Source organism: Loxodonta africana, chromosome 2 (assembly GCF_030014295.1).
Source record: "Loxodonta africana isolate mLoxAfr1 chromosome 2, mLoxAfr1.hap2, whole genome shotgun sequence".
In the NCBI taxonomy this organism is placed as follows: domain Eukaryota; kingdom Metazoa; phylum Chordata; class Mammalia; order Proboscidea; family Elephantidae; genus Loxodonta; species Loxodonta africana.
In genome coordinates this window covers 1,331,147-1,450,843 of record NC_087343.1, presented here as the reverse complement: position 1 = coordinate 1,450,843, position 119,697 = coordinate 1,331,147, and the positions used below count along the sequence as shown (strand labels likewise).

General features: G+C 50.2%; 1 protein-coding gene across 2 annotated transcripts; it reads left to right on the top strand.

Moving 5' to 3' along the window:
- Nucleotides 1–28,652: 28,652 nt before the first annotated feature.
- On the top strand, nucleotides 28,653–114,957 carry MARCHF6 (membrane associated ring-CH-type finger 6). 2 transcript variants are annotated; one of them, XM_064270381.1, is made up of 26 exons: nucleotides 28,654–28,864; nucleotides 52,386–52,482; nucleotides 53,271–53,344; nucleotides 59,465–59,608; nucleotides 62,392–62,464; nucleotides 65,280–65,448; nucleotides 66,434–66,623; nucleotides 68,857–68,918; nucleotides 69,494–69,526; nucleotides 71,858–71,909; nucleotides 74,273–74,331; nucleotides 75,532–75,612; nucleotides 75,846–75,914; nucleotides 75,998–76,072; nucleotides 77,178–77,312; nucleotides 79,231–79,350; nucleotides 80,660–80,760; nucleotides 80,910–81,047; nucleotides 82,583–82,769; nucleotides 84,977–85,046; nucleotides 87,836–88,017; nucleotides 94,412–94,546; nucleotides 107,310–107,399; nucleotides 107,792–107,924; nucleotides 109,954–110,089; nucleotides 111,672–114,957. In XM_064270381.1, exons 1-26 carry the CDS (start codon nucleotides 28,846–28,848, stop codon nucleotides 111,760–111,762), a joined length of 2,715 nt encoding a protein of 904 aa, XP_064126451.1. In that variant the 5' UTR covers nucleotides 28,654–28,845; the 3' UTR covers nucleotides 111,763–114,957. The 2 variants fall into 2 exon arrangements, with proteins under 2 accessions (XP_064126452.1, XP_064126451.1); XM_064270382.1 differs by lacking the exon at nucleotides 94,412–94,546 and having other exon boundaries at nucleotides 28,653–28,864.
- Nucleotides 114,958–119,697: the final 4,740 nt, after the last annotated feature.

Below are 119,697 nucleotides of genomic sequence, written 5' to 3'. Positions count from 1 at the left end.
GGGAATCCACATGTTTGATGAGACTCCAGGTGACCCAAGGACCACTTTTTAAGAACCAGGGACTAGAACCACAGTGCCTTGTAAACCCACCTAGCTCATCATAAGAACCACCTAGGCAACTTTGAAAATTCAGATGTTCTGGACCAGACCTACTGAACCCAAACCTTGTGGGTGGCCTGGAATCTGCATATCTAAAAAGCTTCCAGTTGACTCCCAGGATGGACCAAGTTTGGGACCCACAGAACTAACTTCCACTGGCCTTTTCATACTTGATATCATAGGCTCACAAGAAAGGCTCAGCTGCGTAACTTACAAGAGCCAAAAGGTGGAACAACACGAGTGTCTACCAACAGGTGATGGTTAAACAAATGTGCTTGGCAACATGACGCTGAGTGAAAAGTAAGCAGACATCAAGAGACAAACCTTGTATGATCTCTTTTACGTGAAATATCCAGAATAGGCAAGTACATTGAGGTAGAAAGAAGATTAGAGGTCACCAGGGGCTGGGGGTAGTGGGGAGTTACTCTAAAGGAGTACAGAATATCTGTTTGGGGTGACAGGAAACATTTGGAAATGGATAGCATTGGTGCTGAACAACATGGTGAATGTAATTCATGACACTGTACTGTACACTTAAAAATGGTTAAAGTGGCAGATTGGTACAAATATTTTACCACAACAAAAGAGGAAAAAGGCTCAGCTGGAGGAGAGGCATATATTAGTGAGGGCCCCACCTTCTCCCAGGAAACATGGAAACGTGGGGGCTGCGTGACCCCTCAGTGGCAGTTACCAGTGTGTCAGTAGGGGTTGGGCAGGGAAGCAGGGCAGGAGCAGGTAGACACACACACACACCCCATTACTACAGGGACCACCTCACACGGTGAGGGCCAGCTGAGCGTCTTCCCCAAGGCCAAAGCTGAGAGCCCATGTCCACACGGAGGCAGGCAGGAGGGAAAGATGAGAAGCTGAAACCCCACCAGCGAAAGCTGGAGCCCCCAAAATCAGACTGGAACCCGTGTCCGTTCTGGTGCCTCGGACCTCGGTGACCAGGGACACAGAGAGCTGAAGGGCGATGGGGGGAGCGAGCAGTGCCCGCTGCTGCTCTGTGCCAAAGGATTGAGTCGGCCGTCCATCTGGTCCATCCGAGAAAGGCTGGCTGTCCCTCATGGTGTCACTAGGGTTGATGTCCCCCCTCACGGACCTCCTCCCGTACCAGGTTCACAAATACTAATTACCACAATATTGTAGCTGAAGCACCAGAAAACTTGACAACACTGGGGGCTGTAAAACACCAGAAAACTTGACAAAACCAGAGACTATAAAACACCAGCAGCAATGAAAACAACACCAGGTGCTTGTCTCCGGAGCAGACGAAACCACGTGATCTGAATCACCGTCATTGGGTAATTACGACAGCTCTGACCAGAGCACGTTAAAACCAAAAAACCAAACCTGTTGCTGTCCAGCCAATCCTAAGTCATAGCGACCCTATAGGACAGGCTAGAACTGCCCCATAGACTTTCCAAGGAGTGGCTGGTGGATTCGAACTGCTGACCTTCTGGTTAACAGCCATAGCACTTAACCACTATGCCACCAGGGTTTCCAAAGTGCATCAGAAGGTTCGAAAATGAAAGTAGCTTAGAGTTTTAGCCTTGTGGGTATATTGATACACGTCAGCTGGGCTACAGGGATATTTTTAGTAAAAATAAATAAATTTCTGTTGAAACACTGCACAAAAACTTTATAGACAGTCATTTTGGTGTCACCCCCTCTGACAGAGTCACCTCCCCATATCCCACTAGTGACACCACTGCCCTCCGACAGCTCTCAGGGGAGCGTCTCCGTCACCACCCTAAGCAGAAACTCAGAAGACGGAATCCTGGGAAGCTCAGTTCGGCCTAGCCAGGGGGTGCATCACAGAGCCATCACATGCTGCCCTCTGTAAGGGGGGCCTCTGCCACCAAGGCACCAGCTACGGTCAGACAGAGCCCTTCACACCTCGTCTGAGTGTCTGCAACTGAGTGGCTTTACCGCCTTGGTGTCTGCGTTTTCTGGGGTGACCAAAAGAAAATACCACAAAGCGTGTGGCTTTGGGGACCAGAACGGAGGCTGAACTCAGAGCTTTGGCAGGGCTGTGCTCTCTCTGTCGCCTGAGGGGAGGATCTTTCCTCTTCTCTTCCAGCTTTTGGCAGCCCTCGCGTTTCTTGGTGTGTAGACGGATCCTCAGTGCTGTCTACCTTTGTGTCTCCCTTTTTATAAAACAGCACTCAGAAGGAATTAGACCTAGGGCCCACCCTACTCTGCTGTGACCTCGTTTGATCCACGGGGTAACAAAAGAAAACCCTCTTCCCCAACCAAGCTCATGTTCACAGGCACAGCACTTAGGACGTCGGCAGATCTTTGGGGGGACACAATTTAGTCCATAACACTTGGGGATTCTCCAAAGTAATAGGTAGATTTTTATTTTTAGAAATGTTTTGAATGATTGTAAGGAGTCGCCAAAGTGTCATCACCAAGAAGAAACTGAGGGCCAGCCCTAAACATGAATTCTCGTCTCCACCCTAAAATACAGAAACTGTGTGCAACACCCTAAATGGCAGTTTTTCAGTTCCACGCCACTGGAGCTTTCATCGCACTAGTGAATGCTTAACCCCAGGCTCTTCTTTAATTTATTAAAAAAACAAAAAAGTTGCCTTCTTACAGAAACTCAGTATGAGAGCACTAGGGCTTGGTGGAGTCCCCTGATAAAGTACATGACTCAGCAGGGGCTGCTGGTCGCCCTCCCACCTGCTTTAGTTTTCGTTATGAAATAAGGAACTCCGTGTGCACAAGTTGAACTAACAAACGGGCTGGGGACAAAGTGGGCCAGAGCTGCTGACTGCACTGGAGCCTGCAATGAACACTAGCCTCAAAGGCAAGGTCAGTGTCTTGCAGGATTTTATCTTAAAAAATTAATAGAGGTACTTGGAGTTGTCATGCATAAACTCGTCTAGTTTATTGCAAAGTAGCCAGGGCAAGGTACACAAGCAAGACCTCACAACATTCATTCAGAACCAGAGAGTCAGAATTAGCACTTACAATGCTAGTTCAATGGTTAGAGTTCAAATCTTTAGACTTCAGGCATTTACTTTTAACTAGAGGTCTCCAGAGGAAAGCTTGACCATGGCTCAAACTTGGCAAGGTCCTTCACAGCTAGGGTCCAAGGTCAGTGGGGGCAGTGGACAGAATCTCAGTTCCATCTCTGCCTTCTCTCAGTGAGTGAGCAGAAATTCAGGGTTTATATGTGAATTTGTCACCTTGGCTCCACCCGACAAGGGCCCTGTGACACCAAAGACCACTATGTTATATCTTTTCTCCAGGGTTGGAGGGTAGCTGAAAGACCCATCTTCTCTTCAAGGTTAGAGATTAGGGAGGTTGTTTAGATTTATGTTTTCTTGTGTCATAGCGTGCTGGGTCAAAGTGAACTTAAAGGTTGTTTATGTTCCTTACGTATTTCACAAGCTTCTACGATTCTATGTCTGAGTTCGGAATTTTCCTAAATAACTTTCTTATGACTTACAGGCTTCTTAATGACTTTAGATCATGACGGAGAGTCTCACAGAGGTAACATAGTTCTGTCTCTGAGTTCATATTATGAGTACGTATACATGTGTATTTTGAAAGCGACTTGCGCCCTGTGGGATTTGAGATCATTACAGAGACACGCTGCACAGTCAGGAGAAGAGCCTCAGGAACAGCTCCTCTGAGGAAACCTTGGCTCACGATGGAATGGAGTGTTCCCAACGTCCCAGAACCTCGCCCCACGGGCGCCCGTTCCAGCCCTCTGCACTGAGCAGGGAGGGTGCTGACTTCACAGCTGCGCAGGCCCTGCTGGCGGGGAGGTCAGGAGGCTGGGGAGACAAGAAAGAAGCTGGCTTCTAGGAGATTCTCAGGCCGGTAGGCCACGTTGTCATCCTATGCAGAAAACCTAACAGCTTATTTTTTCACTCTTTATTATCAAAATTTACAAATGCATAGAAAAGTGGGAAAAGGAGCACGACAACCTCCCAGGTACCCGGGACCGCCATATAATTATTGCTACTGTTTTGCCAAATTTGTGTCATCATTCATTTATTTTTTGCTGAAATATGTAGAGTATATTACAGACATCATGATATTTCGCCCCTAAATAATTTCATGGTGGTCAGAACCCGTGACACTCTCTGCCTCTGGGAATTCACACCTTTCTGTGGCCTTCCCCCTGCACACGTTCTACCAGAGTCCATTGGTCTGAAAACGGCAGCTGAAAGACAGTGGTGTGTCACTGCTGCTATTATTAGGTTATGAGCGACATCACGGCTTCCATCTCTGGCTCTCTCTGTGTCTCTGTCTCTTTGTCTCTGTCTCTCTGTCTCTCTCTGTGTCTCTGTCTGTATCTGTCTATTCTCTCTGTCCCTCTCACTCTCTGTCTCCCTTTTTGTCTCTGTCTTACTCTCTCTCTCCACCTCTCTCACTCTGTCTCTGTCTCTCTGTGTGTCTATCTCTCTTGGTGTCTCTCTCTCTCTCCACTTCTCTTGCTGTCTGTCTCTCTCTCCCTCTCAGGTCGCTTGCTTTGGGAAAAGCCAACTGTCATGTCTGGAGCAGCCCTGTGGAGAGGCCCAGGCAGCCTCTGACTTACAACAGCAGTGAGCTGAGGCCTCTCCTATAGCCGTGGGCCTGGTATCCACACAGATCCTCCATTCCAGGCAAGATTTAGTGACACAGTCCTAGCCAACATCCTGATGTGACCTCCTGAGAGACCCCCACACCAGAACCACCAGCTAAGCCGTTCCCAGACTCCTGACCCTCAGACACTGTGAAATACGAAATGTTTTTGTTGTAAGTCACTGTTCTGGGTAATTTGTTACATAGCAACAGAAAGCCAATACACTTAAATATGCAGTATACTTTTCTTCAAAACCACAATGCCATTATCACACTGTCATGGACTGAATCGTGTCCCCAAAAACGTGTCCACTTGGTTAGGCCATGATTCCCAGTATTGTGTGGTTGTCCTCCATTCTGTGATTGTAATTTTATGTTAAAGAGGATTAGGGTGGGATTGTAACACCCTTACCCAGGCCACATCCCTGATCCAACATAAAGGGAGTTTCCCTGGGGTGTGGCCTGCACCACCTTTTATCTTACAAGAGATGAAAAGAAAGGGAAGCAAGTGGAGAGTGCGGAGGTGGAGCAGGGGGACCTCATACCACCAAGAAAGCAATGCTAGGAGCAGAGCGCGCCCTTTGGACCCAAAGTTCCTGCACAGAGAAGCTCCTAGTCCAGGGGAAGATTGACGACAAGAACCTTCCTCCAAAGCTGACAGAGAGAGAGAAACAGCCTTCCGCTGAAGCCTACACCCTGAATTTGGACTTCAAGCCTACTAGACTGTGAGAGAATAAATTTGTTAAAACCATCTACTTGTGGTATTTCTCTTATAGCAGCACTAGATAATTAAGATAAATACCTAACAAAATTAACAATAATTTCTCAATATCACCTAACCCCTAGATCATCTTACAGATATCCTCAGTCTCCCCCAAAATGTCCTTATAACTGGTTTTTTGGAAAGCAGGATCCAAATAAGGTCCACATATTGCTTTTTATGTCATACATTTCAAGTCTCTTTTCCAAGCAGAATTTTCAAAAACGTAAAAATCTCTGGGCACTTCATGGTGGTTTTCTTTGAAATAATGGGCTGCAGGTTCGAAGGGCTCTATTCCCACCCCGTACCTCTTCTCTCCCTTCCTGAACTTCACTAATGGTGCTGGAACCTCTGCTTTCCCAAGGCATTTGCCCTACTCTTGAGGCCTGGCCTCAGAAGTTGAATGATGTCATTTCTGCCACATCCTATTGGTCATAATAAATCACATGGCCAGCCCAGAGTGGATAGAAGTAGGCCCCACCTCCTGATGAAGGGAGGGTCAGGAAAGCCACATCGCAAAGAAGTGTGGACATTGCAAAGGAAAAAGGAAAGGGAGGCTACTCTTGGTGGCCTTACTGTAACAATCCACCCTACTACTATAAATAACACTTACGGACTATACAAATGTTGACTAAATTAGCTCAAGACTCTGAACCTGTAAACTAGATGGAATTAGGTTCTGTCTCTACCTGTATTTTGGATCAGAAGCTCACATTTACTCCAGCTTTTATGTAGTTTATTGTTTAAAGTGTTAAAAAGCAAAGATGTCACCTTGAGGACTAAGGTGCTCCTGACCCAAGCCATGGTATTTTCAATCACCTCATAGGCATGTGAAAGCCGGACAATGAATAAGGAAGACTGAAGAAGAATTGATGCACTTGAATTATGGTGTTGGCAAAGAACATTCAACATGGACTGCCAGAAGAACGAACAGGTCTGTCCTGGAAGAAGTACAACCAGAATGCTCCTTAGAAGCAAGGCTGTCAAGACTTCATTTCACATACTTTGGACATGTTATCAGGGGACCAGTCCCTGAAAAAGGACATTATGCTTGGTAAAGTAGTTGTTGTTGGGTACCATCAAGCCGATTCCAACTTAAAGCAACCCTATGCAAAACAGAATGAAACACTGCCTGGTCCTGCACCATCCTCACAATTGTTATGTTTGAGCCCCTTGTTGCAGTCACTGTGTCAATCATCTCACCGAGGGTCTTCTTCTTTTTCGATGACCCACTACCTTATCAAGCATGCAGAGATTTTAAAACTCCCTGTCACTACCACGTGTCTGTCAGTTTGTCATACTGTGTGGCTTGTGTGTTCCTGTGACCCTGGAAGCTGTTGTTGTCATTAGGTGCCGAGTCAGTTCCGACTCATAGTGGCCTTATGTACAACAGAAGGGAACACTGCCCAGTCCTGTGCCATCCTCACAATCATTGTTATGCTCGAGCCCATTGTTGCAGCCACTGTGTCAATCCATCTTGTTGAGGGTCTTCCACTTTTTCAGTGACTCTCTACTTTGCAATTTTCCTAGATTCATACTTCGTACATTCTATGTTCCTATCATTGATGGATGTTTGCAGCTGTTTCTTCTCATTTTGAGTCGTGCCACATCAGCAAATGAAGGTCCCGAAAGCGTGACACCATCCACATCGCTAAGGTCAACTCTGCTTTGAGAGGCAGTTCTTCCCCAGTCTATTTTAAGCGCCTTCCAACGTGAAGGGCTCATCTTCCTGCACTATATCAGACAATGTTCCGGGGCTATTCATAAGGTTTTCACTGGCTAATTCCTTTCAGATGTAGACTTCCGGACCCTTCTTCCTAGTGTGTCTTAGTCTGGAAGCTCAGCTGAAACCTGTCCACCATGGGTGACGCTGCTGGTATTTGAATACCGGCGGGGGGCATAGCTTCCAGCATCACAGCAACACGCAAGCCCCCACAGTACAACAAACTGACAGACGTGTGGGGGACTGGAAGACTCAATGGCACCTAACAACAACATCTTTACTTCAACGCCATTAGCAATCACTTGCAGACGAGTCAGAGAGCTCTAGCCCCTGGTCTGTGGGAGATTTTAAACATCCCTGTAACAAGGGTGACATGAAACCCATTTGCTACTGTGAAATGCCCACTCTTCTCTGATGGCACCTCAACTCCCTTGGGCTTGCTGTTGTCTAAACATCTCACGATGCCGTAGAATTGGGAAACGACCCAGTTCCTGAGGACGTGTGCAAATGTGGACACAAACAGGGGCGCGAGCTGGGGCTCTGCGAGGTCCCAAGTGAGGAGAGAGAGGACAAAGCTGTCCTGGCGCACCTGCCCACACTCAGCAGTCAGCAACCGCGCGCACACAGGGTGGCCTGGGGCAGTCAGCAACCACGCACCCACGGGGGAGCCTGGGCCAAGCCGATGTCTCCGAAGCCCCTGGGAATTAGCATGACGGCCCACACCTGCCCTGGGAACTAGCATGACGGCCCACACCTGCCCTGGGAACTAGCGTGACAGCCCACACCTGCCCTGGGAACTAGCGTGACGGCCCACACCTGCCCTGGCTTTTCTCTCCCGCCAGCCCCTCCGGCCTTCCCCCTTTGAAGCCTCGCACCGGCAGCTGGCCCTGACTGTGGAGCCTCGCACCGGCAGCTGGCCCTGACTGACTGTGGGCCTCGCACCGGCAGCTGGCCCTGACTGACTGTGGGCCTCGCACCGGCAGCTGGCCCTGACTGACTGTGGAGCCTCGCACCGGCAGCTGGCCCTGACTGTGGAGCGTCGCACCGGCAGCTGGCCCTGACTGTGGGCCTCGCACCGGCAGCTGGCCCTGACTGTGGGCCTCACACCGGCAGCTGGCCCTGCGGCCCTGACTGTGGGCCTCACACCGGCAGCCCTGACTGTGGACCTGGCTCGACAGTATATTTGCGTAGGTCATGAGGCTTTTGCTGGTGTTGCTGTTGGTTTCCATTGAGTCAGCTCCAACTCACGGTGACCCACGTGTGTCAGAGTACAGCTGCGCTCCACAGGGTTTTTAATGGCTGGTTTTTCAGAAGCAGGTCGCCAGGCCTTCCTTCTGAGGTGCCTCTGGGTGTACTCGAAACTCCAACCTAACCATTTGCACCACTCAGGGCTCCCCCCTTCTACAGAGTCCTGGGGGAGTTTCCCATCTGTCCCCCCACTCCCAGACCCTCCTTGTCTCTCTCCTGCCAGCAGCCTCCCTCCTTCTCTCCCTCCCACCTCCTTCCTCTCTTTGCCTCCGGGACTGAGCTGACCTTCCAGCCAGCCCCAAGGCCTCGGACGGCCCCCAGGGCTCTAGGCTCAAGTCCAAACCCCCTAGTGTGGCTGTGAAGTCGGGCCTCAGCTTACTCTCCCCGCTTGTCTCCTACCACTCTTATCCCCCTCCCTTCCCCACAGCCAAACACAATGAGCCTCTCACTGCGAGGGGCCCTAACCCTTGCCGTCCCCTCCTCCCACAGGCTCTTCCCTCCCGGCGTTACAGGCAAATATTATTTCAGCTGGGAAGCCTAGTCGTCCAGCTCCCCAGCAGGGTCCCTCCCACCAGCCCCTCGAGATTCCTGTGGCAGCTCTGCAGCTGTGTACCGCACCTGCAACGGGTGACGGCCAGTCTGTCCCCTTCTCCAGGAACGAGGAAGCCTCCCTGGACAGACTCCCCAGGCTTGTTCCTCTCGGCAGACTGTGCTTACCTCTCCTAGGCCTTTGAGGCAGCCCACAGTGTACAAACCAAAAACACCAAACCCGTTGCTACTGAGTCGATTTTGACTCACAGCGACCCGATAGGACAGAGCAGAACTGCCTCATAGGGTCTGCAAGGCTGTAATCTTTACAGGCAGAAACCTGATGGCCCAGTGGATAAGAGCATGGCTGCTAACAAAAAGGTCCGCAGTTCAAATCCATCAGCCACTCCCTCGGAAACCCTGTGAGGCAGTTTTACTCTGTCCTACAGGGTCACTATGAATTGGAATCAACATGGTGGGAAAGAGTTTGGTTTAGTCTTTACAGAAGCCGACTGCCACATCTTTCTCCTGCGGAGCAGCTGGTGGGTTAGAACCACCGACCTTTCAGTTAACAGCTGAGTGCTTAACTGCACCACCAGGGCTCCTTAACACATGCGTTTTAGGATTTAAAACATGTGTTTCGGGGGACACAAGTCAAACGATAACACCTATCTAGCCGCTCTTCAGGAGAAAGACCTGGCAATCTGCTTCCATAAAGATCACAGTTAAGAAAACCCTATAGGGCAGTTCTGTCCTATAGGGCCACTGTGAATAGAAATTAACTTGAGGGCAACGGATTTGGTTTAATCTTTAGGGAAGCAGACTGCCACGTCTTTCTCCGTCAGAGCAGCTGGTGGGTTAGAACCACCGACTTTTCATTTAACAGCTGAGTGCTTAACCACTGCACCACCAGGGCTCCTTAACCACAGGTATAGGTGTTATGACTTAAAACACATATTTTGGGGGGACACAATTCAATCCGTAACACCCATCCATCTTCTCTCCAGGAGAAAGACCTGGCAATCTGCTTCTATAAAGATCACAGTTAAGAAAACCCTATGGACTCCACGGCACCCAACAAAAACAGCAAATGGTTACTCAGTACCCCTTAAGCAGTAACTCCCCATCCTCTCCCCCTCAGCCCCAGGTCACCACTAATAAACTTCGGTTTCTATGCATTTGGCTATTGTAGATATTTCATATAAGTTGTTGTTCTTAGGTGCCTTTGAGTTGGTTCTGACTCATAGTTACCCTGTGTACAAAAGGACAAAACACTGCCCGGTCTTGCACCATCCTTACAATCGTTGCTATCTTTGAGCCCATTCTTGCAGCCACTGTGTCAATTCATCTCACTGAGGGTCTTCCTCTTTTTCACTGACCCTCTACCAAGCATGATGTCCTTCTCCAGGGACTGATCCCTCCTGACAACACGTCCAAGTAAGTGAGGCAAAGTGTCACCATACTTGCTTCTAAGGAACATTCTGGCTGTACCTCTTTCAAGACAAATTTGTTCATTCTTTATAAAAAATAAAAAAAGGAAACCCATTGCCATTGAGTCAATTCTGGCTCACAGCGACCCTGTAGGACAGAGTAGAACTGCCCCATAGGGTTTCCAAGGAGTGCCTGGAGGATTTGAGCTGCCAACCTTTTAGTTAGCAGCTGTAACCCTTAACCACTGTGCCACCAGGGTGCCGTTCTTCAAATGAGTAGCATCATACAATCTTTGCCCTTCTGTGCCTGACTTACTTCGCTCAGCAGAATGCTTTCTGGGTTCATCCATGTTGTAGCATCCATCAGAGCTTCATTTCTCTTTCTGGCTGAGTAATAGTCCACTGTCTGCAGGTGAGAAAGATGTGGCAGCCGGCTTCCATAGAGATTTACAGCCTTGGAAACCCTTCGGGGTTGCTATGAGTCGGAATCCACTCCACAACACTGGTTTCTTTTCTTTCTCTTTCTTTTTTTATATAGCATACCACACTATGTTTATCTGCTGTCTGTTGATGGACACTTGGGTTGTTTCCATGTGTTAGCTGCTGTGAGTGATGCTGCAGTGAACACAGTGTACAAGTTCTTTGTGTGGACCTATGTTTTCAATTCTCTCGGGTATGTCCTAAGAAGTGGAATTGCTGGGTCATATGGTAACCCTATATTTAACATTTTGAGGAACCATCAAAGGCAGTTCAGATATTTTGGGAAGAGGGAGGTGGGGCCAGTTCAAAAGACAATTGACACCCAAAGTCATCTGTAGATTCATGCACTCCACATCAAAATTCCACCCCTGTCCCATCCCAGAGGCTGCAGTGAACCCAAAGGGGCTCTATTCTGCTTCCTCCAAGCTCTGCCACCTGGGGCACCCGCAGCTGCCCGCGGAAGCCCCAAAACCCACCACAAATGGCCCCCAGCCCAGCCAGGGCAGCACCTGCGTTCGGCTCCCTGGGTTCGGTTCACTGCAGACCTCAGGCTGCAGGAGCAAGGAGAACCGCAGGCGCCACTAGGGCCGAGGGATGTCCCAGGCAGGCCACCTGGGCACACTAACCTGGGCTGTCACTATGCAATCCCCCCTGACTCCCACGATGAGGACCCAGCTTGGAACCCACAGGGCACCCGGGCAGGAGATATGAAAATGAGAAGGTTCCATCAGGGAGAAAAGGACACAGGAGGTTGTCTTAGTTGTCTAGTGCCGCTATAACAGAAATGCCACAAGTGGTTGCTTTAACGACAAGAAGTTTATTCTCTCACAGTCTAGGAGGCTAGAAGTCTGAGTTCAGGGTGCCAGCTCCAGGGGAAGGCTTTCTGTCTCTGTCTGTTGGCTCTGGAGGAAGGTCCTTGTCATCAGTCTTCCCTGGTTGAGGAGCTTCTCAGCACAGGGACCCCAGGTCCAAAGGATGTGCTATTCTCTTGGCTCTTGTTTCTTGGTGGTATGAGGTCCTCATGTCTCTGCTCACGTCTCTCTTTTATATCTTGAAAGAGACTGACGTAAGACACAACCTAATCTTGTAGATTGAGTTCTGTCTCATTAACATAAGTGCCTTTAATCCTGCCTCATTAACATCATAAAAACCCGCTGCTGTTTAGTCGATCGCACTCATAGCAACCCTATAGGACAGATTAGTACAGAGCGAGGATTTACAGCACACAGGAAAATCACATCAGATGGTAAAATGGTGGACAATACTGGGAATCATGGCCTAGTCAAATTGATACATATTTTGGGGGGATACGATTCAATCCATAACAAAGGGTTGGAGAATTAGGGAGATGGGAGGGTGTTGCGGGGGTGGAAGTATGGGGGGGCAGGATCCTGGGACCCTGGCCCTGGGGGAGGGCCTGGTACAGACATCAGGCCATCAGTGGACTAGCAGCAACCTGGGTGCTTGCAATTCATCGCCCTCCCTCCCACAATGGAAACGGTGCCCCAGGATGCTCAGGGGTCCTGCGTTTGGAGCCACCTGGGAAGCCAGCCCAGGAGGAACAGCAGGGAGGGAAAGGGGTGCACCCTGTCCTGGAAGCTGGAGCTGGAGGCACAGCCCTGCCCAGTTGGCCAGTGACGCAGGGTGTCCCCTGTCACAGGCCGCCCCTCTGCTGCCCACCTGCTAGAGGGTCACCACTGTGAGCTGGGGTGAGAGGAGGGAGTGGGCCTGATAACAGTTTTATTCTGATTGCCAAGATACTCGGTCACTCTCTATACATACATGTATGTATATACGTATATACATGTATGTATGTGTATATATAGAGAGAGATAAAGCCTGGGTAATGCGAACAGTTAAGTGCATGCCACCAACAGAAAGGTTGTCAGTTTGAGTCTACCCCATGTGCCTTGAAAGAAAGGCCTGGTGATTGGTGGTCTACTTTGGAAAAAATCAGCCATTGAAAACCCTATGGAGCACAGCTCTGCTCTGACACACAGGGGGCGCCATGCCTCGGAAACTGGTTTCTGCATATACATTGTGGTAGATGTATCCTAAACCCAGAGCCTGGGAATATGCTACCTGACACAGCAAATGAGACTTCTGAGGTGATTAAACCGAAGACCTTGAGTGGGAAGGGAGGTTATCATGGATTACCTTGGATTATTCGGGTGGGCCCAGTGTAATTACAAGGGTCCTTAAAAAGGACAGAGAAGGCTGGAGAATCAATGAAAGGAGGTGTGAGGATGGAAGCCAAGGCTGGAGTGATGTGCCTGAAGACGGAGGAAGGGAGCCACAAGCCAAAGAATGAGGTAGCCTCTAAACCTGGAACAGGCCAGGAGCCTCCAGAAGGAACACAGCCCTGCTGACCCCTCAGTTTTCACCCCTGGGACCCATGTTGGGCTCCTGACCTCCAGAACTGTAAGACAATAAACATGTGCCATTTTAAGCCACTAAATCTGTGGTAATTTGTTCTAGCAGCAAGAGGAAACTTATACAAACATAAAAAATAAACACATAAAGAGGTTAAGTGATAACCTGTAATCCACCTCCCGGAACGAACGAACTCGGGATTCTTAGCACATGTAACCTGGCACTTGGCTTGGAAGCCCTGGTGGTGTGGTGATTAAGAGCTATGGCTGCTAACCAAAAGTTCAGCAGTTCGAATCTACCAGGCGCTCCTTGGAAACCCAATGGGGCAGTTCTGCTCCCAGTTGGAATCGACTCAGTGGGTTTGGTTTGGTTTTTGGCAGTTGGCTGATAACTGGAACTTGTAAAGGGTGTGGTGCCTTGTAACTAGTACTAGGTGTTCAGATAAAGACATGCTGGTTGCTCTGCTGCTTCGCCAGCACCCAGATCTGGGCTTCTGAATACCGTTCTCCACTGCAAGGAAGCAGGGCTGTGGGGAGAAATGGCTAATTCCAGGACAGGGCAGATACAGGAGAAGCCCAACACATGCCTCTGCCAGACAACAAGGAAGGGCTCAAGGAAGGAGGCAGCGTGTCAAAGGGACGAACGAAGGGGTTTGAGGGGGCTCCCACTGGCAAAGTCTAGGATAATTTGAGCAACAAGGTTAATAACGATAGTACTGAATTATAACTGTGCTTACTTTATTCTATTGCAATCACAGACTGAAATAAGAATCCATGAGTACATACCGGGGAGAAGGGAAAGCTCTTCCCCCTGGCAGGATACCGAGTAATAAATACAAGAGGGAAACAGAATTAGACCACAGCATTCCAGCCACCTGAGGGAGAAGCATCAATGGATGCTAAAATGGTGGGTGAAAGTCTGGTGAGAAACAAGCTTTTTACATGGTGTCAAACTCTCTCTCCACAGGACACTCATGAACTACAGAGGGTTGTGATTTCACATGAGAGAAACCTGGCAGCCACCACAACCAGCAGTGAGTGCTGGCATCACCAGTAACAGGACAAAGCCACAAAGCACGTCTCGGATGTGAAGCACTGGAGGCACAGCTTCCCGTCCCTGCTGTCCTTGCCAAGATGCATAACCAGCACTTCGTCTTGAGGAAATACCAAATAAATCCAAGCTGAGGGATTTTACAAAATTACCGGCCTGTACCTACAAGCTGTACCTGAGGGAGCCGTGGTGGTGCAGTGGTTAAGTGCTTGGCTGCTAACTGAAAGGTCAGTGGTTTGAACCCACCCAGTCGCTCCACAGAAGACCTGTCGAACTGCTCCCATAAAGATTACAGCCTAGGAAACCTACCGGGCAATTGTACTCTGTCCTATAGGGTTGCCATGAGTCGGAATCAACTCAACGACACACAACAACAACAACAACGACAAAGGGACCTGACAACTAAATTCAATATGGTGACAAGGTTGGGTTTTACCTGAGCCCTGTGCGTCCGGAAAACAGAGAAGGTTAACACCCTCTGTGTTCCAGAAAAAGGCTTCCTGCACGTAAGCCCCCTTCCCATATGACCCAACAAGACTCATGGCGCCCCTTGTGTACCTAGGGCAAGGCCATGTGCAGGCCTCTGAGCTCCCCCCTGTGCCTCGTGAATGATTAACTGAGCTGCCTGGCCCCACTGGTCAAACTGGAACAAAGTGCTTGTTGGCCAAACTTGGGTTAAGTTTCTCTCCCTCCCCAGGTCCCTGAACCTTGACCCCTCAGCCTGGGCCAGCACCCAGACCCTCCTAAAGGGCCTGTCCCTTCCAGACATCAGGTCTCATGTAAAACCTTCTCTGATCCACTAACCAGTGACACTCCATCTCACCCAACTCCCCACACCTGGTTCTTTCTAGCCATGTTTACTTTTAGACCCTTTTTGCCTACCTCTTGAGACACTTGCTGCCTTAGTCATCTATGCTGGTAGAACAGAAATACCACAAGTGGATGGCTTTAACAAAGAGAAGTTTATTCTCTCACAGTCTAGTAGGCTAGAAGTCTGAAGTCAGTGCGCTGGCTCCAGGGGAAGGCTTTCTCTTTCTGTCACCTCTGGAGGAGGGTCCTCATCATCAATCTTCCCCGGCCTGGGAGCTTCTCCTCAAAGGAACCTCAGGTCCAAAGGACACAGTCTGCTCCTGGCACTGCTTTTGTGGTGGTATAAGGTCCCCATGTCTCTCTGCTCAGTTCTCTCTTCTTTATCTTAAAAGAGATTTGCTTAAGACACTACCTAATCTGTAGATCTCATCAATATAACTGCCGCTAATCCATCTCATTACATCATAGTGACAGGATTTACAACAGAGGGAAATCACACCAGGTGACAGAATGGAAGATAATCACACAATACTGGGAACCATGACTAGCCAAGGTGACAGATATTTTGGGGGACACAATTCAATCTGTGACACTCACTGAGCTCATGGTAGGGTGTTCTTCCTATTCCAGATCCCCGCCCCACCCCCCCTGCAGTAACCCCTTCCTCTGTACTGTCATCTCTCTAGTTCAGGATGCTAACCAAAAGGTCAGCAGTTCGAATCCACTAGGTGCTCCCTGGAAACTCTATGGGGGTAGTTCTACTCTGTCCGATAGAGTCCCTATGAGTCAGAACCAATTGGACCACAACGGTTTTTTTTTAACGGGTTCAGTCTAAGTTCAGATCTGGTTATCGACCATGATTCTGGATTGGACCCTGGATGAGGATATTTGTCACCAAGGACATCAGTGCACAAGGGGCAATTTCCATAGGATCTGCAGATCAGACAGCAGTTGTGTGCTGATGGGACTTTCCTGACCTGGGTGAATGGTCTGTGCTCAGGAACAGAATATCCTTGTTTGTAGGAAACACACACTGAAGTATGTCCAGAAAACAAACACAGAAAACTGGTTGCCTTGATTCCAACTCAGAGCAACCCTCTAAAACCCAGACAGAGTAAAACTGCCCAGTAGAGTTTCCAAGGAGCGCCTGGTGGATGTGAACTGCTCACCTTGTGGTTAGCAGCGGTAGCTCTTAACCACAATGCCAGCAGGGTTTCCTCAGAAAAACCAAAAACCCGAACCCACTGCGATGGAGTCGATTCCAACTCATATCTAGAAAAGGTGGCACCATTATGTAACCAGTCTCAAACGGTTTAGAAACATGAATATATGCAAACGATGCATGGATGGTTAGAAAGAGAATGAAAAAGCAAATCTGGTAACATAGTAACACTTGGGGAATTTGGAAATTTGCACTATTTTTGCAACTTTTCTCTAAGTCCGAAATTATGTTAAAATAAACATTGTAAAAGAAATGCAAGGATAAGAAGCTTGAGCTGTAAGCTTTCACCTAAAGCACACACACACACACAAAAAAAAGAACAGAAATGGAAGGGAATTAGACCCTCTGGAGGAAACGAGCTTCTAACGAGTCACCAGGGCGCTCCTAACCCACGCAGGCCCCGAACAAGGGGGCAGGGTGGGCTGCATTGGCTGGTGGGAGAGGAGGAGGCTGGGGCGGGAAAGGAAGCTAGGGCAGCCCGGTGCCGGTGCGGAGGTGGGCCGGTACCGACAGGCACCGACCCTGGGTTCGGTTCACCGCTTGAGAATCCAAGGGGGTTGATGCGCGTGGGGGCGGAGGAAGCGGGAGGCTGAGTCACCGCTCGCCCGTCTGGCTGTCGGGTCGCAGCCAGCTGCAGTGGGCCGAGGCAACTGTGCTCAGCGACACCCCCCCCCCCCGCTTACACACGGGAATGATGGGGACATGCGTCCGCAGGAGAATCTCTGGGGCGCAGACACGAGGGGAAAGGCCCACGCAATGTGACCCCGGTCATGTGGAGTTCAAAGCCAGCGGAGGACTTGAGCGAGATGGAGCGTCCTGGCTGGGAAGGCGGGAGGCAGTTCCCAGGGGTCCAGGAAACGTGCAGTACCCCGATCTCAGCGTCGGGTACGAGGTACCCACGTGCGCACTTGAGATCTGCCCGCATTTTACTGTTAGCGTTAATCCTCGCTGTAAAATGGTTAGATCGCCCCACCCCTCCTCGGGTCTTGCGCACCGACATCGGGCCCCCGTAAACTAGGCTTTCACACCGATTGAATGGAGATGCGATTTACGTGGTTTGCTATTTCGTTGCTAAGCAGCGCAGTCCCAGCCGCCCGTCCCCGAGACGCCTGCCAGCGTGGGGGATGGTCGCAGGGATCGATAGGAACACCCCCTCCCCCAGCCCCCTTTGGCGCTCAGGCTCTGAGCTGCTCAGTCCAGGCAGGAGGCCTGGCCCCTTCCTGCCGGGGGCTGGCTGCAGTCCTGCCTGCTGCCTCGGTTGTCATGACAACTGCCTCCCCAGTCCCAGGGGCGAGCACGCGGCGGTGCAGGTGTCCGGCGACGATTGGCTGGCTCGCCTGCCGGGGAGTGATGTGGCCTGATGAGAAGCTGACGAGTCGCTGCAGGGTGCTCGGTGGGCAGGCGCCTGCGTGCAGACGGGGTGGGGGTGGGCGACAGGAGGCTGAGGACGGGCCTCGGAGAGTGGGCACCTGCAGAAAGACCGAAGGACCCGTTAAAACAAAAACGCACACCCACAAGTCAGATGGGTCAGGAGAGCGGTCCCCACGATCTTATACAAACAAGAAGGGGGGCACTTTTCACCAAGCCCCAGGAGCTTACCGAAGTCTCCCCACCCTTTTGTTCCAGGGAGCCGGCTTACTGCAAACACTGCCCAAGATGCACTTAATGTTCTCCTTTGTTTAATTAACTTTAGAATTAGATTAATTAATTCACTTTAGAATGGTCTTTTCTTTTCTTATTCCCTAACCACCTCTTTCTCTCAGCCTAACCCTTCTCTGGAGCCTGGTGGTGCAGTGGTTAAGCGTTTGGCTGCTATCCAAAAGGTTGGCAGTTCCAATCCAACAGCCACTCCTTGGAAACCCTATGGGGCAGTTCTACTCTCTCCCTTCCCCTGGGAAAAGAAAACATTCCAAACTAAATGGCCCTAAGTGCACCCTTAGTGAATCACCCACCCTGCCCTGTGATTGGCTCCAGTAACTTTCTTTTAAAAACCTCAGGTCCTCTGTCCCAGGAGAGTAGGAGCTGGTCTCTCCCGCTGCCATACCAATGCCCTTCTTTCCCTTCCTGCAGCCCTTCCCCTCCCCTACAATAAACCTTTCCAATGAAGTTGTCCTTGCTTGTTTTAGCATTGTCTGGTGCATTTTTTCTCTGACAGGGGACAAAGGTTTGAGGGCCACCCCAGGAGACATGGGGCACAGAGCTGGAAGGGGGAAAGTCATGAGAGGGCTCCCTGGGATCAGGCTCTCCTGGAGGAAAGCAAGGGTAGTGGTCAAGGTGGAGGAGGTGGGCACTTCTGGACAATGGGTCCTAGCGTGGGCCCCAGAGCCGCACACTGCATGAGCCACTTAGGAAGTGTGGGGTGGGGGTGACCCACTTAACCAGAGCTTTCTCCTCCGTAGAGTCCCCTCATGGGACTGTCATGAAAGCAGAATGAGCTGATATGACAGAATCATTGGACAGAGCCTGGAACTCAGCAAACGTAGATGTTAGTACTTCAGACAGTCTGTGTAACTGTTCAAAGAATTCAATGAAAATATTGTTAGGATTGATATCAAACTGAAAGGTTGGAGGTTTGAGTCCACTCAGGGCTGCCTCAGAAGACAGGCTTGGTGATCAGTGATCACCAATTAGCCCTGAAAACCCTATGGACTATGAAAAATTATACTCTAACAAATTTGAAAACCTAGAGGAAATGGACACACTTCTAGAACACATTGCCCACCTAAACTAACACAAACTGAGGTAGATATTCTGAAGAGATCCATAACACAAACTGAGGTAGAAAATCTGAACAGACCCATAACAAAAGAAGAAACTGCAGATGTCATAAAAAACCACTAACAACAACAAAAACAACAAAAAAGCCCTTGTTCGGACATTTTCACTGGAGAATTCTACCAAACATTAAGAGAAGAGTTTATACCAATACTACTCAAACTATTCCAGAACACAGAAAAGGAAGGAATACTCCCAGATTCATTATATGAAGCCAGTATAACCCTGATAACAAAAGCAGGCAAAGAGACAACAAAAAAAGAAAATTATAGACCAATATCCCTCAAGAACATTGACGCAAAAATTCTCAACAAAATTCTAGCCAATAGAATCTAATAGCATATCAAAAAAATAATACATCATGACCAAGTGGAATTCATACCAGGTTTTTTATGCAAGGATGCCTCAACACTAGACAATCAATCAACAAAATCCACCACATAAATAAAACAAAGGAAAAGAATCAAATGATTATCTCAATCAATGCAGAAAAGGCATTTGATAAAGTCCAACACCCATTCCTGATTTAAAAAAAAAAAAAAACTCCCACCGAAATAAGGATAGAAGGGAAATTCCTCAATACAATAAAGGGCATATACAGAAAACCAACAGCCAACATCAGCCAACATTATTCTCAAAGGAGAGAGACTGAAAGCATTCACCCTGAAAATGGGAACCAGATAAGGATGCCCTTTGTCACCACTCTTATTCAACATTGTAGTGGAAGTCCTAGCTAGAACAATAAGACAAGAAAAGGAAATAAAGGACATCCAAACCGGTAAAGAAGAAGTAAAACTATTCCTATTCACAGACTATATGACCCTATACATATAAAATCCCAGAGAATCCACAAGAAAGCTACTGGAACTAATAGGACCAAGCAAAGTGGTAGGGTACAAGATCAACATCCAAAAATCATTCAGATTCCTAACAAAGGGAACTCTGAAAAGGAAATCAGGAAAACAATACAACTTATAATAGCTCCCCCAAAATAAAATTACAAAACATTACTGCAAGAAACCAAAAGAGACCTTTCATAAATGAAAACATACCATGCTCACGGATAGGAAGACCTAATATGGTGAAAAGGTCAATACTACCCATAGCATTCCATAGATACAATGCAATTCTGATCCAAATTCCAACAACATTCTTTAACCAGATGGAAAAACTAATCATCAACTTTATATGGAAAAGAAAGAGCTCCTAGGTAAGTAAAACATTACCGAAAAAGAAGAACAAAGTAGGAGTACTCACATTGCCTGAGGTCAGAACGTACTATACAACTACATTAGTCAAAACAGGCTGGTACTGGTACAATGACAGACACATAGACCAATGGAACAGAATTGAGAACACAGAAATGAAACCATCCACATATGGACACCTGATCTTCGACAAAGAGTCAAGTCCATTAAATGGGGGAAGAGATAATTTCTTCAACAAATGGCTCTGGCAAAACTGGATATCCACCTACAGAAAAATGAAACAGGACCCATACGTCACCCCATATACAAAAACTAACTCAAAATGGGTCAAAGACCTGAATGTGAAACCTAAAGTTATAAAGCTCATGAAAGAAAACAGGGACAGAGCTAGGGGCCTAATTTATGGCATAAATAGAATATCAAGCATAACTAAAAATGCACAAACTTCAGAAGACAAATTACCTAACTGGGGCCTTCTAAAAGTTAAATACTTATGCACATCAAAAGACTTTTCCAAGAAAGTAAAAAGAAAACCTACGGACTGGGAAAAAATCTGTGGCAATGACATATCTGATAACGGTTTAATCTCTGAAGTATACAGATAATTTCAACAACTCATCAATAAGAAGACAAGCAACCCAATCATAAAATGGGCAAAGGACATGAACAGATGCTTCATCAAAGACGACGTTAGGCAGCCAACAAATACATGAAAAAATGCTCATGATCATTAGGCCTTGTTGTTAGGTGCCGTCCTGGTGGTTCCAACTTACAGTGACCCTATATACAACAGATATATACGACTCGATGGCAGTGGGTTTTTGTATATACAATAGAACCAAACATTGCCCAGTCCTGCACCATCCTCACAATCATTGTCATGCTTGAGCCCACTTTTGCAGCCACTGTGCCAACCCATTTCCTTGAGGGTTTTCCTCTTTTTCGTTGACCTTCTATTTTTTTTTTTTTTTTTTTCCTATTTTACCAAGCATAATGTCCTTCTCCTGGGACTGATTCCTCCTGGTAACATGTCCAAATTATGTGAGGCACAGTCTCACCATCCTTGTTTCTAAGGAGCATTTTGGCTGCATTTCTTCCAAAAGAGATTTGTTGGTTCCTTTGGCAGTCAATGGTATATTCAATATTCCTCGCCAACACCACAATTCAAAGGTGTCAGTTCTTCTTCGGTCTTCCTTTTTCATTGTCCAGCTTTCACATGCATATGAGGCAATCGAAAACACCATGGCTTGGGTCAGGCACACCTTTGTCTTCAAGGTGACATCTTTGCCTGTCAACACTTTAAAGAGGTTTTTTGCAGCAGATTTGCACAATGCAATGCGTCTTTTGATTTCTTGACTGCTGCTTCCATAGGCGTTGATCGTGGATCCAAGTTAAATGAAATCCTTGACAACTTTAGTCTCTTCTCCATTTATCATGATGTGGCTTATTGGTCCAGTTGTGGGGAATTTTGTTTTCTTTATGTTGAAGTGTAATCCATAATGAAAGCTGTGCTCTTTGATCTTCAGTAAGTGCTTCAAGTCCTCTTTGCTTTCAGCAACGAAGGTTGTGTCATCTGCATATTGCCAGTTGTTAATGAGTCTTGCCCCAATCCTGATGCCCCTTTGTTCTTCCTATAGTCCAGCTTCTCAGATTATTTGCTCTGCATACAGATCGAATAAGTATGGTAAAAGGACACAACCCTGACTCATCTTTCCTGATTTAAAATACGATGTATCCCCTTGTTCTGTTCAAACAACTGCCTCTTAGTCTAAGTACAGGTTCCTCATGAACACAATGAAGTGTTCTGGAATTCCCATTTTTGGCTATGTTACTCTTAATTAGTTATGATCCACACAGTTGAATGTCTTTGCATAGTCAATAAAAGACAGGTAAACGTCTTTCTGGTGTTCTCTGCTTTCAGCCAGGACCCGTCTGACATGGGCAATGATATCCCTAGTTCGATGCCCTCTTCTGAATCTGGCTTGAATTTCTGGCAGTTCCTGGAAGGCACTTTTGAATGATCTTCAACAAAACTTTACTTGTGTGTGATAGTAATGACATTGTTCAACAATTTCAACATCCAGTTGGTTCACCTTTCTTGGGAATAGGCATAAATATGGATCTCTTCCAGTAATTCGGCCAGGTAGCTGTTTTCCAAATTCCTTGGCGTAGACAAGTGACCACTTCCAGCACTGCATCTATTTGTCGAAACATCTCAATTGGTATTCTGTCAGTTCCTGGAGACTTGTTTTTCGCCAATGCCTTCAGGGCAGCTTGGACCTCTTCCTTCAGTATCATTGGTTCTTGATCATATGCTACCTCCTGAAATGGTTGAACGTCAACCAGTTCTTTTGGGTGTAGTGACTCTGTGTGTTGCTCCCATCTTCTTTTGATGCTTCCTGCTCTGTTTAATATTTTCCCCATAGAATCCCTCACTATCGCAAGCTGAGGCTTGAATTTTTTCTTCAGTTCTTTCAGCTTGAGAAATGCCGAGCATGTTCTTCCCTTTTGGTTTTCTATCTCCAGGTCTTTGCACATTTCATTCTAATACTTTGTCTTCTAGAGCTGCCCTTTGAGATCTTCTGTTCAGCTCTTTGACTTCATTATTTCTTCCTTTTGCTTTAGCTACTCTATGTTCAAGAGGAAGTTCCACAGTCTCTTCTGACATCCATCTTTGTCTTTTCTTTCTCTTGACTTTTTAATGATCTCTTGGTTTCTTCACGTATGATGTCCTTGATGTCATTCTACAACTCATCTGGTCGTTGGTCATTAGTGTTCAATGCTTCAAATCTTTTCTTGAGATTGTCTCTAAATTCAGGTAGGATATACTCATGGTTATACTTCGGCTCTCATGGTATTGTTCTAATTTTTTTCACTTTCAATTTGAACTTGCATATGAGCAATTGTCTGTTCCACAGTTGGGCCCTAGCCTTGTTCTGACTGATGATATTGAGGTTTTTCATCGTCTCTTTCCACAGACGTAGTCGACTTGATCATGTGTATTCCATCCAGAGAGGTCCATGTGTATAGTCACCATTTATGCTGTTGAAAAAAGGTATTTGCAGTGAAGAAGTCATTGGTCTTGCAAATTCAATCATTTGATCTCTGACATCATTTCTATCACCAAGGCTGTATTTTCCAACTACCAATCCTTCTTGTTTCCAACTTTTGCATTCCAAGTGCCAGTAATTATCAATGCACCTTGATTACATGTTTGGTCAATTTCAGACGGCTAAAGTTAGGAAAAATCTTCAATTTCTCCATCTCTGGCCTTAGTGGTTGCTGTGTAAATGTGAATAATAGTCATATTAACTGGTCTTCCTTATGGGTGTATGGATATTATCCCATCACTGACAGGATAGATCTTGAAATGTTCTTTTTTGACAATGAATTCGATGCAATTCCTCTTCAATTTGTCATTCCTGGCATAGTTCATTTTCTTTATGAACTATTTTATGCCAGTTGACCTAGATGTCCCCTGAGACCATGGTTCCCAATCCTCATCCCCAGCAACTCGGTCCCTCAAGGTGTTTGAATGTGTCTAGGAAGCTTCTGACTGTGTCTCCTTTGTGTTCTATACGTATATAGCTAAAGCAAAAGGAAAAAATGATGAAGTAAAAGAGCTGAACAGATTTTAAAAGGGCAGCTCCAGAAGACAAAGTATTAGAAAGACACGTGCAAAGCACCTGGAGATAGAAAACCAAAAGGGAAGAATATGCTTTGCATTTCTAAAGCTGAAAGAACTGAAGAAAAAACTCAAGCCTCAGCTTGCAATACTGAAGGATTCTATGGAGAAAATATTAAACAGAGCAGGAAGCATCAAAAGAAGATGGGAGCAACACACAGAGTCACTACACCCAAAAGAACTGGTTGACGTTCAACCATTTCAGGAGGTAGCATATGATCAAGAACCAATGATACTGAAGGAAGAGGTCCAAGCTGCCCTGAAGGCATTGGCGAAAAACAAGTCTCCAGGAACTGACAGAATACCAATTGAGATGTTTCAACAAATAGATGCAGTGCTGGAAGTGGTCACTTGTCTACGCCAAGGAATTTGGAAAACAGCTACCTGGCCGAATTACTGGAAGAGATCCATATTTATGCCTATTCCCAAGAAAGGTGAACCAACTGGATGTTGAAATTGTTGAACAATGTCATTACTATCACACACAAGTAAAGTTTTGTTGAAGATCATTCAAAAGTGCCTTCCAGGAACTGCCAGAAATTCAAGCCAGATTCAGAAGAGGGCATCGAACTAGGGATATCATTGCCCATGTCAGACGGGTCCTGGCTGAAAGCAGAGAACACCAGAAAGACGTTTACCTGTCTTTTATTGACTATGCAAAGACATTCAACTGTGTGGATCATAACTAATTAAGAGTAACATAGCCAAAAATGGGAATTCCAGAACACTTCATTGTGTTCATGAGGAACCTGTACTTAGACTAAGAGGCAGTTGTTTGAACAGAACAAGGGGATACATCGTATTTTAAATCAGGAAAGATGAGTCAGGGTTGTGTCCTTTCACCATACTTATTCGATCTGTATGCAGAGCAAATAATCTGAGAAGCTGGACTATATGAAGAAGAATGGGGCATCAGGATTGGAGGAAGACTCATTAACAACCTGCATTATGCAGATGACACAACCTTCGTTGCTGACTTGAAGCATTTACTGATGAAGATCAAAGAGCACAGCTTTCATTATGGATTACACTTCAACATAAAGAAAACAAAATTCCCCACAACTGGACCAATAAGCCACATCATGATAAATGGAGAAGAGACTAAAGTTGTCAAGGATTTCATTTAACTTGGATCCACGATCAACGCCTATGGAAGCAGCAGTCAAGAAATCAAAAGACGCATTGCATTGTGCAAATCTGCTGCAAAAAACCTCTTTAAAGTGTTGACAGGCAAAGATGTCACCTTGAAGACAAAGGTGTGCCTGACCCAAGCCATGGTGTTTTCGATTGCCTCATATGCATGTGAAAGCTGGACAATGGATAAGGAAGATAGAGGAAGAACTGACGCCTTTGAATTGTGATGTTGGCAAAGGATATTGAATATACCACGGACTGCCAAAAGAACGAACAAATCTGTCTTGGAAGAAGTACAACCAGAATGCTCCTTAGAAGCAAGGATGGCGAGACTGCATCTTGCATACCTTGGACAAGTTGTCAGGAGGGATCAGTCCCTGGGGAAGGACATCATGCTTGGTAGAGGGTTAGCGAAAAAGAGGAAGATTCTCAAGGAGATGGACTGACACAGTGTCTGCAACAATGGGCTCAAGCATAACGGTTGTGAGGATGGCGCAGGACCTGGCAGTGTTTTGTTCTGTGGCACAGAGCTTGGTGGTACCTAACGGCAACAAAAAATAGGTACTGTATTTACTTCCCAGAATTGCTGCTCATGTTCATTGGACCGAACACAGAGTTCGAGTTATTGTTGTTAGTTTACTATTTTTGTAATCAGTGCTAAAATAATTATACTGTATTCTCCCAGACTTTCCCTCTTGCTTATTCTATTGCTATATGGAAAACCAGCATTACAATAGTATCCTCACAGCAGAGTAAACACACAGAAGCACAAAGGACGCTGGAACCATGTATATGCTACATCTTTAATAACAAAATGTTTCTCATAACCAGAGGAACATTTTTTTTTTTTTTTGCAGGTTGCAATCCTGTACCGATTCTAATACTCATTTCCTTGGACAAAAGTATGGCAAATAAAAATGTTTCTATATAATTTTGGAGCCCTGGTGGAGCCTCAGCTGCTAACCAAAAGGTTGGCATCCTCCCTTAAAAAAGAAAAAAAAAAAAAAGAATTCTAATTATAGTGAACATATATTGTTCTATCCTCCCCCTCTGTGGAAAATGTTCTTCACCACTTCAATGTAGTTCATAACAGGTGGTGCCCATCTTCTTATGGTCCTAGCTCTTGGGCACAATCATTTGGTTCAGGGATGGTACCCAGCGAAACCAACTGTCCTTCCGTGGAAATTCTTATGCTCGGACTAGAGATCATCACCCTCAGATGTGAAGTTGAGAGCTGCCAGTGGCGTTGTCTTCTGCCATGTGGAGGAAGCTGGTCTGACAGCATGAAGCAACGTGCAGATAAGCAGAGAAGGGATGGAGGGAGAGCGAGGCTCTGGCTCTGAGTCCCTGAGGCCTAGCAGACCCCTTCCCTTTCCACAGTTTGCTCATATCAGTAGTACACTTCCCCTTTTGCCCCCCCCCCCCCAGTTTAGTTGCAACTAAGAGAGGTCTGACTTCATTACCTATCTCAAAGGTTGGTTGTGAGGGCCAGTGCCTGGCACAAAGCAGGGACTCAACAAACGTTGGTTTATTACTCTGATATTTGAGCCTCAAAGGCTGAATGAAAAAAGGTCAGGGCAACCTCAAAATGGACTGTCAAAAGGAAAATCGGTTAACCAAGGTTATGTTTCCTTTGAGCATCACAAGGGAAGGTACCTAAAGACAAAAGGAGGGACCCCTTCACATCCCCCTCCCAAACATCACATACACACATCCCTCCAATCCTAACCTGGCTCTACTGCTCCAAAGTTCATATACCTGTCCTTAAGTGCTACGGGTACTTCTCTCAGCAAATCTCAAAGTCTCTCTCTCTGAATTTTTCCTTCTTATGCTCTAATATCTAAGACTGGGTTTGGTGGTCTGGAACTGTGTCCATGGCCTGGGCTGAGAAGTGCTCTGCCACAGGCTGGACAGTGTTAGCGCTTGTTGGAAGTGGGTGGGGCAGGGACTGAGCCTCCTTCAAATCCAGTTTCTTAGAAGCAGTATCGTCTAAACATATTTATCTGCTCCATTCTCAAGGTGCCCCATCAGCCCTTGAAGTCAAGGGGCTTCCATTATTGTGTCAGAGAGTTTGAATTCTTTCCTGCTTAAGTCACATAAGGAACATTAGTCTTGAAGGCTGCTCTCTTTTTTAAGGACGGCACTATTTTTATTCCAAGCCTTATTCTGATTGATGAGGACTGAGGAGGGGGTCTTTCCAATTCCTCCACTCACACACATGGGAGATTGCTAGCATCCTTAAACCTATTCCTGCTGTCATCTGCATATTGTTTAAACTTTTCCCGTTGAGGTTGGAGAGACTTCTTTGCCTCCTCTCAGGAAACTCTAATTTGATGGTCCTCCTAATTTGCATTCTCTAAAACTTTCAACTTCTATCTAGAGAAAAAGTCAAAGACTGTGATGAGAATGGTGGATGAGTTTCAGGGCTCAGCCTTTCTTCATCGGAAGCAATGTAGCTCTAGCCAGACAAGTGCCCTTAACTCACCGAATCAAGCCTTGTCCCCTAATCTTTATCTATTTCCCTAAGAGTTGGGGTGTGTGTGTCAATCCCCAGTCTAAGAGGTTTATCGAAGCTGTTCTTCCAACCAAATGAAATCTCCCTGGGAATTTTGGTAAAGTCAGTGTTCATCATTTTATACTTCCGTGATGTTTAAGTACTTCTTCAAAATGTGCACCAGAACCAACCTGGGAGATAAGATGAAAATGCAGCTTCCTGGACCCATTCCAGTTGTGTGGCACCAGAACCTCAGGGAAAGTAGGAGCAGGGATGCAGGACGTGTATTTTTACGGGGGCGTCTACCTGGTTAGGGAAGTTGCATTTCCACCCCAGATACACTGAATTAGAACCTACGGTTTAACGAAATCCAGGTGATTCTTAAGTGTAACGCATTTTCAGAACCACTGGTCTCCTAGCGGTCCTCGGAATTGGTCCCTAAGCAGATTAGCATCGCCTGCGAAGTTGTTAGAAAAGCAGATTATCAGCAGGGGTTCCAAACCAAGGCCTGCTTTCCACAAGCACCAGGAGCCACTCTTCGGTCCCCACGGCTGGGCCCTGTCCTGCCATGGCCGAACGCTTCTCTGCCCGCGCGTGGCCCTCATCGCCCTCAGGCCGGGCACTCAAAGCCCAACTCCTCCTTTGTTCTCGGCCGGCACTCCCGCGCAGACTTCGGACGAGGCCGAGGCAGCTGCGCCCCGCAGGACCCACTGCCCCCGCCTCTCGGCCTCGACGTTTCCCACCGCCCCTCGACGTTTCCCGCCGCCCCTCGACGTTTCCCGCCGCCCCTCGACGTTTCCCGCCGCCCCTCGACGTTTCCCGCCGCCCCTCGACGTTTCCCGCCGCCCCCCGACGTTTCCCGTCGCCCCTCATCCTCTCTACGTTTCTCTTCGCCCCCCGTCGTCCCTCGTGACTCCCCCTCACTCCAATACTCGCCACCGACAACGCCAACGCAGGGCGCGCGGAGACCGGAAGTGACGACGTGCGTTGGCGGCACATCGCCCCTCCCCTTCCGGCCGGCGACGCCCCGCCCCGCGGCCGCCCCTCCCCCTCGTCGCAGGCTCTGTCAGCCTCTCCCTCGCCTCGCCTTCCTCTTCCTCTCGCGGCTCTGGCACCTGAGCGCACGCACCTGCCCGCCCAGCGCCCTTGCCTCTGCCTGTCCCGCCTGCCGTCCCTGCCCGCCGCCGGAAGGCCCCTGCCGGCCGCGGAGCCTCGAGGCTGCGTCACCGCCGCCCCGACAAGATGGACACCTCAGAGGAAGGTAGGTCGGCGCCGGCCCGCGCCCTCTGCGGCGCTCGAGGCGGGCGGGGAGGGGGCCGCGGCCGTTTGTCCGGCGCCGCGAGGCCGCCCGTCCGTCCACTCGGGGGGCGCAGGGTGTCGCCGACCCCCGCCTTCCCGCCGCGGCCCAGGCCCCGGGGGGCGTCGGCCCGGTGACCGCAGCCTTGTCCTCGGTCCCCGGAGAGCCGGCCTCCTCGGGAAGGGGGACCTGTTGTGGGACGGGGCGCTGCTCGGGAGGGGGACCCTGGTCGGGAGGAGAACCCCGCTAGGGAGGGGGCGCTGCTCGGGGAGGGGACGCTGCTCGGGGAGGGGACGCTGCTCGGGAGGGGGTCCTTCTCGGGGAGGGGGCGCTGTTCGGGGAGGGGACGCTGCTCGGGAGGGGACGCTGCTCGGGAGGGGGTCCTTCTCGGGGAGGGGGCGCTGTTCGGGGAGGGGACGCTGCTCGGGGAGGGAGCGCTGTTCGGGGAGGGGACGCTGCTCGGGGAGGGGGTCCTTCTCGGGGAGGGGGCGCTGTTCGGGGAGGGGACGCTGCTGGGGAGGGGGTCCTTCTCGGGGAGGGGGCGCTGCTCGGGGAGGGGGTCCTGCTCGGGGAGGGGGCGCTGCTCGGGGAGGGAGTCCTTCTCGGGGAGGGGGTCCCTCTCGGGGAGGGGGCGCTGCTCGGGGAAGGGGCGCTGTTCGGGCAGGGGTTTCTTCTCGGGGAGGGGGCGCTGCTCGGGGAGGGGGTCCTTCTCAGGGAGGGGGCGCTGCTGGGGAGGGGGTCCTCGCTAGGGAAGGGGGACCCCGATCGGGGAGAGGTCCTGTTCGGGAGGGGGGGGGTCCTGCTTGGCGAGGCGGGCCCTGCATCCCCACCCTTCGTGTCTGTCTGGATGTCGCCGTGCCGGCCGCTGTCCAGGCCGGACCCACTCTGCGAACTTCTTTGTTGGCTTTGAGACTTGGCGACAAATACTGCCAGGTGATGGCCCGGCGGAGGGGGCTGAGCCCTCTGTGAAAGCCTGGCCCTCTGCTTGCCGCTCCTCAAGAACCTGCTTGCTGAACGGGGAGGACGAGGTCCGAAGACATGGTTCCAAGGCGGCTCTCCAAATTCCTTTTGTTTTGGCTTTAATCCTTGGCCACCAGTAGGCTGGGGTTTGCAGGCTGGCTGTTTTCTCACTGCGTGTGTCTTCAGATAAAACTGCTGTGGGACGAGCTGACCGTTGTAAATTGCATACCTAAGATAGAAACACCAACATCTAAGAGTATTGAAATGCATTTGCTTACTCACTGCAGGTTACTTTTAAGTAGTATTATCTTTTTGTTGAGTCTTATCAAATAATTCAGTGAATTGATATAGGAAATTCTGAATTATCCTGCTTGATGTTACGCTTATTAGTGTAGACCCACGTCTGAGTGCTAATGCATCTCTGAGGATAAACCCCCTCAACCTCCTTGTTGTTGGGTCCCATTGAGTCGATTCTGACTCACTGCGGACCACATGGAGAGCAACTTCGGAGATTTTAAATGAAATCAAATCATTGAGCACCGCCACAGGGTGCAGTAATGAGTGATAAAATTTTGATGTTATCTGTATTTTTAATGATTTGAAGAAACTTGATTTAAAGAAGCCTTCCCTTAGGAAATGAGTGAGAACCTCCACTGTAATATTTGCACTGGGCATTTGACAGTTTACAAGGCCTACTCACGTGCCTTCGCACTGGCTTTCCTCACAACAGCCCTATGGACTAGGTAAGTATTGTTCTCTTACAGATGTGGAAAATTTAGGCTTAGCTTATTTTAATACCTTGTCCAAGGCTTACAAAACTATTAAACAGATTTGAACCGAGGTATTCTGGCTCCAAATGAGTTTTCCTTTCATTACGCCACACATGCAGTGAAGCCAGTCATCATAGGAGATACCTTTGGAAAAACAGTGCCATGAAACTGCAGAAGGGTAGCAACTACCTTCTTTTCTGGCAGTGGTCCTTGCATGTAAGTTGCCATTTGTACAGGTCTCACATCTTTTTGGATTCAAGTTTTGATGAATAAAATCTAGTAAGGCTATGTGTATGTATGTATATCACTTGATATGTACTGGCATGCTGTAGTAAATTCCCATTCTTTGCAAATATCTGTGGTGCAGCGATGGTGATAATTCAGGAATTGCAAAATCTTGAAGTGTATACTGGATCACGAAAGGAATATTTCCAGTATGCTTCTAGTCTTTTTTCCCTTGTACAACTATAATCAGGGCATGGTATAGATGATAATTACTTACTAACTTGAACACTCATCCCTACTAACATTTACTGAGGGCTTGATATGTGGCAGGTACTTTACTAAACACACATACCTCTTTAATTTTCTCAGCATGTTTAGGTAGGCAGTATCCCCATTTTACAGAAGAGGAAACTGACGTTAGTCTAAGTAACTTGTCTAAGGTCACATACGTAGTGAATGGCAGAGATAATATTCAGACTCAGATAATATTTAGACTTACGTTTTATAAGTGTATACTGAGTCCCTAATGTTGAAATAACTTATTTTTGGCACTTGCTTTATAATTTAATGGGTCTTTATTTTGCCTTTTCTAAATGAAACTATAAGTTGTGAAATGAAAATCAATATTAATATTTTTCATGCTTGCTTTTGCATATTCCAAATTGAAAGTCTTCTAAAATTTTCAAAATTAATTTAAACTTAACTTGAAAAAACACTGGAAGAAAAGGGAGGTTACAGAGGATGTCACAGTAAAAATGACGAAGTGAAGACGCCCAAAACCTGGCAACAACTGTTCTGTCTGTTAAACCAAGTATCACAGATTATTTCTCAAATGAAAAAAAAAAAAATAGAATTTTAGTTTTTTCTGATTACAAAATAAACAGTTTTATGTAGATCTGGAAAAACTAGAATATAAAGAATAATCCAACTCATAGTGACCCTAAAGAATATTAAATCTTTTTAAAACCTTGTAATCCTGTCCCCCAGTGCTAAAAACACTGGTAATGTTGTGGTTTACTTTTCTGTTAAATATGTTAATACTGTGAGCAAAGGTATTAAGAATGTTACAAACCGCCAACCTCGCAAACAGGGTGTAGCTCTTCCCGCCCTCTACAAAGCAGCATATTCTCTCCTCTGACAATACCCTGTGTGATGCTGTAATGCTGAGAGTGTTTTGTATTTGTAGTGAAGAAGACCGATTTCTATTAGAGAATTGTTTATTTGCCAGATGGATTTTGGCTTTTCATATCATATATTTGCTAGATTTTAAAGACCTTCAAAGTGTGCAGGGTATTAAACTTTATTTTTATCAAATAAAATGCTTACAATCCATTCCGGAACCGAGGGGATGAGTCTTTATTGTTTGAATGTTGTTTGTATGCGTGCAGACATGCCTTGTAAACCGCTGTCAATCATCAGATATTTAAACTTCAATTTGTTGTGGGGCCTTTAGATGTGTGGCCTCCTCATTTACAGATAGAAGTCCGACCCTGCAGTGCACCAAGATCTTTCAGGTTCAGAACAAAATCTGTCCTTTGCTCAAGGACATACAGTATTTTAAGGAAAAGCCCTGCCATGCTGGAACAGATGTTGGGAGTAAGAATTGATGTGTGAAGCCCTTTTTAAGATGATTTTAAACATTCTGCCATAGTAGAAGGTTTTCATTTTAGCCTAGTGATACACAAGGCTGATTTCTCCTTTTTCATTTTGCTCAATTACTGCTTCATTAGCAGAGCTTAATACAAAAATCTTACCAGTAGCTTTTCATGTGATACCAAGCAATTGTTATTGGTGATTAAACATATCATGTTGTATAGTCACTATGTGGAGACTTCATGCAACTTAGATTTGGAAGAAACAGGTTAAAAGGATGGAAAGTCATTAGGAAGCAGACAGCTAATTACCCTCTTTCTGGGAGCACGTGGTCTTTCATCTCCACTTCCAGACACGCCTGCTTCATTCTTCTGCTTCCATGGGTCAGCTTTCACTGCGGTGGTACGGCTGTGGCCAAGCATACGTGTACTTCTTTGATAAATGTTTGTTGAGCCCCTGCTACGTGGCAGCAGGCACTCTTTCTATATACTTGGGCTAGGAAGGGAACAAAATAGACAAAATTCTTTCTTTCATAGAGCTTACATTCTAGGTATTAGCTTGGTACAGGAGGAAGGGGAGACAGAAAATAAACACATAATGAATTATATGACATAACTACAAGGTTACAAGTGCTTCCAAAAAAAAAAAAAAAACCCAAACCTGTTCCCATCAAGTCGATTCCAACTCATAGTGAGCCTGTAGGACAGAGCAGAACTGCCCCATAGCGTTTCCAAGGAGCAGCTAGTGTATTCGAACTGCCGACTTTTTGATTAGCAGCCGTAGCTGTTAACCGGTGTGCCATCAGGGCTTCATAAGTGCTACAACAAAAACAAACCCATTGCCATCGAGTTGATTCCTATTCTTAGAGATCTTATAGGACAGAGGAGAACTGCCCCATAGGGTTTCCAAGGAGCAACTGGTGGATTCAAACTACCAGCCTTTTGATTAGCAGCCAAATGCTTAACCACTGCGCCACCAGGTCCCCATAAGTGCTATGGAGACCAGTAAATCGGGGGGAAATAAGGAGTGCCAGATTCCAGGGCAGGGGCTGCGGTTTTATATGGCAGTGAAAGTAGAAAGGAGGAGAGGGAGTTAACCTTCTAATTGCCTTTGGAGAGAGCAGTCCAGGATAAGGGAATAGCCGTTGTGAAGCCTGGTGGCTGCAGTGGAGTGCATGAGTTCTGGGTCCAAGGAGAGGTGTAGAGAGGACTGAGCAAGTAGGATGTACGTTGGTTTTCACTTAGCATAGGAGCCCTGTGGCGCAGTGCTTAAGGGCTTGGCTGCTAACTGGAAGGTTGATGGTTCAAACTCACTATCTGCACCATGGACAAAGATGTGTCAGTCTGCAACCGTAAAGATTTACAGCCTTGGAAACCCTACTTTATCCTATAGGGTCACGGTGAGTTGGACTTGACTGCAGTGGGTTTTGGGTTTTACTTAGTAAGACGGAGAGCTATGGGAGGGTTTCGAACTGAGAGGAGACAAATTGTCTTGCCACTGTGTCCCTGGCAACTTCTCTGAAAATATTTTTTTTCCCGAGCAAATGCTAAACCCAAATTTTTGTGAGGCAAAATCTGATTGACCCATCTTAGGTCAGAGGCTTACCCTTGACGTAGGTAGCTGAGTAGTAGTGAGGTGGAGAAGATAACATAAGAATAAAAATCATGGCTGATGGTGTCCTTTCTTGAGCTGAGCAGAGATTCCAAAAGGTGTTTGCTGAATTGTTGGACTAGAATACTTTGTAGGTTGAGATACTGTTGAGTGATTAATGCTGGACTACCTGGTTATTCTCTTCCAGACATCTACTTCCAGTTTTTTCCAGACTAGGCTTATTTTAGTGAGTTTTACTTCTCTCCTGTAAGGACATGAAGATCAGTTATTAATTTTTGTATACGTACACCTCGTTGACAGTGGTTACATAGTTCACATTGTGTCACCAATGTCACTCTCTCTGCCCATACTGTTTCATCACTTTTAACTTATACACTGCCCCTTAAAGTTCTCATTGGTGTTTTAGAGTTACTGTTGTCAATCTCATATATTAAATTCTTTAAAAGGCCACAATGCTCAAGTCAAACATTCTTTATCAGTTGAACTTAACTGTTGTTTATTTTAAAGGTGACTTCATGGGATTGTTTTGGTTCAAGGTTTAAAAGTTTTTTTCTAGGCAGTAGATTTGGGATTCCTCCAGTCTCAGTGTATCCAGTAAGTCTGGTTTCCAATAAGAATTCGAAGTTCTGCTCTACTGTATTTCTGCTTTTGGTCAAGACCCACCTATTGGGTCCCTGATCAAAACAGCCATCTCTTCTAATCTCATGGCAACAGAGGTAGTAGTTCATGGAGGCAATTAGACCTGCAGACCATTTCCTTCTTGGATTCCTGGGTTTCTTTCTTCCTCTGTTGCTCCAGTAGAATAGAGATCACTCTGTATCTTGGATGGCCTGCCTACAAAACATACACCAATTCAACCATTTTTACATGTAAATTCCGTGACATTGATTACATTCAAGTTGTGCAACCATTGTCACCCTCCTTTTCTCAGTTGTTCCTCCACCAATAACATAAATTCATTGTCCCTAAGGCTCCTATATAATCTTTTGAGTTGCTATTGTCACTTTGATCACATATAGATAGTTCTTAGAACAGCTTAATGTTCAAGGCAGACATTTTTTAGTAGTTAAATTAAACAGTTGTTTAGACTAGTTGTGCCTTGGATGGCCAGTTGCAAGCTTTTAAGACCCCAGGTGCTATGCAGCAAACTAAGAGGTAGAACAGAAGCACTGAAAATGTTATTAGGCCAGGTAACTGGGATGTCCCGTGAAACCATGACCCTAAACCTCCAAACCAAGAAACCAAATCCCATGAGATTTTTGGTTGTACATAGGCAGCCTTAGCCTGCTTGCAGGCTTTTAAGACCCCAGGCACTACTCAACTGAACTAGGAGGTAGTGCAGAAACTCTTAAAACAATATTAGGACAGTTGACTGGACAGGCCCACGAAACCATAACCCTAAACTTCTGAACCAAGAAAACTAATCCCATGTTGTATTTATTTATACCTAAGTAGTATCTGGAAACCCCAGTGGCATGGTTAAGAGCTATGGCTGCTAACGAAAAGGTTGGCAGTTTGAATCCACCAGGCACTCCTTGGAAACTCTATGGGGCAGTTCTGCTCTGTCCTATAGGATTGCTGTGAGTTGGAATTGACTCGATGGCAATGGGTTTGGTTTGAGTAGTATCAACAACTGCAGTCCTTTTTTTGCTGCTGTTTTGTGGTAAAACTATATATACCATTCTATTTGTTACTCCCCCTCCCCCTTCTTTCTGGTATACAGCTCAGTGATAGTCCTGATACATGCTATAATATGGATGAACCTTGAATACATTATGCTGAGTGAAATAAGTCAGTCACAAAAGGACAAATATTGTATGGGCTTACTTATATAAAAATGACAAGAATAGGTAAATATATAAAAACCAGTGCTTACTACTGCTGACCAGGGGAGGAGGGCGAGGGTGAAAGGAATCATTCTTTGGGAAGTACTGAATGTTTGTCTGTGGTGATGGGAACAGTGGCATCACCTAAAGGTAATGGTAAAGAACTTGACTATTGCAACTGAAGATCAATTACTTGTAATACAGTGCAGGACACATGGAAAGAGTTCTTAAAAAAGAAGGGTTAAGGTGCCATGGAAATAAGCTATTATTTATTCTGACCATGTATGAGAATGCTTAAGAAGCAAAGATGTCACCTTGACAACTAAGGTGCGCCCGGCCCAAGCCATGATATTTTTAGTCGCTTCACAAACATGCAAAAGCTGGACAATGAATAAGGAAGACCAAAGAAGAATTGCTCCCTTTGAATTACGGTGTTGGCAGAGAATATTGAATATATCACGGACCGCCAAAAGAACGAATAAGTCTGTCTTGGAAGAGGTAGAGCCAGAATCCTCCTTAGGAGTAGGGATGGCCAGGCTTCATCTTGTGTACTTTGGACATGTTATGAGGCGGGGCCAGTCGCTGGAGAAGGACGACATGCTTAGTAAAGTAGAGGGTCAGCAAAAAAGAGGAAGACCCTCAATGAGACGGATTGACACAGTGGCTGCAACAATGGGCTTAGGCATGATAGAAATTGTGAAGATGGTGCAGGACCAGGCAGTGTTTCATTCTGTTGCACATGGGGTCACTATGACTCAGAACCGACTCGATGGCACCTGATAACAACAACATTAGTATGCTATTGCAGTAGGCTAGGCAGGATATCACAGTAGTTTACAGCAGTGGGGATGCCAAGCATGGAAGAGGAGAAACGTCAGGGTAGAATTAACAGAACAGTGACTGAGGTGGTAATGTAGAGAGAAAACCAAACCTGTTGCCAGCGAGTTGATTCTGACTCATAGCGACCCTATAGGACAGAGTAGAACTGCCCCATAGAATTTCCAAGGAGCTCCTGGTGGACTCAAACTACCGAACTTTTGGTTAGTCGCCATAACTCCTAACCACTACACCACCAGGGTTTCCACGTAGAAAGAGAAGGAGTTAAAAAGGGTTTCTCGTGTAGTTTCATCAACTGTGAAATGTAAGAGATAAGTTCAGTTTTGGACATGATGGGTTCCTGAAGGCTTGGGGACATCGAAGCATTCTCCACTTCTTTCTTAAAAATTATCTTAAGTATAATAGCCGCTTTATCTGTTTCCACCACTCCCAACTGACTGTATTCCTTAAACACAGTATTAGCTTGTTGTTGTTGTTGTTGTTAGGTGCCATTGGGTCGGTTCCGACTCATAGCGACCCTATGCACAACAGAACAAAACACTGCCCAGTCCTGCGCCATCCTTAGAATCGTTGTTATGCTTGAGCTCATCCTTGCAGCCACTGTGTCAGTCCACCTTGTTGACGGTCTTCCTCTTTTCCGCTGACCCTGTACTCTGCCAAGCATGATGTCCTTCTCCAGGGACTGATCCCTCCTGACAACACGTCCAAAGTATGTAAGACGCAGTCTCGCCATCCTTGCCTCTAAGGAGCATTCTGGCTGCACTTCTTCCAAGACAGATTTGTTCGTTCTTTTGGCAGTCCATTGTGTGTTCAACATTCTTCGCCAACACCACAATTCAAAGCTGTCAATTCTTCTTCGGTCTTCCTTATTCATTGTCCAGCTTTCACATGCATATGATGTGACTGAAAATACCATGGCTTGGGTCAGGTGCACCTTAGTCTTCAGGGTGACATCTTTGCTCCTCAACACTTTGAAGAGGTCCTTTGCACCAGATTTACCCAATGCAGTGCGTCTTTTGATTTCTTGACTGCTGCTTCCATGGCTGTTGATTGTGGATCCAAGTAAAATGAAATCCTTGACAACTTCAATCTTTTCTCCATTTATCATGATGTTGCTCATTGGTCCAGTTGTGAGGATTTCTGTTTTCTTTATGTTGAGGTGTGATCCATACTGAAGGCTGTGGTCTTTGATCTTCATTAGTAAGTGCTTCAAGTCGTCTTCACTTTCAGCAAGCAAGGTTTGTGTCATCTGCATAACGCAGGTTGTTAATGAGTCTTCCTCCAATCCTGATGCCCCATTCTTCATATACTCCAGCTTCTTGTATTTGTTCAGCATACAGATTGAATAGGTACGGTGAAAGAATACAACCCTGACGTGCACCTTTCCTAACTTTAAACCAATCAGTATCCCCTTGTTCTGTCTGAACAACTGCGTCTTGATCTATGTAAAGGTTCCTCATGAGCACAATTAGGTGTTCTGGAATTCCCATTCTTCGCAGTGTTATCCATAGTTTGTTATGATACACACAGTCGAATGCCTTCGTGAAGTCAATAAAACACAGGGAAGCATCCTTCTGGTATTCTCTGCTTTCAGCCAGGATCCATCTGACATCAGCAATGATATCCCTGGTTCCACGTCCTCTCCTGAAACTGGCCTGAGTTTCTGGCAGTTCCCTGTCGACATACTGCTGCAGCCGTTTTTGAATGATCTTCAGCAAAATTTTGCTTGCGTGTGATATTAATGATATTGTTCTATAATTTCCACATTCGTTTGGATCACCTTTCTTGGGAATAGGCATAAATATGGATCTCTTCCAGTCAGTTGGCCAGGAAACTGTCTTCCATATTTCTTGGCATAGATGAGTGAGCACCTCCAGGGCTGCATCTGTTTGTTGAAACATCTCAATTGCTATTCCATCAATTCCTGGAGCCTAGTTTTTCCCCAATGCCTTCAGAGCAGCTTGGACTTCTTCCTTCAGTACCATCGGTTCCTGATCATATGCCACCTCTTGAAATGGTTCAATATAAACTAATTCTTTTTGGTATAATGAATCTATGTATTCCTTCCATCTTCTTTTGATGCTTCCTGTGTTGTTTAATATTTTCCCCATGGAATCCTTCACTATTGCAACTTGAGGCTTGAATTTTTTCTTCAGTTCTTTCAGCTTGAGAAATGCCGAGCGTGTTCTTCCCTTTTGGTTTTCCATCTCCAGCTCTTTGCACATGTCATTATAATACTTTGTCTTCTTGAGAGGCCCTTTGAAATCTTCTGTTCAGTTATTTTACTTCATCAATTCTTCCTTTTGCTTTAGCTGCTCAACACTCAAGAGCAAGTTTCACAGTCTCCTCTGACATCCATCTTGGTGTTTTCTTTCTTTCCTGTCTCTTCAGTGACCTCCTGCTTTCTTCATGGATGATGTCCTTGATGTCATTCCACAACTCGTCTGGTCTGTGGTCACTAGTGTTCAGTGCGTGAAATCTGTTCTTCAGATGGTCTCTAAGTTCAGGAGGCATATACTAAAGGTCATATTTTGGCTCTCGTGGACTAGCTCTGATTTTCTTCAGTTTCAGCTTGAACTTGCATATGAGCAATTGATGGTCTGTTCCACAGTCGGCCCCTGGCCTCGTTCTGACTGATGATATTGAGCTTTTCCATCGTCTCTTTCCACAGATGTAGTCAATTTGATTTCTGTGTGTTCCATCTGGCAAGGTCCATGTGTATAGTCGCCATTTATGTTGGTGGAAGAAGGTATTTGCAATGAAGAAGTCTGTTGGTCTTGCAAAATTCTATCATTCAATCTCTGGCATTGTATGTCACCAAGGCCATGTTTTCCAACCACTGATCCTTCTAGCATTAGCATATAAGGTATAATTTATACACAATAAAATTGACATTTTGTAAGTGTGCAGTTGTATTTTAGCACTTTTGCGATATAGCAAAGATTTGGAGAGTCCTTGTCTTTTGCTTTCTTGTCCATCCAGCAAGTAAATACCTACCATGTACCTAGGAACTATGCCAAAAATGTTTCTTGTATAAATTCTGTTTCCCCGTTCTTAGATTTTGTATGGCATCTAGATACACTGCCACTGCATGGAATAGTTTGAAGACCATTGGTGTAGAACAGTGGCACTCAAATTTTGGTCTCAGGACCATCCCCCTCTTTTTTCCCCGGTTGCCGTCCAGTCAATTCTGATTCATCAATTCTCATTCATGGCGATCCCATGTGAGTCAGGGTAGAACTGTGCTGCATAAGGTTTTCAGTGGTTTTTTTGGAAGTAGATGATTGCCAGGTCTTCCAAGGCACCTCTTGAACCTCCAGCCTTTCAGTTAGCTGTTGTTGTTAGGTGCCATCGAGTCGGTTTAAACTCATAGTGACCCTGTATACAACAGAAAGAAACAATGCCTGGTCCTGTGCCATCCTCACAATCATTGTTATGCTTGAGCCCATTGTTGCAGCCACTGTGTCAGTCCGTCTCGTTAAGGGTCTTACTCTTTTTTGGTGACCCTCTACTTTACCAAGCATGATGTCCTCCTCCAGAGACTGATCCTTCCTGACAATATATCCAAAGTATGTGAGATGTAGTCTTGCCATCTTAGCTTCTAAGGAGTGTTCTGGTTGTACTTTTTCCAAGACAAATTTGTTCATTCCTCTGCCAGTCCCTGGTATATTCAATATTCTTCACCAACACTACAGTTCAAAGGTGTCAGTTCTTCTTCTGTCTTCCTTAATTGTCCAGCTTTCACATTCATGGGAGGCAACTGAAAACACCATGGCTTGGGTCAGGCGCACCATAGTCTTCAAGATGATATCTTTGCTCTTCAACAGTTTAAATAGGTCTTTTGCAGCAGACATACCCAATGCAGTGCATTTTTGATTTCTTGACTGCTGCTTCTATGGGGGAAACCCTGGTGATGTAGGGAAACCCTGGTGGCGTAGTGGCTAAGAGCTACGGCTGCTAGCCAAAAGGTCAGCAGTTCGAATCCACCAGGAGCTCCTTGGGAACTCTATGGAGCAGTTCTACGCTGTCCTGTAGAGTTGCTATGGGTTGGAATCGATTTGACGGCAGCGGGTTTGGGTTTGTTTTTTTTTTTTTTTTTTGGCTTCTATGGGTGTTGATTGTAGATCGAAGTAAAAGGAAATGCTTGACAACTTGAGTCTTTTCTCCATTTATCATGATGTTGGTTATTGGTCCAGTTGTGAGAATTTTTGTTTTCTTTATGTGGAGGCGATCCATATTGAGGTCCATGGTCTTTTCAGTTAGTAGAGTGCATTAACTGTTTGCATCATCCAGGGACTGCACAGGACCTCTTAACCCTTAAAAGGATCCAAAGAGCTTTTATTTATGTGGGGTGTATAAAACTACACTTACCATATTAGAAATGAATATTACTTTAAAAGTTATTTAAAATATTTTAAAGTAACAAAAACATGTTAACAAAAATAACTGTGAGAACTTAAACTTTAGTGAGAAGAGTATATTTTAAATTCTTACAGATCTCTTTAATTTCTGGATTATTAGAAAAGAATTGCATTTTCATTTCTGCCTCTGCAATCAATAATGTTGCCTGTGTACAGTTCCGCATGAGCACGATTAATTGTTCTGGTACTCCTGTTCTCACAATGTTATCCATAATTTGTTATGATCCACACAGTCGGATGCCTTTGCCTAGTCAATAAAACAAAGGGAAACAGCCTTCTGGTATTTTCTGCTTTCAGCCAGGATCCATCTGACATCAGCAATGATATCCCTGGGTCCACGTCCTCTCCTGAATCCGGCCTGAATGTCTGGCAGTTCCCTGTCAATATACTGCTGCAGCTGTTTTTGAGTGATCTTCAGCAAAAGTTTGCTTGCATGTGATATTAATGTTCTATAATTTCCACATTCGGTTGGATCATCTTTCTTGGGAATAGGCATAAATATGGATGTCTTCCAGTCAGTTGGCCAGGAAGCTGTCTTCCGTATTTCTTGGCATAGACGAGTGAGCACCTCTGTGCTGCATCCGTTTGTTGACACATCTCAACTAGTATTCGGTCAGTTCCTGGAGCCTTGTTTTTCGCCGGTGCCTCAATGCAGCTTGAACTTCAGTACCATTGGTTCTTGATCACATGCTGCCTCTTGAAATGGTTGAACATTGACCAGTTCTTTTTGGTACAGTTACTCTCTGTATTCCTTGCATCTGCTTTTGATGCTTCTTGCTTAATACGGTATTTTGCCTGTGGAATCCTTCAGTATTGTAACTTGAGGCTTGAATTTTTCTTCAGTTCTTTCAGCTTGAGAAATGCCAAGCATTTTCTTCCTTTTTGGTTTTCTATCTTCAGGTCTTTGCACATTTCGTTATAATATTTTATTTTGTCTTCTCGAGCTGCCCTTTGAAATCTTCTGTTCAGGTCTTTTACTTCTCATTTTTTCATTCACTGTAGCTACTTTACTTTGAAGAGCAGGTTTCAGAGTCTCTTATGACTTCCATTTTGGTCTTTTCTTCCTGCCATTTTAATGACCTTTTGCTTTCTTCATGTATAATGTATTTGATGTCTTCCCATAGCTCATCTGGTCTTCAGCCATTAGTGTTCAATTTGTTAAATCTTTCCTTGAGATTGTCTCTGTCATGGATTGAATTGTGTCCCCCCCAAAAATGTGTATCGATTTGGTTAGGCCATGATTCCCAGTGTTGTGTGATTGTCCACTCTTTTGTCATCTGATGTGATTTTCCTATGTGTTGTAAATTGTGCCTTTATGATGTTAATGAAGGGGATGGGTGGCAGTTGTGTTGTTGAGGCAGGACTCAATCTATGGGATGGGGTTGGATTGTGTCTTGAGCGGGTTTCTTTTGGGATGTAAAAGAAGCAAGCAGAGAGACATGGGGCCCTCATACCACCAAGAAAACAGTGCTGGAGCAGAGCGCATCCTTTGGACCTGGGTTTCCTGCATGGAGAAGCTCCTAGTCCAGGGGAATATTGATGAGAAGGACATTCCTCCAGAGACGACAGAGAGAGAAAGCCTTCGCCTGGAGCTGACACCCTGAATTTGGACTTTTAGCCTAATTTACTTAAGGAAATAAATTTTTCTTTGTTAAAGCCATCCACTTGGGGTATTTCTGTTATAGCAGCACTAGATCAACTAAGACAGTCTCTAAATTCAGGTGGGACATAGTCAAGGTCATATATTGACTCATGGACTTGTTTTAATTTTCTTCAGCTTCAACTTGAACTTGCATAGGAGTAATTGATGGTCTGTTCCACATTCAGCCCCAGGCCTTGTTCTGACAGATGATATTGAGCTTTTCTCCATAATTAGAACCACACGTATATGGACAGCTGATTTTTGACAAAGGCACAAAAGCAAATCAGTGGAAAAAGTAAAGTCGTCCTTTCAACAAATGGTGGTAGAATAAATTAGTTACACAAAGAGGGGAGAAAAAAAGAACCTTGAGCCATACCTCACACCATATATCAAAAGTAACTCAACAGGGATTCTAATACTATGAAACGTCTAAAGAAAATACAGGATAAAATCTTTGTGATCTCGGGTTAGGCTAAGATTTCTCTGAGGCCTGACACCAAAAACATGACTTACAAAAGAAAAAGCTGATACATTGGATGGCATCAAAACTGAGAACTTCCGCTCCTCAGAAGACGCTGTTAAGAGAATGAAAAGGGCCTGGGAGAAAATATTTGCAGGATACATATCTGATAAAAGATTTGTATTTAAAAAATTTTTCAAAACTCAATTAACAATAATTAATTTTTAAAAATAGGCAAAAGATTTGAACACATACCTCACCAAAGAATATCTGCACATAGCTAATAAGCAAATGAAAAGATGCTCAGCCTAAGTGCAAATTAGCACCAGATGAGATACCACTTCATATTCATGAGGACGGCTGTAATCAGAAAGGAAGATAACAGGTGTTGGTGAGGATGTGGAGAAACTGGAACCCTCGCTTATTTCTGGTGAGAATGTAAAATGGTGCAGTTGATTGTGGCAGTTGCTCAAAAATCTAATCATAGAGCCACCAATATGACCCAGCAATTTCACTCCTAGGGATATACCCAGGAAAATTGAAAACGTATTTTTACACAAAAACCTATTCATAGCAGTATTTGTAATGGCCAAATTAGTAGAAATAACCCAAATGTTCATCACTTGATGAATGGATAAACAAAATGTGATATGTATGTTCAATGGAATATTGTTTGGTAATGAAAAAGAATGAAGTACCCGGTATGTGTTACAACATGGGTGAACATTAAACGCATTATGCTAAGGGAAACAAGCTATGAAAGACAAATATCATATGATCCCATTTATACAAAATGTCCAGAACAAGCAAATTTAGATCTAAAAAGAGTGAATTAGTGGTGGCTTGGGGCTGAAGAGAGAGAAGGGAGTGGGGAGTGACTACTGATAGGTACAAAATTTGTTTTGGGGTTGAATGAAGACAAAACAAAATGAGTGAATCCCAAGATAATTATACTGAGTGAAAATGCTACCTGCCCATTTGCATTGATGTCTTTCACTAACCATGAATTCCATAGAGATTTGGTGTCCAGAGCTTTTACTGGGAGTCTCATTACATAATGCAAACTCCATCCCCTCTCTTCTGAGGCTGGTCTGTATCACCAGGTCATCACCAGGCAATACATGGTGGGTTTTTCTGGCCTGGCCACGTCTCACCCCAGAGTAACCTCATCACCTCACCTAACCTGTTAGTTAGATGTGGTCTGATGTCCTTATCGAAGACACTTAAATTCCAAGCTTTGTTTTAGAGATTATCTCTCAGGAATCAGGACAGAGAACAAATTATTTGGGTAAAGTTAATGTAAACCCCACACTGTTTGGAAATAGTAATGTACTAGAATTCCCTGTAGGATGGTTTTCCCCAGCTGAGACCTGCTGTTGTCACTGTTTTCATATAAACAAAACTGCTTAAACTACTACAGGTGGATTAATTCTCTATTCCTCTTGGTATTAACTCCAGCTAAATAAATTAGTTGGCCACCAACTAATATATGACATGTGTATTATTTCTATTTTAGTTTTAAGGGCCTTCTCACAAAATGAACACATCTAGATAATCAACACCTAAATTAAAAAACAAAGAGATTACAAGCATTCCATAAGCCCCACTCAAGCCCCTGCAGTCTATTAGTTTTTAGAACTTTAATTACAATGTGCCTTGATATGGGTTTCTTTGTTTTTTTCCTGTTTGGGGTTCGCTGCCCTTACTGAATATGTAGGTTTATTGTCTTTTGCCAAATTGGTAACATTTCAGGCATTATTTCTTTGAATGCTTTCTTCAACCCCACCTTCTCTCTCCCCCTCTTTTGGCACTCTGATGATGTGAACGTTAGATCTTTTGTTATTGTCACACAGATACCCAAGGTTTTTCTTTTTTCTTCTTCTCCTTCTATTTTTCCTCTGTTGTTTAGATTCGGTAATTTCCATTGTTCTGTCTTCACATTCACCATTTCTTTCCTCTGCCCTCTTTATTCTGCTGTTGAGCCAATCTACTGAGGTTTTTATTTCCCTTATTGTGTTTTTCTGTTCTAAAATTTTCAGTTCGTTCGTCTTTATATCTTCTGTTTCTCTGCGGAGACTTTCTATTATTTCCTTTCTTCTCAGAGAGTTTGTAATTGCTTATTGAAACACTTTTATGATGGCTGCTTTAAAATCTTGTCAGATAAGTCACAAAAGGATGAATATTGTATGATCCTGTTTATATGAAATATCTAGAATAGGCAAGTATATAGAGGTCAAAGTTTATCAGTGGTTACCAGGCGCAGGCAGGAGGGAGGGAGAAAAAAAGACACAGTGGTTGGGGGCCCTGAGCTTCGTTAAAAGTGATGTGGAGATGGGCAAACAACGTGATAAACATATTTAATGTCACTAAAATGTACTCGTGAAGATTGTTGAAATGACAGATTTTTGTTACCGATACATTTGCCACAATTAAGAAAAATTCAGATAGTTCTGAGATTCTTGTCATCTCACAGTTGGTGTCCGTTGACTGTCTTTTCTCATTCAAGTTGAGATTTTCCTGGGTCTGGGTGTGATGGGTGATTTACTATTTTGTCATGGGCATTTTGGGTATTATGTTATGAGGCTCTGGATTTTATTTAAATCTTTTGCCATAGCAGGTCTCCTTTGACACCAAGCTGGTGGAAGGAGGGGGTGCCAGGTGGGGGTGAAAGCCCAGTTATCCACTCAGCATCCCTCGATACCTGGCAGGGAGGGGTGCTTTGTTACTGCTCAGTAGATTTTGTGATCCCCACAGGCCTCCACTGACACTACCCTGGCTGGGAGAAGGAAGGGTGCCTCATTACCCCCTGGTTGGGCCTGAAAGTCTTGGGTCTTCTGATTCCACCCCTGCAGGGGTGGGGGGCCTCGTTATAGCCCCAGGATTATTGCCATTGAGGCTCCCTACTGGGCCGTTGCTGACAGAGATGGGGTTGGGACTAATTTTTTCCCTTTGTGCCATTTGGCAGGGGTACAGCAGCAGTCATCGTTTAGAAGTTTTCTACCTTGCTAGGTCATCCCTTTCCTGGACCTTTGGCTAGGGAAGAGCAGGCTGTTCTGGGGAACTTTCCTGCCTGGTCTCACTGGTGATTCTAGATTGCCTGCTTCTCCGGCATGCCGCCCAGGATCTAAGAAGCGAAAAGAAAACCAGAGAACTCAGCCTCCATGTCTTTCCTTGAGTCTCGAGCTCCCCAGCTGTTATGCCTTCTTCTCTCCACTGTTGAGTTTTCTTATGCTTGCTTTATCTATCATGTCCAGGGTTTCTAGCTGAAGTCAGTAGGAGGAATGGGGAGAGCCCCATCTAATCTACCTAGGTTCAGAGCTTCCTTCTCCCAGAAGGAACCAGTATCCTGACTTCTGATAATGTACACATGGACTTGGTACTTTTGTCTCTGGCTTCTTTCACTCAACATCAGCTGGGTGAGAGTCATCTACGTCGTGGTTTGTAATTTTAGTTGGTTTATTCCCACTGCCATTTAGTATTCCATTGTATGAATATCTCAAAATATGATTATCCATTCTACTCTCGATAGGCATCGTGGTAAATTTCCAATTTGCAGGTATTACGAATAGCGCTTCCATGAGCATTCTGGTAAGCATATAGGAAAGCTATTCATTTAAAGAGGAGCCCTGGTGGTGCAGTGGTTAAGCACTTGGCTGCTAACCAACAGTTCAGTGGTTCAAACCCACCAGCTGCTCCGAGGGAGGAAGACGTGGCAGTCTGCTTCTGTAAAGAATTTCAGCCTTGGAAGCCCTATGAGGCAGTTCTTCTCTGTCCTGTAGGGTCTCTGTGAATTGGAATTGACTCGATGGCTGTGGCTTTGGTTTTTTGGATTAATTTAAACAATAAGATACTAGCAAAACAGTACCTAATAGACTACACACATCTAAAATAGAAGGAAAGGACTTCTTTACCCTAAACCTGATCCACCAAAGGAAGCAATTGTTAAAAGTTTCTCATGTATCCTTCTAGGATACATTTAGCAGGAACTCTGTATACCTGGGGCAACACTGGTGGCATTGTGGTTAAGAGTTCGGCTCTTAACCAAAAGATTGGCCGTTCAGATCCACCAGGTGCTCCTTGGAAACCCCATGGGGCAGTTCTGCCTTGTCCTATAGGGTCGCTGTGTGCCGGAATTGACTCTATGACAACGGGCGGGCAGTATACCTGTGCAGTGCTTTAGATTCTTCTGAGAAAAGGGCTGGCAGAGAAGAACCTTTCACCCCCTCCACTCCACACACATGCACACAGATCAGGGAAGGAGACAGACTCTCATCAGGTACACTGAGGAGATGGGGCCAGAGGAAGTGCAGTTTGTTCCTGCCTCCATTTCCCTAGTAAGGCGTGCGTATGCCCCGGAGGCACTCTGAGCCGGGGCTGGGGGCCTGCTGGAGCTGAAAAAACAGCCACATTTGTCACACAAATGTTTTATAACTAGGGCCTATCACTTTTCTGAAGCCCTGGTGGCACAGTGGTTAAGAGCTACGGCTACTAACCAAAAGGTCGGCAATTGGAATCCACCAGCCACTCCTTGGAAACCTATGAGGCAGTTCTCTTCTGACCTATAGGGTTGCCATGAGTTGGGATAGACTTGATGGCAACGGGTTTGGTTTTGGAAAGAGGCAAAGAGTGTTTAGGTACAGCCTTCTAGAATGGTGATACCCGTTGCTGTCAAGTTGACATTTTCATCATGAGGGAAAAATCTGCGGAGTCAGTTCTGCAAAATAGATTTGTGATATTGTTTCTTGGACCAAATTCTGTATTACAATCACTTAGATTAAATAGTATTAAATTAGATTTGGGTTGTCGATTGCACAGAAACAGACTTTTAGGGACGCTGAGACAGATATTTAAATCTGATTCTGCTTTCAGATGAGGATACAGCCAGTGAAAGTTTTATCGAGGTATTTTTTAAAACATAGCTAGTGAAAGGAGAAAATTGTTAACATGAGTTTTCAAATTTGTATTAGATAATTTAGTCACATGCCTAAGCCCTCTTGTGAAGAAACTTCACTGGTAAGTTGCACTTTGATAGTGTCAGTAAAATACAAGTTTAGTTATGATATTTGTAAATTATAGTTTTAACTTTTACTTTTAAGTTTTATTATGTAAAATTTCACTCACAAAATAGACTAATATACTGAACTTCCATGTGGTCAACATTTAGACTTAACAGACACAAACATATGGCCAGTGTTCTTTTATCTCTACACCTCCAGCCCCACTTCTGCTGGCTTACTTTAAAGCAAATCCCAAATATTTCATTTGTAAATATTTGTGTATTCTAAGAAATAATGACTTCTTTAAAGAAAACCAAAATACCATTATTATACTGCTTATTTGCTTTATCCTACAAGTTTTAAAATGACTATCAATATTACTGCTGTCAACCCGATGATCACTGTTAAGGATTTCTTTGCAGTTCCTTTTGTCTTAGGATATTGCCTACTGGGGTGTACAGTCATTAGTGTTTCTATGTCTCTCAAAATAATTCTTCTCTGTGGCAAAGCTTCATATATATGTAGATTCATTTGATTAGTTTTTGATTTAGGGATTGCTTTTTTCCATTCTAATATAATTTTGCTTTATATAAGAGGCTTCCATGGCTCTAAAACAAGGAGAATAAAAAGCCTGGTCCCCCTTCCTTTCCTCCTGTAGAATAATGGTAGTTTTGTGAAGCCCCTGAGGTAATATGAAAACTGTGCATTTGTGTGCATCTTGGGAGAGCCATATATTTTCTTCAATTTTCTTTTAAAGGTGTCATGAGACATAAAAAGGAGTAGACCGAAAGCCTTGAAAGCAGGGACTCAAATGGATATGTGTACACCAGTGTTCATGGCAGCACTATTCACAACAGCCAAAAGGTGGGAGCAATCCAGGTGTCCGTCAACAGGTGATGGACAAACAAATGCATCATATCCATACAGTGGGATATTACTCAGCCACGAAGAGAAACGAAGTCCTGATACATGCCCCAACATGGATGGACACTGAAGACATTCTGCTGAGTGAATAAGCCAGTCATAAAAGCACAAACGTGTGATCCCAGTTAGATAAAACATCTAGGATAAGCAAATACACAGAGACCAACGTTTATTAGTGGTGACCAGAGACAGGGGAGTCCCTACCCAAGGGCTACTGAGTTTGTGTCTGGGGGGATGGAAAACGTTCAGAAATGGGTAGTGGTGATGGCTGCAGGGCGTGGTGGATGTCATTAACGTCACCACATTGTACGCCTAAGATGGTTAAAATGGCTACCTTTTGTTAAGTGTTTTTTACCGTAATAAACTTAAACCAAGGACTGCAAACACTGCTCTCTCTGGGTAGCACCTCAGACTCGGGCTCAGGATCCCGGTATACTTACAGGTTGACCCTGAAGAGCTGTTATTTGCCAGATTAGAAGATAAAACAGAAATTTTGGAGATGCGTATTCATTATTTCACTTAAAAGTGATACACATTTTCAACATGTTCATGTGAATAATACTTTTCATTAAAAATGTATTCCAGTTCTAACTTAGGAATTGCTCACCTGGTGTCATGGGAGGCAGCCACTGTCCGTCAGTCCACCGGTGTAGTCCCTCTGCTGTACGCTTGCTGGACAGGAGATCGGAAAAGCCAGCGCCGGCTTGGAGTTAGCAGAAAGACTGCTCTGACCATGGACGCCCTGTGCGAGCCTCAGGGCCCCAGGGGTCCCAGTGTTAAGAGAGCCCCGGGGCTGGAGTCAGATTGGTTGTCTTCCCTTAGTTTTGTCATTGAGAAGGACGGTGCTCCCGAAATCAGAGACCCAGCCGTTTACGTGTCTGTCTGTCCCCTAAGTGGCGATCCATCTGGTGCGTCTGCACCTCCCTCGTTCCACCCCTCTCCTGCCCCAGCCGCGTATTGCGCAGATGGCGTCCTTCGGCTGAGTCGTCTGGGTGGGGCGGTCCGTATTGCGGTAGCAAGGGGGGGCGCAGCCAGCCCAACCGCGGACCTGTCCACACTGACCCTGTCGGTCGCTGCCCGGCGGATGTACACACAGTAGCGGTAACCACGGCTGTTCCTGCCCACATCGCATGCTGCGAATCCAGCGACCGACCGGTCCCCGCATTCATGGACGACGATGTGGGACCCTCATTTGTGTGCCATGGCGGTGTTCCCCACTGCCTCCCTCTGCACCATGTCCCGCCCCTAGGAACTCCCCCTCCAGCTCTCCCTGCTGTGGGTGGGGCGCCCCTCAGGGTATGGATCAGGGATCCCTCACCCGTGTCGGCGCCGACCACCCCACCTGCACCCACCCCACCTGGTGGGTCTTACTTGTCTCAAGTTAACCCACTCATGTCTCAAACCTTGTGGATGATTGTGGTCGCTCCTTCCGCCCCTACCTGGATAAGCCGTAATTCCAGAGCCGATCCACGCCTCGTGATCGGGCGAAGCCCCCGTGGCCCCATCAGCTTTAGGTAGAAGTCGCTGAGCCTCCCGTGGCAACCACGAAGACCGTGGTCTGGGTTGAATCTGCAGAGAATCGACTCCTTTTTCCGTGAGAACAGGCAGCAGGCGAGCAGATGACGCACTCCCAGCCGGAGGCCCTGCCACCCAGCGCCAGCGCCCATCCACAGGGAGGATCCGCCGGCGGCGCGCCTGGTACCCGCAGCGCGAGCTGACTTGGCTGCCCTGCAGCGCGGCCCTGGGTTTCGGCGTGGTGGCCGTCCCCGAGGCGACCCTGCCTGTCGTTGCTTCTCCATGCGTGGAGACCCCAAGCGGCCCAGACCCCAGGGCTTGTGCCGGGGTGATGGCGGAGGGCGACTCTGCTGTGTTTGCCCCGGATGGTGGCTGGCGAGGCGGATAGAAAGGGGCGGCCGGGTGCTGGAGGTGTTGCCGCGCGGGTGAAGGTGAAGGCGGGAGGCTGACCGGAAATGGTGCCTTATTCCCGGGACTCACGGCGCCTTCCGAATCCGAGGCCGCGGGGTGCCAGAGGGGCGACGGGCGGTCGAGCAGCTGAGCTGAAGGCGCTGCCGGGCAGGCCTCTGGCCGAGTCGGCGTGCGGGTAGCCTGCGGGCCACACACGGACGCAGTCGGCCCCGGAGCGGTATTCTGGCTGCCGGAGCGATTAATCGGGCTAACCGGTGGCCACCCCCAGCGCTCGGCGTCCCCGGCTTCTCGGAGGGACAGCGGCACTCAGCCCCGACAACGAGCAGTCACAGGTCCTCGGTGGCGCTGGGTGTGCGCGCTGCGCGCCACCCCGATGCGCAGTGGCGGGGATCCGGGATCCGGGACTCGGCGGTGCCGGTGCGCCAGGACTCCTTGCTGTTGGCGAGCGGACGCGCTTGGGGCTCTGCCCTGTGCATAGCGCCCGACGCCCCTCGGCTGGGCTGGTGGGATCCGCCGTGGTCCTTGCGGATCGGATCGCAGAGAAGACGCCCAAGTAGCAACCGGGTTCCGTGGGTGGGACTGCGGGGGTGCGCCAGGACGCAAGCGCGCCAAGGGTCGGTGGGATCCGTCCTCCTTGTGTCGCGGGCCCCTCGGCGGCGCAGGGCGGCGGGCTGGAAGATGAGCAGATGGCGGAGAGCTGAGCGCGGAGTGAGGTCACACTGCTGTCCTCGCCCTGCGGCCCTAGGCTCTGGTCACTTCCGCTTCGGGCGCCCCCTAGCTCTCGTCTCCGGCCGTGCTTCCGTGACCTTGGGGTGCCTCCCCAGTCATGTGCCTGTGTCAGTCTCGGTGATGTAGAAGGAGCCCCCGTTGTGCCCACCCACTGCGGCTATATGAAGTCCTCAGATGTGCTTTGTGGAGTTTAAACTCTAGGGTGGACTGCACACTAATGGGACCTGATTTTGGGTATTTCCATTCAGCCTATGTCATTTACAGGAGAGTGCAGTTCTAAATAAGACCACTGGGTCTGTTATTTTACCTTCGAATTATTCATAGAGTTTCTGTACAATGGAACAACTCGCCATTCTGTAATTTATTTGGAAAGCTGTTGAGTGTTTTCAGGCATTTACTGCAGTGCCATCCTGAGCACAATTTCCCGTCCTCTGTGCTGTTGACAGATGTTTTGCCAAGTGACAGAGTCTCCCTTTCACGTACTCTGTTTTAGTTTTTGTTGGTGTGCTATTTTTTTTTAAAGCTATATAACCAAAAATAATTGTTTTTCTTTTCAACTAACAGACATATGTCGAGTGTGTCGATCAGAAGGGACCCCTGAGAAGCCTCTTTATCACCCTTGTGTGTGTACTGGCAGTATTAAGTTTATCCATCAAGAATGGTGAGTAGTCCTTTAGAAAATCGTATAATAAATCATTGCAATGAACTTTCTTGATAATTAGTTGTTTAGTTTGTCAAGTTTCGTCATGAAGATTCAGAGAAGAAATTACCCAGCCACAATCTCTAATACCACACCTGTCCTTGTGGCGGGCATCACACCTGTCCTATGGCGGCCTGGCCTCCAGCTGCCCTAGAGTGCCCTTTGCTATGGAGAGCAGAGCAGGGAACTAGCATATTTGTCCCTTGCAGGTCTTGGGGTTTTCTCTTGATGCTGGCCTGATAGTAGCTTACACTTGGGAAATAACTTTGTACCGGGAGCTGTTCTCAGTGCTTTACACATATTTGCCCTCATTTAATCCTCACAACAAGACTGTGAGGGTGGAGGAGACTAAAGCATTGGAAGAATTTGTTCTGGGTGGCACAGCCAGCCAGGGAGGGCTGGAGTAAGAATCTGTACCCAGGTCCCAGGATCATGGTGCCAGCCAGCACTGGAGCTGATACTGATGCTGGGAGAGCCTCCGGTGCAGCTAGCTCTGAGGAGATTACAGCGGAGATTAACTGAACCGTGCAATAGAAATACATGTTGTGTTAATCTTCAGTTCTTGTAGTTTTGTACTTTTAAAAGGCATCAGTTATAAAAAATTAATTATATTGTAAGTTTGAAATTTCAAAATTATGAAAGCTCTGATGTGTAAACTTTTAATGAAAACAGAAGAGTTGTTTTCTATGGAACTTTAAAGTTTCTTTGATGTGAACACTGTACTTCTCTGAATGTGTTTGTCATTACAGCTTAGTTCAGTGGCTGAAACACAGTCGAAAAGAGTACTGTGAATTATGCAAACACAGATTTGCTTTCACACCAAGTAAGTTCCTTAGAAACGTTCGTCGTGTTTGTTTGTTTGTTTTAACTTGGAGTATAGAGGTTATAAGCAATTTAAGCAAATATTAACTTGATTTGTTTTTGATAGTAACAAAGTATTACTACTCCATTTTAGAAAGGTACTTCTAAAAATTGTGTGTCAGGTTCCACACACATGTGTGAGATTTAATTAGCGGAGTGTTACTTTTTTCTTTTACCTTTTATTCTGACAAGTTCAAATGTATACAAAGGTATGATGAGCCCACCTGTGCCCATTACTTGGCCTTATTGGTTGTCAGCTTCCAGCTGTCTTGTTCTACCTGTACACTCCTCCTTCCTGCTTCCTCCCCTTGTTTCACAGCAGATCCCATTATGCACCATTTCATCTGTACATATTTCAGTATGTATCTCTAATACATAAAAGTTCTTTTAAAATATAACTGTAATACCACTGTCCACCAAAAAGATTTAGTGATCCGTAGTCAATGTTCAAATTTGGGATCTTCTCTGTTAAATTGTATAAGTTGGAATAATAACAGAGTTTGAAATTGCCTTTTTTTTCTTAAACGAAACTTTTTAAGGTCAGTTTTCTTTTAGCCTGTGGTAGATGTTTTGGTTTATAATAAATTTTTGCAGGTCTTTAACATTTTAATTTTATTTTCAATTCCTATGCCTGCTGAGTGGTATTTAGCATTGTTCGTCTTAAGTGAGGACTGTGCTGGCAAATGGTAAAGAATTTGAAGCTGTTTTTTCACTCAGGGATCCAAGTATATTGCCCTCCCCGAAAGGTTTTTTGTTTTATTTATTATTTTTTTTTTTTAAGCATTTTGAGCTAGTGAGTATGAATGATGTAAATTAGTGTTTGGCTCTTTTTATATGACAAGTATAAATGATTCAAGTCTTTGTCTTTACGTTTCCACTTCTGGAGCTTTAGATACCTCAGCTTCAAAAAGGTTAACTTTGTTTTGGTAGTCAGTGTTTAATTGTCTGAAAAAAGCTCTTTGGATTTTAAGGTTTATGGCAAACTGTGACTAGTAACTGGGTATCTTCATGAAGTTTGATTGACTGGTAACTGAATAGCTTCAAGAGGTTCGATCGATTCATAGGAAATACTCCTGTGGGCTTGTCCTTTCAGGCCCGTCAGAGTTCGTGTTGGTACATTTTTGTTCTCACGTGGCAGTCATGTCCTCTGTTTTCTTTGCTGTTCTCAGCCTTTGTTAATACCTGCTTCATGGCTTGCGGCTGTCCCCTTGGAATACTGGTCTATGTGGGTGTGTTGTACGAGTGGCCGTGTGTTTGTTGTTGATTCCTCAGTGCTTAGCTGGGGATGGCTGTGTGATGGTGCCCTCAGAAATTTTAGGTCATTGATTTTAAAACCTTGTATATCGTAAACCTGTGTAAGGAATTCCTTGTTGAGAAAGAATTGTCTGTCCCTCCCAAACATTCTTTCTGAGGTACCGGGGGTAGAGATCTGTAATAAGCGATGGTGTTTACTGGAACCATTTTAAAACAGAATCTTTTTTTAAAAAGGCAGAGCCTTTCCGTCTCTGTGTGTTTTGAACCACATTTTGCAGAGAGCTCGGAAGATCTCAAACAACCATTAGGAATTTAACTTTGTGTTGAAATTGGCGGGTGGAGGGGCCAACAGAGGTCAGCGGGCTGTTTGCTTCCGGATCGATCCGCCCTGTGCCACCCGGCCGTGTTTCTCCAGTGCCTGTGGCCAAGGCTCTTTCTCGATGTCAGACCACCAGCTTCACCTTTACTCCTGTTTGCCTTACCCCATCTTGTGAGCAAGGCTCTTTGTCGATGTCAGACCACCAGCTTCACCTTTACTCCTGTTTGCCTTACCCCATCTTGTGAGCAAGGCTCTTTGTCGATGTCAGACCACCAGCATCACCTTTACTCCTGTTTGCTTTACCCCATCTTGTGACCAAGGCTCTTTGTCGATGTCAGACCACCAGCTTCACCTTTATTCCTGTTTGCCTTGCCCCATCTTGTGGCCACGGCTCTTTGTCGATGTCAGAGCACCAGCATCACCTTTACTCCTGTTTGCTTTACCCCATCTTGTGACCAAGGCTCTTGGTCGATGTCAGACCACCAGCTTCACCTTTACTCCTGTTTTCCTTACCCGATCTTGTGCCAGGGCTCTTTGTCGATGTCAGACCACCAGCTTCACCGTCACTCCTGTTTGCCTTACCCCATCTTGTGAGCAAGGCTCTTTGGCGATGTCAGACCACCAGTGTCACCTTTACTCCTGTTTCTCTTACCCCATCTTGTGACCAAGGCTCTTTGTCGATGTCCGACCATCAGCTTCACCTTTACTCCTGTTTACCTTACCCCATCTTGTGGCCAAGGCTCTTTGTCCATCTCAGACCACCAGCTTCACCTGTACTCCTGTTTGCTTTACCCCATCTTGGGGCCAAGGCTCTTTGTCGATGTCAGACCACCAGCTTCACTGTGACTCCTGTTTACTTTACCCCATCCTGTGAGCAAGGCTCTTTGTCGATGTCAGACCACCAGCGTCACCTTTATTCCTGTTTGCCTACCCCATCTTGTGGCCAAGGCTCTTTGTCGATGTCAGACCACCAGCTTCACCTTTACTCCTGTTTGCCTTACCCCATCTTGTGAGCAAGGCTCTTTGTCGATGTCCGACCATCAGCTTCACCTTTACTCCTGTTTACGTTACCCCATCTTGTGGCCAAGGCTCTTTGTCCATCTCAGACCACCAGCTTCACCTTTACTCCTGTTTGCTTTACCCCATCTTGGGGCCAAGGCTCTTTGTCGATGTCAGACCACCAGCTTCACTGTGACTCCTGTTTACTTTACCCCATCCTGTGAGCAAGGCTCTTTGTCGATGTCAGACCACCAGCGTCACCTTTACTCCTGTTTGCCTACCCCATCTTGTGACCAAGGCTCTTTGTCGATGTCCGACCACCAGCTTCACCTTTACTCCTATTTACCTGACCCCATCTTGTGACCAAGGCTCTTTGTCGATGTCAGACCACCAGCTTCACCTTTACTCCTGTTTACCTTACCCCATCTTGTGACCAAGGCTCTTTGTCGATGTCAGACCAACCACCAGCTTGACCTTACTCCTGTTTGCCTTACCCCATCTTGTGGCCAAGGCTCTTTGTCCATCTCAGACCACCAGCTTCACCTGTACTCCTGTTTGCTTTACCCCATCTTGGGGCCAAGGCTCTTTGTCGATGTCAGACCACCAGCTTCACTGTGACTCCTGTTTACTTTACCCCATCCTGTGAGCAAGGCTCTTTGTCGATGTCAGACCACCAGCGTCACCTTTATTCCTGTTTGCCTACCCCATCTTGTGGCCAAGGCTCTTTGTCGATGTCAGACCACCAGCTTCACCTTTACTCCTGTTTGCCTTACCCCATCTTGTGAGCAAGGCTCTTTGTCGATGTCCGACCATCAGCTTCACCTTTACTCCTGTTTACGTTACCCCATCTTGTGGCCAAGGCTCTTTGTCCATCTCAGACCACCAGCTTCACCTTTACTCCTGTTTGCTTTACCCCATCTTGGGGCCAAGGCTCTTTGTTGATGTCAGACCACCAGCTTCACCTTTACTCCTGTTTGCCTTACCCCATCTTGTGAGCAAGGCTCTTTGTCGATGTCCGACCATCAGCTTCACCTTTACTCCTGTTTACGTTACCCCATCTTGTGGCCAAGGCTCTTTGTCCATCTCAGACCACCAGCTTCACCTTTACTCCTGTTTGCTTTACCCCATCTTGGGGCCAAGGCTCTTTGTCGATGTCAGACCACCAGCTTCACTGTGACTCCTGTTTACTTTACCCCATCCTGTGAGCAAGGCTCTTTGTCGATGTCAGACCACCAGCGTCACCTTTACTCCTGTTTGCCTACCCCATCTTGTGACCAAGGCTCTTTGTCGATGTCCGACCACCAGCTTCACCTTTACTCCTATTTACCTGACCCCATCTTGTGACCAAGGCTCTTTGTCGATGTCAGACCACCAGCTTCACCTTTACTCCTGTTTACCTTACCCCATCTTGTGACCAAGGCTCTTTGTCGATGTCAGACCAACCACCAGCTTGACCTTACTCCTGTTTGCCTTACCCCATCTTGTGGCCAAGGCTCTTTGTCGATGTCAGACCACCAGCTTCACCGTCACTCCTGTTTGCCTTACCCCATCTTGTGGCCAAGGCTCTTTGTCGATGTCCAACCACCAGCTTCACCTTTACTCCTGTTTACCTGACCCTATCTTGTGACCAAGGCTCTTTGTTGATGTCAGACCACCAGCTTCACCGTCACTCCTGTTTCTCTTACCCCATCTTGTGACCAAGGCTCTTGGTCGATGTCAGACCACCAGCTTCACCTTTACTCCTGTTTGCCTTACCCCATCTTGTGGCCAAGGCTCTTTGTCGATGTCAGACCACCAGCTTCACCGTCACTCCTGTTTGCCTTACCCCATCTTGTGGCCAAGGCTCTTTGTCGATGTCAGACCACCAGCTTCACCGTCACTCCTGTTTCTCTTACCCCATCTTGTGACCAAGGCTCTTGGTCGATGTCAGACCACCAGCTTCACCTTTACTCCTGTTTGCCTTACCCCATCTTGTGGCCAAGGCTCTTTGTCGATGTCAGACCACCAGCTTCACCGTCACTCCTGTTTGCCTTACCCCATCTTGTGGCCAAGGCTCTTTGTCGATGTCCAACCACCAGCTTCACCTTTACTCCTGTTTACCTGACCCTATCTTGTGACCAAGGCTCTTTGTTGATGTCAGACCACCAGCTTCACTGTCACTCCTGTTTCTCTTACCCCATCTTGTGACCAAGGCTCTTGGTCGATGTCAGACCACCAGCTTCACCTTTACTCCTGTTTGCCTTACCCCATCTTGTGGCCAAGGCTCTTTGTCGGTGTCAGACCACCAGCTTCACCTTTACTCCTGTTTACCTGACCCTATCTTGTGACCAAGGCTCTTTGTTGATGTCAGACCACCAGCTTCACCGTCACTCCTGTTTGCCTTACCCATCTTGTGGCCAAGGCTCTTTGTCGATGTCAGACCACCAGCTTCACCGTCACTCCTGTTTCTCTTACCCCATCTTGTAAGCAAGGCTCTTTGTCGATGTCAGACCACCAGCGTCACCTTTACTCCTGTTTGCCTTACTCCATCTTGTGGCCAAGGCTCTTTGTCGATGTCAGACCACCAGCTTCACCTTTACTCCTGTTTACCTTACCCCATCTTGTGGCCAAGGCTCTTTGTCAATGTCAGACCACCAGCTTCACCTTTACTCCTGTTTACCTTACCCCATCTTGTGGCCAAGGCTCTTTGTCGATGTCAGACCACCAGCTTCACCGTCACTCCTGTTTACCTTACCCCATCTTGTGGCCAAGGCTCTTTGTCGATGTCCGACCACCAGCTTCACCTGTACTCCTGTTTCCCTTACCCCATCTTGTGAGCAAAACTCTTTGTCGATGTCAGACCACCAGCTTCACCTTTACTCCTGTTTGCTTTACCCCATCTTGTGACCAAGGCTCTTTGTCGATGTCAGACCACCAGCTTCACCTTTACTCCTGTTTGCCTTACCCCATCTTGTGACCAAGGTTCCTTTGTCAATGGCAGACCACCAGCTTCACCTTTACTCCTGTTTCCCTTACCCCATCTTGTGGCCAAGGCTCTTTGTCGATGTCAGACCACCAGCTTCACCTTCACTCCTGTTTGCCTTACCCCATCTTATGTACTTTGGGAAACAGATAATGTTGTTTGACTACTAGGCTACCTGTGTGTACACAGCTTTGCCTGGGGCTCATGGCCGGGAGTGAAGGACGGAGGATGGCATCTGGTGACCGTCCTGCCCAGGGGCTCATGGCCGGGAGTGAAGGACGGAGGATGGCATCTGGTGACCGTCCTGCCCAGAGGCTGTTTTTGTTGGCGTACACAAAAAAATTTCACAGATGGTTTTCCTCTTAAATGACTTCTTGTTAAATGGGGCATTGTAGTAACTTTTTGGTTCACTTGCAGTTTTTGTAGAAAATAATTTTAAGTGCAGTATAGTTATTAAAAGTTAAGGTAGCCCCACAGGCCTGTTTTGTATTTTTGAGCAAAGCTGTTTTTAAAGCTACATGAAATTAAACATACTTTTCCTTTTACAGTTTATTCCCCAGATATGCCTTCACGGCTTCCAATCCAAGACATTTTTGCTGGACTGGTGACAAGTATTGGCACTGCAATACGGTACTGGTTTCACTACACACTCGTGGCCTTTGCCTGGTTGGGAGTCGTCCCTCTCACTGCCTGTGAGTGCCCGTGGCCTGTGGTTGGCGTCGTTTGAGTACTGTGTAGCTGTTGGGTATTATGAAGCAACGTTGTATCATGTCTCTGTTTGGACCCTGTTATTTCACATCTGAATGTCCTGACTTGGGAACAGCCCACTTAAACTGTTCACCTGCATGAAAAACTCGTCCTTCACAGGTCAGCTTCTGAATGAAAGTCGGAAAGAAAAAACAGAATACAGAGGCTAACAATGAAAATTCATGAAGGAGTTATAAAATCAAAATGAAACAGTTTGAAATAACTCACATTTTATTCCTTATTCTAGAGCTCTCTAGGGCTGCAAGTGATGGACTCGGCTCCAAACTTTTTTCCTTTTAAAGACACTGAGATACCTGATGGTAGTTAATGATTAGGATGGCCATCTTTCACATACAGGGGGACTCAGGGAGCTTGGCTTCTAGTACATTAACCCTTAGTTGGGAGCCCTACTCGGGAGCCCTGGTGGTGCCGTGGTTAAGAGCTTGGCTATTAACCAAAAGGTTGGCAGTTCAAATCCACCAGCTGCTCCTTGGAAACTCTACGGGGACAGTTCTGCTGAGTCCTATAGGGTCACTATAGCGTCGCTATGAGTCAAATCCACTCGACAGTAACTGGTTTGGGTTTTTTTTGTTGTTGTTGTTAAGCCTTAGTTGAACCCTCTTGAGTTCGTTGTAGATCTTGAAGACTGGAGAGGGGTAGGCAGTGTGCGGGGCCAGGGATGATTCCATGGAGTTAAACCAAAAAAGACTTTTGATAAGTGCAGTTGATATCCTCATGTCTCCTTAAATGAAAATCAAGTAAGTTTAATCATCCATGAAAGTGGAAATCTTGTGCAGGACATCAAATCACAGTATGGATACGTACTGCTGAAAACGTGAGCCAAGGAGCTTCCCCCCAGGTGTAATGCAAGCAGACAGGGAGTCGCAGGTATGAGGGGAAAGGCGAGAGGTGGAAGCCAGGCCCAGCAGTGTCAGCAGTTGTCTCATCAGAGGTTCCAGGAGGTAGGGAGATGAGGGAAACGGGGAGATGGTGGGAGAGCCAGCTGAGGGGAAGGAGAAAGGCTCACCACCAACACTGCCCAGAGGCCCCCATGACCGCCCCCACCTCTGACACCAGCTGCCAGTTCAGGGGTTCCCCACCCCAGCCTCCAATTCAGTGACTCACTGGAAGGATGCAGAGTTCGCTGACAGCTGCTGCGTGCACGGCCATGGTTTACCATAGGGAGAGACATGTGGGCTGAGTTGGGGGAGTCAGCACGCAGAGCTGCTCTTGTCCCCCTGTGTTGATGAGCCTTGGTGCCCAGAGTTTTTACTGCAGCTCCATTACGCAGGCACGACTGAGGGATTGGTTTCCCACGTAGGTAAACCCTGCCTCCAGATCAACTGATACCCCGTGACCCAAACCCCCACCCTAAACCGCAGGGTTGGCCTTTCTGACTGGCCACCCCCACCCTAAGACTGTTGCGTGTGGTGTGCCCCACCCTAAACAGGGACACTCCTATTAGGTGCGATATAGATGGCCTTCCAAACCTGAGGGCAAAGCCACAGCTGTCTCTGGGCACGTTCTGCCAGTTTTCAGACCTGGGCAAGGGATGGTGTTCGGGGCACATAGGTGCTTCCTAGATTATCCTACAAAACGGAAAATAATATTGGCATCGGCAACACTCGGTGCTAGGAGACAGTGGAAGCTTCAAAAGTTGACAGAGTTTTTGATCCTAAAATCCCAGACCCACCAACTAGCATCTCAGATACAATGAGCAAATGGAGACCTTTCTGTAGATGCAAGGGTTTGGAAAGTTTACCATCTCAAGTTTTTTCTGAAAAAACCGTGATGATACTTCTCTAAAATGGCGAGGATTGAAAAAATGGCCGAGGCAGCCGTGAGTGCCCTTGTTTTCAGTGGCTCCGTGATGTAGCAGCCTCTGTGAAAGGGGCCCCAGATTAACGAGCCTGTTCACAGCCTCTTAGCAGACCTTTGGTTTGTTGCCGCTTTTACTTTGTTACAAACGTTCTTGCTTTAATATTTTATACACAGACACAAGTAATTTCTGTTACAGAAAATCTTTTCCTACCTTCCTGTTTTGAGATTGCTTTTGAAAACAGCCCGTTGAAGTTATTGAAAATCCCTGACAGGAGGCTACAGGATGTTTATGCTAATACTCAGTGCTGGTTTGAAAGAAAATCTCAGCTGCTGATGTTGGGCCCCTTTCCCGAGTCTGGAGTTCTGCCCTGCCTTTGCTGACTAAGAGAATAAGGGATGGGTGTGCGTTCACCCATGCTCCGTCTTTCCCCTCGTGATTAGTATTTAAGATTTTGCCTTGAATCGGTGCTTTGTAAACATTGATTGTAAGGTTGCTGTTGGGGCACGTAGTCTACTGAGAAACCCTGATTTGAAAGATGTGCAATACCCCAAACTCAAACTTTTAAGGAAATTTAATGTATTTTAGAATTCTAGGTTATAAAAGTTCTACATAGTATTGTCGTTTTGCAGATTTTTACTTTAAATCATTTTTTCTTAAACATCTAAACTCATTTGATTAAAAAGAAGCAAATAATCTAGATAGAATATAGACTTTGAAAGTTGTTGAATAATATTTATTCTTCACTATCACTGTTATTATTTATGCTTCATTGTGGTTTTTAAGATTTAGTGCTTTGAGAATCAGACTTGCAAAGGCCAAATGCTTACCCCCGTGGCCCCCGCTGCCTTCCACGTCCCCGAGGGCCCTGGTGAGCGTGGTGACCGTCTACCCTGCTCTCTCTTGCAGGCCGCATCTACAAGTGCTTGTTTACTGGCTCCGTAAGCTCCTTGCTGACCCTGCCACTGGACATGCTGTCCACGTGAGTACTGCCCCGGGGGGAGGCTGGGCTGGGGACGGCGCCTTGCCTTCTCTGCTTTCTTGGGTTTGTTCTCAGAGGACAGGCAGTAGGCGGCATCTCTTACCCTGCCAGTCCTGGCTGCACCACAGGTAGCCAATGCATGTACATTGCATACATAGCCTTGCAAACCCACCTGGTTTAAAGGACCTCTGGGATGGCAGGACGACTGCCAAGCAGGCTGTTGTGTAGGGTGAGGTGTGCAGTGTCGCATTCGTATGCTGAGAGGTCACTGCATGGGTTCAGTTGTATCTTCAACAGCATGTACATTTCAACTGACTTTTATTTCTTAAATGTTTTAAAGTGTTTCTCATGATTTTTTAAAAAACTTCTTTGTTGTCATTGTTTTACTTAAGAGCCTTGTGATTTCATTTTCTTGGGGTAGACATAGCATACGTTGTTTCATTCTTTATTGATGTCAAAACTTGAAATGCCGTAAATGGTTAACCAGATCGTTAGAATATCAGGCCTGCACAAGGTTGCACCACATTTGCTCAGTCTTCTCTGTGCCTCGCTGACCTTGGGCTCTGACCCCTGTGTCAGTCAGTAAAGGCAAAAAAAAAGCATCGGACTCGGACTGTTCTGTCGAACGGAGACACTCCAGCCACATGGCACAAGGAGAGATGCAGAGGGTGTTCCATTTCGATGGAGATGAAATGAGGGAGGAGGTCTCCCGTGTTGACAGCAGGGTTCTAGTCGTGACGGGGAATGCGTAGACACATTCTAAGTGTCTGCATCTGGGGTTCCTAACGGCTGGTTCTGCCTTCTTTTGGATAGACCCAACAAATTTTTTAATTTATATCTGTTTCCTTGGCAGTTTAGAGGGTACATAAGAGATTTTGAATTTGAGCCTTATTTGCATTGGAACTGTGTTTTTTTTTTTTCATTGTTGACGAACAGCTTTGATAAAGCAGCATTTGGAAGTAGGCAAGGATCTTGAGAATAGAGCGTTGGCAGCTGGGCCGTAACAAAGAGGAGATGGTAACCTGACACGTTCAAAGGGTTTAAAATAGTGGAAGGAAGGAGCCCTTGTGTAAAAACAGACCCTGTGCCCAGTAGTGCGAAGCAGTGCGTGGGAGACACAGAGGCCCCAGTCCTGTTTCTGACGTCAGTGTTTACCTCAGCGTCTAGAACACCATCTGTACACAGAAGCAGGAGAAGTCAGACTTAAACAGCCCAGCTGTCATTCATTACGTCACTCTCTGTGTGTGACGCAGCTAACCTCACCTGGCGTTCACATAGATTGTGGAACAGACGTGCATATTAGAAGCAGGGAGGGAGATCAGAAAAAGCAAGGTGACTGCTAAGAGTGATGGAAGTTACATTTTAAAGTCTATAAACTAGAAAAACCATTCAAACCATTAAAAACAGGCAGTCTTGTACTTTTCAGTTCAATTTTATACTTTTGTATGTCACTGTAGATTTTGGGAGCCCAGTGTAACGGCTAGCCAGTACCTCAGTTATCTGGGCAAGAGGACTTGAGTTCCCATCCATGCTATTTAATAAACAACTTCATGGTATTTAGTGCCATTGTAACGGTTTGTGGCGGCATGACTGTGGCTGGATGGCTGAGGACAGCCTTGGCCAGGCGCCATAGTTTCCCCTTTCCCTCTGCCCGTGGCCTCTCGTCTCCCAGGGGGAGTAGTGGTCTCTGGGCAACATCCCAAAAGGTCAGGAGTGGAGGCTTGCGGGGTCTAGAGATGAGGCTCTGGAACTCACTGGCCCGGTGTTGGTCCACGGAGTTCCCAGGCCAGCCCAGATTCCAGGTGAGGGGAAGGGCTGTAGGTAGGCGACCATTTGAAGTGCGCTGCAGACAGTGGATATTCTCATTGCTGGCAGCGAGGAAGAGTAGAGGGAAGAGGTCTTTCAGTCTCAGCACATCTCAGTTTTAATGGTCTGGAGGGCTCTTCAGAAAGGGCTGGTTAGGACTTCTTTGGATGAGGATATGGTCCAGACAATGTCTTCCTAGGGGTCACGTCAGTTCAGTTAGGGTGGGAACCACTAGGCTATGGTCTCCCAAAGGATGCTTCCTCTGGTTTTCCACGGAAGAAAAGAAGTCATTCCATTAAAATAGTGCGTTTTCCAAAGGCCGGCAAGATTCTTGAGTTACCCTGAAGTCACAGGGTAGACATGGACTAGACAGGAAGAGAATGAAGGTCCACAGAATATCTCCACGACGAGAGCAGTTCACCGAGCGAGGGCAGCCACACTGGGTGTCGATGTGGGCTAGCTGACAGAACTTGGTGTTGCTTTCTGGTGAGGTTTTCCTCAGTGGCAGTGTAGGCTCCTATCATGCATGGCACCTCCACGGTCCCCATTCTGTGTTGTCACATGCCTGTCTCTGGGGGGCTCCACCCCTTCCTGTCCACTGATTCTCACTGGCTTGCTTACCTGTGTGGGCCCAGGTGTCTCTACCTGAGTTGCCAGCACCTTGTATAAAGTCAGGACAAGAGGCTGTGGGCTGGACAGAGCTGTCACCCTTGATGCCGGGCATGGGTTTGGTGCTGGCTTTGTCGGGCGCTGGCTGCCCACCTGTCTGCTCAGGATGGAGGCTGTGGATGGCTCTTTCCACGTCGTTCCAGTGCCACTCTGCCTGCTTTGATGTGTACATCTGGTCAGCTTTCCAGATGAAATTTCACCATCGTTAGGAATAATTCTTTCTGAGGATTCTGATTTACTATTTGGCTGTTCTTTCTGAGGTTTTAGTGTACAAGAAAATGTTATTAGCTTTGTTTCCTCAGGTGTCCTTGGGAGTAATGACGCACATCTTTTTTGACAGGGAAAACCTGCTGGCAGACTGCTTGCAGGGCTGCTTCGTGGTGACCTGCACGCTCTGTGCCTTCATCAGCCTGGTGTGGCTGCGGGAGCAGATCATCCACGGTGGTGCCCCCATGTGGCTGGAGCATGGCATCCCGCCCTTCAACCTCGTGGAGCACCACCACCTCGAGGTGACCGCTCGTCTCCCCGTTGTACTGTCTAAGACCCGACCCTGGCTTCCACCATCCCTCCCACATGAGCGTTGTTTTGCCCCTTTGGAAAGCAGGACAGCGGAAAGGTTTAGGAGAAGATGAGAGGAAATGTGAAAAATCAAAAACACTCTTGTGGCTTTGCCTCTGGATTTTCTGGGGAGGCTGAGCCCTTTGCGTTTCAGTTTCTTCATGTGTAAAGCCCCTCTGTCCCTGCTCCGAGCAGGGCCACTGGGCCACTGTTGATGCTGTCTTGTGCAGTCTAATTTTCTCAGTGGGTAACTTGATTTCATCAAATACTGCCAAACTGTGCTCTCCACAGACCCAGGAGCGCACCTTCCCACTGTTCTTCATTCTCTTGGAAAAGACACACGTTCAGCATGGCTCTGCAGAAACAGCATCGCTCTCACCCACTGAGCTCCCATAGTTGCGCCCCATGTCCTGAAGCGTTTGGTGTGCATCTTCCGTGAGGAAGCTCGTTAAGCCACGGGTCGCACGTGTTTTAAGTAGCTATGCCCCTGCCTCTGCCTGGCTCAGGGAGAGCCGTAGGAGGTGCCCTTGCCAATGACTCGGTCCCTGTGTGCAGTCTCTCCTGCTGAGCAGACTGGACAGCTTTTCCTCAGGCATCTAGCTGATAACAGCAAATTAAGTTGTATTTGGGTATATATTTATAAAGGACTGTAAAAGGATGTATTCAAAATAGCTTTGTAAACCCATTTTCTGTAATGCTTTGTGAAATATTAACCCTTAGATATAACAAATGAGTACATACACTCTGAAGTTAGTTTGTTCTTATATACCAACCTGATCTAAAGTTGAATACATTCAGAAAAGATGACATTGCGAGATGCTTTTTTAGAAGTTGAGTAGGGTTTTTGTTTGCTAGTTTGTTTTTTTAAGAGAGAGAATGAGGTTTGGCAAAACTGAGACAAGTTCCCTAAACTCGTAGGTTTTTTTGTCATTCCAGGCACCACCTGACGACGATCCTGATGCTGATATGCCTGGCGGTGTTCTGCCTGGTAACGCAGCCGGTGGGAATGCAGTGGTCGGGGAGAACCCCGATGCTCAGGACGACCAGATGGAGGAGGAGGAGGACAATGAGGAGGAAGACGATGTGGGCATGGAGGACGGAGCTGATGGCAACAACGGGGCCCCTGGTGAGGCTGCTGTGTGTCTGCGCCACTCCTTGTGCTGAAATCTTAGTGGTTTTCAAGTACCCTTTTGAACGTGTATTTACTTTATTTTAGAAAATCTATGAATATGGTGGTGGTGGTGTTAGATGCCGTCGAGTTGGTTCCAGCTCATAGCGACCCTGTGCACAACAGAACGCAACACTGCCTGGTCCTGCGCCGTCCTCACAATTGTTGTTATGCTTGAGCCCATTGTAGCAGCCACTGTGTCAATCCATCCCATTGAAGACCTTCCCCTTCTTCACTGATCCTCTACTTTATCAAGCATGATGTCCTTCTCCAGGGACTGGTCCCTTCTGATAACATGTCCAAAGTATGTGAGATGAAGTCTCGCCATCCCTGCTTCTAAGGAGCATTCTGGCTGTATTTCTTCCAAGATAGACTTGTTCGTTCTTTTGGCAGTCCGTGGTACGTTGGATATTGTCTGCCAACGCCACAATAAAGAGGCATCAATTCTTCTTCAATCTTCCTTATTCATTGTCCAGCTTTTGCATGCATATGAGGTGATTCAAAACACCATGGCTTGGATCAGACGCACCTTAGTCCTTAAAGTGAGATCTTTGCTTTTTAACACTTTAAAGAGAGGTCTTTTGCAGCAGATTTGCCAAGTGCAGTACATTGTTTGATTTCTTGACTGCTGCTTCTGTAGGCGTTGATTGTGGATCCAAGTAAAATAAAATCCTTGAGAACTTCAATCTTCTCTCCATTTATCATGATGTTGGTGATTGCTCAAGTTGTGAGGATTTTTGTTTTCTTTATGTTGAGGTGTAATCCATACTGAAGGCTGTGGTCTTTGATCTTCATCAGTAAATACTTAAGTCCTCTTCACTTTCAGCAAGCCAGGTTTTGTCATCTGCATAACGCAGGTTGTTAATGAGTTTTCCTCCAATCCTGATGCCTGTTCTTCTTCATATAGTCCAGCTTCTTGAATTATTTGCTCAGCAGACGGATTGAATAGGCATGGTGAAAGGATCCAACCCTGACGTGCACCTTTACTGATTTTAAAGCACGTAGTATCACCTTCTTCTGTTCGAATGACTATGTCTTGGTGCCTCTTGTCTTTTTGGTTTTTATGAATATACATGTGCATAAATATATATAGTTTTCTGTGAAGCCGGGTACATTTTGTGTTTTAAAGTTCTGCTTTACACAGAATTTTTTTTATAGGATCAATTGGAAGAAATTTATTGTAAGTTGGAATAGGTCCCGCTTTTTTTCTTAAGGAATTGATAGAAGTTGGCCTTCTTCCTTTGCTTCTCCCTTTCCGTTTCTGTTGAGTCAGTACAACTTTTAATATCTTAGAAGCATTGTGAAGTGTTCACAGCTGGCCTGGTACCAGCTAAGAAGCCAGTTTCTCGTTTTCCTGCAGTGTGACTGTAGTACGGGGTTCTGACCCAGGACAGGCCTGCCAGCCTGCGGTCTGGGCGCCTACTCTCCCTGCCCCACTGCCACACTCAGGCTGGGCTCTGCAGGCGCCGCACACCCTGCAGGCATTGAGTTGACAGCTGTGAGCAGGACGCTCACGCCTCCTTTGTGGGCTGTGTGGTGCAGTGAAGTGGGAGCACTGGGGTACACATTCATGACTGCACCCTGCGGCGTGTGTTGTGCCGGTTGCTCAGAGGAGGCTCCTGGGGAGAGCATCGCACTGAAGAGTAAGATGAAGCCTGGCCTGACCCCTGCCTGCCTTCCACACTTTGCTTCCTGCCACCTCCTGGTCTCTCAGAACCCAGCCCCCGGGCTTCCTCACCTTATTCACAGCCCCCAGGCTCACTGTTGACAAGAGCTGCTGAGTTCCTCCCTTTCACAGAACTCTGTTCAACGGTTTTCTAGCACGTACCTCAACCTAGAATCACCTTTTTTATTTGCTTTGTTGTTTATTGCCTAGCAAGCAAATACTCAGTACGAAAAATAAAAAAATGTTCTTTAGCTTCTCAGCAGTGATTGACAAAGTGCCAGATTAAGAGTGCCTTTTACCATTCGCGGGCCCCGGTGGTTAAGAGCTACAACTGGTAATCTAAAGGTCAGCAGTTCAAATCCACCAGCTGCTGCTTGGAAACCCTATGGGGCAGTTCTGCTCTGTCCTGTAGGGTTGCTGTAGGGTCACTGCGAGTTGGGATTGACTTGACACAGTGGGTTATGGGTTTGTACTGTTTGTAGTTCAGGCCCCACCAGGGGTCTCTAATCCACACTGTGCTTGCAGACGACATGAACTGGAATGCGCTGGAGTGGGACCGGGCCGCCGAGGAGCTCACGTGGGAGAGGGTGAGTGAGCTTCCCTGTCGCCCTCCTTGCGGCGCCTGAAGTGGGGTGGGCTTAGACGTGCACGCTGATTTCTGTTACCTGTGGTCTGAACAGCCACCAGGACTTCACTTCTGGAGAAGCTTACTTGATGTACGTGTTTGGTGGAAGCATGAGGAATGTTTTGCCGAGAGCCCACTGATGGCTGCTTCTCTGTCTGGCCTTGCTCCACTTGACACTGTGGGCTTTTGAAAAGCAATAACACATTTACATTTCAGGAGCATTTTGATGCTTCTTTAACAAAATAATGTAGTTCTCTCATAAAATCTTGGCTAGCCCCATATGTAACTTAAGAAATAAACCCAAGGTAGAATTTTTTTTAGACTTAGAATCCCATGGACTGGAACAAAAGGAGGCCCAATATGTAAGACGCCAGTGAACAAATCTTTTGCTCTCTGAAGTGCTGGACAGCACTGGAAAGTGTGGATGAGGACTCTGCTGACAGCCATCGGAAAGAAAAGCAGCCCTTTTCACAAACAGAGTAGAAAATCCTGCCACATCTTGAATTAATGCATGTTATTATCCTTTGTTCTTTTTAGATGCTAGGACTTGATGGATCGCTGGTTTTTCTTGTAAGTAAATGCATTCTTTTTAACAACAGAATTGTGACTTACTTTCTTGGTGATTTAGTAACTCCAAATTTACAGCATGTGTTACTTTTTATTTTAAAAGTCGAAATGTCCTTTGGCTTTCGATTATGCCATATGTTGAAGAAAGTCTATTTTGTGTATTGAAAATATTGGCAAAGCATAAAGCTAATACTGTTTAAAAAGGAAGTTACTATTAAATATTTGATTTTTGGAAAAGAAAGGGGAGCCCAGAGTTAGTGGCAGTGAAAGGCACTTGGTCTTCCTTAAAGTGGAGCCTTCATGCCCGTCCTGGCCAGAACCAGCAGCTTTGCGCACGCTTACGGTGAGAGTACATGCTGGCCTGGGCACGCGCCGTTTGCTCCCTGGCCTTCTTTTATTTTACCTGGGGAACTCCACCTCACAGGAGAGGCTGCAGCACCAAGGTGAGGTTGAGCTGCCTGGTCCTAGAGGGAGCAGTGAGGCTGCTTTCAGGGCCTGCGATGCAAACACCACTTGCCACATGGGATTTTCAGGGTGCTCAGGGCATCAAGATGGCCACAGAAACCCTGCTGACTCACAGGGTGCATATGCCAGCTCACACATAGGAACCCGGAGCAGGCACGGGCTTGAGGCTGTGACATCCGGGCCCAGCAGTGTCCTCACAGATCCAAGTCCTATCTGTCCGCAGGCAGGCTCCCCTGGGTGTTTGTGGGGTGGTTGGGACTGCACTCTCACACCGTCTAGCTGGGGAGGCCCCTTGGAGAGCGGCATCTGCCCTGTGGTCTCCCCAGCAGACTCTGTACATAACCTTATGATAAGCAGCGTAGTGGATGATGAGTCAGGGCAGAGGTGAGGCCAGCCATCTGGGATTGGGGACGCATCTCGTAGTGATCCCAGCTCCAAGACAGTGCGGTCCTGATGAGGCCCTGGTCAGCTGTGGTCAGGGTCATAGGTGCCCTTTACCTCCTCCAAGCCTCGCAGTAAGTGCGGGGTCGTCGAGGCAGTGCCGTGGATGTGGACCCACTGTGGCTGTGGGACAGGCCGTTCTCACAGTGCTGCATCCCCTTGTGGAAGAGCACCCACTGCCTGCCATGCCCAGGGTTGGGGGGTTTTGGGGGGTGGGTGAGATGAGGTCCCTGCTCTCAAAGATGTTTGTAGGTTAGCAGTGGGAAGTGAGCTTGTGAACAAGGAAGTTTAGAGGTGCTGTGTGTAAGAGACAGGTGTACAGGGCTCACAAGGGGCACGGGGGCCTCTTAGCTCCTTAGTAGAGAGCTTGTCAGCAAGAAATTTTAAGGAGGGTACCTTGGAGGTTGAAGCATGAGAGATGCTGGGATGGAGACACTGTGGCAGGCCTGAAAGCTGAGACATCCAGGAGCTGTGAGCCCGTATGGTGAGTGGGGACAGGAAGCCACTTCTCTTGGCTAACCAGTCCCCTCCTTGCCAGTCAGATTTGTAGAAGATCAGAGTAGTCTTTCTAAGGAGAAAATCTTACCATGTTAGCCCTCACCTACCTGGGAAAGGGGGTCATTAAACTTGGTGGGGCCAGGGGAGGTGGTGGGCCCAGCTGGAGACCAGCGGGGAGTGGGACATGGCTGGAGGAGGAGGGTGGCAGCGTCAGCTTGGTGTAATCATGGAGCATACAAGAACCTCATGGGACCAGTGTCCTGAGACACAAAGAAAGCTGGACGTCATAGGGACAGGAGAGAGGAGGACCAGGCTGGTATGTTCCAGAAGGAGAGTGGACACCATAGGACAGGAGACAATAGGACCAGGCTGGAATGTCCCAGAAGGAGAGTGGACGCCACAGGGAGAGGAGGCAGGAGGACCAGGCTGGAACATCCCATAAGGAGGCAGCAGAGCAGTCTGGACCTGCGGACGGCAGGAGTGCGGGGATGGGCCAGAGGCCTCGAGGGCCTTAGGGGGAGAGCCCATAACAGACTCTGAAAGGCACACTGCTGTTAACCTGAATGTGCTCTCAGAGTTCAGGTGGTTTCACCTCTTCTCTCTTTGGAATTTTGCGATGTCATTGATTTAAGTGAAACCTGGGCAATATTTCTGAAAATCTATGTAATCTGTGGTGGAATATTAATTTCTCAAAAGGAAATGTTTATGAATTAATTTATTTGAGTCTTTTTTCTATGTGTAACATTATGAACTGTAAATTTTATTAAGTTTAGCTTTATAAGTCGTCTGATGAAAAGCTATGCATCATTCTGGATTGAAATCTCAAAACTGTAAAGAGGAGAAACTTTCTATCCTACAGTGAACGCATTCTGCATTAATGCAGACGTCTGATGTGAACGCGTCTGTTGAATTAACGCTCTTTTCCCTTAGGAGCATGTCTTCTGGGTGGTATCTCTAAACACACTGTTCATTCTTGTTTTTGGTAAGTGATCTTTATGCTTTTATTTTTCATGATATTGTGGTATGACTAGTTTCTAAGGAGCCCTGTTAATAGGTTTTTGTCTTGTTTAGTTTTGAACATAGGAATATTAGTTAAGGATTATATGGAAGTAGCTTTAGATGGGAATCCTGTGTAGGGATTCTCTAACACACACACAGGTTTTACGTTGACTTGGAAATATAGAATATTCCACCTCTGGAATGATTTTGTGCTGATTATCTGTGTGCCATAGGGAATACGGCAGAAGGTCTTGTTTCCATCTGTCCCTGGCTTAGGAGCTATTACCAGAGGAAATGGGAACTAAAGGGAGGCAGCCCACCTTCCTTCGGTATGAGCTCCTTAGAGCCAGATTCCAGAACATGCCACATGCTGACATCCTCACACTATGAATCCTCACACTGAGGAGCCCTCACACTGGCAGCCGACGTCCTCACACTATGGAGCACTCACACTGTGGAGTTCTCACACTGTGGAGTCCTCACACTGAGAGCTGATGTCTTCACACTGAGGAGCCCTCACACTGTGGAGTCCTTACACTGTGGAGTCCTTACATTGTGGAGTCCTCACACTGAGGGCTGACGTTCTCACACTGTGGAGTCCTCACACTGGAGGCTGACGTCCTCACACTGTGGAGTCCTTACACTGTGGAGTCCTCACACTGAGGGCTGACGTTCTCACACTGTGGAGTCCTCACACTGAGAGCTGACGTCTTCACACTGAGGAGCCCTCACACTGTGGAGTCTTTACACTGTGGAGTCCTCACACTGAGGGCTGACGTTCTCACACTGTGGAGTCCTCACACTGAGAGCTGACGTCCTCACACTGTGGAGCCCTCACACTGAGAGCTGACATCCTCACACTGTGGAGCCCTCACACTGAGGACTGACGTCCTCACACTGTGGAGCCCTCACCCCATGGAGCCCTCAGACTGTGGAGTCCTCACACTGAGGGATGACATCTTCACACTGAGGGCTAACGTTCTCATGCTGAGGAGCCCTCACACTGTGGAGTCCTCACATTGAGAGCTGACGTCCTCACACTGTGGAGTCCTCACCCTGAGGGCTGACGTCCTCACACTGTGGAGTCCTCACCCTGAGGGCTGACGTCCTCACACTGTGGAGTCCTCACCCTGAGGGCTGACGTCCTCACACTGTGGAGTCCTCACACTGGGCGCTGACGTCCTCACACTGTGGAGTCCTCACACTGAGGGCTCACGTCCTCACACTGTGGTGTCCTCACATTGGGGGCTGATGTCCTCACACTCCGCACTATGGAGTCCTCACACTGGGGAGTCCTCACTCCATGGACCCCTCAGACTGTGGAGTCCGCACACTGAGGGATGACATCTTCACACTGAGGGCTAACGTTCTCATGCTGAGGAGCCCTCACACTGTGGAGTCCTCACACTGAGGGCTGACATCCTCACACTATCCAAAATATTGAGGGCTGTGTGACTACCCCCTCATCACATCCCCATGCTTTCTGTAGCTACAAGTTGGGTCTGAGGTCCTGGTTTGACCCAGGCTCAGTATACTGTGCACCTAGTCCTTCCTGGGCCACCTCTGCCTTTCCGTACACCCTGTGCAGGGGGGGTGCAGTGCCCAGTCACCACCTTTTCCAGCCTGAGCCTCTGCTGTTCTGTTTCATAGAGTCACCTGAGGGCAGGACCATGTGAGTGTCCAGGACTCCGTCTGCCTTTCATCAGAGGGCTTTATACCCCTGGGTGATCCTTGTCAGAGTCATTTATTTTACTTAGTGTTGCAAAATGACAGTTTTCACATTCTGTCATTTTTACATTTATTGGCTGGCCATCTTTTGTGAAGAAGGACTTACTCTTGTCAGCTAGAGCCATTGGTTAACCTGAAGTCATTTGTTCAGGAGAGCCAGTCTAGGTGCTCAGCTCTTTAACTTCAATTGTTAGTTTTCAGAGCAAGAATTGGTGGAGTAGTTACTTGCATTGGTGATGAAAGTGTTTTTTGTTCTGTTGCTTTTCTCCTTTTGCGGTGGTTGTTTTGGATTTCTCTCTTGCGTGTGATGAGCTCGTGGATTTGTGTATGTCCAGTGTTGCCACCAGTGCAGTCAGTATGTTTTCTGATGCTCATACCATCCTTCATGGCCTGTGGGACCATCTTCACGATGCTTCCTGTGTCCTTCTGACATGATCCCATTAGACTTGGATAGCTTTCTTGTTCTCTGGTTATAGGAGATATCCCACTCCTGGAATCTAACATTTCTCCAGGAAGCCCAGGTTCCTTCAGGAAAACCTGGTTCCTTTGAGTGGGTGGTGGTGCTAGGGTGGTCTCTGTTTGGGTTGAGGTTTTCATTGAGTTTCTTCCCCCTTTCAGCCTTTTGCCCTTACCACATCGGCCACTTCTCCCTTGTTGGTTTGGGATTTGAAGAACATGTAAGTATAATACTTTATAAACTCACTTTCATTAATTACTCGCCAATTTGATATGTGCTAAATAATAACGTTCTGTACAGTTATTTTACTCCCCTACCTGCCTCATGCAAATGGAGCGGTTACGCATCATGATCTTGTTCTTTTCTTTCAAACTACCGGTGGCACAAGGGTTGGTGGGTCATGTTGCCACCTGACAGATGTGTTCTGAGGAGTTGACTACGCACTGCCTTCCTCCTGTTGGGCGGCCAGAGGCAGCCTGTGGTGGGACCGTCTCCCTGCAGGGCTGACCTCCAACTCAGGAGCTTGGGCGTACCTTCCCTCTACCCATCCCCTGGCCCCAGGCGCCCCCCAGTGAATTCAGAAACATAGTAGCCCCCCAGTGAATTCAGAAACATAGCAACACATCAGTCAATGAAGAAAAAGTGGTAGACTGTCTGGGAACAACAGGCTATCGTGTTTTCTAAACATCTACTTTGGGCGTTTTATCAGTATTTTTCAGAGACAGATAAATATTTGGATGAACTACCGCCACCGCCATCACCACCACCACCACCTTTTTGGGGCCCTATAAAGATTTGATCTTTTAAGGAAGAGATGGCACATCAGGAGTTTTCAGTTCAGTTTATGTACATGAATCTCAAGAGTGCTCAGATGTCAGAATGTGATGTTTTGAAAGGATGAAGAGCCACATCCAACCTTTAGTATAACATTCTGAATTCTCATTATTAGAAGGCGGGAACGCGAAAGGTTGAGGCACATGTTTGATAAATTTTGACTTTCCAAGCTATTGCCACATGCTGTCCGACTCTCAGGAGCCAGAAAGATCTTGTGGGTGGCCTTTGTCACCATGCACACCCTTGCTCTCTATGGTTGGGCACAGACCACTGAGAGTTCAGACCATGGTATTCCAACTCTGTCCTTACCTTTGTGAAGCTTAACTTACTTGACTTTTATTTTGTCTCCTGGGGCATGTTCTGGGTGATGTTCTCCCGCTCTCGTTGTCCTTAGGATTATGTAGCAGTTGAATGGGTGGGGGCAGGAGTATGGGCTGCCGAGCAATCACCCAGGGATGTTAGGATTGTTTCTTTTATCGGTCGCCTCAGTGGCTCTTCTCACACATCTTGAATTGTTTAATACATTGGTGAAACTGGGTAAAGGCTGTGTGGTGAAATTAAGTTTTATCTTTTTTCTTTGTTTCAGGTCCAAGCATCTCATTTTGAAGGCCTGATCACAACCATAGTTGGGTACATACTCTTAGCAATAACACTGATCGTCTGTCACGTATCCTTTAATGAGCCAACGTGCTGTTGAGTAATATTCAGTCCAAGGCATTGTTCTTCGTAGCGTTTTCTCGCTTCTCCTCTTAGTAAAAGGTGGAGGTATTTGTAGTGAGGATGAGAGTGGACAAACTGTGAAGTTAATTCTGCCTGTCAAAATATACTAAGTGACTGCCTCATAGTCACCTATTTCATGGACCTATGAATGCACAGCTTTTCCTTGACCAGGTGATGTAGGGATTGGCAACTCTTGTTAAATTCCAACGGTCCCGTCGCTTGCTGGGAGTCTGCTACATAGTCGTTAAGGTAATTCTTGTTTTGAGTTAACACTAGGAATCCCTCCTCCCAAACTGGGGTGGCCGTACTGATGGCATTTACTCTCCTGCCAGGTCTCGCTGCTGGTGGTAGTGGAGATCGGCGTGTTCCCACTCATCTGTGGCTGGTGGCTGGACATCTGCTCTCTGGTGAGCTGGTCCTGCACTGTGGGGTGTCTCAGAACACGGTGTGAGCTAGTCCCGCCCTGTGGGGTGGCTCAGAGCAGGGTGTGAGCTGGTCCCATGCTGTGGGGTGGCTCAGAGTGGGGCATGAGCTGGTCTTGCGCTATGGGGTGGCTCAGAGGTGGGTGTGAGCTGGTCCTGCACTGTGGGGTGGCTCAGAGTGGGACATGAGCTGGTCCTGCACTGTGGGGTGGCTCAGAGCGGGGTGTGAGCTGGTCCTGTGCTGTGGGGTGGCTCAGAACATGGTGCGAGCTGGTTCTGCACTGTGGGGTGGCTCAGAGGGGTGTGTGAGCTGGTCCTGAGCTGTGGGGTGGCTCAGGGCAGGGTATGAGCTGGTCCTGAGCTGTAGGGTGGCTCAGAGCAGGGTGTGAGCAAGGGTTCCTGTAAACACTGGACCCCGATTTGCTTGTTGTTTCTGAGTATATATTGTGGAGTCTTAGTGTTGCTAGTGATTTTCAGGGGCTTTGCACACATTTTTGACGTGAGAGTGTCTCGACTGGTACCTTTCTAATAACCAATGGAGAATTTTCTTAATTTGCTCTTCTGAATTTTATGGTAGTGCTAAGACATTATATACACAAAAAGATTAATCTGGCAAGAAAACTATCCTTGTACTAATAACCCAGCCCTGACATTTGTGTTCACTGTCGTGCCGTCTTGACTGTGACCTTTAGTGGCTGTCAGTGGTCATCAGTCTCTGAGTCTTCACAAACATCCCACGTGTAGACAAGCTGCCTCTGGCTCTGAGGCCATGTCCTCTACCTTCCTACCGCTGCTCCTCAGGTGCAAACCTCAGCCAAGGACAGGCCTCAGCACAACACAAAACCAGGCTTCACCATAGCCATGCCAGTGACACTTTTTTCCATCCGTTGGTTTACCTTTCCTCCTTGCTTCTTACGTTTAAATACTTTAAGTGTTGAAACCGCATCCAACCATGCCATACATCATTCTGAAACCATGAGATGGTGTTAGGAGAGCTGCAGCCCCAGTGCCCCATAACCGACATGTGCTGCCACTAGCTGGCATCCTGGAAGGTGGGCGTGTTAACCCCTCTCCCTCTCTCTGTGTCCAGGAAATGTTTGACGCCACCCTGAAGGACCGGGAGCTGAGCTTTCAGTCAGCCCCGGGTACCACCATGTTCCTGCACTGGCTGGTAGGGATGGTCTACGTGTTCTACTTTGCCTCCTTCATCCTGTTACTGAGAGAGGTGAGTCCCACGGCGGGAAGGCGACGGACCATGTTCTTCGTGATTCATTCTAAGAGGGAACAGCCAGTCCGGAAATTTGGTTTGATTTCTTTAAAGTGCTTTCAGTCATATATCCGCACAATTGTTTATAATCGGTTGTAAATTTGAAAGAGGATTAAACTGAAGGAAGAAATTCAGCGAAAGCACGTGTTTCGCTGGTAATTGCTGTAGCCAGCCTTTAATCCAAACGCCTGGACTAGTGTGTGGTGTGAGCCTGTCTCGGACTTGATTTAAGGGAATGTTATGCTGGAAATGCCAAAAGGACATGGTTTGCAGGATTGAGTCTAAAGTGCTTTTGAAGCAGGCTCCTACGTATAGAATTACCGTGACAGCCTTTTTAACCTCAGTCCACTCGCCAGACAGGCTTCTTTACAATCCAGTGAGGAGGATGAGGGCTGGACTGTGTTGGACTTGGTGCAGCTCCAGCCAAGCCATGCTGGTGCAGAAGGACGCGTAAACTGAGCCTTTCTGGTGGATGTGTGTTCTCTCACCAAGTGTTTGCTGAATGCTCATTGGCACCAGGCCCTGTGCTGTGTGCCAGGTCCCATGCCATACGTGGGCCCCATGCTGTACCTTGTGCTGTATGCCAGGCCCTGGGCCGTACCTGCGCCCTGGCCTGCACCATGTGCTGTATGCCAGGCCTCATGCTGTTCACGGGCCCCGTGCCACACCCAGCCGCCAGCCCCTGGGCCGCACCCGGGCCCCAGGCCCCAGGCCCCCTGCCACACCTGAACCCTGTGTCGTGACACGATTCCAGGAAGAAGCATGCACATGAACAAGTCCACTCACCCCCGGTGCAGGTGGGGAGCTAAGGCGAGTGCCGCATGTGAGCACGTGGATTTCCACTCTGCCCTGTGCGCCTTCTGCCCTTTGCATCACACCATTTAAGCTTAGTGAGTTCTGTTGCAGATAAGGCATGAGTCCTTTCTATGAGACTAAAGCAAATATGGTTTCAAAGAATTGTAATTATAAGTGAACTCTAAATTCCATTGCTAAGTGATACAGTCAATGTCTCCTACTGAAAATAGCGAGTAATGAATGGTTTTCGTGTAGGGAACCCTAGTCTTTGGGAGTAACACGGAACCGTAAACTGAAAAAATGGAACCCATTGCCAACGAGTCGATCCCGACTCATAGCAACCCAATAGGACAGAGTAGAACTGCCCCATTAAGTTTCCAAGGAGCGCCTGGTGTATTCAAACTGCTACCCTTTTGGCTAGCAGCCGTAGCACTTAACCATTACGCCACCAGGGTTTCCAATGGAACGATAGAGGCCATGTATTGCAGTCCCTCATTTGGCAGATGGAGAAACATGGGTTTAGGTGGATTAGGTAGTTTCTACTCAGTCCCTCAGGGGTCTGGGCCACCTGGGCCTGGTACCCAGGTATGGGCCTTGTCCCACGACCCACACCTCTTGGGTCAGTGGTGTCCACTGAGGGAGGAAGGAAAGGTGTGTCTTAGCGACAGCAAAATGGAGACCTGGGCAGCTGTAGGTTTCTTAATTAAGGTAACTCCTTTGTGGAGGCTGAAGACAGACATCAAGTCTCCTCTTTAGGACAGTTTCTAAATGGCAGCATCATCCATTCACCAGGTGATATGATACCATGGACGTATCATTTATTTACTTGTCTCGGAAATCTTGACAAATTGGGCTCAATGGATGTTTGTTCAGGAAATAGTTAAAAGCATCAAATGGCATCAAGCCCAGAATAATATTCATAAAGAGTCTGGTTTAGGAACTCATCTTGGATTTTCTGGGGCCCATTCTAGGTGCCAGAGTGTTCCCAGGAGCTTTTTTCTGGGTCACTGTTTTAACTCCTCTTCAGAGCTGGAAGACCTTGGTGAGTACCTTAATAACAGCATTTAAAATACCTTTGCAGGTACTGCGGCCTGGTGTCCTATGGTTCCTAAGGAACTTGAACGATCCGGATTTTAACCCAGTACAGGAGATGATCCACCTGCCCATTTATAGGCACCTCCGAAGATTTATTTTGTCAGTGGTAAGCAGAACTCTTCCTTGTTCTTTGAGTAAAGTGTGCTACTCTTGAGATGTAGATTTCAAGATGGTCAGGGGAGGGATAGGGAATATTTATGTTTATCTTGAGCTGGGGAACTTGGTTGTCTAGTAGCAGGTTTACTGGTTACCCTGTTAATATAAATATGTCACTGTGGTGGTTGTGTGCCCTCGAGTGGATTCCGATGCACAGTGACCCTACAGAGCAGAGTAGAACTGACTGATAGGATTCCCAAGGAGCAGCTGGTGGATTTGAACTGCTCTCCCCTTGGTTCACAGCTGTAGCTCTTAACCACTGCTGCACCGGGGTTCCAAAATAAATATATGGTGGTTAATAAATCAACAGTGTCTTCGTTTTTTGGTGGTATAATTGATTACCAAATTAGGGTCCCTTGGGAATGACATTTAATTGGCCTTGAAAGAATGGACATTGTTAACAGCTTCTAAATTAAACTCTGAGCAGAGGCATCTCAAAGTTTCTTCTGTGCCTGGAAGAAATTACCTGGCTAAATCTAAGTGTTTCCAAAATAAAAGTCTAAAAGCCATACTGTGCCCTTTTGAAATGGTCATGCCTATGAGCACAGGGAGTGTTCTCTGGCTGATGGATGAAGTTGGAGGGATTTCCTTCCTTTGGAGGCTCTGGCCGATCACCACCACCAAGTGGGGTTGTCTGTGCGGCCCCTGGTTTGACCCTTGTGTTTGAGTAGGAGGCAGGTCCTGTGTATCTAGAGAGCGTGGGGGGGACAGGTCCTGTGTCCTAGGGGACGTGGGAGGGGACAGATCCTACATCCCAGAGGATGTGGGAGGGGACAGATTCTGTATCCTAGAGGACGTGGCGGGGGCATATCCTGCATCCTAGAGGATGTGGGAGAGGACAGATCCTGCATCCTAGAAGACGTGAGGGCGGGGAGATCCTGTATCCTAGAGGACGTGGCAGGGGGGCAGATCCTGTATCCTAGAGGACGTGTCGGAGGGGGCAGATCCTGCATCCTAGAGGATGGGGGTGGCAGATCCTGCATCCTAGAGGACGTGGGGGGCAGATCCTGCATCCTAGAGGACATGGTGGGGGGGCAGATCCTGTATCCTAGAGGACGTGGGGGGGACAGATCCTGCATCCTAGAGGACGTGGCGGGGGGCAGATCCTGCATCCTAGAGGATGTGGGGGCCAGATCCATGCAGCTGCCTCAGCAGCCCATTCTTCACACACAGCAGCTACATGCTGGGTGTGGGTGAGGGGCTGGGCGGGGTGCAGGCTCGGGCTGTGCCGGCCCACACTCACCCCCGATCCCCTGCAGATCGTCTTTGGCTCCATTGTGCTGTTGATGCTCTGGCTGCCCATAAGGATCATCAAGAGCCTGCTGCCCAGCTTCTTGCCCTACAACGTCATGCTGTACAGGTACGCCTCCCACTCAGAACAGCCTTGCTGACGCAGCCCTGCAGGGCCTTGATGTACCCAGGACTGCAGGAGGAGAGGGGAAGGGAGGGACCGGGGCGTGCTTGTGGTCCCACCAGTAACAAGTGTCATGGTGGTGTGTCTGGTCCTAGCGACGCCCCAGTCAGCGAGCTGTCACTCGAGCTGCTGCTGCTCCAGGTGATCCTGCCGGCGCTGCTGGAGCAGGGCCACACAAGGCAGTGGCTAAAGGGACTCGTACGTGCCTGGACGGTGGCCGCCGGACACTCGCTGTAAGTACAGCCCGCTGCACACACATCACAGGGCAACCGACAGCGCCCATCACACTGATGGCTGGAAAGTGAAATCCTGCCCCTTCATGAAGTATCCAGCGTGTGTTTACCTTTTCTTGGAGGTTGGTGCTGGCCCACCTTCTTCCATTCCTTTACGTGGGGTGAAAAAGAGAAATTCAGTGCATCGAAAACGAACCCGCTAACCTTTATCTTCGAGGTCCTAACCTGGTGAATGAGCTGGCCTCAGATTTGGCTTCTCAGTCACTTAGACTGTGGCATTTGTTTATTTTTTCCCAGATTTATACATAATACACTTATTTAAAAGCTAGATCTTTGTGATTTAAGAGTTTTTCATACAGTATTGTGGATTTAATTCTATTCCTCTGGAGTTCTCTCCTTCTCTCTCCCTATCCCCTACTTGAGTCTATGGCTGGAGGTCTGTTGGGTGGCACATCACAGCAGACACGCAGCTGTCTGCAGAGAAGAGAAGCAGCTGGGTGATTCTCCTTACGACCCTCACAGAATATCTTGTACATGGTGCATTTTCTCAGATCCTGATTTCTTCTCAGGTCCTGGCTGGAAAAAAAAAATCAGATAAAATAGACAGAAGTTTTGGGGTTGTCTGCAAGTTACTTTTTTTTTTTTTAATAATTTTTATTGAGCTTTAAGTGAACATTTACAAATCAAGTCAGTCTGTCACATAGAAGCTTATATACACCTTACTCCGTACTCCCACTTACTCTCCCCGTAATGAGTCAGCCCTTCCAGTCTCTCCTTTCATGACAATTTTGCCAGTTTCTAACCCCCTCTACCCTCCCATCTCCTCTCCAGACAGGAGTTGCCAACACAGTCTCAAGTGTCCACCTGGTATAATTAGCTCACTCTTCATCAGCATCTCTCTCCTACCCACTGTCCAGTCCCTTCCATGTCTGATGAGTTGTCTTCGGGAATGGTTCCTGTCTTGGGCCAACAGAAGGCTTGGGGACCATGACCCTCGGGATTCTTCTAGTCTCAATCATTCCGTTAAGTCTGGTCTTTTTATGAGAATTTGGGGTCTGCATCCCACTGTTCTCCTGCTCCCTCAGGAGTTCTCTGCTATGCTCCCTGTCAGGGCAGTCATCAGTTGTGGCCGGGCACCATCTAGTTCTTCTGGTCTCAGGATGATGTAAGTCTCTGGTTCCTGTGGCCCTTTCTGTCTCTTGGGCTCATAGTTGTCATGTGACCTTAGTGTTCTTCATTCTGCTTTGATCCAGGTGGGTTGAGACCAATTGATGCATCTTAGATGGCCGCTTGTTAGCATTTAAGACCCCAGACGCCACATTTCAAAGTGGGATGCGGAATGTTTTCATAATAGAATTATATACCTGCAAGTTACTTTTGAGAGGTTTACTTTAAAGCAGGTACCAGCATTTGAGTGGGTTGATTTTGTGCAGACATCTCCTGCCCTTCCTCATAATTACCAGGAAGCTCAGTCTCATGTCTGCCCTTCTGTTCTGACTCCATGTGAGGACTTTGTCCTGTGTTGTTGCACGCAGGGACCTTCACTCTTACTTACTGGGAGACCAGGACGAGAACGAGAACAGCGCCAACCAGCACGGTCGAAACGACAACGTCATGCCAGCGGTGGCGGAGGGTCTGCACGCCGCCCACCAGGCCATCCTGCAGCAGGGTGGGCCCATTGGCTTCCAGCCCTACCGCCGGCCGCTCAAGTTCCCGCTCAGGGTAGGTCTGCGCAGATATCGCCGGGGCATTGAGAAGGGTGCTGCACACACGCAGCAGGCGGTGAAGACATGGCGTGCTTGCCTGATGGGAACCCTGTTGTGTACCCTCACTCGACAGCACGTTTTAGGGGGTCTGTACGCTGTTACCCCTGTTCTTTGAGAGAGACGATGTGAAAAACCACAGTGCACATGTCATTGGTGCAGTCCTGCTACTTGCCAGGACCCGGAGTGGGCGCCCTCATGGGCCCAGCTAACTCTCACCCAGATCCTGAAGGTGGGGCCTGTACAGCTGGGGACTGCCCAGCAGCTGGTGCAGGGCTTGCCGAAGGTCGGCTGCTGGTGCTGTGCATGGCCTGCGGCCTTCTTCATTGCTCCTGGCCCATCCTGTTCTCCCGACCTTTAATGATGGGATGGGATCCTGGGTCAGATTATTTGGAAGTGTGGACAGGCTTTCACCTGTGCCTGTCTGTCTTTGTAAAGGTGGCGTCAGACCTCCTTGTCTAACTTCACGAGGGAGGAAGGACAGTCAAGGTCAGCATCAGCCCAAAGGTGACTCCTGTAAAGTGGAGGTCAGACGTGCCTCCACTGCGACCTTTTTACCAGTTCTGACATCAGCCGCCCCTCCCACGGCACTCTCTACTTCTCTGCTGTTTTTGATAATTTGTTGCAGTGGGTTCAGGAGCCTAGCCTGCTGGTCTGGTGCTAAAGCTGTCTCGTGCCGTCTTCAGTGTTATAGCTTTCTGTCTCCTGGATCTAGGAAGTTCTCAGCACAGGAACCCCCACAAGGGTTCCATGCACCTAGCAAAACTGTCCAAGGGCTCCATGCACCTAGCAAAACTGTCCAATCTCCATAGCGAGCCACTTGCATAGTCCCTTCCAGTCCTTTTGTGGGAGTTACAAGACCACGGCTAGAAGGGCCATATGAAAGCAATTCACGGCCCCGCAGTCTCCCGCCACAAGCATGGGCGTCACGATGCCTTAACTGGGTCGCTGTGAGCCACATGTACCTGTTTGTTCGTCAGTCCTGCAGCAAACATCTCTCGAGTGTCTGGGTGTTCTCGGTGCCTACAGGAGCTGCAGACAGCAGACACAGGCTGTGTCCTGAGAGGGGCAAGGAGACGGGTGTGGTTTGGGTCCCCATGTAGGTGTTTACAAAGGGGACTGGGCTGCTTCATTCAGGGGCCCCTGACTTTGGTCCACAGGGCTCTGCACGGAGCAAGGGCCTGAGCTGGGCTCTCAGGTCGAGAGGCCTGGCAAGGAAAGAAACGGAGGGTGGAAGGGGATTGCGGCGTAGGCAAGACCAGAGGCAGTTTGGGCATGGCCAGTGTCGTGGTGGGGGCCAGGCTCCCAGATGGGTAGAGCCTTGAACGCCCTTCTCCTTTTCCCTGGTCTGCATCTGCCCTCGCAGATTTCAGAGACTGAAAGGACCCTAAGCAAAAGGCCCTTCTGGCCCAGACCAGTAGAGAGTCACTCAGCCAGTCAGTTAGAGCTGGCCGCCTCTGAGCCTCCTCTGTGGGTTTACTGTCAGCCATTTTCACCAGCTTCGTCTCCCTCCTGGAGCCCTGCCTTCTGGTCTCCTGTGTGCTTACACACGGCAGGTCAGCAGGTCGAAGGGACAGCCACCGCCTCTCTGTCGGGGAACCCTGTCCTCCTCCTGCAGTGTGTACCCCTCTCACTGCGTGTCCCCTCCCCTCATCTCATTCCCCCCCTTGTCCCCCTTCCCGTAGCAGGTCCCCTTACAGCTGGCCACCCAGCTTAGTTCCTCTTTCCCACAGCCACATATCACGTGCTCAGGAGCCATGCCCATAGGACATGCTTCTTGGGTAGCGCTATTAGAGAAAGCTTTTCTTGTTGATTGCGAGGACTTAATAAAAGGTGAATGTGTTTAGTTTGTGATTATTAGTCTTAACTAATAACAAGGGGAAGTGCAAGCTGATATGTTTCAATTTTATGCTGTGTGTTTAAAAATACATTTGTTACTTGCTAGTGTATCTGATTGTATGAAAATGGATGTTTGTTTTCTTTTTGGTCTAAATTATAGGTAATTTTACCTGAAATGAAAATTTCCCCCCTGTGTGACATGGAGGGATACCTGGAAATGGACACACACCGGCTTCCTCTGACAGGAGAGCAGTGTGGGTTCTCTGAGGGGCGTTGTGAGCTGCCCTGGGCCGGAGCAGACGTTCACACCTGTGTCTTGCCTTGCAGATACTCCTGTTGATTGTCTTCATGTGCATAACCTTGCTCGTCACCAGCCTCATCTGCCTCACCCTGCCAGGTGAGCTTGGCCTTCCCCTCGGCTGAGACACTCTGCTCAAAAAGATGGGTCTTTTTCATCAAATGTTGGTTTGAAATCGCTTCCCCTTCTTGTTGTTGACAGCCTGTTGGGTCTTGGTCCGTTTAGGGCTCACCGTCACCGTCATGTTGGTCTCTTTGATTTATTTTGGAGCAGAAAGAGACAGTGTCATTTTTGAAATAAGGTGCTTGTGGCCACTCGTTTTCACGGACGCTGTCTTATTGGCGGGTGGGTTTTCACACAGTCACTTGTGTGACCTCAGTCGTGTCGGCCCTAATTACGGAGCTGGCTCCCCGTCCCATTGCGGCACAAACTGCTGCAGGGACCGTGAGGAGGCCTGACTGTTTTCCCTCACTGGCTCCCGTGGCATTAATGTGTCGGAAGTTTCAGGTAAATGGTGTTTCTTCATCTAACAGCGTGGAGGTGTGGGTGGATATAGTCGTTTGTCATCTCTGCAGAGCTGGGGGGGACATGGGGGTGGCGCCCAGAGTTGGCGACAGATGGAGGAAACACCCTGCTCTTGGATGCAGCCAGGCGGAGAAGTCGAAATCATGTTGCCGTGTGTTAACCACCTATATGGTCGTCGAGGAGCCCGTGTCAAACATGTAAACGTGTGTGCCATTCATATTTTGGTTGTAACCCCAAATACAGTTGTAGATACCAAATTTGTATTAAATAAATTTTCCCCCAGTGAGGACTAAGGCTGGGAAGGAGCAGCTAGGGGATTTAATTTCAAGTGAGATAAATGATAAAGTCCACTTTAACCATTTGAGTGTAGCATAGTAAAGATATTGCAGAAAACCAAGTTTTTGTACTTCGGATGGTTTTATAATTATATCTGTGGCTTTTATGTTCCATTTTCATGTTTTTATTAGAAATACTAAGTTAACAAAAAAAGGAAATTTGAATTTGTCACTTACTTAGATTCTTCAGACGTTGTTAACCCAATGTTGCCCTGTTAAACACTGTCCACCACCTAGTGCAAAGAGCCAGGTTGTTTAGTTAACCACAGAGACGTTTAGCTAGCCGCGGAGACGCTTAGTTAGCCGCGGAGACGTTTAGCTAGCCGCGGAGACGCTTACTACCACAGTGCACACTCCAGGCCTCAGAAGGCTGCCCCTCCCTCCACAGGTTTCTTTTCTGTTGCTGCAATTTAACTGATGTTCTTCACTGCAAACTAAAATCTAACTGGTACTCCCAGAAATGCATTTTTTTTTTAATCGGAAGTAGTGTGTGGAGTGTGGATAGGAAGTGGTTGTTAAGTTTTAAAGCCCTGGAGTGGAAACGTGTGTAACTGTTTCTACAGAATTATCTGGTGATTCCGATGTCTTCAGATTAACATTGCAGATACACATATTTCTTGTAACTTTTACACTTACTTGTCTTTAGAAGTGGTTTTTCATACCTAAGCCTTTTTGTGAGATTGCAAAGCAGTCTGTAGTCATGACATTATGGCTTGTCAGTGTGACTGTGGAGATGGTGTGCTGTGACTCGCGGGCAGTGTAGCTGTGTCAAGAGCATGCACTGTCACCATGGAGACATGGGCTTCCATCCAGCCTCCACCCTTGGGTGTCCTTGGGCAGGGTTCTGAGTTTTAAACTGGAGCCGGTATCTATGTGGTTCTCCCTTGTGGTGAGGAAGGTGCTTTGCACTTTGACAGCCCCTTCAGGTATTCAGAAATGGTAGCTGGTATGTGTGGAGGAGAAACCCATCCATAGAGAAACAGACTGTTGATTTGGGTCTTGCTGTTCTAAGGAAACACTGGTGGCATAGTGGTTAGGAGCTACGGCTGCTAACCAAAAGGTCAGCAGTTCGAATCCACCAGGCGCTGCTTGGAAACCCAATGGGGCAGTTCTGCTCTGTCCTTTAGGGTCTCTATGAGTCAGAATCAACTTAATAGCAATGGGTTTAGTTTTTTGGTTTATTCTGTATAGCCTATTCAAAAGTAGCCATCTAAAGAAAGTTACTAAATTACATACATGATCTTGCCTGAGAGTTAGATTTTTGTGGGAACATGGTAGAATGTATTCTTAATAACCTTTTTTGTGGAGCAGTCCTTAGGTCTCAAATCCACTGTATTTTACACAAATAACGCGCAGTATACATTTATTGCCAACTGCACAACCCCCTCGTACATTGTTTTCCTAGACGCATCGTGTACACTGTGTTTATGGGCACATTATACGTGTGGGCACGTTATTTGCAAACTAAAAACAGTATTCCACTGAAGTCCCAGCATATTGAGATGTTTTTAATTTTGTTCTAAGAAAAGTGATAAGGATATATTCTTTGATTATTGTGATTTAAGATGTTATTGTACCCACCCCTTATTAAAATAAACTAATTTTCCCAGATAAACAAGCTGGTTAGAAGGAAGTTAGTATAAACTACATACATTGTTTGTAAATATTAACAGTATCAGCGGCATGAATAATAGAAAATAGATTCTCCATGTTTGCCTATTTTGTGCATAATAATTCCAGTTGGTGATAAAAACAATGGCAGATAGCAGCCTTTCCAGGGCTTTCCAAGCCCCACCCAAGAGCAGGTGACTGACATGGCATGTTGGCGTGCAGGTCACAGGCAGTGTCCCCGGACGGCCTGTGATTGGACGGTGTGTTCATCAAATAATCGTGCCCTCTGTGAATGTGTGGAGTTTTTAACAAAGACACAGCTGTGTCAGAACAAGAGCCTCCTTCCTGGCAGCACTGCAGCACCAGCTGACCCCCTGCATAGCTGCACTCCTCACTTCTCGGCCTTTCTGCTTTCAGTGTTTGCTGGCCGCTGGCTGATGTCCTTCTGGACAGGGACTGCCAAGATCCATGAGCTCTACACAGCGGCTTGTGGCCTCTACGTCTGCTGGCTGACCATCAGGGCTGTGACGGTGCTGGTGGCGTGGACACCGCAGGGGCGCAGCGTGATCTTCCAGAAGGTCAAGGAGTGGTCCCTAATGGTAGGCCCAGGTCCCTGGCGGTGCAGGCCCAGGTCCCCGGCGGTGCAGGCCCTGGTCCCCGGCGGTGCAGGCCCAGGTCCCCGGCGGTGTAGGCGCTGGTCCCCGGCGGTGTAGGCCCAGGTCCCTGGCGGTGCAGGCGCTGGTCCCTGGCGGTGCAGGCCCAGGTCCCTGGCGGTGCAGGCCCAGGTCCCTGGCGGTGCAGGCCCAGGTCCCTGGTGGTGTAGGCCCTGGTCCATCGTGGTGTAGGCCCAGGTCCCTGGTGGTGTAGGCCCAGGTCCCTGGTGGTATAGGCGCTGGTCCCTGGTGGTGTAGGCCCAGGTCCCTGGTGGTGTAGGCCCAGGTCCCTGGTGGTGTAGGCCCAGGTCCCTGGTGGTGTAGGCCCAGGTCCCTGGTGGTGTAGGCCCAGGTCCCTGGTGGTGTAGGCCCAGGTCCCTGGTGGTGTAGGCCCAGGTCCCTGGTGGTGCAGGCCCAGGTCCCTGGTGGTGTAGGCCCAGGTCCCTGGTGGTGTAGGCCCTGGTCCATCGTGGTGTAGGCCCAGGTCCCTGGTGGTGTAGGCCCAGGTCCCTGGTGGTGTAGGCGCTGGTCCCTGGTGGTGTAGGCCCAGGTCCCTGGTGGTATAGGTGCTGGTCCCTGGTGGTGTAGGCCCAGGTCCCTGGTGGTGTAGGCCCAGGTCCATCGTGGTGTAGGCCCAGGTCCCTGGTGGTGTAGGCGCTGGTCCCTGGTGGTGTAGGCGCTGGTCCCTGGTGGTGTAGGCGCTGGTCCCTGGTGGTGTAGGCCCAGGTCCCTGGTGGTGTAGGCCCAGGTCCCTGGTGGTGTAGGCCCAGGTCCCTGGTGGTGTAGGCCCAGGTCCCTGGTGGTGTAGGCGCTGGTCCCTGGTGGTGTAGGCCCAGGTCCCTGGTGGTGTAGGCCCAGGTCCCTGGTGGTGTAGGCCCAGGTCCCTGGTGGTGTAGGCCCAGGTCCCTGGTGGTGTAGGCGCTGGTCCCTGGTGGTGTAGGCCCAGGTCCCTGGTGGTGTAGGCGCTGGTCCCTGGTGGTGTAGGCCCAGGTCCCTGGTGGTGTAGGCCCAGGTCCCTGGTGGTGTAGGCCCAGGTCCCTGGTGGTGTAGGCCCAGGTCCCTGGTGGTGTAGGCCCAGGTCCCTGGTGGTGTAGGCCCAGGTCCCTGGTGGTGTAGGCCCAGGTCCCTGGTGGTGTAGGCCCAGGTCCCTGGTGGTGTAGGCCCAGGTCCCTGGTGGTGCAGGCCCAGGTCCCTGGTGGTGCAGGCCCAGGTCCCTGGTGGTGTAGGCCCTGGTCCATCGTGGTGTAGGCCCAGGTCCCTGGTGGTGTAGGCCCAGGTCCCTGGTGGTGTAGGCGCTGGTCCCTGGTGGTGTAGGCCCAGGTCCCTGGTGGTATAGGTGCTGGTCCCTGGTGGTGTAGGCCCAGGTCCCTGGTGGTGTAGGCCCAGGTCCATCGTGGTGTAGGCCCAGGTCCCTGGTGGTGTAGGCGCTGGTCCCTGGTGGTGTAGGCGCTGGTCCCTGGTGGTGTAGGCGCTGGTCCCTGGTGGTGTAGGCCCAGGTCCCTGGTGGTGTAGGCCCAGGTCCCTGGTGGTGTAGGCCCAGGTCCCTGGTGGTGTAGGCCCAGGTCCCTGGTGGTGTAGGCGCTGGTCCCTGGTGGTGTAGGCCCAGGTCCCTGGTGGTGTAGGCCCAGGTCCCTGGTGGTGTAGGCCCAGGTCCCTGGTGGTGTAGGCCCAGGTCCCTGGTGGTGTAGGCGCTGGTCCCTGGTGGTGTAGGCCCAGGTCCCTGGTGGTGTAGGCGCTGGTCCCTGGTGGTGTAGGCCCAGGTCCCTGGTGGTGTAGGCCCAGGTCCCTGGTGGTGTAGGCCCAGGTCCCTGGTGGTGTAGGCGCTGGTCCCTGGTGGTGTGGGCCCAGGTCCCTGGTGGTGTAGGTGCTGGTCCCTGGTGGTGTAGGCCCAGGTCCCTGGTGGTGTAGGCCCAGGTCCCTGGTGGTGAAGGCCCAGGTCCCTGGTGGTATAGGCGCTGGTCCCTGGTGGTGTAGGCCCAGGTCCCTGGTGGTGTAGGCGCTGGTCCCTGGTGGTGTAGGCCCAGGTCCCTGGTGGTGTAGGTGCTGGTCCCTGGTGGTGTAGGCCCAGGTCCCTGGTGGTGTAGGCGCTGGTCCCTGGTGGTGTAGGCCCAGGTCCCTGGTGGTGTAGGCGCTGGTCCCTGGTGGTGTAGGCGCTGGTCCCTGGTGGTGTAGGCCCAGGTCCCTGGTGGTGTAGGCCCAGGTCCCTGGTGGTGAAGGCCCAGGTCCCTGGTGGTGAAGGCCCAGGTCCCTGGTGGTATAGGCGCTGGTCCCTGGTGGTGTAGGCCCAGGTCCCTGGTGGTGTAGGCGCTGGTCCCTGGTGGTGTAGGCGCTGGTCCCTGGTGGTGTAGGCCCAGGTCCCTGGTGGTGTAGGCCCAGGTCCCTGGTGGTGTAGGCCCAGGTCCCTGGTGGTGTAGGCCCAGGTCCCTGGTGGTGTAGGCCCAGGTCCCTGGTGGTGTAGGCCCAGGTCCCTGGTGGTGTAGGCCCAGGTCCCTGGTGGTGTAGGCGCTGGTCCCTGGTGGTGTAGGCCCAGGTCCCTGGTGGTGTAGGCCCAGGTCCCTGGTGGTGTAGGCCCAGGTCCCTGGTGGTGTAGGCGCTGGTCCCTGGTGGTGTAGGCGCTGGTCCCTGGTGGTGTAGGCCCAGGTCCCTGGTGGTATAGGCGCTGGTCCCTGGTGGTGTAGGCCCAGGTCCCTGGTGGTGTAGGCGCTGGTCCCTGGTGGTATAGGCGCTGGTCCCTGGTGGTGTAGGCCCAGGTCCCTGGTGGTGTAGGCCCAGGTCCCTGGTGGTGTAGGCCCAGGTCCCTGGTGGTGTAGGCCCAGGTCCCTGGTGGTGTAGGCCCAGGTCCCTGGTGGTGTAGGCCCAGGTCCCTGGTGGTGTAGGTGCTGGTCCCTGGTGGTGTAGGCCCAGGTCCCTGGTGGTGTAGGCCCAGGTCCCTGGTGGTGTAGGCCCAGGTCCCTGGTGGTGTAGGTGCTGGTCCCTGGTGGTGTAGGCGCTGGTCCCTGGTGGTGTAGGCCCAGGTCCCTGGTGGTGTAGGCGCTGGTCCCTGGTGGTGTAGGCCCAGGTCCCTGGTGGTGTAGGCCCAGGTCCCTGGTGGTGTAGGCCCAGGTCCCTGGTGGTGTAGGCCCAGGTCCCTGGTGGTGTAGGCGCTGGTCCCTGGTGGTGTAGGCCCAGGTCCCTGGTGGTGTAGGCGCTGGTCCCTGGTGGTGTAGGCGCTGGTCCCTGGTGGTGTAGGCCCAGGTCCCTGGTGGTGTAGGCCCAGGTCCCTGGTGGTGTAGGCCCAGGTCCCTGGTGGTGTAGGCCCAGGTCCCTGGTGGTGTAGGCCCAGGTCCCTGGTGGTGTAGGCCCAGGTCCCTGGTGGTGTAGGTGCTGGTCCCTGGTGGTGTAGGCCCAGGTCCCTGGTGGTGTAGGCCCAGGTCCCTGGTGGTGTAGGCCCAGGTCCCTGGTGGTGAAGGCCCAGGTCCCTGGTGGTATAGGCGCTGGTCCCTGGTGGTGTAGGCCCAGGTCCCTGGTGGTGTAGGCGCTGGTCCCTGGTGGTGTAGGCCCAGGTCCCTGGTGGTGTAGGTGCTGGTCCCTGGTGGTGTAGGCCCAGGTCCCTGGTGGTGTAGGCGCTGGTCCCTGGTGGTGTAGGCCCAGGTCCCTGGTGGTGTAGGCGCTGGTCCCTGGTGGTGTAGGCCCAGGTCCCTGGTGGTGTAGGCCCAGGTCCCTGGTGGTGAAGGCCCAGGTCCCTGGTGGTGAAGGCCCAGGTCCCTGGTGGTATAGGCGCTGGTCCCTGGTGGTGTAGGCCCAGGTCCCTGGTGGTGTAGGCGCTGGTCCCTGGTGGTGTAGGCGCTGGTCCCTGGTGGTGTAGGCCCAGGTCCCTGGTGGTGTAGGCCCAGGTCCCTGGTGGTGTAGGCCCAGGTCCCTGGTGGTGTAGGCCCAGGTCCCTGGTGGTGTAGGCCCAGGTCCCTGGTGGTGTAGGCCCAGGTCCCTGGTGGTGTAGGCCCAGGTCCCTGGTGGTGTAGGCGCTGGTCCCTGGTGGTGTAGGCCCAGGTCCCTGGTGGTGTAGGCCCAGGTCCCTGGTGGTGTAGGCCCAGGTCCCTGGTGGTGTAGGCGCTGGTCCCTGGTGGTGTAGGCGCTGGTCCCTGGTGGTGTAGGCCCAGGTCCCTGGTGGTATAGGCGCTGGTCCCTGGTGGTGTAGGCCCAGGTCCCTGGTGGTGTAGGCGCTGGTCCCTGGTGGTATAGGCGCTGGTCCCTGGTGGTGTAGGCCCAGGTCCCTGGTGGTGTAGGCCCAGGTCCCTGGTGGTGTAGGCCCAGGTCCCTGGTGGTGTAGGCCCAGGTCCCTGGTGGTGTAGGCCCAGGTCCCTGGTGGTGTAGGCCCAGGTCCCTGGTGGTGTAGGTGCTGGTCCCTGGTGGTGTAGGCCCAGGTCCCTGGTGGTGTAGGCCCAGGTCCCTGGTGGTGTAGGCCCAGGTCCCTGGTGGTGTAGGCGCTGGTCCCTGGTGGTGTAGGCGCTGGTCCCTGGTGGTGTAGGCCCAGGTCCCTGGTGGTGTAGGCGCTGGTCCCTGGTGGTGTAGGCCCAGGTCCCTGGTGGTGTAGGCCCAGGTCCCTGGTGGTGTAGGCCCAGGTCCCTGGTGGTGTAGGCCCAGGTCCCTGGTGGTGTAGGCGCTGGTCCCTGGTGGTGTAGGCCCAGGTCCCTGGTGGTGTAGGCGCTGGTCCCTGGTGGTGTAGGCGCTGGTCCCTGGTGGTGTAGGCCCAGGTCCCTGGTGGTGTAGGCCCAGGTCCCTGGTGGTGTAGGCCCAGGTCCCTGGTGGTGTAGGCCCAGGTCCCTGGTGGTGTAGGCCCAGGTCCCTGGTGGTGTAGGCCCAGGTCCCTGGTGGTGTAGGCGCTGGTCCCTGGTGGTGTAGGCCCAGGTCCCTGGTGGTGTAGGCCCAGGTCCCTGGTGGTGTAGGCCCAGGTCCCTGGTGGTGTAGGTGCTGGTCCCTGGTGGTGTAGGTGCTGGTCCCTGGTGGTGTAGGCCCTGGTCCATCGTGGTGTAGGCCCAGGTCCCTGGTGGTGTAGGCCCAGGTCCCTGGTGGTGTAGGCGCTGGTCCCTGGTGGTGTAGGCCCAGGTCCCTGGTGGTGTAGGCCCAGGTCCCTGGTGGTGTAGGCCCAGGTCCCTGGTGGTGTAGGCCCAGGTCCCTGGTGGTGTCAGCCCCAGTCCCTCATGGTGTAGGTGCTGTTCCCTCGTGGTCCACAGTTGGTTGTGGACTTGAGAGCGTCTAGGCTGATATGAAAGTGTTGTGACAATTGAGAGTCATCACTGTCAGTGAAGAACTTGATTCCCCCACATGCAGAGATGAGGTAATTATCCAAGCAGCTGTTTCTTCAGTTTTTATAATATTAGTTAGGACTGATGGATACGTTTAGGTCACTGTTCATGCCTTTTCACTTGTATAAACAAAGCTGGCTGTGTTTCTGAGCTTGTTTTGATTTCACTGCAAGCTTCATACCTGTTTAACGTTAGTGTGGAAAGAAAAACGTGAAGTCTACTTTATTAGCCCTGCATTTGTATGGTGAGAGAGTCAGCATGTATTATGAGTGGAGGGCTTGACTGCGATTTTATCACTTAGGTAACGAGGCACCTAACCACGTGCAGCTGCTCTGGCGTTCAGTCGATGCTCTTCTGTGGCATCGTAGTTTCTGTGTAAGGAAGAAGGTGTGTGTCTTCCACGCACAGCATCCTGGTCTCTTGCTGTTGAAGGAACTGAGTCCACAGAGGCTTCTCAGGAAGAAGGAGGCAGCAGTCAGCTACAGACACCAGGGCCATGCTGAGGGTGTCTACTGTGCAGGTCCTCACAGTGGCTTTTTGCGGTGCCTCTGCTCTGCCCTCATGTCTGCTTTCCTCTCCTCTTCCACCTGGTTCCAGTTCTGGAGCTGTAGTGTCCAGCACAGTAGTCCTGTGCTGGCGACCACCATGCAGACAGTGCAGACAGAGGCTTCCTGAGTCAGAGTGAGGACTGTCGGACAGCATGTACGAAGGGAACCATCTGGTCAGCTCGCTCAGCTCCTCCCCTGGGCCAGCCAGTGGCTCTGCCTGGGCAGAATGGGGCTGTGAGAACCCTGGCCAGCCCCGGCCAGTAGAGGCTGTGAGATGGCACTGCGTGTTCCCCCCGTGGCAGTGAGGCACAGGGAATTGAGGTCCCCGTCAGAGCCTGAGCTTGTGCAGCCACAGGTTCAGGAAATCTTGTTTAGACGTGTGACCTGTTAAAGCTTGTGTATTTCCTCTGTTGTGCCTCCGGTAAGGAAGAAAAATTAACTGCAAAACGGCTAGAGTTTTGCTAACAGTTAGAATGACCACGGCTAACTACAGGCCCCTGTCCCTGACAGATAATGAAGACTCTGGTCGTCGCAGTGCTGCTGGCAGGCGTCGTCCCCCTCCTCCTGGGGCTCCTGTTCGAGCTGGTCATTGTCGCTCCCCTGAGAGTCCCCTTGGACCAGACCCCGCTTTTTTACCCATGGCAGGTAAATGCATGTGCTCAGCTTTGGGAGCAGAAAAATCCTTGATCACCATAAAATGTAGGTAGTAATAGCATCAGAGCCTGTCTGGCTTCTCGGGCGGGTAATGACCAGGATCAGCCCAAAGCTGACTGCTATGAGGCAGAGCTCAGACATACCTCCAGCCTCCAACCTTTTTACCAATCCTGTCACTAGCTGTTCCTCCTACAGCACTCTCTGCTTCACTTCTGGGTTCAGTAATCCACTGCAGTGGCCACACAGCTCAGAAACCATACTTACAGACAGGGTACAGCTGGGGGTCAGGATCAGGAAGCATGTAGGCAAAGTCTCCCTTCTTCAGTGCCAGACAGCTCTGTCAGCTCCTCTCAGCACTCTGAGGACAGTCCTCTCCTTGGCCCACACAGACAAGCTCCTCTCAGCCCTCTGAGGACAGTTCTCTATTTGGCCCACACAGGCAAGCTCCTCTCAGCCCCCTGAGGACAGTCCTCTCCTCGGCCCCCACAGGCAGGCTCCTATCAGCCCTCTGAGAACAGTCCTCTATTTGGCCCACACAGGCAAGCTCCTCTCAGCCCCCTGAGGACAGTCCTCTCCTCGGCCCCCACAGGCAGGCTCCTCTCAGCCCTCTGACGACAGTCCTCTCCTTGCCCCCACAGCCAGGCTCCTCTCAACCCTCTGAGGACGGTCCTCACCTTGGCCCCCACAGGCAAGCCCCTCTCAGCCCCGTGAGGACAGTCCTCTCCTTGGCCCCCACAGGCAAGCTCCTCTCAGCACTCTGAGCACAGTCCTCTCCTTGGCCCCCACAGGCAAACTCCTCTCAGCCCTCTGAGGACAGTCCTCTCCTTGGCCCCCACATACAAGCCCCTCTCAGCCCTCTGAGGACAGTCCTCTCCTTGGCCCACACAGGCAAGCTCCTCTCAGCCCCCTGAGGACAGTCCTCTCCTCGGCCCCCACAGGCAGGCTCCTCTCAGCCCTCTGACGACAGTCCTCTCCTTGCCCCCACAGCCAGGCTCCTCTCAGCCCTCTGAGGACGGTCCTCACCTTGGCCCCCACAGGCAAGCCCCTCTCAGCCCCGTGAGGAAGTCCTCTCCTTGGCCCCCACAGGCAAGCTCCTCTCAGCACTCTGAGCACAGTCCTCTCCTTGGCCCCCACAGGCAAACTCCTCTCAGCCCTCTGAGGACAGTCCTCTCCTTGGCCCCCACACACAAGCCCCTCTCAGCCCTCTGAGGACAGTCCTCTCCTTGGCCCACACAGGCAACCTTCTCTCAGCCCTGAGAACAGTCCTCTCTTTCGCCCCCATAGGCAAGCCCCTCTCAGCCCCCTGAGGACAGTCCTCTCCTTGGCCCCCACAGGCAAGCCCCACTTAGCCCCCTGAGGACATTCCTCTCCTTGGCCCGCACAGGCAAACTCCTCTCAGCCCTGAGAACAGTTCTCTCCTTGGCCCCCACAGGCAAGCTCCTCTCAGCCCCTGAGGACAGTCCTCTCCTTGGCCCCCACAGGCAAGCCCCACTTAGCCCCCTGAGGACATTCCTCTCCTTGGCCCGCACAGGCAAGCTCCTCTCACCCCTTGAGGACAGTCCTCTCCTTGGCCCCCACAGGCAAGCTCCTCTCACCCCTTGAGGACAGTCCTCTCCTTGGCCCCCACAGGCAAGCCCCACTCAGCCCCCTGAGGACATTCCTCTCCTTGGCCCCCACAGGCAAGCCCCTCTCAGCCCCCTGAGGACAGTCCTCTCCTTGGCCCACACAGGCAAACTCCTCTCAGCCCTGAGAACAGTTCTCTCCTTGGCCCCCACAGGCAAGCTCCTCTCAGCACTCTGAGCACAGTCCTCTCCTTGGCCCCCACAGGCAAACTCCTCTCAGCCGTCTGAGGACAGTCCTCTCCTTGGCCCCCACAGGCAAGCCCCACTCAGCCCCCTGAGGACATTCCTCTCCTTGGCCCACACAGGCAAACTCCTCTCAGCCCTGAGAACAGTTCTCTCCTTGGCCACCACAGGCAAGCTCCTCTTAGCCCCTGAGGACAGGCCTCTCCTTGGCCCCCACAGGCAAGCTCCTCTCAGCCCTCTGAGAACAGTCCTCTCCTTGGCCCCCATAGGCAAGCCCCTCTCAGCCCTCTGAGGACAGTCTTCTCCTTGGCCCCCACAGGCAAGATCCTCTCAGCCCCCTGAGGATGGACCTCTCCTTGGCCCCCACAGGCAAACTCCTCCTAGCCTCCTGAGGACAGTCCTCTCTTTGTCCCCCACAGGCAAGCCCCACTAAGCCCCCGGAGGACAGTCCTCTCCTTGGCCCCCACAGGCAAGCTCCTCTCAGCCCCTGAGGACAGTCCTCTCCTTGGCCCCCACAGGCAAGCTCCTCTCAGCCGCCTGAGGACAGTCCTCTCCTTGGCCCTCACAGGCAAGCTCCTCTCAGCCCCCTGAGGACAATGCTCTCCTTGGCCCCCACAGGCAAGCTCCTCTCAGCCCCTGAGGACAGTCCCCTCCTTGGCCCCCACAGGCAAGCCCCTCTCAGCCCCCTGAGGACAGTCCTCTCCTTGGCCCCCACAGGCAAGCCCCTCTCAGCCCCCTGAGGACAGTCCTCTCCTTGGCCCCCACAGGCAAGCTCCTCTCACCCCTTGAGGACAGTCCTCTCCTTGGCCTCCACAGACAAGCCCCTCTCAGCCCTCTGAGGACAGTCCTCTCCTTGGCCCCCACAGGCAAGCCCCTCTCAGCCCCCTGAGGACATTCCTCTCCTTGGCCCACACAGGCAAACTCCTCTCAGCCCTGAGAACAGTTCTCTCCTTGGCCCCCACAGGCAAGCTCCTCTTAGCCCCCTGAGGACAGTCCTCTCCTTGGCCCCCACAGGCAAGCTCCTCTCAGCCCCCTGAGGACAGTCCTCTCCTTGGCCCCCACAGGCAAGCTCCTCTCACCCCCTGAGGACATTCCTCTCCTTGGCCCCCACAGGCAAGCCCCTCTCAGCCCCCTGAGGACATTCCTCTCCTTGGCCCCCACAGGCAAACTCCTCTCAGCCCTCTGAGGACAGTCCTCTCCTTGGCCCCCACAGGCAAGCCCCTCTCAGCCCTCTGAGGACAGTCTTCTCCTTGGCCCCCACAGGCAAGATCCTCTCAGCCCCCTGAGGATGGACCTCTCCTTGGCCCCCACAGGCAAACTCCTCCCAGCCTCCTGGGGACAGTCCTCTCTTTGTCCCCCACAGGCAAGCCCCACTAAGCCCCCGGAGGACAGTCCTCTCCTTGGCCCCCACAGGCAAGCTCCTCTCAGCCCTGAGAACAGTTCTCTCCTTGGCCCCCACAGGCAAGCTCCTCTCAGCACTCTGAGCACAGTCCTCTCCTTGGCCCACACAGGCAAACTCCTCTCAGCCCTCTGAGGACAGTCCTCTCCTTGCCCCCCACAGGCAAGCTCCTCTCAGCCCTCTGAGAACAGTCCTCTCCTTGGCCCCCACAGGCAAGCTCCTCTCAGCCCTCTGAGGACAGTCCTCTCCTTGGCCCCCACAGGCAAGCTCCTCTCAGCCCTCTGAGGACAGTCCTCTCCTTGGCCCCCACAGGCAAACTCCTCTCAGCCCCCTGAGGACAGTCCTCTCCTTGGCCCCCACAGGCAAACTCCTCTCAGCCCTCTGAGGACATTCCTCTCCTTGGCCCACACAGGCAAGCTCCTCTCAGCCCTCTGAGGACATTCCTCTCCTTGGCCCCCACAGGCAAACTCCTCTCAGCCCCCTGAGGACAGTCCTCTCCTTGGCCCCCACAGGCAAACTCCTCTCAGCCCTCTGAGGACATTCCTCTCCTTGGCCCACACAGGCAAGCTCCTCTCAGCCCTGAGGACAGTCCTCTCCTTGGCCCCCACAGGCAAGCTCCTCTCAGCCCTCTGAGAACAGTCCTCTCCTTGGCCCCCACAGGCAAGATCCTCTCACCCCTTAAGGACAGTCCTCTCCTTGGCCCCCACAGGCAAACTCCTCTCAGCCCTGAGGACAGTCCTCTCCTTGGCCCCCACAGGCAAGCTCCTCTCACCCCTTGAGGACAGTCCTCTCCTTGGCCCCCACAGACAAGCCCCTCTCAGCCCCCTGAGGACAGTCCTCTCCTTGGTCCACACAGGCAAACTCCTCTCAGCCCTGAGAACAGTTCTCTCCTTGGCCCCCACAGGCAAGCTCCTCTCACCCCTTGAGGACAGTCCTCTCCTTGGCCCCCACAGGCAAGCTCCTCTCAGCCCTGAGGACAGTCCTCTCCTTGGCCCCCACAGACAAGCCCCTCTCAGCCCCCTGAGGACAGTCCTCTCCTTGGCCCACACAGCAAGCCCCTCTCAGCCCCCTGAGGACATTCCTCTCCTTGGCCCACACAGGCAAACTCCTCTCAGCCCTGAGAACACTTCTCTCCTTGGCCCCCACAGGCAAGCTCCTCTTAGCCCCCTGAGGACAGTCCTCTCCTTGGCCCCCACAGGCAAGCTCCTCTCAGCCCCCTGAGGACAGTCCTCTCCTTGGCCCACACAGGCAAACTCCTCTCAGCCCTGAGAACAGTTCTCTCCTTGGCCCCCACAGGCAAGCTCCTCTTAGCCCCCTGAGGACAGTCCTCTCCTTGGCCCCCACAGGCAAGCTCCTCTCAGCCCCCTGAGGACAGTCCTCTCCTTGGCCCCCACAGGCAAGCTCCTCTCACCCCCTGAGGACATTCCTCTCCTTGGCCCCCACAGGCAAGCCCCTCTCAGCCCCCTGAGGACATTCCTCTCCTTGGCCCCCACAGGCAAACTCCTCTCAGCCCCATGAGGACATTCCTCTCCTTGGCCCCCACAGGCAAACTCCTCTCAGCCCTCTGAGGACAGTCCTCTCCTTGGCCCCCACAGGCAAACTCCTCTCAGCCCTCTGAGGACAGTCCTCTCCTTGGCCCCCACAGGCAAACTCCTCTCAGCCCTCTGAGGACATTCCTCTCCTTGGCCCACACAGGCAAACTCCTCTCAGCCCTGAGGACAGTCCTCTCCTTGGCCCCCACAGGCAAGCCCCTCTCAGCCCTCTGAGGACAGTCTTCTCCTTGGCCCCCACAGGCAAACTCCTCTCAGCCCTCTGAGGACATTCCTCTCCTTGGCCCACACAGGCAAACTCCTCTCAGCCCTGAGAACAGTTCTCTCCTTGGCCCCCACAGGCAAGCTCCTCTTAGCCCCTGAGGACAGTCCTCTCCTTGGCCCCCACAGGCAAGCTCCTCTCAGCCCTCTGAGAACAGTCCTCTCCTTGGCCCCCACAGGCAAGCCCCTCTCAGCCCTCTGAGAACAGTCCTCTCCTTGGCCCCCACAGGCAAGCTCCTCTCACCCCTTGAGGACAGTTCTCTCCTTGGCCCCCACAGGCAAGCTCCTCTCAGCCCCTGAGGACAGTCCCCTCCTTGGCCCCCACAGGCAAGCTCCTCTCAGCCCCCTGAGGACAGTCCTCTCCTTGGCCCCCACAGGCAAGCCCCTCTCAGCCCCCTGAGGACAGTCCTCTCCTTGGCCCCCACAGGCAAGCTCCTCTCACCCCTTGAGGACAGTCCTCTCCTTGGCCCCCACAGGCAAGCCCCTCTCAGCCCCCTGAGGACAGTCCTCTCCTTGGCCCCCACAGGCAAGCCCCTCTCAGCCCCCTGAGGACAGTCCTCTCCTTGGCCCCCACAGGCAAGCCCCTCTCAGCCCCCTGAGGACAGTCCTCTCCTTGGCCCCCACAGGCAAGCCCCTCTCAGCCCCCTGAGGACAGTCCTCTCCTTGGCCCCCACAGGCAAACTCCTCTCAGCCCTGAGGACAGTCCTCTCCTTGGCCCCCACAGGCAAGCTCCTCTCACCCCTTGAGGACAGTCCTCTCCTTGGCCCCCACAGACAAGCCCCTCTCAGCCCCCTGAGGACAGTCCTCTCCTTGGTCCACACAGGCAAACTCCTCTCAGCCCTGAGAACAGTTCTCTCCTTGGCCCCCACAGGCAAGCTCCTCTCACCCCTTGAGGACAGTCCTCTCCTTGGCCCCCACAGGCAAGCTCCTCTCAGCCCTGAGGACAGTCCTCTCCTTGGCCCCCACAGACAAGCCCCTCTCAGCCCCCTGAGGACAGTCCTCTCCTTGGCCCACACAGCAAGCCCCTCTCAGCCCCCTGAGGACATTCCTCTCCTTGGCCCACACAGGCAAACTCCTCTCAGCCCTGAGAACAGTTCTCTCCTTGGCCCCCACAGGCAAGCTCCTCTTAGCCCCCTGAGGACAGTCCTCTCCTTGGCCCCCACAGGCAAGCTCCTCTCAGCCCCCTGAGGACAGTCCTCTCCTTGGCCCCCACAGGCAAGCTCCTCTCACCCCCTGAGGACATTCCTCTCCTTGGCCCCCACAGGCAAGCCCCTCTCAGCCCCCTGAGGACATTCCTCTCCTTGGCCCCCACAGGCAAACTCCTCTCAGCCCCATGAGGACATTCCTCTCCTTGGCCCCCACAGGCAAACTCCTCTCAGCCCTCTGAGGACAGTCCTCTCCTTGGCCCCCACAGGCAAACTCCTCTCAGCCCTCTGAGGACAGTCCTCTCCTTGGCCCCCACAGGCAAACTCCTCTCAGCCCTCTGAGGACATTCCTCTCCTTGGCCCACACAGGCAAACTCCTCTCAGCCCTGAGGACAGTCCTCTCCTTGGCCCCCACAGGCAAGCCCCTCTCAGCCCTCTGAGGACAGTCTTCTCCTTGGCCCCCACAGGCAAACTCCTCTCAGCCCTCTCAGGACATTCCTCTCCTTGGCCCACACAGGCAAACTCCTCTCAGCCCTGAGAACAGTTCTCTCCTTGGCCCCCACAGGCAAGCTCCTCTTAGCCCCTGAGGACAGTCCTCTCCTTGGCCCCCACAGGCAAGCTCCTCTCAGCCCTCTGAGAACAGTCCTCTCCTTGGCCCCCACAGGCAAGCCCCTCTCAGCCCTCTGAGAACAGTCCTCTCCTTGGCCCCCACAGGCAAGCTCCTCTCACCCCTTGAGGACAGTTCTCTCCTTGGCCCCCACAGGCAAGCTCCTCTCAGCCCCTGAGGACAGTCCCCTCCTTGGCCCCCACAGGCAAGCTCCTCTCAGCCCCCTGAGGACAGTCCTCTCCTTGGCCCCCACAGGCAAGCCCCTCTCAGCCCCCTGAGGACAGTCCTCTCCTTGGCCCCCACAGGCAAGCCCCTCTCAGCCCTCTGAGAACAGTCCTCTCCTTGGCCCCCACAGGCAAGCTCCTCTCAGCCCTCTGAGAACAGTCCTCTCCTTGGCCCCCACAGGCAAGCCCCTCTCAGCCCTCTGAGAACAGTCCTCTCCTTGGCCCCCACAGGCAAGCTCCTCTCACCCCTTGAGGACAGTTCTCTCCTTGGCCCCCACAGGCAAGCTCCTCTCAGCCCTCTGAGAACAGTCCTCTCCTTGGCCCCCACAGGCAAGCCCCTCTCAGCCCTCTGAGAACAGTCCTCTCCTTGGCCCCCACAGGCAAGCTCCTCTCACCCCTTGAGGACAGTTCTCTCCTTGGCCCCCACAGGCAAGCTCCTCTCAGCCCCTGAGGACAGTCCCCTCCTTGGCCCCCACAGGCAAGCTCCTCTCAGCCCCCTGAGGACAGTCCTCTCCTTGGCCCCCACAGGCAAGCCCCTCTCAGCCCCCTGAGGACAGTCCTCTCCTTGGCCCCCACAGGCAAGCCCCTCTCAGCCCTCTGAGAACAGTCCTCTCCTTGGCCCCCACAGGCAAGCTCCTCTCAGCCCTCTGAGAACAGTCCTCTCCTTGGCCCCCACAGGCAAGCCCCTCTCAGCCCTCTGAGAACAGTCCTCTCCTTGGCCCCCACAGGCAAGCTCCTCTCACCCCTTGAGGACAGTCCTCTCCTTGGCCCCCACAGGCAAGCTCCTCTCAGCCCTCTGAGAACAGTCCTCTCCTTGGCCCCCACAGGCAAGCCCCTCTCAGCCCTCTGAGAACAGTCCTCTCCTTGGCCCCCACAGGCAAGCTCCTCTCACCCCTTGAGGACAGTTCTCTCCTTGGCCCCCACAGGCAAGCTCCTCTCAGCCCCTGAGGACAGTCCCCTCCTTGGCCCCCACAGGCAAGCTCCTCTCAGCCCCCTGAGGACAGTCCTCTCCTTGGCCCCCACAGGCAAGCCCCTCTCAGCCCCCTGAGGACAGTCCTCTCCTTGGCCCCCACAGGCAAGCTCCTCTCACCCCTTGAGGACAGTCCTCTCCTTGGCCCCCACAGGCAAGCCCCTCTCAGCCCCCTGAGGACAGTCCTCTCCTTGGCCCCCACAGGCAAGCCCCTCTCAGCCCCCTGAGGACAGTCCTCTCCTTGGCCCCCACAGGCAAGCCCCTCTCAGCCCCCTGAGGACAGTCCTCTCCTTGGCCCCCACAGGCAAGCCCCTCTCAGCCCCCTGAGGACAGTCCTCTCCTTGGCCCCCACAGGCAAGCCCCTCTCAGCCCCCTGAGGACAGTCCTCTCCTTGGCCCCCACAGGCAAGCCCCTCTCAGCCCCCTGAGGACAGTCCTCTCCTTGGCCCCCACAGGCAAGCCCCTCTCAGCCCCCTGAGGACAGTCCTCTCCTTGGCCCCCACAGGCAAGCCCCTCTCAGCCCCTGAGGACAGTCCTCTCCTTGGCCCCCACAGGCAAGCTCCTCTCAGCCCTCTGAGAACAGTCCTCTCCTTGGCCCCCACAGGCAAGCCCCTCTCAGCCCTCTGAGAACAGTCCTCTCCTTGGCCCCCACAGGCAAGCTCCTCTCAGCCCTCTGAGAACAGTCCTCTCCTTGGCCCCCACAGGCAAGCCCCTCTCAGCCCTCTGAGAACAGTCCTCTCCTTGGCCCCCACAGGCAAGCTCCTCTCAGCCCTCTGAGAACAGTCCTCTCCTTGGCCCCCACAGGCAAGCCCCTCTCAGCCCCCTGAGGATGGACCTCTCCTTGGCCCCCACAGGCAAGCCCCTCTCAGCCCTCTGAGAACAGTCCTCTCCTTGGCCCCCACAGGCAAGCTCCTCTCAGCCCTCTGAGAACAGTCCTCTCCTTGGCCCCCACAGGCAAGCTCCTCTCAGCCCTCTGAGAACAGTCCTCTCCTTGGCCCCCACAGGCAAGCCCCTCTCAGCCCTCTGAGAACAGTCCTCTCCTTGGCCCCCACAGGCAAGCCCCTCTCAGCCCTCTGAGAACAGTCCTCTCCTTGGCCCCCACAGGCAAGCCCCTCTCAGCCCTCTGAGAACAGTCCTCTCCTTGGCCCCCACAGGCAAGCCCCTCTCAGCCCTCTGAGAACAGTCCTCTCCTTGGCCCCCACAGGCAAGCCCCTCTCAGCCCCCTGAGGATGGACCTCTCCTTGGCCCCCACAGGCAAGCCCCTCTCAGCCCTCTGAGAACAGTCCTCTCCTTGGCCCCCACAGGCAAGCCCCTCTCAGCCCCCTGAGGACAGTCCTCTCCTTCGCCCCCACAGGCAAGCCCCTCTCAGCCCTCTGAGAACAGTCCTCTCCTTGGCCCCCACAGGCAAGCCCCTCTCAGCCCTCTGAGAACAGTCCTCTCCTTGGCCCCCACAGGCAAGCTCCTCTCAGCCCTCTGAGAACAGTCCTCTCCTTGGCCCCCACAGGCAAGCCCCTCTCAGCCCTCTGAGAACAGTCCTCTCCTTGGCCCCCACAGGCAAGCCCCTCTCAGCCCTCTGAGAACAGTCCTCTCCTTGGCCCCCACAGGCAAGCTCCTCTCAGCCCTCTGAGAACAGTCCTCTCCTTGGCCCCCACAGGCAAGCCCCTCTCAGCCCTCTGAGAACAGTCCTCTCCTTGGCCCCCACAGGCAAGCTCCTCTCAGCCCTCTGAGGACATTCCTCTCCTTGGCCCACACAGGCAAACTCCTCTCACCCCTTGAGGACAGTTCTCTCCTTGGCCCCCACAGGCAAGCTCCTCTCAGCCCCTGAGGACAGTCCCCTCCTTGGCCCCCACAGGCAAGCTCCTCTCAGCCCTTGAGGACAGTCCCCTCCTTGGCCCCCACAGGCAAGCTCCTCTCAGCCCCCTGAGGACAGTCCTCTCCTTGGCCCCCACAGGCAAGCTCCTCTCAGCCCCCTGAGGACAGTCCTCTCCTTGGCCCCCACAGGCAAGCCCCTCTCAGCCCCCTGAGGACAGTCCTCTCCTTGGCCCCCACAGGCAAGCTCCTCTCACCCCTTGAGGACAGTCCTCTCCTTGGCCCCCACAGACAAGTCCCTCTCAGCCCCCTGAGGACAGTCCTCTCCTTGGCCCCCACAGGCAAGCCCCTCTCAGCCCCCTGAGGACAGTCCTCTCCTTCGCCCCCACAGGCAAGCCCCTCTCAGCCCCCTGAGGACAGTCCTCTCCTTGGCCCCCACAGGTAAGCTCCTCTCACCCCTTGAGGACAGTCCTCTCCTTGGCCCCCACAGACAAGTCCCTCTCAGCCCCCTGAGGACAGTCCTCTCCTTGGCCCCCACAGGCAAGCCCCTCTCAGCCCCCTGAGGACAGTCCTCTCCTTGGCCCCCACAGGCAAGCTCCTCTCAGCCCTCTGAGGACAGTCCTCTCCTTGGCCCCCACAGGCAAGCTCCTCTCAGCCCTCTGAGGTCAGGCCTCCTCTGGGCCTCCTCAGGGTAGGCTTCTCTTCACTCTGCAGTCTGTTGTCACTGACTCTGTTGCAGGACCCCTTCTGAGCCTGTCACCACTGACTCTCTTGCTGGGCCCCTTCCAGGCCTCTCACTGTCTTCAGTGTTACAGCCCTTGACCTGTGTTACAGCTCTTTTAGGAGTTTCCTTGCCTCCTATCTGCTGCTTCTCTCTTGCCTTTTCTCCTTTCTTTTTCTTCCTGCTTCCTGTCTGAAAAACCTTTGTGCGGTTGGCTGCATATCTAAGCAAAGTCCTTATTGATTTCAAGGCATGGCCCTCCCACCAGGGCCACAAACTGACCAGTCCCCTCTTGATCAGTAGTATGCAAACCCTTCATTTGCATAGTAGGCCATAGTCACCTCATTTGCATAATATATTGACCAGTTCCTGCAAGGTACATACTGTCACAGGGCAGGCTGCAGTCTACGAGCAGACAAAAAGTATCAAACCAAGTTGTTTACAGCTTACTCAGGAGATGTCATTCAACCTGGACAAAAGTAACAAACCCTCTGGGGTTGAAACTAAGACAAAGGTCTCCAGCTGATTTTCCAGAGAATCAAGGCACAAGGCCAGATAAAGGAACTCTCATACCCCCACAATAGACCTAAATGTCCCAGGTGTTATTAATACACAAATTTCGAAGACACCAGGTTATGAAGGGCTGTGTGTGCCATATGCTGGAGACTTTGGGGCTATAAGCAGGGCATTCAGCTCCCCAGATCTGATCTGCAGTAAGGGGTTACTTTGGTGGGTCTGGGGGTGGTGATCATCTCCTTCCTGGTGGATAGTGGGGTGGAGAGGTGGGAGGCGGGGGTACCAGTGTGGAGCCTGGAGGGGCAGGGGCACTGGACTTGGGAACGATGGCGTTTCTAATACCAGGTCTGCAGTAGAATGCTAGCGCCCCAGTGAGAGTCTGCCTGCAGCCTTGGGTGTGGTTTCTTCAGGCTAAGCTCATTTCCACAGCCTTCCTCTGACACAGCTCAGTCATCCCACACAAGAGCCTGGAATGGTCCTTGGAGATAAAACATGGCATCGTCGTGTATGTGTGCTCGTCAAGATCTCAGCCAATGCCCAGACTTCTCCAGATTCTCTTAGAATTTGAAATAAGGTGGATTTCCAGAAGATACAAAAATGATTGTTAGAATTTTATTGTGAAAATATACACAACAAAACATATGCCATCTCAGCAGTGTGTATGACTCAGTGATATTGGTGACACTGTTCAAGCTGGGCAGCCTTTCCCGCCACCCTTTTCCAGTCATCCCAACCCCATTGACATAACCCAGTGCCTCCTGAGCAAAGGTTCCCTCCCCTTCCCTCACACTTTCTATATACTCTAATTTCATGTAAGTGAGATCATACAATATTTGACCTTTGTGACTGGCTTATTTTGCTCAGCATGATATTTTCAAGGCTCACCCATGTTGTAGTACATCAGGACCTCCTTTCTCTTTATGGCTGAGTAGTATTCCAGTGTGTGTATATACCATGTTTTGTTTATTCATCTGTTGATGGACATTTCAGTGGTTTCTACCTTTTGGCTATTGTGAGAAGTACTGCAGTGAACACTGCTGTACAGGTTTCTGTTTGCATTCCTGCCTTTGCTTCTTCCAGGTGTATATCCAGGATTGAAATTGCTGGGTCATATGGTAGTTCTGTGTTATACTTTTTGAGAAACCACCAAACTGTCCTCCACAGGGGTTGTACCATTTTACACTCCCACCAGCACCGGGTGAAGGTTCCAGTTTCTCCACGACCTCGCCAACACCTGTTGTTTTCCATTTATTTGATCATTGCTGTTCTAATGGATGTGAGGTGGCATCTCATTGTGGTTTTGATTTTCGTTTCCCTAATGGCTGATGACTTTGAGCATTTTTTCATGTACTTGTTGGCCTTTTGAATATCCTCTTCGGTGAAATGTCTGTTTAGGTCCTTTGCCTGTTTTTATATTGGGCTGTTTGTTTATCTTTTTCTTGTTACATTGGCAGAGTTTTATATATTTTTTGGCTACTAGACTCTTATGGTTCCTGAAACTTTTCTTCCAGTCTGTGGGTTTTCTCTTCACATTGTTGATAAAGTTCTTCAATGAACAAAAGTAAGAATGGTTTTTGATAGAAAATTGCCCTTGAACTTTTGGGGGGAAGTCTCCAGGTTTTCCAACTACAGTCTTGCCAATCCTGCAGACCTCACTTTGAAGTGAGATGGTATAAGACATTGTGCAGCCTCTGTGCTGAGTTTATTGCTAAGACAAAAACATATGGTTCAATGGTTTCCATTACCAGGACTGGGCGCTGGGAGTCCTGCATGCCAAGATCATCGCAGCCATCACCCTGATGGGCCCTCAATGGTGGCTGAAGACGGTCATTGAGCAGGTAAGTGGGGCGGGCGGGGCGGCCTTGGGATAAGCCTCTATGACTTTTTTTTTTTTTTTTTAAAGAAAAAGCAGCTTTCTCTTGTGCCATCTGAACTTCCTCAGCTCCTCTTAGGTCTTCTGTGAAGGTCACCAGTAGCTTAACGTTCTGAGGGTCTTGTCCAGATCATAGGAGAGCTCCTCTCCTGTGTTTAGCGCTGCAGAGCGTTCAGGGAAAGTGCATTTCTTTCAAAGCTTCAGGCACTGCATTGGTGATATTCACGGTCCACAGTGTGCCTTGCCTTCGGAAAACAGTGACCAGTTTGGGTCCTTCGGGACCGGCAGAGTCAGTCACTGTGGCTGGATTCAGTGGCAGGGCCCCTGTCCTGGCTCTGATGGTTCCCAATGTCTCAGGTGTATGCCAACGGCATCCGCAACATTGACCTGCACTACATCGTCCGCAAGCTGGCAGCCCCCGTCATCTCCGTGCTCCTGCTCTGCCTGTGTGTGCCCTATGTCATCGCCTCGGGCATCGTTCCACTGCTAGGTGAGGCACGCTGGCGGGGGGTGGCTTCTGTGCCCAGGGCTTCATCTGTGAACACAGATCAGTGGGAACAAGGATTTTCTGAAAATACAGTGCAAAGCCCATTCCTTACTTGTCAGGCCAATCATCTAGACTCCCTGGAATGAGGTTTTTAATAAAATGTAGACATTTGTCCTTCTTTTTCACATTTTTTTGTAGTAGGCCTGTTGTAGCAAAGGCAGATTTATATTTTGCTCGTTAAGAATGTGGAGGCACATTAATTGATACTTGGGTTTTCCAGCCCAAACCTCTTCATATTTGCATTATGAAAAATTTCTCTTGTCAGAAAGATCTTAGACAAGGAAAGGAAGTGGGAGAGGAGTTTTTTAGCATTTTCGTGCTCCGTATTTGATGTTTTAGGAGTCCTTGGGTAGTGAAAACAGTTAATGTGCTCAGCTACTAACTGAAAGGTTGGAGGTTCAAGTCCACCCAGAGGCGCCTAGCAATCTAATTGCGAAAAATCATCCATTGAAAACCATATGGAGCACATTTCTGCTCTGACACACATGAAGTCACCGTGAGTTGTGGACAACTCTGCAGCAGCTGCTGTTAGATATTCCACGTCACCCTCTGGTTGTCAGGTGCTCCACGTAACCCTCTGGTTGTTATGTGCTCCACGTGACCCTCTGGTTGTTAGGTGCTCCACGTGACCCTCTGGTTGTTAGGTGCTCCACGTGACCCTCTGGTTGTTAGGTGCTCCACGTGACCCTCTGGTTGTTAGGTGCTCCACGTCACCCTCTGGTTGTCAGGTGCTCCACGTGACCCTCTGGTTGTCAGGTGCTCCACGTGACCCTCTGGTTGTTATGTGCTCCACGTGACCCTCTGGTTGTTAGGTGCTCCACGTGACCCTCTGGTTGTTAGGTGCTCCACGTGACCCTCTGGTTTTTAGGTGCTCCACGTGACCCTCTGGTTGTTAGGTACACCATGTGACCCTCTGGTTGTTAGGTACACCATGTGACCCTCTGGTGGTTAGGTGCTGCACATGACCCTCCAGTTGTTAGGTGCTCCACATGACCCTCCCGTTGTGAGGTGCTCCACGTGACCCTCTGGTTGTTAGGTGCTCCATGTGACCCTCTGGTTATTAGATACACCATGTGACCCTCTGGTTGTTAGGTGCTCCACGTGACCCTCTGGTTGTTAGATGCTCCACGTGACCCTCTGGTTTTTAGGTGCTCCACGTGACCCTCTGGTTGTTAGGTACACCATGTGACCCTCTGGTTGTTAGGTACACCATGTGACCCTCTGGTGGTTAGGTGCTGCACATGACCCTCCAGTTGTTAGGTGCTCCACGTGACCCTCCCGTTGTGAGGTGCTCCACGTGACCCTCTGGTTGTTAGGTGCTCCATGTGACCCTCTGGTTATTAGATACACCATGTGACCCTCTGGTTGTTAGGTGCTCCACGTGACCCTCTGGTTGTTAGGTGCTCCACATGACCCTCTGGTTGTTAGGTGCTCCACGTGACCCCTGGTTGTTAGGTGCACCATGTGATTCTGAGAAGAGCTTCTGAACTGTAGATATGAGGAATAGGTGCACAGTGATTGAGGATTTTGCCCAAAGGAATGGAGCAAAAATCTAACCCCAGGCTTGACCTCAAAGTGCACTCCTGCTCTGGTTTGAGAACATGAATGTGCTCATTTCTCAAAATCCTGCTCTGATTCTAAAGCCTCCCCGCCTAGAGGAAGAAGGAAAAGTCATAAATTCAGTCATAAAAAACGCAGAAGCACTCAATATTTGAGTGCTGTGAAGTCTCAGGCACACACCTTTCATAAGCATGGCCTCGTTCTCTTCTTTCAGCTGGGCTGTGGCTGACGTGTCCTCTAGCTCCAACAGGGTTGGGCTGGGAGGGCACCTATTTCAGAGAAGGACGGTGAGTCTCGAGCACCCGGGGCCCCCTCTGACCGGGCCCCGCCTGGGTCTGTACTGGCTCCCTGTCGGGGACAGTATACCTCTCTGGCCACTCTGTACGTGCTGAGCACTCCCTTGTGTCTGCAGGTGTAACTGCGGAAATGCAGAACCTGGTGCAGCGGCGCATCTATCCGTTCCTGCTGATGGTCCTGATCCTGATGGGCGTCCTGTCCTTCCAGGTCCGCCAGTTCAGGCGCCTGTATGAACACATCAAGAACGACAAGTGAGTCCTTGTAAGACATCCTTCAGCGTGCCACTGTGCTGAGCCTGACATCTGCTCTGTGACCACCTGGGGGTCAGGCTGTGTCAGCGACGCCTGGGTGTCGTCCTTTCAGACACTTAGGAAATCCTCAGAGTTTAAATAGCGCTGTGAGGTTGTTTGGGGAATGCAGTGGGTGGGGAGTGGTTGAACTTCAGGAGGAGTGGGCCAGACAAAGGATGAAGGACCAGCAGGGAGACCACAGCCCAGAAGCAGGGGGTCAGCACCATCCCCAGAGGTGAGAAGCCAGGTACAAGGCACAGACATCAGGCACGTATGCACTGACAGAAAACTGGCCGCTGTGATGAGGGGGTGCACTTGCTCTGAGTTCTAAACGGTTGCCTGCTGGTCTCCTGTCCCCACTTCACTGATGACTAAACAGCCCCACAAGCCCAGCCGCAGCCCTCCCACCCTGGCTGCACGCGGGTCTGGCCGCATGTGGGTTCTGGGTGCTGTCCTCACCCTGCGTGGCTGCTGTCCCCACTCCCCCACCAGGAGCTACACAGCTGTCTCCCCTTGTCACCACTGCCACTGTGGAGCAGTCTCCCAGCTGCACCCCACACTAGGACCCCTGCCACCAGCTCTGGACTCTAGGGTCCTTGTAGAGGGTCTTCCCAGGATCACACATGCCCCCAGCTGCCACCTCTGTCTCCACTGTCCTGCACACTGCACCTGACACCTGCCTGCCGCCAGCACACCCTACGTCTCCCTGCACCTGACACCCACCTGCTGTCAGCACATCCTATGTCTCCTTGCATACTGCACCTGACACCACCTGCTGTCAGCACGCCCTACATCTCCCTGCAGACCGCACCTGACACCCACCTGCCATCAGCACAGCCTGTGTCTCCCTGCACACTACACCTGACACCCACCTGCTGTCAGCACAGCCTATGTCTCCCTACACACTGTACCTGACACCCACCTGCCTTCAGCACTCCCCACGTCTCCCTGCACACTACACCTGACACCCACTTGCTGTCAGCACAGCCTATGTCTCCCTGCACACTGCACCTGATACCCACCTGCCGTCAGCACGCCCTATGTCTCCCTGCACACTGCACCTGACACCCACCTGCCGCCAGCATGCCCTACATCTCCCTGCACACTGTCCCTGGCCTTCTGCCATCACAGCACACAGCTACCCGCCCGCCTGCACACCTTCACATCCCCAGTGATGACCTCACTGAGATCAGGATGGGGCCCCTCTCACTTGAGCTTTCAGAGTATCACTCCTCTCTTCCTAGCTTCTGGTGGTTTCCCAGGTAGTAAAATTGGAACCATAGCGTGGATTTACTGCACCTTCAGGCCCACCTGCCTCTGAGCTCTGAGCCATGAGGACTCCTGGCTGAGGAGTGCGGCCCTGCCCCTTGCTCTGTGCCCATTCTGGGTGCTGCATGGTGCCCCCAGCCGGGTTTGTCCCAGAGCCGCCTCCCCTCCTCCCACTACCCAGGGAGGCTGTGGGGGAGAGAGAAGGCCGTCAGACCCTCTCGTAGGAGGGACTCCCCTGTGGGTGCCCAGCTTGTTAATCTCCCTGTCTCCCCAGGTACCTTGTGGGGCAGCGCCTCGTGAACTACGAGCGGAAGTCAGGCAAGCCGGGCACCTCGCAGCCCCCACCAGTGTCGTCCCAGGAGTAAAGTGCGGTCTTGAGCTCCTGACCCCCCGGCCTCTCCCTGTCCTTTTTTGTGGACTTCTCTCTGTGGAGACCCCGCCATCTCAGCTGTGCGTGTTTGACTTGTACTTCCAGCACCAGGAGCGGCCGTCACACCCAGCCTCCGCCTGCCCACCCTCGGATGCCACTGCTGCCGCGGTCTGTAAATGTGTACATAGACGCTCCTGAGGCCGGGACCGCGGGCTGCACAGAGGCGCCTTGTACATCCTAAACAGTGTATATTAATTTATTAAATCTAGTTGTCACTTTACGTGGCCTGCTGTGATCCTGACAGGGACGTGCCAAGCAGTGTGCAGAGCAGGACCCGTCAGCGCCTTGGTCTCTGGGTGCCCACGCGGGCCGGTGGGGGGTCTGCAGTAGGAAAGTGACCTCGCTTCACCGTCAGTCATTTCGGGAGGTTGTTTTGTATAACACCAAAGTTGTTGTCCATTTTCTACTGCCTGGTTTTTTCATGTGTCTTGTGTTTGTAATATTGTATAGTATCTTGTGCCAGGTGAGGAAATTATTTTTAATTTTGATAATTTAATATTCCTAGTGATCAGCATTGGGAGTTGGGTTTTCTCTGCTTGTTAGGGCATGTCTACACTTAGGAGAAAAGAGAAAAAAGTCCAGATGGAGTTTCTTTAGCTCCCCTCCCCCCAGCTGTCTTTGCCTTTTGGCAGCAGTGGCCAAAATTCCCATGGTTGCAGCGCTGTCAGTGTGGCAGTGCCGGGGCGCGTGCTCAGACATCTGCTCGGACAACCCAGGTCTCTGTCTCAGTGGGCAGTGCAGAGAAGACCACTCGATGCCTGTCCCGCTGGCCTGAATCATTGCATGAGGGCGGAGGTTTCCCTGGTTTCCATCAGTGACTCTTAAAGTTTCCAAAGCTTTTGTTTACAGAATAAAACTGCAAATAAAACCAATTTGATTTCATTTGTCCAGAAGGAAGCTGGCAGAGCTGGGCTTGTCATAGGAGTGTGGGGTTATGTCATTGGAAACGTGCTAAATGGCTCAGAGACATGGACAACTTAACCTGGGTTTTCCTTAGACCCAAAGCTCCCAGCTGGAAGTACAGAGAACTAGGGAGAGCTGGTGTGCACGCAATCCAGGTACTTCATGTGTGTCGTAAGGGTAGTGTTTGCGTTTGGATGGTAACTTAGAAGTATTCATAGAAACTGAGGAGCATAGGGCTACAGAAACCATAAAGGAATTTCCATATAGTATTAAAACCCATAGACTAAAATCTGAGGGTTTTTTTTATAGGAAACTCAGCCAAACACAGACTACCAAAATCAGAATGTTCTGGTGGTTTTATATTTCAACAATTTTTCCCCTAGTGGTAAGCAGTCACTTTATTTTCAAACCTATTTTAAAGCATCAGTATAAATAAAGGTGGCTACAGGACTCAGTGTTACACCAGCACTGCTCGCTCAGTCAGTCCTCCTGTTTGACAGGCGCACCACCTGCCCAGGTGTGTGCAGACAGCGTCTCATCCGGAGAAGACATTCACTGAATTGGGTACACAGCTTCAGTACGTTAGGTGTCTTTGTTGCTTTTTCAGACGATTGGTAGAGCTCAATATCCAGCCATTGGTACACATTCATCTGTTCTAACAGTAAGAAATCCAGGCAGATACCACAAAAGGCTAAAGGTGGTTCATCTACAAATTTTAAGTGACTCTTACCTGGTATTTTGTAAGAAAACATGTGAGTGGCCAAACAGCAGTCTCTGTTTTGTGGCAGAGACCTTCCTGCTGGGGCAGGTCAGCGCCCGCTGTTTGGGCTGTGCTGGGTGCCGTTGTCTTAAGGAGGTGACTGCTGCCACAGGGAGTGCCCGCTGGTGTGGCTGACCTGGGCAGCACCCGGTCCTCTTACTGACCCGTGGACTCATCAGTACCCACAGCCCGCAGCTCAGAACCCTGCTGCTGCCCCCCGTGTGCATCTCATGTCATCTCACACCGGCTCTCAAGGAGCGCGAGAGGACCCTTATGCTCAGCGCGTTCTGCTGCGTGTGCATTGACGACAGGTCAGCCTTTGGGGTCGGTTTCCCTTGAGCAGACATCCGATGGTCGTAGTATGAGGTGTGCAGTTGTCTGTTGTTAGCAAATTATGTTTGACTTTTAAGCTGTTGGGTGCTGACAGTGGAGATGGGAACTAAAGGACATTGCCGCGTGAAGTGCATGTCAGCCAGCCCACAAAGCCCTGTGTAGTTGAGCACTTTTCCTGCTGGTCTGGGAGATGGTGGCAGGTGTCTCAGCTCCAGACGTGACCACCAGTGAGTCTCACTCAGCCCTCAGTGTGACCTCAGTGCTGTGGGCCTGCTCCATGTTTTTCTTGCCCTTATTCCGGTAACAGGGAGCCACCGTCCCTCAGATGACTTGATCTTAGACGTGTCATTTCTGTGTTGGCAAATGTGACCATTAAAGTGTAATTCTTCAATTTAGGTGAACTGATGCCTTTTTAAAACAAAATGAAAGTGAAACACTGGCATTTCTCCATGGTGTTGCATTTGCACACGCTCATTGCACATTCACACGTGTGCGCACACGTGTGCGAGGATGTGGGGCTGGTGTAAGGATGCTGGCACGCTGGCACTTTCAAAACTCACAAGCGAGCTGCCTACTCTCATTGTCAGGACTGAGTATTTTAAGCTCTCTACTTACTGTGATAAGTTTTTTACATTGTAAGATTAAATGATTGTGTTTAAAACACTGTCGTTTTGAATGTGAACAGACAAACGAAGGTGAAATGCTCTCCGCTGGAGCTAAGCGCCATCAAAAGCCTCGTGTGCCCTCAGGCGGGTGTCTTCATTTCAGCCTGTTGCCACCCGCTGCCCTGTTCAGCCACCATCACCAGTAAGGGCTTCTTGCAAGAATCCCCGACGACGTGTCTGACTAAGAGGACGTAAAGCTAAGGCAGCGTGCATGTGTTTTCATTCCTGTCTGGTACGCGTGCCTCTGCCTGAGTGGAAACGACCAGCCATGAGGCCCCGGAGCATCGCGAGGAAGCTGGAGGGACATGTGGTTATTTGGGACGTCAGTTTTCTACCAGCGTGAACGCCTGAGAGTCCCAGACCAATCTTAAGTGTGTATATTCTAAAATGCCCCCTTTTTATGTGGTCATTTGTTGCCTTCTGAGTTGAGAGAACAAAATTGAATAAAGTGAATGTTAGTTGTAGCCCAGTTTTTTTTGTCTGTCTGTCTTTGCTTCGTTTCAGAAACGCATCAGCACATGTAGATAGAAAAAGCCGCCAAGTCTTGGGCACAGGCTGCCCACCACACTGCCTTCCTGCCTCCTGCCCCCTGCTCCCCTCAGCCCTCCCCCACAAAACCTCCTGGTGAAGCCCGCCAGGAGCCTGGTTGGAGGGAGGTCCCTTTTTGTATCACTACATTGTTTAATCACCTTTTGAGACTTCTGTACGTGTTTAACGGTGCCCTTGCCTCTCTGCTTCTCTGTTTGTTCCGTAACTCGGCTTGGGAACAAGCAGCTTCCCACCCCCAGCCAGGAGCCCCATCATCCCAGGCAAGGAGCCCCGTCACCCTGGGGGCGGGGGGAAGGAATGCCATCATCCAGCCAGGAGCCCCATCACCTTTGGGGGGAGCCCTGTCACCCCTGGGGGGAAGGAATCCCATCACCCAGCCAGGAGCCCCGTCACCTTTGAGGGGGAGCCCTGTCACCCCCAGGGGAAGAATCTCATCACCCAGCCAGGAGCCCTGTCCCCCGCCCCCCCACTTTGCTCAGTCTGATGGGTCCCCATGGGCTGCACAGATCCACCGGGGGACGGAACAGAAGAGAGTCCAGAAGTCCAGCCACCGCACACAAAGGGTTGATCTCCCTCCATTTCTGCTCCATCTCTCTCACCTTCCCAGCACACGCCTCCATGGCCATCCTCCCACCCGCCATTCCCAGCCTCCCTCTCCAGTTCTCTCCGGTCCAGTCTCAGCCTCACCCTTCCGCAGGCTCATCCTGTAAAGGCCACAGTGGACCTGCCAACCCTGTAGGGGGACCTGTCTGACACGGCTGCTCCGCTCCCCGAGATGCTCCCCTGGCCACCCATACACCTTGCTTGCTCCATCGTCCTGCCCATCTGGACCCTCCTGCTTGTCCCCCAGCCTCGGCCATGCCCGGCCTCGGCCACGCCCGAATCCCACCTTCTCCCAACCCAAGATGTACACGTGCAGCCTCAGATGCCCAGATTTCCCAGATGGGACAGGTCCAAATGCAGTCCTAACACCCCCAAACCTGGGGCTTCCAAACTTCTCACTCAGATGCCGCCAGACCCGGGGCTCCCCAACTTCCAATCACGCGTGGTAAGCATGTGGATGGATTGGAGTTGCTACATCCAAAATGTTGGAAACACCCTGGCACTTCTCTTTCCTATGCCCCGAGTCATCAAGAGCAGGTCTTTCCTCTTCAGAAAGAATTGTCATCTGGCTGCCTGACGCCAGCTCCATGCTGGCCGCCTGGGTTACTGTCGTTTTAAGACAGGGAGCAAAGGCCCTGAGATCGGAGAGTGCCTGTTTGAGAAACAGCGAAGAGACTGCTGTGGTTAGAGGAGAAACAAGTAAAAGAGAAATAAACTACACTATCAGGGAGGTAAGAGGGGGTTCAGTGTGGAATATAGAGGCTTAGGGAACAGAGGGGCCCCCAAATCTGCAAGCAAAGTAACAAGAAATAGGCCAGGGCACAGAAACAAAGCCGTTCCCCAGAACAATGGGGCAGGGTATCTAGAAATAGCCCGCAAACTTCTTTAAAGTTGCCTTTCAGAAGCAGTTGGAGAAAACCAGGCCCAGGGACATGCGCAGAACATCCACCTGTGGCCGCTGTGTGGCCTTCCACCAGGGGCAGTGAGGGGACACAGCCCCAGCCAGGGAATGGAACCCGGACAGCAGGAGACTGCACAGATGTGACACCCCATAATAAGTCCTGCTACGAATCCAAGAGGCCTCCAGGACAGGAGCCACCTGGGAAAGCTGCTGCCCGCGCACCTTAGTTAACATAGCCCCACCTGTGTCTATGAATAAACATGAATCTTTTCCCACCCAAGAACTTCTAAAACTCAGGCCCGTCTTTTGTTCTGTGAGCTGAGGGTATGCGTTGCTCTAGGCCCTCCTCGTCTCCGCTTGCAAGCCACTTCAACAAAGCTTTGCTTGTGTGGAAAACTATGTGCCTTACCTACTCATTCTTGACCAGTCAGAGGCAAGAACCTTATCCCGGTAACAGTTTCTCCTGTGAGAGCCTTGCTCTCTCTCTCCTCCTTCCGTATTCCACAGAGTCCACAGTGACCCTGTTAAAATCTCAGTCAGGTCACACTCTTCTCAGCCCTCCGATGGCCCCTGTCACACTCGGGCTGTCACACTTGGGGTCAGAGCTCTTGTCCACATGGCCTTCATGGCCAGGCCAGGCCACTGGTGCCTCCCCGTGACCACAGCACCCCCTGGCGTTCAGGTCAGGCCTCGCGACGTGGGCGCTTAGGCTTGCCCTGCCTTCCCCAAGGCTCCTCAGGCCTCCTCACTTGTGTACCCCAGGAGGGTCACCTAGAACTGCAGTTTCTGGCGCCTTCCTGTCTCCTCTCCCTGCTGTTTTTCTTTTCAACACTTACTCACACTGCGGTTTACCCATCTTGTTTATTTGCATGTTTTCCCCACTTGAATGTAAGCTCCAGAGGTTGATCTTCTTTCTTTTGTATTACATTGTTTGGGTTATCCCTGTGTTCTCTGAACCTAGAACAGTCCCTGGCACATTTTGGCACTCGGTATGTATTACTGCCACCCCACCCCCGCCAACATCGTCTGTCAGTGTGTGGCACTGTGAGGGCTTGAGTGTTGCTGTGATGCTGGAAGCTATGCCACCAATAATTCAAATACCAGTAGGGTCACCCATGGTGGGCAGGTTTCAGAGGAGCTTCCAGACTAAAACAGACTAGGAGGAAAGGCCTGACAGTCTACTTCCAAAAATCTGCCACCGAAAACCTTAGGAATCACAACAGAACACTAACTTGCTTGCTTTGGACACGTCATCAGGAAGGATCAATCTCTGGAGGAGGAGGTCATGTTTGGTGAAGTCGAGGGCCAGCGAGGGTGAGGGAGACCCTTGAGATGGATTGGCCCAACAGCCACAATAATGGAATAAACATGCCGGCGATCCTAAGAATGACTCTGGACTGGGCAATGTTTTCATTCTACTGTACACGGGGTCGCCTTGAGTTGGGGACGCTATCTATCTTGTATTGCTGAGAAATAAATGGATTCAGGATCGAAATAATCTATAAATGGTTAAAATAAAACCTGGAAGCCAGCCACATTCTCCAGACGCACCAGTTACCGGTGGTACCCATAAGCAAGTCGTTGTACCGCAGGGCCCAGGTTGGTGCACAGGTGGTTCTCCAGGGTATCTTTCCACTTCGGTTTTCGTGGCATCTCCAGGTCGGCACTACAGCTGCCTCCATCTCAGTTCTGGCTGTGCTGTGTTCCGTCGTGGGGCTCGATGGGCCACCATCACTTGTTCCGAAAGGCAGTTAATACACCACGTTATTGTGCGCTGTCGCGGGCGCTCTTGCCCACATAGCTTTGTACACGCAGGCCAAGGTGTGCTCAGGATAAACTCCCAGGAGGAAGGCTGCTGCATCTCCAATACGGCCCAAGGGCCCCCTGTTCACGGGGTGAGTCCGCGCCGTCCCTGTCTCATCAACACTGATGCTCACTGCTCTGCTTGTCAGTGCTGCTGATCTGGGAGACCGTGTGTGCGTGCGTTCGGTGTGCGCGCCTGGGGGGGTGAGTGCGTTCGGTGTGCGCGCCTGGGGGGAGTGCGTGCGTTTGGTGTGCGCGCCTGGGGGGGGTGCGTGCGTTCGGTGTGCGGGCCTGGAGGGGTGAGTGCGTTCGGTGTGCGCGCCTGGGGTGTGCGCGCGTTCGGTGTGCGCGCCTGGGGGGAGTGCGTGCGTTCGGTGTGCGCGCCTGGGGGTGCGCGCCTGGGGCATGTATGTGTGTCCACATTGGGGCGATACGCGCGCGTTCGACGGGCTGGACCACGGGAGGTCGGGGGCGTCACCGCCTGGAGCGGTCCCCGCGGCCCCATCCTCCGAGCGGGGTGAGGACCCAGCAGAGCGGCCTGGAGCGCGGGTTCCTAGGGGCGGCCGGAGCCGGCCTCACGAGGCAGGTGGCGCTCACAGGACACCGTGGGCGACGACTCAGCAGCACCGACCCCGTGGGGCGCCACGCTCTGGGCCGCACTGCGCAGGCGCACGCCTGACCCGCCGCCTACCGGCCCGCGGTGACAGTGCACGTGCGCGCCCCTCCGCTGCCGGGCTCGTGCGCATGCGCGGTCTCAGCTCCTCGGACATGTGCGCCTGCGCGGTGTCGGGGTTAGGGGGGTCGCGCGCGTCCTGGTTGCCTGGATACGGATGCGCAACAATAGCGGCGGCGTGCGCTGCTCTAAACCGGCTTTGGGGTGACGCTCGAGAGGCGGTTGGTCCACATTCCCCGAGGAGCCGGAGGAGGAGTCGGTGAGATCTCTCGTCGTCCCCAATCGCGTCCCGGGACCCCAACCCCAAACGGGGAAGGGGTACGCTGACCCCGAGCACCGTCCCCGGGCCTCGACCCCAAACACAGGGAGGGGGAAAGCCGTCCCCGAGCCCCGGAACCCGACCCCAAGCCGGGGATGGGGGACACTGACCCCATGCTCCGTACCTGGACCCTGACCCCAACCCGGGGATGGGGTACACTGACCCGGTGCTCCGTCCCTGGGCCCCGACCCCAAACCCGGGGATGGGGTACACTGACCCCGTGCTCCGTCCCTGGACCCCGACCCCAAGCCAGGGATGGGGGTACACTGACCCCGTGCTCCGTCCCTGGACCCCGACCCCAAACCCGGGGATAGGGGGACACTGACCCGGTGCTCCGTCCCTGGACCCTGACCCCAAACCC

Coding starts and splice junctions, on each gene's coding strand:
- MARCHF6 (XM_064270381.1), top strand. Junction 71,910..74,272: donor ACTGTTCATTCTTGTTTTTG/GTAAGTGATCTT, acceptor TCCCCCTTTCAG/CCTTTTGCCCTTACCACATC. Junction 94,547..107,309: donor CGCTTTTTTACCCATGGCAG/GTAAATGCATGT, acceptor TTCCATTACCAG/GACTGGGCGCTGGGAGTCCT.